The following is a 144,179-nucleotide window of genomic DNA, read 5'->3' on the forward strand; positions in this document are numbered from 1 at the left end:
AAAAAACAAATCAGGAATAGGAATTCTTGGTTCTAACATAGAATTCTGAACCACAAAGTCTTGAATATTTTGTACTCTTGCCTTGAGCTGATCCAGACATGAAGACAGACATTTAATGTCCATCGCTACACCTGTGTCCTGAACCACCCAAATGTCTAGGGGAAAAAAAGGCAAAACACAGAGCAGAGAAAAAAACAATGGTCTCAGAACTTCTTTTTTCCCTCTATTGAGAATCATTAGTACTTTGGGCCTCCAGTACTGTTATGATTAGGTAATTCAGTACCACAATGGACATAGAAGTCAGAGCACATACAGTGACCTGACAATAACCCAAAAACATAGAACGAGCTCTGAGACGTGGGAACTCTGCTGACCGCAATCCCTAATCCTCTCCAACCACACTAGAGGCAGCCGTGGATTGCGCCTAACGCTCCCTATGCAACTCGGCACAGCCTGAGAAACTAGCTAGCCTGAAGATAGAAAATAAGCCTACCTTGCCTCAGAGAAATACCCCAAAGGAAAAGGCAGCCCCCACATATAATGACTGTGAGTTAAGATGAAAAGACAAACGTAGAGATGAAATAGATTTAGCAAAGTGAGGCCCGACTTTCTGAACAGAGCGAGGATAGGAAAGGTAACTTTGCGGTCAACACAAAACCCTACAAATAACCACGAAAAGGGGGCAAAAAGACCCTCCGTACCGACTAACGGCACGGAGGTACACCCTCTGCGTCCCAGAGCTTCCAGCAAGCAAGAAAAACCAAACAAGCAAGCTGGACAGAAAAAAACAGCAAACAAAAATAACAAAAGCGGAACTTAGCTATGCAGAGCAGCAGACCACAGGAACGATCCAGGAGGAAGCAAGTCCAATACTAGATCATTGACTGGAGGCCAGGATCAAAGCACTAGGTGGAGTTAAATAGAGCAGCACCTAACGACTTCACCACATCACCTGAGGAAGGAAACTCAGAAGCCGCAGTACCACTCTCCTCCACCAACGGAAGCTCATAGAGAGAATCAGCCGAAGTACCACTTGTGACCACAGGAGGGAGCTCTGCCACAGAATTCACAACAGATGAGTCCCAGAAATATTACTACTACTATCTGTCACTCATAAGGGTCACACACCTTAAGCTATGGATTCTTTAGAACATACAAGGTTCAACTGTTAAAGTTTTATGCTTTAATACAAAAAGTACAGTAAAGAAAAGATATAAAAATATGGTAATAAAAAGACATACAACTATGTAAAACATTACAAAATAAACAGGAGAAAACTTACAGAAATAGCTAACTTGTAGTCTGCTTCTGCTACCTTGAGGGTAGGATGAATATAGACTGGATTACATCAGCTTCCCAGGCTGCCCCTCACATGTGAACAATTTTGAATGCATACAAACCAAATTTATAGAGTCACCCTGGAGGTCAGATTTCTAGACCAGCTACCCAAGTTGATATTCTAATTACTTGTTTTTGATTGGGCCGCGGCCCCAATGAATATATTATTTTCTCTGAGATCCTTTGTGTAAAGCTTCCACCAGATAGATAGTGTCAGGCTGTAATTGACATCTCTCTTCCAAAGAGCCGAAGGTGTGATGCTCTTCCTCTCTTTCCTGGTACTAGCTCGGCCCCCTGGCGAGATTGGAGACAGAAGTGATAATACATATTAACACCTGGGTGAGACCTGCAGCCTTCAGTACCGTGTGTGGCTGGAGCTGTGGGGGCATCATACTGTGTGTAGCTGTTTATCAAGGCACGATGGCTGATTAATGGGAGCAAATGATTTATAGATTTTATAGAAAGCAGTAAATTATCTGGCGCTGATTCTCTGCTACAAGTAAGGATACAAGTTACAATCAGCCCCATGTAACATGTAGCAGCAATTCAGCGGAATTAAGTCTGCTCAGTAATAAGTGATACAAAAATAAAATAGTAATAACTATATATTAACATTCAGCAGAATTTCAGCCTATTGGATCGGCCTCCACAACAGTCACAGTTAGGGTTGAGCGACTTTTCTTTTTATAGGATCGGGTCGGGTTTCACGAAACCCGACTTTTTCAAAAGTCCGGTCGAGTGAAATCGGCCGATCCTATAGAAAAGTCGGGGTCGGCCGAAACACGAAACCCAATGCAGTGCATTGGGTTTCTAATGGTTCCCAGGGTCTGAAGGAGAGGAAACTCTCCTTCAGGCCCTGGGATCCATATTTAAGTGTAAAATAAAGAATCAAAAAAATAATTGATATACTTACCCTCGGACGCGCCCTGATTCTCACCGGTAGCCTTACTTCCTAAGAATGAGCGCCTGAAGGACCTTTGATGACGTCGCGGCTTGTGGTCACGTGAGCGGTCACATGGGCGTCACGCGACCAATCACAAGCCGCGACGTCATCTAAGGTCCTTCAGGCGCTGATTCTTAGGAAGGAAGGCTGCGGGTTAGAACCAGGGCGCGTCCGAGGGTGAGTATATACCTATTAGGAATATACTCACCCTCGGACGCGCCCTCGGACGCTTCCTTCCTAAGAATTAGCGCCTGAAGGACCTTAGGTGACGTCGCGGCTTGTAAATGGTCGCGTGACCGCCCATGTGACCGCTCACGCGACCAATCACAAGCCGCGACGTCATCGAAGGCCCTTCAGGCGCTCATTCTTAGGAAGGAAGGCTGCCGGTGAGAACCAGGGCGCGTCCGAGGGTGAGTATATCAATATTTTTTTATTTTTATTCTTTATTTTACACTTAAATATGAATTCCGATACCGATTCCCGATATCTTAAACATATCGGAACTCGGTATTGGAATTCCGATTCCAGATCAGAAGATCGCCGACCTCATGGCCGACCCCACACAGGGGTCGGGTTTCATGAAACCCGACTTTGCCAAAAGTCGGCGACTTTTGAATCTGGCCGACCCGTTTCGCTCAACCCTAGTCACAGTCTCTCATGTGGTCTCAGGTATACAAAATACTAGAATCTCGCTATTTGTGAGGGGAAGCTGGATCTTATAATGGTGCTTCCATGTATGAATAGCGAGAGCTTGTGTTCATCAGACGACCCCTGTATCCAAGGTGATCGGTGTCCCTCAGCTGGACCTGCTCTGGTTGGCAGAATGGGGCACTGTTCTCTCTGTAAGGCCGCATTCACACCGGCATATAGCTCAGATGAGTGCAATTCGATAAAAAAAATCGGATTGCTCTCAGACCAATGTTATAATGAAGCCGTTCAAATCTGTGGATTTTTTTCTCAACTGTATTCGGCATGCTACGATTTCACATGGAAATCAAATGCCATATGGACCACCAGTATATGGACCACCAGTGTGTGGACCACCAGTATGCGAACCACCAGTATATGGATCATTAATATATGGACCACCAGCATTCAGACCGTCAGTATACGGATCACCAATATACAGACCATCAGTTTATGGTATGGACCACCAGTATATTGACCACCAGCATACGGACCATCAGTATATGGTATAGACCCCCAGTATATGGACCATCAGTATACGGACCACCAGTATATGGATCATCAGTATACGGACTACCAGTATACATACCACCAGTATATGGCCTGCCAGTAAACGGACTACCAGTATACGGACCAGCAGTATAAGGTCCATCTGTATATGGTATGGACCATCAGTATACAGACCACCAGCACACGGACCATCAGTATATGGTATAGACCATCAGTATGTGGACCACCAGTAAATGGACCACCAGAATATGGATCATCAGTATACGGACCACCAGTACACGGACCATCAGTATATGGTATGGATCATCAGTATGCGGACCACCAATAAACGGACCACCAGTATTTGGATCATCAGTATACGGACCTCCAGTATACGGGCCATCAGTATATGTCCCACTAGTATATGGAACACCAGTATACGGACCACCAGTATATAGACCATCAGTACGGCATCAGATTTTTACGGATACATTACAATTCTTTAAGATTGGAAAATGTAAATGATCCTGTAAAAGATTAAGAGCAGCTGAGTAAAGAAAAGATTGTACATGGATGACAAGTGAGAAAAAATTAGATGAGAATGGGACCGATTTATACTCTAGTGTGAGCGAGCCCTTAGATTTGGGGTGCACCTGCTCAGTCTGAGCTCTATTCTTTGAGCAGCAGTGCACCTGCTCAGTCTGAGCTCCATTCTTTGAGCAGCAGTGCACATGCTCAGTCTGAGCTCCATTCTTTAAGCAGCAGTGCACCTGCTCAGTCTGAGCTCCATTCTTTGAGCAGCAGTGCATCTGCTCAGTCTGAGCTCCATTCTTTAAGCAGCAGTGCACCTGCTCAGTCTGAGCTCCATTCTTTTAGCAGCAGTGCATCTGCTCAGTCTGAGCTCCATTCTTTGAGCAGCAGTGCACATGCTCAGTCTGAGCTCCATTTTTTCAGCAGCAGTGCACATGCTCAGTCTGAGCTCCATTCTTTCAGCAGCAGTATACATACTCAGTCTGAGCTCCGTTCTTTCAGCAGCAGTGCACATGCTCAGTCTGAGTCGCATTCTTTCAGCAATAGTGCACATGCTCACTCTGAGCTCCATTCTTTGAGCAGCAGTGCACTTGCCCAGTCTGAGCTCCATTCTTTCAGGAGCAGTGCACCTGCTCAGTCTGAGCTCCATTCTTTCAGCAGCAGTGCACATGCTCAGTCTGAGCTTCATTCTTTGAGCAGCAGTGCACATGCTCAGTCTGAGCTCCATTCTTTGAGCAGCAGTGCACATGCTCAGTCTGAGCTCCATTCTTTAGGCAGCAGTGCACCTGCTCAGTCTGAGCTCCATTCTTTAAGCAGCAGTGCACATGCTCAGTCTGAGCTCCATTCTTTTAGCAGTAGTGCACATGCTCATTCTGAGCTCCATTCTTTCAGCAGCAGTACACATGCTCAGTCTGAGCACCATTCTTTCAGCAGCAGTACACATGCTCAGTATAAGCCCCATTCTTAAAGCAGCAGTTCACATGCTCAGTCTGAGCTTCTTTCTTTGAGCAACAGTACACATGCTCAGTCTGAGCTCCATTCTTTGAGCAGCAGTACACATGCTCAGTCTGAGCTCCATTCTTTAAGCAGCAGTGCACATGCTCAGTCTGAGCTCCATTCTTTGAGCGCTTGTGCACATGCTCAGGCTGAGCTCCATTCTTTGAGCAGCAGTGCACATGCTCATTCTGAGCTTCATTCTTTGAGCAGCAGTGCACATGCTCAGTCTGGGCTCAATTCTTTGAGCGCTAGTGCACATGCTCAGTCTGAGCTCCATTCTTTCAGCAGCAGTACACATGCTCAGTCTGAGCCCCATTCTTTCAGCAGCAGTGCACATGCTCAGTCTGAGCCCCATTCTTTAAGCAGCAGTGCACCTGCTCAGTCTGAGCTCCATTCTTTTAGCAGCAGTGCATCTGCTCAGTCTGAGCTCCATTCTTTGAGCAGCAGTGCACCTGCTCAGTCTGAGCTCCATTCTTTTAGCAGCAGTGCATCTGCTCAGTCTCAGCCCCATTCTTTAAGCAGCAGTGCATCTGCTCAGTCTGAGCCCCATTCTTTAAGCAGCAGTGCACCTGCTCAGTCTGAGTTCCATTCTTTTAGCAGCAGTGCACGTGCTCAGTCTGAGCTCCATTCTTTGAGCAGCAGTGCACATGCTCAGTCTGAGCTCCATTCTTTGAGCAGCAGTGCACATGCTCAGTCTGAGTTCGATTCTTTGAGCAGCAGTGCACATGCTCAGTCTGAGCTCCATTCTTTCAGCAGCAGTGCACCTGCTCAGTCTGAGTTCGATTCTTTGAGCAGCAGTGCACATGCTCAGTCTGAGCTCCATTCTTTGAGCAGCAGTGCACCTGCTCAGTCTGAGCTCCATTCTTTCAGCACCAGTGCACATGCTGTCTGAGCTCCATTCTTTGAGCAGCAGTCCACATGCTCAGTCTGAGCTCCATTCTTTAAGCAGCAGTGCACCTGGTCAGTCTGAGGTCCATTCTTTCAGCAGTAGTGCACCTGCTCAGTCTGAGCTCCATTCTTTGAGCAGCAGTCCACATGCTCAGTCTGAGCTCCATTCTTTGAGCAGCAGTGAGAATGCTCAGTCTGAGCTCCATTCTTTGAGCAGCAGTGCACATGCTCAGTCTGAGCTCCATTCTTTCAGCAGTAGTGCACATGCTCAGTCTGAGTGTCATGCCGGCTTCGGACTCTGTTCACACTGGGGAGTCTGTTGTGCTGTCTCAGATAATCTTGTTGCTCAGCTTGAGTTTGGGCGTCGTCGGTTTGTTCAATGATGTTCACCTTGGCAGGAGTTAACTTATTGATCAGTGGCCGAGGCTGCTGGGAACACCTTCTCCCTTTTGGTATGGCTCAGAAGTTTCCTGGATGCCGGCTATAGCATTTGCATGTCTCTTGCATACCGGTCCTGTGTTGGTGTAGCTGTTGATACTCATGTCTTTATTACTTTGTTGTTCATTTCGCTATTGGTATTGTGTTCCCCTCACACACATATTGTGTCATCCTGATAGGTTGTTACGTGGTGCAGTTTACTTTATTCCATGTCATTCTTTATCTGTGGTTTCCATTACTGTTCACCTTCTGGGGTGGGGGTTTAGCTCAGGGCTGGACAGGAGATAGGGACCAGTTGGTGACTCGAGCCTCCCAACCACTAAGGGTACCGCCGAGTTAAGGAAAGACAGGGCTCCCCCTAGTCTGAGAGGCAATTCAGGGACCCAGGTTCCTCATCTCCTGTTTTCCCAATGCTTCCCGTGACACTGAGCTCCATTCTTTGAGCAGCACTGCACATGCTCAGTCTGAGCTCCATTCCAGCTCTAGGGGCTGCAGAGTGCTCTGCTTCTTCCAGCTGCTCCATTCAGAATGAACAGAGTAAACATAGGGCATCCAACCAGCCACTCTATCATATAATGGGGATGGAAATTCCTAATTTTGCCAATCGGTGCAGATCTCAGCGGTCACACACTCACTGATCAGCACATTATCACTAGTGATGAGCGCGTATGCTTGTTACTCGAGTTTTCCAAGCATGCTCGGGTCTTCTCTGAGCATTTTGGGCATGCTCGTAGATTTAGCTTATGTCGCCGCAGATGCATGATTTGCCGCTGCTAGACAGCCTGAACACATGCAGGGATTGCCTGTTTGTTACGGAATCCACACATGTATTCAGGCTGTATAGCAGCCACAAATCATGCAGCTGCGGGGACACAAACATAATCTCCGAGCACGCCCAAGATACTCGGAGAACGTCCGAGCATGCTCGGAAAACTCCATAACGGGCACACTCGCTCATCACTAGTTATCACTTATCCCATAGTTAGGTGATAACTTGTTTTCACTGCGCGGCCCCTTTCAAAGAACCCTGTCAGCACAGAATGGCTGTCCAAAACAAGCACAGGCGCTCGGTGCACCCTTGGTGTGGCCAGACATTTAAAGGGAACCTGCTGAAAGGTGGCAGATGAGGTTTAACAATGATAAATGTAAGGTTATACACATGGGAAGAAGGAATCAATATCACCATTACACACTGAACGGGAAACCACTGGGTAAATCTGACAGGGAGAAGGACTTGGGGATCCTAGTTAATGATAAACTTACCTGGAGCAGCCAGTGCCAGGCAGCAGCTGCCAAGGCAAACAGGATCATGGGGTGCATTAAAAGAGGTCTGGATACACATGATGAGAGCATTATACTGCCTCTGTACAAATCCCTAGTTAGACCGCACATGGAGTACTGTGTCCAGTTTTGGGCACCGGTGCTCAGGAAGGATATAATGGAACTAGAGAGAGTACAAAGGAGGGCAACAAAATTAATAAAGGGGATGGGAGAACTACAATACCCAGATAGATTAGCGAAATTAGGATTATTTAGTCTAGAAAAAAGACGACTGAGGGGCGATCTAATAACCATGTATAAGTATATAAGGGGACAATACAAATATCTCGCTGAGGATCTGTTTATACCAAGGAAGGTGACGGGCACAAGGGGGCATTCTTTGCGTCTGGAGGAGAGAAGGTTTTTCCACCAACATAGAAGAGGATTCTTTACTGTTAGGGCAGTGAGAATCTGGAATTGCTTGCCTGAGGAGGTGGTGATGGCGAACTCAGTCGAGGGGTTCAAGAGAGGCCTGGATGTCTTCCTGGAGCAGAACAATATTGTATCTTACAATTATTAGGTTCTGTAGGACGTAGATCTGGGGATTTATTATGATGGAATATAGGCTGAACTGGATGGACAAATGTCTTTTTTCGGCCTTACTATGTATGTCACCTGAATTTGGCGGGACCGGTTTTCGGTCATATGGGCGGAGTTTTCAGGTGTTTGATTCTCCCTTTCCTTACCCGCTGGCTGCATGCTGGCCGCAATATTGGATTGAAGTTCATTCTCTGTCCTCCGTAGTACACGCCTGCGCAAGCAATCTTGCGGTTTCGGCACTCGCGGTCCCGGGGTTGTGATGCAGTGTTGTGACATGTGATGTCCGGTGCCCAATCAGTGCTGGCATCACTGTCTCCGCCATCTGACAAGTTGACCATTTAGAGGCAACTGATTGGTCGCCAGGTATCACATGTCACAGCCTCGGGGAGAGCGAGCGCTGACACCGCGGGATCGGGGACGAACATTTAGTGTAAGCGCTCCTTCCCAGATACTTGTTTCTTTTCTCTGTCTCCGCCCTCCCTCCATTGTGATTGACAGCTCTTCTTATAGACCCAGAGGAGGTCGGAGACAGATGGAAAACAAGACGAGGCTGAAGTCGGTCTCTTATTCGTCAGTTTTTTCTTTTTTTTTTTTTTATAGGTTTAACAACAAAAATAATCCTCACAATAATAACACACAGTGCAGCAAGGAGCCTGCGGGGAAGACGCTGGAAAACGGCTACAAAAATGATAAAACTGACCCAAAAATGGGCATCGAAGGGCGTTTATCAAAGGGTTAAATGACTGTGACACCACAGTGCATAAAATATGGAACAGGGAGCCCCGCATCAAAACCCAGCACCCTCCAGCCTGGCCCACATGGGTTCTGGGCATCAGAACTGGCATCACAGGGGGCAGACAGCAGATTTTCACAGATTTGAATAAGTAACTGGTGTTTTTAAGGGGTTAAATGACTTTGGGCGGCTGATCTCACCCTTAGACTAAGGTTAAATGACAGCTATGTATTTGTAGCTTGAGATCAGCCGCCTAAAGTCATTTAACCCCTTGAAAACACCAGTTACGTATTCAGATCTGCTGTGTGCCCCCTGTGATGCCAGTTCTGATGCGCAGAACCCATTGGGGCCCGGCTGGAGGGTGCTGGGTTCTGATCCGGGGCTCCCTGTTCCATATCTCATGCACTGTGCTGTCAGTGGCCCCACATTTAACCCTTTGGTGCCCCCTGTGATGCCAGTTCTGATGCCCAGAACCCATTGGGGCCCGGCTGGAGGGTGCTGGGTTCTGATCCGGGGCTCCCTGTTCCATATCTCATGCACTGTGCTGTCACTGGCCTCATATTTAACCCTTTGGTGCCCCCTGTGATGCCAGTTCTGATGCGCAGAACCCATTGGGGCCCGGCTGGAGGGTGCTGGGTTCTGATCCGGGGCTCCCTGTTCCATATTTCATGCACTGTGCTGTCAGTGGCCCCACATTTAACCCTTTGGTGCCCCCTGTGATGCCAGTTCTGATGCCCAGAACCCATTGGGGCCCGGCTGGAGGGTGCTGGGTTCTGATCCGGGGCTCCCTGTTCCATATCTCATGCACTGTGCTGTCACTGGCCTCATATTTAACCCTTTGGTGCCCCCTGTGATGCCAGTTCTGATGCCCAGAACCCATTGGGGCCCGGCTGGAGGGTGCTGGGTTCTGATCCGGGGCTCCCTGTTCCATATCTCATGCACTGTGCTGTCAGTGGCCCCACATTTAACCCTTTGGTGCCCCCTGTGATGCCAGTTCTGATGCCCAGAACCCATTGTGGCCCGGCTGGAGGGTGCTGGGTTCTGATCCGGGGCTCCCTGTTCCATATCTCATGCACGGTGCTGTCAGTGGCCCCACATTTAACCCTTTGGTGCCCCGTGATGCCAGTTCTGATGCCCAGAACCCATTGGGGCCCGGCTGGAGGGTGCTGGGTTCTGATCCGGGGCTCCCTGTTCCATATCTCATGCACTGTGCTGTCAGTGGCCACACATTTAACCCTTTGGTGCCCCCCGTGATGCCAGTTCTGATGCCCAGAACCCATTGGGGCCCGGCTGGAGGGTGCTGGGTTCTGATCCGGGGCTCTCTGTTCCATATCTCATGCACTGTGCTGTCACTGGCCTCATATTTAACCCTTTGGTGCCCCCTGTGATGCCAGTTCTGATGCCCAGAACCCATTGGGGCCCGGCTGGAGGGTGCTGGGTTCTGATCCGGGGCTCCCTGTTCCATATCTCATGCACGGTGCTGTCAGTGGCCCCACATTTAACCCTTTGTTGCCCCCTGTGATGCCCATTTTGGGTGCAGCTTTATCTTTTTGTAGCCGTTCTCCAGCGTCTTCCCCGCACACTCCTCGCTGCACTGTGTGTTATTATTGTGAGGATTATGAACAGCCGGATGGGGAGACTCCAGGAATCTCCGCCATTCTCACACCGGAGCGGAGTACCCGAGCTCCTCACCGCTGAGCCGCCGTGTACTGCGTTGTCAAAAGTCCTCACAAAATCACCGCAGATCTGGGACCGAACTATTTGGGGATGTTATTACCACTACAAACATGGCCGCGCAGAGGCTGCGATGAGTGATGCGCATGACCGGAAATTGCGCTTCGGCTTGACACATATTAGCTCAAGCGAGCTGTCTGAAATGCCTCTGGCGCTGCGCCTGCGCAGTAGGAGCAGAGTCCATATTCTACGCACGCTCAGAGCCGTCAGTCACTTTATTCTACGCATGCGCAATGGGTATGAGCTTTTCCTAAATTTTCTGTTTTGCAAGATAAAATCGTGGAAAGAAAAATCTGCAGAAGAAGAAAGGTAAGAAGAGACCCCGAGCGTGCAGCCCCCCGAGTGTGAGGCCGGAGCCGCCCACCAGCTGCACTCACTAATTACTGAACTCTCTAATTACACTCATTAGAGAGTAGAGACTGTCACTAATTATCTCTGTCATTAGAGAGCAGAGACTGTCACTAATTATCTCTGTCATTAGAGAGCAGAGACTGTCACTAATTATCACTGTCATTAGAGAGCAGAGACTGTCACTAATTATCTCTGTCATTAGAGAGCAGAGACTGTCACTAATTATCACTGTCATTAGAGAGCAGAGACTGTCACTAATTATCACTGTCATTAGAGAGCAGAGACTGTCACTAATTATCACTGTCATTAGAGAGCAGAGACTGTCACTAATTATCTCGGTCATTAGAGAGCAGAGACTGTCACTAATTATCACTATCATTAGAGAGCAGAGACTGTCACTAATTATCACTCTCATTAGAGAGCAGAGACTGTCACTAATTACCTCTGTCATTAGAGAGTGTAGATTGTCACTAATTATCACTGTCATTAGAGAGCAGAGACTGTCACTAATTATCACTGTCATTAGAGAGCAGAGACTGTCACTAATTATCACTGTCATTAGAGAGCAGAGACTGTCACTAATTATCACTCTCATTAGAGAGCAGAGACTGTCACTAATTATCACTGTCATTAGAGAGCAGAGACTGTCACTAATTATCTCGGTCATTAGAGAGCAGAGACTGTCACTAATTATCACTATCATTAGAGAGCAGAGACTGTCACTAATTATCACTCTCATTAGAGAGCAGAGACTGTCACTAATTATCACTATCATTAGAGAGCAGAGATTGTCACTAATTATCACTGTCATTAGAGAGCAGAGACTGTCACTAATTATCTGTCATTAGAGAGCAGAGACTGTCACTAATTATCTCGGTCATTAGAGAGCAGAGACTGTCACTAATTATCACTGTCATTAGAGAGCAGAGACTGTCACTAATTATCACTCTCATTAGAGAGCAGAGACTGTCACTAATTATCACTCTCATTAGAGAGCAGAGACTGTCACTAATTATCACTGTCATTAGAGAGCAGAGACTGTCGCTAATTATCACTGTCATTAGAGAGCAGAGACTGTCACTAATTACCTCTGTCATTAGAGAGCAGAGACTGTCACTAATTATCTGTCATTAGAGAGCAGAGACTGTCACTAATTATCTGTCATTAGAGAGCAGAGACTGTCACTAATTATCACTGTCATTAGAGAGCAGAGACTGTCACTAATTATCACTGTCATTAGAGAGCAGAGACTGTCACTAATTATCACTGTCATTAGAGAGCAGAGACTGTCACTAATTATCTCTGTCATTAGAGAGCAGAGACTGTCACTAATTATCACTGTCATTAGAGAGCAGAGACTGTCATTAATTATCACTGTCATTAGAGAGCAGAGACTGTCACTAATTATCTGTCATTAGAGAGCAGAGACTGTCACTAATTATCACTGTCATTAGAGAGCAGAGACTGTCACTAATTATCACTGTCATTAGAGAGCAGAGACTGTCACTAATTATCACTGTCATTAGAGAGTGTAGATTGTCACTAATTATCACTGTCATTAGAGAGCAGAGACTGTCACTAATTATCTCGGTCATTAGAGAGCAGAGACTGTCACTAATTATCACTGTGATTAGAGAGCAGAGACTGTCACTAATTATCACTCTCATTAGAGAGCAGAGACTGTCACTAATTATCACTGTCATTAGAGAGCAGAGACTGTCACTAATTATCTCGGTCATTAGAGAGCAGAGACTGTCACTAATTATCACTATCATTAGAGAGCAGAGACTGTCACTAATTATCACTCTCATTAGAGAGCAGAGACTGTCACTAATTATCACTATCATTAGAGAGCAGAGATTGTCACTAATTATCACTGTCATTAGAGAGCAGAGACTGTCACTAATTATCACTGTCATTAGAGAGCAGAGACTGTCACTAATTATCACTCTCATTAGAGAGCAGAGACTGTCACTAATTATCACTGTCATTAGAGAGCAGAGACTGTCACTAATTATCTCGGTCATTAGAGAGCAGAGACTGTCACTAATTATCACTATCATTAGAGAGCAGAGACTGTCACTAATTATCACTCTCATTAGAGAGCAGAGACTGTCACTAATTATCACTATCATTAGAGAGCAGAGACTGTCACTAATTATCACTCTCATTAGAGAGCAGAGACTGTCACTAATTATCACTATCATTAGAGAGCAGAGATTGTCACTAATTATCACTGTCATTAGAGAGCAGAGACTGTCACTAATTATCTGTCATTAGAGAGCAGAGACTGTCACTAATTATCTCGGTCATTAGAGAGCAGAGACTGTCACTAATTATCACTGTCATTAGAGAGCAGAGACTGTCACTAATTATCACTCTCATTAGAGAGCAGAGACTGTCACTAATTATCACTCTCATTAGAGAGCAGAGACTGTCACTAATTATCACTGTCATTAGAGAGCAGAGACTGTCGCTAATTATCACTGTCATTAGAGAGCAGAGACTGTCACTAATTACCTCTGTCATTAGAGAGCAGAGACTGTCACTAATTATCTGTCATTAGAGAGCAGAGACTGTCACTAATTATCTGTCATTAGAGAGCAGAGACTGTCACTAATTATCACTGTCATTAGAGAGCAGAGACTGTCACTAATTATCACTGTCATTAGAGAGCAGAGACTGTCACTAATTATCACTGTCATTAGAGAGCAGAGACTGTCACTAATTATCTCTGTCATTAGAGAGCAGAGACTGTCACTAATTATCACTGTCATTAGAGAGCAGAGACTGTCATTAATTATCACTGTCATTAGAGAGCAGAGACTGTCACTAATTATCTGTCATTAGAGAGCAGAGACTGTCACTAATTATCACTGTCATTAGAGAGCAGAGACTGTCACTAATTATCACTGTCATTAGAGAGCAGAGACTGTCACTAATTATCACTGTCATTAGAGAGTGTAGATTGTCACTAATTATCACTGTCATTAGAGAGCAGAGACTGTCACTAATTATCTCGGTCATTAGAGAGCAGAGACTGTCACTAATTATCACTATCATTAGAGAGCAGAGACTGTCACTAATTATCACTGCCATTAGAGAGCAGAGACTGTCACTAATTATCACTGTCATTAGAGAACAGAGACTGTCACTAATTATCTGTCATTAGAGAGCAGAGACTGTCACTAATTATCACTGTCATTAGAGAGCAGAGACTGTCACTAATTATCACTGTCATTACAGAGCAGAGACTGTCACTAATTATCACTGTCATTAGAGAGTAGAGACTGTCGCTAATTATCACTGTCATTAGAGAGCAGAGACTGTCACTAATTATCACTGTCATTAGAGAGTATAGACTGTCACTAATTATCTCTGTCATTACAGAGCAGAGACTGTCACTAATTATCACTGTCATTAGAGAGTAGAGACTGTCGCTAATTATCACTGTCATTAGAGAGCAGACACTGTCACTAATTATCACTGTCATTAGAGAGCAGAGACTGTCACTAATTATCTGTCATTAGAGAGCAGAGACTGTCACTAATTATCACTGTCATTAGAGAGCAGAGACTGTCACTAATTATCACTGTCATTAGAGAGCAGAGACTGTCACTAATTATCACTGTCATTAGAGAGCAGACACTGTCACTAATTATCACTGTCATTAGAGAGTATAGACTGTCACTAATTATCACTGTCATTAGAGAGCAGAGACTGTCACTAATTATCACTGTTATTAGAGAGCAGAGACTGTCACTAATTATCTCTGTCATTAGAGAGCAGAGACTGTCACTAATTATCTCTGTCCTTAGAGAGCAGAGACTGTCACTAATTATCACTGTCATTAGAGAGTAGAGACTGTCGCTAATTATCACTGTCATTAGAGAGCAGACACTCACTAATTATCACTGTCATTAGAGAGCAGAGACTGTCACTAATTATCTGTCATTAGAGAGCAGAGACTGTCACTAATTATCACTGTCATTAGAGAGCAGAGACTGTCACTAATTATCACTGTCATTAGAGAGCAGAGACTGTCACTAATTATCACTGTCATTAGAGAGCAGACACTGTCACTAATTATCACTGTCATTAGAGAGTATAGACTGTCACTAATTATCACTGTCATTAGAGAGCAGAGACTGTCACTAATTATCACTGTTATTAGAGAGCAGAGACTGTCACTAATTATCTCTGTCATTAGAGAGCAGAGACTGTCACTAATTATCTCTGTCCTTAGAGAGCAGAGACTGTCACTAATTATCACTGTCATTAGAGAGCAGAGACTGTCACTAATTATCACTGTCATTAGAGAGCAGACACTATCACTAATTATCACTGTCATTAGAGAGCAGAGACTGTCACTAATTATCACTGTCATTAGAGAGCAGAGACTGTCACTAATTATCACTGTCATTAGAGAGCAGAGACTGTCACTAATTATCTCTGTCATTAGAGAGCAGAGACTGTCACTAATTATCACTGTCATTAGAGAGCAGACACTATCACTAATTATCACTGTCATTAGAGAGCAGAGACTGTCACTAATTATCACTGTCATTAGAGAGCAGACACTATCACTAATTATCACTGTCATTAGAGAGCAGAGACTGTCACTAATTATCACTGTCATTAAAGAGCAGAGACTGTCACTAATTATCACTGTCATTAGAGAGCAGAGACTGTCACTAATTATCACTGTCATTAGAGAGCAGAGACTGTCACTAATTATCACTGTCATTAGAGAGCAGAGACTGTCACTAATTATCACTGTCATTAGAGAGCAGGGACTGTCACTAATTATCACTGTCATTAGAGAGCAGACACTGTCACTAATTATCATTGTCATTAGAGAGCAGAGACTGTCACTAATTATCACTGTCATTAGAGAGCAGAGACTGTCACTAATTATCACTGTCATTAGAGAGCAGAGACTGTCACTAATTATCACTGTAATTAGAGAGCAGAGACTGTCACTAATTATCTCTGTCATTAGAGAGCAGAGACTGTCACTAATTATCTCTGTCATTAGAGAGCAGAGACTGTCACTAATTATCTCTGTCATTAGAGAGCAGAGACTGTCACTAATTATCACTGTCATTAGAGAGCAGAGACTGTCACTAATTATCTCTGTCATTAGAGAGCAGAGACTGTCACTAATTATCACTGTCATTAGAGAGCAGAGACTGTAGTGACAGTCTCTGCTCTCTAATGACAGTGATAATTAGTGACAGTCTCTGCTCTCTAATGACAGACAATTATCACTGTCATTAGAGAGCAGAGACTGTCACTAATTATCTCTGTCATTAGAGAGCAGAGACTGTCACTAATTATCACTGTCATTAGAGAGCAAAGACTGTCACTAATTATCACTGTCATTAGAGAGCAGAGACTGTCACTAATTATCACTGTCATTAGAGAGCAGAGACTGTCACTAATTATCACTGTCATTAGAGAGCAGAGACTGTCGCTAATTATCACTGTCATTAGAGAGCAGAGACTGTCACTAATTATCACTGTCCGAGAGCAGAGACTGTCACTAATTATCACTGTCATTAGAGAGCAGAGACTGTCACTAATTCTATGTCATTAGAGAGCAGAGACTGTCACTAATTATCACTGTCATTAGAGAGCAGAGACTGTCACTAATTATCACTGTCATTAGAGAGCAGAGACTGTCACTAATTATCACTGTCATTAGAGAGCAGAGACTGTCACTAATTACCTCTGTCATTACAGAGCAGAGACTGTCGCTAATTATCACTGTCATTAGAGAGCAGAGACTGTCACTAATTATCACTGTCATTAGAGAGCAGAGACTGTCACTAATTATCACTGTCATTAGAGAGCAGAGACTGTCACTAATTATCACTGTCATTAGAGAGCAGAGACTGTCACTAATTCTATGTCATTAGAGAGCAGAGACTGTCACTAATTATCACTGTCATTAGAGAGCAGAGACTGTCACTAATTATCACTGTCATTAGAGAGCAGAGACTGTCACTAATTATCACTGTCATTAGAGAGCAGAGACTGTCACTAATTATCACTGTCATTAGAGAGCAGAGACTGTCACTAATTATCTCTGTCATTACAGAGCAGAGACTGTCGCTAATTATCACTGTCATTAGAGAGCAGAGACTGTCACTAATTATCACTGTCATTAGAGAGCAGAGACTGTCACTAATTATCACTCTCATTAGAGAGCAGAGACTGTCACTAATTATCACTGTCATTAGAGAGCAGAGACTGTCACTAATTATCACTGTCATTAGAGAGCAGATACTGTCACTAATTATCTCTGTCATTAGAGAGCAGAGACTGTCACTAATTATCACTGTCATTACAGAGCAGAGACTGTCGCTAATTATCACTGTCATTAGAGAGCAGAGACTGTCACTAATTATCACTGTCATTAGAGAGCAGAGACTGTCACTAATTATCTCTGTCATTAGAGAGAAGAGATTGTCACTAATTATCACTGTCATTACAGAGCAGAGACTGTCGCTAATTATCACTGTCATTAGAGAGCAGAGACTGTCACTAATTATCACTGTCATTAGAGAGCAGAGACTGTCACTAATTATCTCTGTCATTAGAGAGCAGAGACTGTCACTAATTATCACTGTCATTACAGAGCAGAGACTGTCGCTAATTATCACTGTCATTAGAGAGCAGAGACTGTCACTAATTATCACTGTCATTAGAGAGCAGAGACTGTCACTAATTATCACTGTCATTAGAGAGCAGAGACTGTCACTAATTATCTCTGTCATTAGAGAGCAGAGACTGTCACTAATTATCTCTGTCATTAGAGAGCAGACACTGTCACTAATTATCTCTGTCATTAGAGAGCAGAGATTGTCACTAATTATCACTTTCATTAGAGAGCAGAGACTGTCACTAATTATCACTTTCATTAGAGAGCAGAGACTGTCACTAATTATCACTGTCATTAGAGAGCAGAGACTGTCACTAAATATCACTGTCATTAGAGAGCAGAGACTGTCACTAATTATCACTGTCATTAGAGAGCAGAGACTGTCACTAATTATCACTGTCATTAGAGAGCAGAGACTGTCACTAATTATCACTGTCATTAGAGAGCAGAGACTGTCACTAATTATCACTTTCATTAGAGAGCAGAGACTGTCACTAATTATCACTGTCATTAGAGAGCAGAGACTGTCACTAATTATCACTGTCATTAGAGAGCAGAGACTGTCACTAATTATCACTGTCATTAGAGAGCAGAGACTGTCACTAATTATCACTGTCATTAGAGAGCAGAGACTGTCACTAATTATCACTGTCATTAGAGAGCAGAGACTGTCACTAATTATCACTGTCATTAGAGAGCAGAGACTGTCACTAATTATCTCTGTCATTAGAGAGCAGAGACTGTCACTAATTATCACTGTCATTACAGAGCAGAGACTGTCGCTAATTATCACTGTCATTAGAGAGCAGAGACTGTCACTAATTATCACTGTCATTAGAGAGCAGAGACTGTCACTAATTATCTCTGTCATTAGAGAGCAGAGACTGTCACTAATTATCACTGTCATTACAGAGCAGAGACTGTCGCTAATTATCACTGTCATTAGAGAGCAGAGACTGTCACTAATTATCACTGTCATTAGAGAGCAGAGACTGTCACTAATTATCACTGTCATTAGAGAGCAGAGACTGTCACTAATTATCTCTGTCATTAGAGAGCAGAGACTGTCACTAATTATCTCTGTCATTAGAGAGCAGAGACTGTCACTAATTATCACTGTCATTAGAGAGCAGAGACTGTCACTAAATATCACTGTCATTAGAGAGCAGAGACTGTCACTAATTATCACTGTCATTAGAGAGCAGAGACTGTCACTAATTATCACTGTCATTAGAGAGCAGAGACTGTCACTAATTATCACTGTCATTAGAGAGCAGAGACTGTCACTAATTATCACTTTCATTAGAGAGCAGAGACTGTCACTAATTATCACTGTCATTAGAGAGCAGAGACTGTCACTAATTATCACTGTCATTAGAGAGCAGAGACTGTCACTAATTATCACTGTCATTAGAGAGCAGAGACTGTCACTAATTATCACTGTCATTAGAGAGCAGAGACTGTCACTAATTATCTCTGTCATTAGAGAGCAGAGACTGTCAATAATTATCACTGTCATTAGAGAGCAGAGACTGTCACTAATTATCACTGTCATTAGAGAGCAGAGACTGTCACTAATTATCTCTGTCATTAGAGAGCAGAGACTGTCACTAATTATCACTGTCATTAGAGAGCAGAGACTGTCACTAATTATCACTGTCATTAGAGAGCAGAGACTGTCACTAATTATCACTGTCATTAGAGAGCAGAGACTGTCACTAATTATCACTGTCATTAGAGAGCAGAGACTGTCACTAATTATCACTGTCATTAGAGAGCAGAGACTGTCACTAATTATCTCTGTCATTAGAGAGCAGAGACTGTCACTAATTATCTCTGTCATTAGAGAGCAAAGACTGTCACTAATTATCTCTGTCATTAGAGAGCAGAGACTGTCACTAATTATCTCTGTCATTAGAGAGCAGAGACTGTCACTAATTATCTCTGTCATTAGAGAGCAGAGACTGTCACTAATTATCTCTGTCATTAGAGAGCAGAGACTCACTAATTATCACTGTCATTAGAGAGCAGAGACTGTCACTAATTATCACTGTCATTAGAGAGCAGAGACTGTCCCTAATTATCACTGTCATTAGAGAGCAGAGACTGTCACTAATTATCTCTGTCATTAGAGAGCAGAGACTGTCCCTAATTATCACTGTCATTAGAGAGCAGAGACTGTCCCTAATTATCACTTTCATTAGAGAGCAGAGACTGTCACTAATTCTATGTCATTAGAGAGCAGAGACTGTCACTAATTATCACTGTCATTAGAGAGCAGAGACTGTCACTAATTATCTCTGTCATTAGAGAGCAGAGACTGTCACTAATTTTCTCTGTCATTAGAGAGCAGAGACTGTCACTAATTATCACTGTCATTAGAGAGCAGAGACTGTCACTAATTATCACTGTCATTAGAGAGCAGAGACTGTCACTAATTATCTCTGTCATTAGAGAGCATAGACTGTCGCTAATTATCTCTGTCACTAGAGAGCAGACACTGTCACTAATTATCTCTGTCATTAGAGAGCAGAGACTGTCACTAATTATCACTGTCATTAGAGAGCAGAGACTGTCACTAATTATCAGTCAATAGAGAGCAGAGACTGTCACTAATTATCACTGTCATTAGAGAGCAGAAGCTGTCACTAATTATCTCTGTCATTAGAGAGCAGAGACTGTCACTAATTATCAGTCAATAGAGAGCAGAGACTGTCACTAATTATCACTGTCATTAGAGAGCAGAAGCTGTCACTAATTATCTCTGTCATTAGAGAGCAGAGACTGTCACTAATTATCTCTGTCATTAGAGAGCAGAGGCTGTCACTAATTATCTCTGTCATTAGAGAGCAGAGACTGTCACTAATTATCTCTGTCATTAGAGAGCAGAGACTGTCACTAATTATCTCTGTCATTAGAGAGCAGAGACTCACTAATTATCTCTGTCATTAGAGAGCAGAGACTGTCACTAATTATCACTTTCATTAGAGAGCAGACACTGTCACTAATTATCTCTGTCATTAGAGAGCAGAGACTGTCACTAATTATCTCTGTCATTAGAGAGCAGAGACTGTCACTAATTATCACTGTCATTAGAGAGCAGAGACTGTCACTAATTATCACTTTCATTAGAGAGCAGAGACTGTCACTAATTATCTCTGTCATTAGAAAGCAGAGACTGTCACTAATTATCACTGTCATTAGAGAGCAGAGACGGTCACTAATTATAACTGTCATTAGAGAGCAGACACTGTCACTAATTATCACTGTCATTAGAGAGCAGAGACTGTCACTAATTATCACTGTCATTAGAGAGCAGAGACTGTCACTAATTATCACTGTCATTAGAGAGCATAGACTGTCACTAATTATCTCTGTCATTAGAGAGCAGACACTAACACTAATTATCTCTGTCATTAGAGAGCATAGACTGTCACTAATTATCTCTGTCATTAGAGAGCAGACACTGTCACTAAAAATCACTGTCATTAGAGAGCAGAGACTGTCACTAATTATCACTGTCATTAGAGAGCAGAGACTGTCACTAATTATCACTGTCATTAGAGAGCAGAGACTGTCACTAATTATCACTGTCATTAGAGAGCAGAGACTGTCACTAATTATCACTGTCATTAGAGAGCAGAGACTGTCACTAATTATCACTGTCATTAGAGAGCAGAGACTGTCACTAATTATCACTGTCATTAGAGAGCAGAGACTGTCACTAATTATCACTGTCATTGGAGAGCAGAGACTGTCGCTAGTTAGCACTGTCATTAGAGAGCAGAGACTGTCACTAATTATCACTGTCATTAGAGAGCAGAGACTGTCACTAATTATCACTGTCATTAGAGAGCAGAGACTGTCGCTAATTATCACTGTCATTAGAGAGCAGAGACTGTCGCTAATTATCACTGTCCGAGAGCAGAGACTGTCACTAATTATCAGTGTCATTAGAGAGCAGACACTGTCACTAATTATCTCTGTCATTAGAGAGCAGAGACTGTCACTAATTCTATGTCATAAGAGAGCAGAGACTGTCACTAATTATCACTGTCATTAGAGAGCAGAGACTGTCACTAATTATCACTGTCATTAGAGAGCAGAGACTGTCACTAATTATCACTGTCATTAGAGAGCAGAGACTGTCACTAATTATCTCTGTCATTACAGAGCAGAGACTGTCGCTAATTATCACTGTCATTAGAGAGCAGAGACTGTCACTAATTATCACTGTCATTAGAGAGCAGAGACTGTCACTAATTATCACTGTCATTAGAGAGCAGAGACTGTCACTAATTATCACTGTCATTAGAGAGCAGACACTGTCACTAATTATCTCTGTCATTAGAGAGCAGAGACTGTCACTAATTATCACTGTCATTAGAGAGCAGAGACTGTCACTAATTATCACTGTCATTAGAGAGCAGAGACTGTCACTAATTATCTCTGTCATTAGAGAGCAGAGACTGTCACTAATTATCACTGTCATTAGAGAGCAGAGACTGTCACTAATTATCACTGTCATTAGAGAGCAGAGACTGTCACTAATTATCTCTGTCATTACAGAGCAGAGACTGTCGCTAATTATCACTGTCATTAGAGAGCAGAGACTGTCACTAATTATCACTGTCATTAGAGAGCAGAGACTGTCACTAATTATCACTCTCATTAGAGAGCAGAGACTGTCACTAATTATCACTGTCATTAGAGAGCAGAGACTGTCACTAATTATCACTGTCATTAGAGAGCAGATACTGTCACTAATTATCTCTGTCATTAGAGAGCAGAGACTGTCACTAATTATCACTGTCATTACAGAGCAGAGACTGTCGCTAATTATCACTGTCATTAGAGAGCAGAGACTGTCACTAATTATCACTGTCATTAGAGAGCAGAGACTGTCACTAATTATCTCTGTCATTAGAGAGCAGAGACTGTCACTAATTATCACTGTCATTACAGAGCAGAGACTGTCGCTAATTATCACTGTCATTAGAGAGCAGAGACTGTCACTAATTATCACTGTCATTAGAGAGCAGAGACTGTCACTAATTATCTCTGTCATTAGAGAGCAGAGACTGTCACTAATTATCACTGTCATTACAGAGCAGAGACTGTCGCTAATTATCACTGTCATTAGAGAGCAGAGACTGTCACTAATTATCACTGTCATTAGAGAGCAGAGACTGTCACTAATTATCACTGTCATTAGAGAGCAGAGACTGTCACTAATTATCTCTGTCATTAGAGAGCAGAGACTGTCACTAATTATCTCTGTCATTAGAGAGCAGACACTGTCACTAATTATCTCTGTCATTAGAGAGCAGAGACTGTCACTAATTATCACTTTCATTAGAGAGCAGAGACTGTCACTAATTATCACTTTCATTAGAGAGCAGAGACTGTCACTAATTATCACTGTCATTAGAGAGCAGAGACTGTCACTAAATATCACTGTCATTAGAGAGCAGAGACTGTCACTAATTATCACTGTCATTAGAGAGCAGAGACTGTCACTAATTATCACTGTCATTAGAGAGCAGAGACTGTCACTAATTATCACTGTCATTAGAGAGCAGAGACTGTCACTAATTATCACTTTCATTAGAGAGCAGAGACTGTCACTAATTATCACTGTCATTAGAGAGCAGAGACTGTCACTAATTATCACTGTCATTAGAGAGCAGAGACTGTCACTAATTATCACTGTCATTAGAGAGCAGAGACTGTCACTAATTATCACTGTCATTAGAGAGCAGAGACTGTCACTAATTATCACTGTCATTAGAGAGCAGAGACTGTCACTAATTATCTCCGTCATTAGAGAGCAGAGACTGTCACTAATTATCACTGTCATTACAGAGCAGAGACTGTCGCTAATTATCACTGTCATTAGAGAGCAGAGACTGTCACTAATTATCACTGTCATTAGAGAGCAGAGACTGTCACTAATTATCTCTGTCATTAGAGAGCAGAGACTGTCACTAATTATCACTGTCATTACAGAGCAGAGACTGTCGCTAATTATCACTGTCATTAGAGAGCAGAGACTGTCACTAATTATCACTGTCATTAGAGAGCAGAGACTGTCACTAATTATCACTGTCATTAGAGAGCAGAGACTGTCACTAATTATCTCTGTCATTAGAGAGCAGAGACTGTCACTAATTATCTCTGTCATTAGAGAGCAGACACTGTCACTAATTATCTCTGTCATTAGAGAGCAGAGACTGTCACTAATTATCACTTTCATTAGAGAGCAGAGACTGTCACTAATTATCACTTTCATTAGAGAGCAGAGACTGTCACTAATTATCACTGTCATTAGAGAGCAGAGACTGTCACTAAATATCACTGTCATTAGAGAGCAGAGACTGTCACTAATTATCACTGTCATTAGAGAGCAGAGACTGTCACTAATTATCACTGTCATTAGAGAGCAGAGACTGTCACTAATTATCACTGTCATTAGAGAGCAGAGACTGTCACTAATTATCACTTTCATTAGAGAGCAGAGACTGTCACTAATTATCACTGTCATTAGAGAGCAGAGACTGTCACTAATTATCACTGTCATTAGAGAGCAGAGACTGTCACTAATTATCACTGTCATTAGAGAGCAGAGACTGTCACTAATTATCACTGTCATTAGAGAGCAGAGACTGTCACTAATTATCACTGTCATTAGAGAGCAGAGACTGTCACTAATTATCTCTGTCATTAGAGAGCAGAGACTGTCAATAATTATCACTGTCATTAGAGAGCAGAGACTGTCACTAATTATCACTGTCATTAGAGAGCAGAGACTGTCACTAATTATCTCTGTCATTAGAGAGCAGAGACTGTCACTAATTATCACTGTCATTAGAGAGCAGAGACTGTCACTAATTATCACTGTCATTAGAGAGCAGAGACTGTCACTAATTATCACTGTCATTAGAGAGCAGAGACTGTCACTAATTATCACTGTCATTAGAGAGCAGAGACTGTCACTAATTATCTCTGTCATTAGAGAGCAGAGACTGTCACTAATTATCTCTGTCATTAGAGAGCCGAGACTGTCACTAATTATCTCTGTCATTAGAGAGCAGAGACTGTCACTAATTATCTCTGTTATTAGAGAGCAGAGACTGTCACTAATTATCTCTGTCATTAGAGAGCAGAGACTGTCACTAATTATCTCTGTCATTAGAGAGCAGAGACTGTCACTAATTATCACTGTCATTAGAGAGCAGAGACTGTCACTAATTATCACTGTCATTAGAGAGCAGAGACTGTCCCTAATTATCACTGTCATTAGAGAGCAGAGACTGTCACTAATTATCTCTGTCATTAGAGAGCAGAGACTGTCCCTAATTATCACTGTCATTAGAGAGCAGAGACTGTCCCTAATTATCACTTTCATTAGAGAGCAGAGACTGTCACTAATTCTATGTCATTAGAGAGCAGAGACTGTCACTAATTATCACTGTCATTAGAGAGCAGAGACTGTCACTAATTATCTCTGTCATTAGAGAGCAGAGACTGTCACTAATTTTCTCTGTCATTAGAGAGCAGAGACTGTCACTAATTATCACTGTCATTAGAGAGCAGAGACTGTCACTAATTATCACTGTCATTAGAGAGCAGAGACTGTCACTAATTATCTCTGTCATTAGAGAGCATAGACTGTCGCTAATTATCTCTGTCACTAGAGAGCAGACACTGCCACTAATTATCTCTGTCATTAGAGAGCAGAGACTGTCACTAATTATCACTGTCATTAGAGAGCAGAGACTGTCACTAATTATCAGTCAATAGAGAGCAGAGACTGTCACTAATTATCACTGTCATTAGAGAGCAGAAGCTGTCACTAATTATCTCTGTCATTAGAGAGCAGAGACTGTCACTAATTATCTCTGTCATTAGAGAGCAGAGGCTGTCACTAATTATCTCTGTCATTAGAGAGCAGAGACTGTCACTAATTATCTCTGTCATTAGAGAGCAGAGACTGTCACTAATTATCTCTGTCATTAGAGAGCAGAGACTCACTAATTATCTCTGTCATTAGAGAGCAGAGACTGTCACTAATTATCACTTTCATTAGAGAGCAGACACTGTCACTAATTATCTCTGTCATTAGAGAGCAGAGACTGTCACTAATTATCTCTGTCATTAGAGAGCAGAGACTCACTAATTATCTCTGTCATTAGAGAGCAGAGACTGTCACTAATTATCACTGTCATTAGAGAGCAGAGACTGTCACTAATTATCACTTTCATTAGAGAGCAGAGACTGTCACTAATTATCTCTGTCATTAGAAAGCAGAGACTGTCACTAATTATCACTGTCATTAGAGAGCAGAGACGGTCACTAATTATAACTGTCATTAGAGAGCAGACACTGTCACTAATTATCACTGTCATTAGAGAGCAGAGACTGTCACTAATTATCACTGTCATTAGAGAGCAGAGACTGTCACTAATTATCACTGTCATTAGAGAGCATAGACTGTCACTAATTATCTCTGTCATTAGAGAGCAGACACTAACACTAATTATCTCTGTCATTAGAGAGCATAGACTGTCACTAATTATCTCTGTCATTAGAGAGCAGACACTGTCACTAAAAATCACTGTCATTAGAGAGCAGAGACTGTCACTAATTATCACTGTCATTAGAGAGCAGAGACTGTCACTAATTATCACTGTCATTAGAGAGCAGAGACTGTCACTAATTATCACTGTCATTAGAGAGCAGAGACTGTCACTAATTATCACTGTCATTAGAGAGCAGAGACTGTCACTAATTATCACTGTCATTAGAGAGCAGAGACTGTCACTAATTATCACTGTCATTAGAGAGCAGAGACTGTCACTAATTATCACTGTCATTGGAGAGCAGAGACTGTCGCTAGTTAGCACTGTCATTAGAGAGCAGAGACTGTCACTAATTATCACTGTCATTAGAGAGCAGAGACTGTCACTAATTATCACTGTCATTAGAGAGCAGAGACTGTCGCTAATTATCACTGTCATTAGAGAGCAGAGACTGTCGCTAATTATCACTGTCCGAGAGCAGAGACTGTCACTAATTATCAGTGTCATTAGAGAGCAGACACTGTCACTAATTATCTCTGTCATTAGAGAGCAGAGACTGTCACTAATTCTATGTCATAAGAGAGCAGAGACTGTCACTAATTATCACTGTCATTAGAGAGCAGAGACTGTCACTAATTATCACTGTCATTAGAGAGCAGAGACTGTCACTAATTATCTCTGTCATTAGAGAGCAGAGACTGTCACTAATTATCACTGTCATTAGAGAGCAGACACTGTCACTAATTATCTCTGTCATTAGAGAGCAGAGACTGTCACTAATTATCACTGTCATTAGAGAGCAGAGACTGTCACTAATTATCACTGTCATTAGAGAGCAGAGACTGTCACTAATTATCTCTGTCATTAGAGAGCAGAGACTGTCACTAATTATCACTGTCATTAGAGAGCAGAGACTGTCACTAATTATCACTGTCATTAGAGAGCAGAGACTCACTAATTATCACTGTCATTAGAGAGCAGAGACTGTCACTAATTATCACTGTCATTAGAGAGCAGAGACTGTCACTAATTGTCTCTGTCATTAGAGAGCAGACTGTCACTAATTATCACTGTCATTAGAGAGCAGAGACTGTCGCTAATTATCACTCATTAGAGAGCAGAGACTGTCGCTAATTATCTCTGTCATTAGAGAGCAGAGACTGTCACTAATTATCATTGTCATTAGAGAGCAGAGACTGTCACTAATTATCATTGTCATTAGAGAGCAGAGACTGTCACTAATTATCACTGTAATTAGAGAGCAGAGACTGTCGCTAATTATCACTGTCATTAGAGAGCAGAGACTGTCACTAATTATCTCTGTCATTAGAGAGCAGAGACTGTCACTATTTCTATGTCATTAGAGAGCAGAGACTGTCACTAATTATCTCTGTCATTAGAGAGCATAGACTTTCGCTAATTATCTCTGTCATTAGAGAGCAGAGACTGTCACTAATTATCACTGTCATTAGAGAGCAGAGACTGTCGCTAATTATCACTGTCATTAGAGAGCAGAGACTGTCGCTAATTATCACTGTCATTAGAGAGCAGAGACTGTCGCTAATTATCACTGTCATTAGAGAGCAGAGACTGTCGCTAATTATCACTGTCATTAGAGAGCAGAGACTGTCGCTAATTATCACTGTCATTAGAGAGCAGAGACTGTCACTAATTATCACTGTCATTAGAGAGCAGAGACTGTCACTATTTATCTGTCATTAGAGAGCAGACACTGTCACTAATTATCACTGTCATTAGAGAGCAGAGACTGTCACTAATTATCTCTGTCATTAGAGAGCAGAGACTGTCATTAATTATCTCTGTCATTAGAGAGCAGAGACTGTCACTAATTATCACTGTCATTAGAGAGCAGAGACTGTCACTAATTATCTCTGTCATTAGAGAGCAGAGACTCACTAATTATCTCTGTCATTAGAGAGCAGAGACTGTCACTAATTATCACTGTCCGAGAGCAGAGACTGTCACTAATTATCACAAATTAGAGAGTAGAGACTGTCACTAATTATCTCTGTCATTAGAGAGCAGAGACTGTCACTAATTATCACTGTCATTAGAGAGCAGAGACTGTCACTAATTATCACTGTCATTAGAGAGCAGGGACTGTCACTAATTATCACTGTCATTAGAGAGCAGAGACTGTCACTAATTATCACTGTCATTAGAGAGTAGAGACTGTCACTAATTATCACACTCATTAGAGAGCAGAGACTGTCGCTAATTATCACTGTCATTAGAGAGGAGAGACTGTCACTAATTATCACTCATTAGAGAGCAGAGACTGTCACTAATTATCTCTGTCATTAGAGAACAGAGACTGTCACTAATTATCACTGTCATTAGAGAGCAGAGACTGTCGCTAATTATCACTGTCATTAGAGAGCAGAGACTCATTATTTATCACTGTCATTAGAGAGCAGAGACTGTCGCTAATTATCACTTTCATTATAGAGCAGAGACTGTCACTAATTATCACTGTCATTAGAGAGCAGACACTGTCACTAATTATCTCTGTCATTAGAGAGCAGAGACTGTCACTAATTGTCTGTCATTAGAGAGCAGACACTGTCACTAATTATCACTGTCATTAGAGAGCAGACACTGTCACTAATTATCACTGTCATTAGAGAGCAGAGACTGTCACTAATTATCTCTGTCATTAGAGAGCAGACACTGTCACTAAAAATCACTGTCATTAGAGAGCAGAGACTGTCACTAATTATCACTGTCATTAGAGAGCAGAGACTGTCACTAATTATCACTGTCATTAGAGAGCAGAGACTGTCACTAATTATCACTGTCATTAGAGAGCAGAGACTGTCACTAATTATCACTGTCATTAGAGAGCAGAGACTCACTAATTATCACTGTCATTAGAGAGCAGAGACTGTCACTAATTATCACTGTCATTAGAGAGCAGAGACTGTCACTAATTATCACTGTCATTAGAGAGCAGAGACTGTCGCTAGTTAGCACTGTCATTAGAGAGCAGAGACTGTCACTAATTATCACTGTCATTAGAGAGCAGAGACTGTCACTAATTATCACTGTCATTAGAGAGCAGAGACTGTCGCTAATTATCACTGTCATTAGAGAGCAGAGACTGTCGCTAATTATCACTGTCCGAGAGCAGAGACTGTCACTAATTATCAGTGTCATTAGAGAGCAGACACTGTCACTAATTATCTCTGTCATTAGAGAGCAGAGACTGTCACTAATTCTATGTCATTAGAGAGCAGAGACTGTCACTAATTATCACTGTCATTAGAGAGCAGAGACTGTCACTAATTATCACTGTCATTAGAGAGCAGAGACTGTCACTAATTATCACTGTCATTAGAGAGCAGAGACTGTCACTAATTATCTCTGTCATTACAGAGCAGAGACTGTCGCTAATTATCACTGTCATTAGAGAGCAGAGACTGTCACTAATTATCACTGTCATTAGAGAGCAGAGACTCACTAATTATCACTGTCATTAGAGAGCAGAGACTGTCGCTAATTATCACTGTCATTAGAGAGGAGAGACTGTCACTAATTATCACTCATTAGAGAGCAGAGACTGTCACTAATTATCTCTGTCATTAGAGAACAGAGACTGTCACTAATTATCACTGTCATTAGAGAGCAGAGACTGTCGCTAATTATCACTGTCATTAGAGAGCAGAGACTCATTATTTATCACTGTCATTAGAGAGCAGAGACTGTCGCTAATTATCACTTTCATTATAGAGCAGAGACTGTCACTAATTATCACTGTCATTAGAGAGCAGACACTGTCACTAATTATCTCTGTCATTAGAGAGCAGAGACTGTCACTAATTGTCTGTCATTAGAGAGCAGACACTGTCACTAATTATCACTGTCATTAGAGAGCAGACACTGTCACTAATTATCACTGTCATTAGAGAGCAGAGACTGTCACTAATTATCTCTGTCATTAGAGAGCAGACACTGTCACTAAAAATCACTGTCATTAGAGAGCAGAGACTGTCACTAATTATCACTGTCATTAGAGAGCAGAGACTGTCACTAATTATCACTGTCATTAGAGAGCAGAGACTGTCACTAATTATCACTGTCATTAGAGAGCAGAGACTGTCACTAATTATCACTGTCATTAGAGAGCAGAGACTCACTAATTATCACTGTCATTAGAGAGCAGAGACTGTCACTAATTATCACTGTCATTAGAGAGCAGAGACTGTCACTAATTATCACTGTCATTAGAGAGCAGAGACTGTCGCTAGTTAGCACTGTCATTAGAGAGCAGAGACTGTCACTAATTATCACTGTCATTAGAGAGCAGAGACTGTCACTAATTATCACTGTCATTAGAGAGCAGAGACTGTCGCTAATTATCACTGTCATTAGAGAGCAGAGACTGTCGCTAATTATCACTGTCCGAGAGCAGAGACTGTCACTAATTATCAGTGTCATTAGAGAGCAGACACTGTCACTAATTATCTCTGTCATTAGAGAGCAGAGACTGTCACTAATTCTATGTCATTAGAGAGCAGAGACTGTCACTAATTATCACTGTCATTAGAGAGCAGAGACTGTCACTAATTATCACTGTCATTAGAGAGCAGAGACTGTCACTAATTATCACTGTCATTAGAGAGCAGAGACTGTCACTAATTATCTCTGTCATTACAGAGCAGAGACTGTCGCTAATTATCACTGTCATTAGAGAGCAGAGACTGTCACTAATTATCACTGTCATTAGAGAGCAGAGACTCACTAATTATCACTGTCATTAGAGAGCAGAGACTGTCACTAATTATCACTGTCATTAGAGAGCAGACACTGTCACTAATTATCTATGTCATTAGAGAGCAGAGACTGTCACTAATTATCACTGTCATTAGAGAGCAGAGACTGTCACTAATTATCACTGTCATTAGAGAGCAGAGACTGTCACTAATTATCTCTGTCATTAGAGAGCAGAGACTGTCACTAATTATCACTGTCATTAGAGAGCAGAGACTGTCACTAATTATCACTGTCATTAGAGAGCAGAGACTGTCACTAATTATCACTGTCATTAGAGAGCAGAGACTGTCACTAATTATCACTGTCATTAGAGAGCAGAGACTGTCACTAATTATCACTGTCATTACAGAGCAGAGACTGTCGCTAATTATCACTGTCATTAGAGAGCAGAGACTGTCACTAATTATCACTGTCATTAGAGAGCAGAGACTGTCACTAATTATCTCTGTCATTAGAGAGCAGAGACTGTCACTAATTATCACTGTCATTACAGAGCAGAGACTGTCGCTAATTATCACTGTCATTAGAGAGCAGAGACTGTCACTAATTATCACTGTCATTAGAGAGCAGAGACTGTCACTAATTATCACTGTCATTAGAGAGCAGAGACTGTCACTAATTATCTCTGTCATTAGAGAGCAGAGACTGTCACTAATTATCTCTGTCATTAGAGAGCAGACACTGTCACTAATTATCTCTGTCATTACAGAGCAGAGACTGTCGCTAATTATCACTGTCATTAGAGAGCAGAGACTGTCACTAATTATCACTGTCATTAGAGAGCAGAGACTCACTAATTATCACTGTCATTAGAGAGCAGAGACTGTCACTAATTATCACTGTCATTAGAGAGCAGAGACTGTCACTAATTATCACTGTCATTAGAGAGCAGAGACTGTCGCTAGTTAGCACTGTCATTAGAGAGCAGAGACTGTCACTAATTATCACTGTCATTAGAGAGCAGAGACTGTCACTAATTATCACTGTCATTAGAGAGCAGAGACTGTCGCTAATTATCACTGTCATTAGAGAGCAGAGACTGTCGCTAATTATCACTGTCCGAGAGCAGAGACTGTCACTAATTATCAGTGTCATTAGAGAGCAGACACTGTCACTAATTATCTCTGTCATTAGAGAGCAGAGACTGTCACTAATTCTATGTCATTAGAGAGCAGAGACTGTCACTAATTATCACTGTCATTAGAGAGCAGAGACTGTCACTAATTATCACTGTCATTAGAGAGCAGAGACTGTCACTAATTATCACTGTCATTAGAGAGCAGAGACTGTCACTAATTATCTCTGTCATTACAGAGCAGAGACTGTCGCTAATTATCACTGTCATTAGAGAGCAGAGACTGTCACTAATTATCACTGTCATTAGAGAGCAGAGACTCACTAATTATCACTGTCATTAGAGAGCAGAGACTGTCACTAATTATCACTGTCATTAGAGAGCAGACACTGTCACTAATTATCTATGTCATTAGAGAGCAGAGACTGTCACTAATTATCACTGTCATTAGAGAGCAGAGACTGTCACTAATTATCACTGTCATTAGAGAGCAGAGACTGTCACTAATTATCTCTGTCATTAGAGAGCAGAGACTGTCACTAATTATCACTGTCATTAGAGAGCAGAGACTGTCACTAATTATCACTGTCATTAGAGAGCAGAGACTGTCACTAATTATCACTGTCATTAGAGAGCAGAGACTGTCACTAATTATCACTGTCATTAGAGAGCAGAGACTGTCACTAATTATCACTGTCATTACAGAGCAGAGACTGTCGCTAATTATCACTGTCATTAGAGAGCAGAGACTGTCACTAATTATCACTGTCATTAGAGAGCAGAGACTGTCACTAATTATCTCTGTCATTAGAGAGCAGAGACTGTCACTAATTATCACTGTCATTACAGAGCAGAGACTGTCGCTAATTATCACTGTCATTAGAGAGCAGAGACTGTCACTAATTATCACTGTCATTAGAGAGCAGAGACTGTCACTAATTATCACTGTCATTAGAGAGCAGAGACTGTCACTAATTATCTCTGTCATTAGAGAGCAGAGACTGTCACTAATTATCTCTGTCATTAGAGAGCAGACACTGTCACTAATTATCTCTGTCATTACAGAGCAGAGACTGTCGCTAATTATCACTGTCATTAGAGAGCAGAGACTATCACTAATTATCACTGTCATTAGAGAGCAGAGACTCACTAATTATCACTGTCATTAGAGAGCAGAGACTGTCACTAATTATCACTGTCATTAGAGAGCAGACACTGTCACTAATTATCTATGTCATTAGAGAGCAGAGACTGTCACTAATTATCACTGTCATTAGAGAGCAGAGACTGTCACTAATTATCACTGTCATTAGAGAGCAGAGACTGTCACTAATTATCTCTGTCATTAGAGAGCAGAGACTGTCACTAATTATCACTGTCATTAGAGAGCAGAGACTGTCACTAATTATCACTGTCATTAGAGAGCAGAGACTGTCACTAATTATCACTGTCATTAGAGAGCAGAGACTGTCACTAATTATCACTGTCATTAGAGAGCAGAGACTGTCGCTAATTATCACTGTCATTACAGAGCAGAGACTGTCGCTAATTATCACTGTCATTAGAGAGCAGACTGTCACTAATTATCACTGTCATTAGAGAGCAGAGACTGTCACTAATTATCTCTGTCATTAGAGAGCAGAGACTGTCACTAATTATCACTGTCATTACAGAGCAGAGACTGTCGCTAATTATCACTGTCATTAGAGAGCAGAGACTGTCGCTAATTATCACTGTCATTAGAGAGCAGAGACTGTCACTAATTATCACTGTCATTAGAGAGCAGAGACTGTCACTAATTATCACTGTCATTAGAGAGCAGAGACTGTCACTAATTATCTCTGTCATTAGAGAGCAGAGACTGTCACTAATTATCTCTGTCATTAGAGAGCAGACACTGTCACTAATTATCACTTTCATTAGAGAGCAGAGACTGTCACTAATTATCACTTTCATTAGAGAGCAGAGACTGTCACTAATTATCACTGTCATTAGAGAGCAGAGACTGTCACTAAATATCACTGTCATTAGAGAGCAGAGACTGTCACTAATTATCACTGTCATTAGAGAGCAGAGACTGTCACTAATTATCACTGTCATTAAAGAGCAGAGACTGTCACTAATTATCACTGTCATTAGAGAGCAGAGACTGTCACTAATTATCACTTTCATTAGAGAGCAGAGACTGTCACTAATTATCACTGTCATTAGAGAGCAGAGACTGTCACTAATTATCACTGTCATTAGAGAGCAGAGACTGTCACTAATTATCACTGTCATTAGAGAGCAGAGACTGTCACTAATTATCACTGTCATTAGAGAGCAGAGACTGTCACTAATTATCACTGTCATTAGAGAGCAGAGACTGTCACTAATTATCTCTGTCATTAGAGAGCAGAGACTTTCAATAATTATCACTGTCATTAGAGAGCAGAGACTGTCACTAATTATCACTGTCATTAGAGAGCAGAGACTGTCACTAATTATCTCTGTCATTAGAGAGCAGAGACTGTCACTAATTATCACTGTCATTAGAGAGCAGAGACTGTCACTAATTATCACTGTCATTAGAGAGCAGAGACTGTCACTAATTATCACTGTCATTAGAGAGCAGAGACTGTCACTAATTATCACTGTCATTAGAGAGCAGAGACTGTCACTAATTATCACTGTCATTAGAGAGCAGAGACTGTCACTAATTATCTCTGTCATTAGAGAGCAGAGACTGTCACTAATTATCTCTGTCATTAGAGAGCAGAGACTGTCACTAATTATCTCTGTCATTAGAGAGCAGAGACTGTCACTAATTATCTCTGTTATTAGAGAGCAGAGACTGTCACTAATTATCTCTGTCATTAGAGAGCAGAGACTGTCACTAATTATCTCTGTCATTAGAGAGCAGAGACTGTCACTAATTATCACTGTCATTAGAGAGCAGAGACTGTCACTAATTATCACTGTCATTAGAGAGCAGAGACTGTCCCTAATTATCACTGTCATTAGAGAGCAGAGACTGTCACTAATTATCTCTGTCATTAGAGAGCAGAGACTGTCCCTAATTATCACTGTCATTAGAGAGCAGAGACTGTCCCTAATTATCACTTTCATTAGAGAGCAGAGACTGTCACTAATTCTATGTCATTAGAGAGCAGAGACTGTCACTAATTATCACTGTCATTAGAGAGCAGAGACTGTCACTAATTATCTCTGTCATTAGAGAGCAGAGACTGTCACTAATTTTCTCTGTCATTAGAGAGCAGAGACTGTCACTAATTATCACTGTCATTAGAGAGCAGAGACTGTCACTAATTATCACTGTCATTAGAGAGCAGAGACTGTCACTAATTATCTCTGTCATTAGAGAGCATAGACTGTCGCTAATTATCTCTGTCACTAGAGAGCAGACACTGCCACTAATTATCTCTGTCATTAGAGAGCAGAGACTGTCACTAATTATCACTGTCATTAGAGAGCAGAGACTGTCACTAATTATCAGTCAATAGAGAGCAGAGACTGTCACTAATTATCACTGTCATTAGAGAGCAGAAGCTGTCACTAATTATCTCTGTCATTAGAGAGCAGAGACTGTCACTAATTATCTCTGTCATTAGAGAGCAGAGGCTGTCACTAATTATCTCTGTCATTAGAGAGCAGAGACTGTCACTAATTATCTCTGTCATTAGAGAGCAGAGACTGTCACTAATTATCTCTGTCATTAGAGAGCAGAGACTCACTAATTATCTCTGTCATTAGAGAGCAGAGACTGTCACTAATTATCACTTTCATTAGAGAGCAGACACTGTCACTAATTATCTCTGTCATTAGAGAGCAGAGACTGTCACTAATTATCTCTGTCATTAGAGAGCAGAGACTCACTAATTATCTCTGTCATTAGAGAGCAGAGACTGTCACTAATTATCACTGTCATTAGAGAGCAGAGACTGTCACTAATTATCACTTTCATTAGAGAGCAGAGACTGTCACTAATTATCTCTGTCATTAGAAAGCAGAGACTGTCACTAATTATCACTGTCATTAGAGAGCAGAGACGGTCACTAATTATAACTGTCATTAGAGAGCAGACACTGTCACTAATTATCACTGTCATTAGAGAGCAGAGACTGTCACTAATTATCACTGTCATTAGAGAGCAGAGACTGTCACTAATTATCACTGTCATTAGAGAGCATAGACTGTCACTAATTATCTCTGTCATTAGAGAGCAGACACTAACACTAATTATCTCTGTCATTAGAGAGCATAGACTGTCACTAATTATCTCTGTCATTAGAGAGCAGACACTGTCACTAAAAATCACTGTCATTAGAGAGCAGAGACTGTCACTAATTATCACTGTCATTAGAGAGCAGAGACTGTCACTAATTATCACTGTCATTAGAGAGCAGAGACTGTCACTAATTATCACTGTCATTAGAGAGCAGAGACTGTCACTAATTATCACTGTCATTAGAGAGCAGAGACTGTCACTAATTATCACTGTCATTAGAGAGCAGAGACTGTCACTAATTATCACTGTCATTAGAGAGCAGACACTGTCACTAATTATCTCTGTCATTAGAGAGCAGAGACTGTCACTAATTATCACTGTCATTAGAGAGCAGAGACTGTCACTAATTATCACTGTCATTAGAGAGCAGAGACTGTCGCTAATTATCACTGTCATTAGAGAGCAGAGACTGTCGCTAATTATCACTGTCCGAGAGCAGAGACTGTCACTAATTATCAGTGTCATTAGAGAGCAGACACTGTCACTAATTATCTCTGTCATTAGAGAGCAGAGACTGTCACTAATTCTATGTCATAAGAGAGCAGAGACTGTCACTAATTATCACTGTCATTAGAGAGCAGAGACTGTCACTAATTATCACTGTCATTAGAGAGCAGAGACTGTCACTAATTATCACTGTCATTAGAGAGCAGAGACTGTCACTAATTATCTCTGTCATTACAGAGCAGAGACTGTCGCTAATTATCACTGTCATTAGAGAGCAGAGACTGTCACTAATTATCACTGTCATTAGAGAGCAGAGACTGTCACTAATTATCACTGTCATTAGAGAGCAGAGACTGTCACTAATTATCACTGTCATTAGAGAGCAGACACTGTCACTAATTATCTCTGTCATTAGAGAGCAGAGACTGTCACTAATTATCACTGTCATTAGAGAGCAGAGACTGTCACTAATTATCACTGTCATTAGAGAGCAGAGACTGTCACTAATTATCTCTGTCATTAGAGAGCAGAGACTGTCACTAATTATCACTGTCATTAGAGAGCAGAGACTGTCACTAATTATCACTGTCATTAGAGAGCAGAGACTCACTAATTATCACTGTCATTAGAGAGCAGAGACTGTCACTAATTATCACTGTCATTAGAGAGCAGAGACTGTCACTAATTGTCTCTGTCATTAGAGAGCAGACTGTCACTAATTATCACTGTCATTACAGAGCAGAGACTGTCGCTAATTATCACTCATTAGAGAGCAGAGACTGTCGCTAATTATCTCTGTCATTAGAGAGCAGAGACTGTCACTAATTATCATTGTCATTAGAGAGCAGAGACTGTCACTAATTATCATTGTCATTAGAGAGCAGAGACTGTCACTAATTATCACTGTAATTAGAGAGCAGAGACTGTCGCTAATTATCACTGTCATTAGAGAGCAGAGACTGTCACTAATTATCTCTGTCATTAGAGAGCAGAGACTGTCACTATTTCTATGTCATTAGAGAGCAGAGACTGTCACTAATTATCTCTGTCATTAGAGAGCATAGACTTTCGCTAATTATCTCTGTCATTAGAGAGCAGAGACTGTCACTAATTATCACTGTCATTAGAGAGCAGAGACTGTCGCTAATTATCACTGTCATTAGAGAGCAGAGACTGTCACTAATTATCACTGTCATTAGAGAGCAGAGACTGTCGCTAATTATCACTGTCATTAGAGAGCAGAGACTGTCACTAATTATCACTGTCATTAGAGAGCAGAGACTGTCACTAATTATCACTGTCATTAGAGAGCAGAGACTGTCACTAATTATCACTGTCATTAGAGAGCAGAGACTGTCACTATTTATCTCTGTCATTAGAGAGCAGACACTGTCACTAATTATCACTGTCATTAGAGAGCAGAGACTGTCACTAATTATCTCTGTCATTAGAGAGCAGAGACTGTCATTAATTATCTCTGTCATTAGAGAGCAGAGACTGTCACTAATTATCACTGTCATTAGAGAGCAGAGACTGTCACTAATTATCTCTGTCATTAGAGAGCAGAGACTCACTAATTATCTCTGTCATTAGAGAGCAGAGACTGTCACTAATTATCACTGTCCGAGAGCAGAGACTGTCACTAATTATCACAAATTAGAGAGTAGAGACTGTCACTAATTATCTCTGTCATTAGAGAGCAGAGACTGTCACTAATTATCTCTGTCATTAGAGAGCAGGGACTGTCACTAAATATCACTGTCATTAGAGAGCAGAGACTGTCACTAATTATCACTGTCATTAGAGAGCAGAGACTGTCACTAATTATCACTGTCATTAGAGAGCAGAGACTGTCACTAATTATCACTGTCATTAGAGAGCAGAGACTGTCACTAATTATCACTTTCATTAGAGAGCAGAGACTGTCACTAATTATCACTGTCATTAGAGAGCAGAGACTGTCACTAATTATCACTGTCATTAGAGAGCAGAGACTGTCACTAATTATCACTGTCATTAGAGAGCAGAGACTGTCACTAATTATCACTGTCATTAGAGAGCAGAGACTGTCACTAATTATCACTGTCATTAGAGAGCAGAGACTGTCACTAATTATCACTGTCATTAGAGAGCAGAGACTGTCACTAATTATCTCTGTCATTAGAGAGCAGAGACTGTCACTAATTATCACTGTCATTACAGAGCAGAGACTGTCGCTAATTATCACTGTCATTAGAGAGCAGAGACTGTCACTAATTATCACTGTCATTAGAGAGCAGAGACTGTCACTAATTATCTCTGTCATTAGAGAGCAGAGACTGTCACTAATTATCACTGTCATTACAGAGCAGAGACTGTCGCTAATTATCACTGTCATTAGAGAGCAGAGACTGTCACTAATTATCACTGTCATTAGAGAGCAGAGACTGTCACTAATTATCACTGTCATTAGAGAGCAGAGACTGTCACTAATTATCTCTGTCATTAGAGAGCAGAGACTGTCACTAATTATCTCTGTCATTAGAGAGCAGACACTGTCACTAATTATCTCTGTCATTAGAGAGCAGAGACTGTCACTAATTATCACTTTCATTAGAGAGCAGAGACTGTCACTAATTATCACTTTCATTAGAGAGCAGAGACTGTCACTAATTATCACTGTCATTAGAGAGCAGAGACTGTCACTAAATATCACTGTCATTAGAGAGCAGAGACTGTCACTAATTATCACTGTCATTAGAGAGCAGAGACTGTCACTAATTATCACTGTCATTAGAGAGCAGAGACTGTCACTAATTATCACTGTCATTAGAGAGCAGAGACTGTCACTAATTATCACTTTCATTAGAGAGCAGAGACTGTCACTAATTATCACTGTCATTAGAGAGCAGAGACTGTCACTAATTATCACTGTCATTAGAGAGCAGAGACTGTCACTAATTATCACTGTCATTAGAGAGCAGAGACTGTCACTAATTATCACTGTCATTAGAGAGCAGAGACTGTCACTAATTATCACTGTCATTAGAGAGCAGAGACTGTCACTAATTATCTCTGTCATTAGAGAGCAGAGACTGTCAATAATTATCACTGTCATTAGAGAGCAGAGACTGTCACTAATTATCACTGTCATTAGAGAGCAGAGACTGTCACTAATTATCTCTGTCATTAGAGAGCAGAGACTGTCACTAATTATCACTGTCATTAGAGAGCAGAGACTGTCACTAATTATCACTGTCATTAGAGAGCAGAGACTGTCACTAATTATCACTGTCATTAGAGAGCAGAGACTGTCACTAATTATCACTGTCATTAGAGAGCAGAGACTGTCACTAATTATCTCTGTCATTAGAGAGCAGAGACTGTCACTAATTATCTCTGTCATTAGAGAGCAGAGACTGTCACTAATTATCTCTGTCATTAGAGAGCAGAGACTGTCACTAATTATCTCTGTTATTAGAGAGCAGAGACTGTCACTAATTATCTCTGTCATTAGAGAGCAGAGACTGTCACTAATTATCTCTGTCATTAGAGAGCAGAGACTGTCACTAATTATCACTGTCATTAGAGAGCAGAGACTGTCACTAATTATCACTGTCATTAGAGAGCAGAGACTGTCCCTAATTATCACTGTCATTAGAGAGCAGAGACTGTCACTAATTATCTCTGTCATTAGAGAGCAGAGACTGTCCCTAATTATCACTGTCATTAGAGAGCAGAGACTGTCCCTAATTATCACTTTCATTAGAGAGCAGAGACTGTCACTAATTCTATGTCATTAGAGAGCAGAGACTGTCACTAATTATCACTGTCATTAGAGAGCAGAGACTGTCACTAATTATCTCTGTCATTAGAGAGCAGAGACTGTCACTAATTTTCTCTGTCATTAGAGAGCAGAGACTGTCACTAATTATCACTGTCATTAGAGAGCAGAGACTGTCACTAATTATCACTGTCATTAGAGAGCAGAGACTGTCACTAATTATCTCTGTCATTAGAGAGCATAGACTGTCGCTAATTATCTCTGTCACTAGAGAGCAGACACTGTCACTAATTATCTCTGTCATTAGAGAGCAGAGACTGTCACTAATTATCACTGTCATTAGAGAGCAGAGACTGTCACTAATTATCAGTCAATAGAGAGCAGAGACTGTCACTAATTATCACTGTCATTAGAGAGCAGAAGCTGTCACTAATTATCTCTGTCATTAGAGAGCAGAGACTGTCACTAATTATCTCTGTCATTAGAGAGCAGAGGCTGTCACTAATTATCTCTGTCATTAGAGAGCAGAGACTGTCACTAATTATCTCTGTCATTAGAGAGCAGAGACTGTCACTAATTATCTCTGTCATTAGAGAGCAGAGACTCACTAATTATCTCTGTCATTAGAGAGCAGAGACTGTCACTAATTATCACTTTCATTAGAGAGCAGACACTGTCACTAATTATCTCTGTCATTAGAGAGCAGAGACTGTCACTAATTATCTCTGTCATTAGAGAGCAGAGACTCACTAATTATCTCTGTCATTAGAGAGCAGAGACTGTCACTAATTATCACTGTCATTAGAGAGCAGAGACTGTCACTAATTATCACTGTCATTAGAGAGCAGAGACTGTCACTAATTATCACTGTCATTAGAGAGCAGAGACTGTCACTAATTATCACTGTCATTAGAGAGCAGAGACTGTCACTAATTATCACTGTCATTAGAGAGCAGAGACTGTCACTAATTATCTCTGTCATTAGAGAGCAGAGACTGTCAATAATTATCACTGTCATTAGAGAGCAGAGACTGTCACTAATTATCACTGTCATTAGAGAGCAGAGACTGTCACTAATTATCTCTGTCATTAGAGAGCAGAGACTGTCACTAATTATCACTGTCATTAGAGAGCAGAGACTGTCACTAATTATCACTGTCATTAGAGAGCAGAGACTGTCACTAATTATCACTGTCATTAGAGAGCAGAGACTGTCACTAATTATCACTGTCATTAGAGAGCAGAGACTGTCACTAATTATCTCTGTCATTAGAGAGCAGAGACTGTCACTAATTATCTCTGTCATTAGAGAGCAGAGACTGTCACTAATTATCTCTGTCATTAGAGAGCAGAGACTGTCACTAATTATCTCTGTTATTAGAGAGCAGAGACTGTCACTAATTATCTCTGTCATTAGAGAGCAGAGACTGTCACTAATTATCTCTGTCATTAGAGAGCAGAGACTGTCACTAATTATCACTGTCATTAGAGAGCAGAGACTGTCACTAATTATCACTGTCATTAGAGAGCAGAGACTGTCCCTAATTATCACTGTCATTAGAGAGCAGAGACTGTCACTAATTATCTCTGTCATTAGAGAGCAGAGACTGTCCCTAATTATCACTGTCATTAGAGAGCAGAGACTGTCCCTAATTATCACTTTCATTAGAGAGCAGAGACTGTCACTAATTCTATGTCATTAGAGAGCAGAGACTGTCACTAATTATCACTGTCATTAGAGAGCAGAGACTGTCACTAATTATCTCTGTCATTAGAGAGCAGAGACTGTCACTAATTTTCTCTGTCATTAGAGAGCAGAGACTGTCACTAATTATCACTGTCATTAGAGAGCAGAGACTGTCACTAATTATCACTGTCATTAGAGAGCAGAGACTGTCACTAATTATCTCTGTCATTAGAGAGCATAGACTGTCGCTAATTATCTCTGTCACTAGAGAGCAGACACTGTCACTAATTATCTCTGTCATTAGAGAGCAGAGACTGTCACTAATTATCACTGTCATTAGAGAGCAGAGACTGTCACTAATTATCAGTCAATAGAGAGCAGAGACTGTCACTAATTATCACTGTCATTAGAGAGCAGAAGCTGTCACTAATTATCTCTGTCATTAGAGAGCAGAGACTGTCACTAATTATCTCTGTCATTAGAGAGCAGAGGCTGTCACTAATTATCTCTGTCATTAGAGAGCAGAGACTGTCACTAATTATCTCTGTCATTAGAGAGCAGAGACTGTCACTAATTATCTCTGTCATTAGAGAGCAGAGACTCACTAATTATCTCTGTCATTAGAGAGCAGAGACTGTCACTAATTATCACTTTCATTAGAGAGCAGACACTGTCACTAATTATCTCTGTCATTAGAGAGCAGAGACTGTCACTAATTATCTCTGTCATTAGAGAGCAGAGACTCACTAATTATCTCTGTCATTAGAGAGCAGAGACTGTCACTAATTATCACTGTCATTAGAGAGCAGAGACTGTCACTAATTATCACTTTCATTAGAGAGCAGAGACTGTCACTAATTATCTCTGTCATTAGAAAGCAGAGACTGTCACTAATTATCACTGTCATTAGAGAGCAGAGACGGTCACTAATTATAACTGTCATTAGAGAGCAGACACTGTCACTAATTATCACTGTCATTAGAGAGCAGAGACTGTCACTAATTATCACTGTCATTAGAGAGCAGAGACTGTCACTAATTATCACTGTCATTAGAGAGCATAGACTGTCACTAATTATCTCTGTCATTAGAGAGCAGACACTAACACTAATTATCTCTGTCATTAGAGAGCATAGACTGTCACTAATTATCTCTGTCATTAGAGAGCAGACACTGTCACTAAAAATCACTGTCATTAGAGAGCAGAGACTGTCACTAATTATCACTGTCATTAGAGAGCAGAGACTGTCACTAATTATCACTGTCATTAGAGAGCAGAGACTGTCACTAATTATCACTGTCATTAGAGAGCAGAGACTGTCACTAATTATCACTGTCATTAGAGAGCAGAGACTGTCACTAATTATCACTGTCATTAGAGAGCAGAGACTGTCACTAATTATCACTGTCATTAGAGAGCAGAGACTGTCACTAATTATCACTGTCATTGGAGAGCAGAGACTGTCGCTAGTTAGCACTGTCATTAGAGAGCAGAGACTGTCACTAATTATCACTGTCATTAGAGAGCAGAGACTGTCACTAATTATCACTGTCATTAGAGAGCAGAGACTGTCGCTAATTATCACTGTCATTAGAGAGCAGAGACTGTCGCTAATTATCACTGTCCGAGAGCAGAGACTGTCACTAATTATCAGTGTCATTAGAGAGCAGACACTGTCACTAATTATCTCTGTCATTAGAGAGCAGAGACTGTCACTAATTCTATGTCATAAGAGAGCAGAGACTGTCACTAATTATCACTGTCATTAGAGAGCAGAGACTGTCACTAATTATCACTGTCATTAGAGAGCAGAGACTGTCACTAATTATCACTGTCATTAGAGAGCAGAGACTGTCACTAATTATCTCTGTCATTACAGAGCAGAGACTGTCGCTAATTATCACTGTCATTAGAGAGCAGAGACTGTCACTAATTATCACTGTCATTAGAGAGCAGAGATTGTCACTAATTATCACTGTCATTAGAGAGCAGAGACTGTCACTAATTATCACTGTCATTAGAGAGCAGACACTGTCACTAATTATCTCTGTCATTAGAGAGCAGAGACTGTCACTAATTATTACTGTCATTAGAGAGCAGAGACTGTCACTAATTATCACTGTCATTAGAGAGCAGAGACTGTCACTAATTATCTCTGTCATTAGAGAGCAGAGACTGTCACTAATTATCACTGTCATTAGAGAGCAGAGACTGTCACTAATTATCACTGTCATTAGAGAGCAGAGACTGTCACTAATTATCTCTGTCATTACAGAGCAGAGACTGTCGCTAATTATCACTGTCATTAGAGAGCAGAGACTGTCACTAATTATCACTGTCATTAGAGAGCAGAGACTGTCACTAATTATCACTCTCATTAGAGAGCAGAGACTGTCACTAATTATCACTGTCATTAGAGAGCAGACACTGTCACTAATTATCTCTGTCATTAGAGAGCAGAGACTGTCACTAATTATCACTGTCATTAGAGAGCAGAGACTGTCACTAATTATCACTGTCATTAGAGAGCAGAGACTGTCACTAATTATCTCTGTCATTAGAGAGCAGAGACTGTCACTAATTATCACTGTCATTAGAGAGCAGAGACTGTCACTAATTATCACTGTCATTAGAGAGCAGAGACTGTCACTAATTATCTCTGTCATTACAGAGCAGAGACTGTCGCTAATTATCACTGTCATTAGAGAGCAGAGACTGTCACTAATTATCACTGTCATTAGAGAGCAGAGACTGTCACTAATTATCACTCTCATTAGAGAGCAGAGACTGTCACTAATTATCACTGTCATTAGAGAGCAGAGACTGTCACTAATTATCACTGTCATTAGAGAGCAGATACTGTCACTAATTATCTCTGTCATTAGAGAGCAGAGACTGTCACTAATTATCACTGTCATTACAGAGCAGAGACTGTCGCTAATTATCACTGTCATTAGAGAGCAGAGACTGTCACTAATTATCTCTGTCATTAGAGAGCAGAGACTGTCACTAATTATCACTGTCATTACAGAGCAGAGACTGTCGCTAATTATCACTGTCATTAGAGAGCAGAGACTGTCACTAATTATCACTGTCATTAGAGAGCAGAGACTGTGACTAATTATCTCTGTCATTAGAGAGCAGAGACTGTCACTAATTATCACTGTCATTACAGAGCAGAGACTGTCGCTAATTATCACTGTCATTAGAGAGCAGAGACTGTCACTAATTATCACTGTCATTAGAGAGCAGAGACTGTCACTAATTATCACTGTCATTAGAGAGCAGAGACTGTCACTAATTATCTCTGTCATTAGAGAGCAGAGACTGTCACTAATTATCTCTGTCATTAGAGAGCAGACACTGTCACTAATTATCTCTGTCATTAGAGAGCAGAGACTGTCACTAATTATCACTTTCATTAGAGAGCAGAGACTGTCACTAATTATCACTTTCATTAGAGAGCAGAGACTGTCACTAATTATCACTGTCATTAGAGAGCAGAGACTGTCACTAAATATCACTGTCATTAGAGAGCAGAGACTGTCACTAATTATCACTGTCATTAGAGAGCAGAGACTGTCACTAATTATCACTGTCATTAGAGAGCAGAGACTGTCACTAATTATCACTGTCATTAGAGAGCAGAGACTGTCACTAATTATCACTTTCATTAGAGAGCAGAGACTGTCACTAATTATCACTGTCATTAGAGAGCAGAGACTGTCACTAATTATCACTGTCATTAGAGAGCAGAGACTGTCACTAATTATCACTGTCATTAGAGAGCAGAGACTGTCACTAATTATCACTGTCATTAGAGAGCAGAGACTGTCACTAATTATCACTGTCATTAGAGAGCAGAGACTGTCACTAATTATCTCCGTCATTAGAGAGCAGAGACTGTCACTAATTATCACTGTCATTACAGAGCAGAGACTGTCGCTAATTATCACTGTCATTAGAGAGCAGAGACTGTCACTAATTATCACTGTCATTAGAGAGCAGAGACTGTCACTAATTATCTCTGTCATTAGAGAGCAGAGACTGTCACTAATTATCACTGTCATTACAGAGCAGAGACTGTCGCTAATTATCACTGTCATTAGAGAGCAGAGACTGTCACTAATTATCACTGTCATTAGAGAGCAGAGACTGTCACTAATTATCACTGTCATTAGAGAGCAGAGACTGTCACTAATTATCTCTGTCATTAGAGAGCAGAGACTGTCACTAATTATCTCTGTCATTAGAGAGCAGACACTGTCACTAATTATCTCTGTCATTAGAGAGCAGAGACTGTCACTAATTATCACTTTCATTAGAGAGCAGAGACTGTCACTAATTATCACTTTCATTAGAGAGCAGAGACTGTCACTAATTATCACTGTCATTAGAGAGCAGAGACTGTCACTAAATATCACTGTCATTAGAGAGCAGAGACTGTCACTAATTATCACTGTCATTAGAGAGCAGAGACTGTCACTAATTATCACTGTCATTAGAGAGCAGAGACTGTCACTAATTATCACTGTCATTAGAGAGCAGAGACTGTCACTAATTATCACTTTCATTAGAGAGCAGAGACTGTCACTAATTATCACTGTCATTAGAGAGCAGAGACTGTCACTAATTATCACTGTCATTAGAGAGCAGAGACTGTCACTAATTATCACTGTCATTAGAGAGCAGAGACTGTCACTAATTATCACTGTCATTAGAGAGCAGAGACTGTCACTAATTATCACTGTCATTAGAGAGCAGAGACTGTCACTAATTATCACTGTCATTAGAGAGCAGAGACTGTCACTAATTATCTCTGTCATTAGAGAGCAGAGACTGTCAATAATTATCACTGTCATTAGAGAGCAGAGACTGTCACTAATTATCACTGTCATTAGAGAGCAGAGACTGTCACTAATTATCTCTGTCATTAGAGAGCAGAGACTGTCACTAATTATCACTGTCATTAGAGAGCAGAGACTGTCACTAATTATCACTGTCATTAGAGAGCAGAGACTGTCACTAATTATCACTGTCATTAGAGAGCAGAGACTGTCACTAATTATCACTGTCATTAGAGAGCAGAGACTGTCACTAATTATCACTGTCATTAGAGAGCAGAGACTGTCACTAATTATCTCTGTCATTAGAGAGCAGAGACTGTCACTAATTATCTCTGTCATTAGAGAGCAGAGACTGTCACTAATTATCTCTGTCATTAGAGAGCAGAGACTGTCACTAATTATCTCTGTTATTAGAGAGCAGAGACGGTCACTAATTATCTCTGTCATTAGAGAGCAGAGACTGTCACTAATTATCTCTGTCATTAGAGAGCAGAGACTGTCACTAATTATCACTGTCATTAGAGAGCAGAGACTGTCACTAATTATCACTGTCATTAGAGAGCAGAGACTGTCCCTAATTATCACTGTCATTAGAGAGCAGAGACTGTCACTAATTATCTCTGTCATTAGAGAGCAGAGACTGTCCCTAATTATCACTGTCATTAGAGAGCAGAGACTGTCCCTAATTATCACTTTCATTAGAGAGCAGAGACTGTCACTAATTCTATGTCATTAGAGAGCAGAGACTGTCACTAATTATCACTGTCATTAGAGAGCAGAGACTGTCACTAATTATCTCTGTCATTAGAGAGCAGAGACTGTCACTAATTTTCTCTGTCATTAGAGAGCAGAGACTGTCACTAATTATCACTGTCATTAGAGAGCAGAGACTGTCACTAATTATCACTGTCATTAGAGAGCAGAGACTGTCACTAATTATCTCTGTCATTAGAGAGCATAGACTGTCGCTAATTATCTCTGTCACTAGAGAGCAGACACTGCCACTAATTATCTCTGTCATTAGAGAGCAGAGACTGTCACTAATTATCACTGTCATTAGAGAGCAGAGACTGTCACTAATTATCAGTCAATAGAGAGCAGAGACTGTCACTAATTATCACTGTCATTAGAGAGCAGAAGCTGTCACTAATTATCTCTGTCATTAGAGAGCAGAGACTGTCACTAATTATCTCTGTCATTAGAGAGCAGAGGCTGTCACTAATTATCTCTGTCATTAGAGAGCAGAGACTGTCACTAATTATCTCTGTCATTAGAGAGCAGAGACTGTCACTAATTATCTCTGTCATTAGAGAGCAGAGACTCACTAATTATCTCTGTCATTAGAGAGCAGAGACTGTCACTAATTATCACTTTCATTAGAGAGCAGACACTGTCACTAATTATCTCTGTCATTAGAGAGCAGAGACTGTCACTAATTATCTCTGTCATTAGAGAGCAGAGACTCACTAATTATCTCTGTCATTAGAGAGCAGAGACTGTCACTAATTATCACTGTCATTAGAGAGCAGAGACTGTCACTAATTATCACTTTCATTAGAGAGCAGAGACTGTCACTAATTATCTCTGTCATTAGAAAGCAGAGACTGTCACTAATTATCACTGTCATTAGAGAGCAGAGACGGTCACTAATTATAACTGTCATTAGAGAGCAGACACTGTCACTAATTATCACTGTCATTAGAGAGCAGAGACTGTCACTAATTATCACTGTCATTAGAGAGCAGAGACTGTCACTAATTATCACTGTCATTAGAGAGCATAGACTGTCACTAATTATCTCTGTCATTAGAGAGCAGACACTAACACTAATTATCTCTGTCATTAGAGAGCATAGACTGTCACTAATTATCTCTGTCATTAGAGAGCAGACACTGTCACTAAAAATCACTGTCATTAGAGAGCAGAGACTGTCACTAATTATCACTGTCATTAGAGAGCAGAGACTGTCACTAATTATCACTGTCATTAGAGAGCAGAGACTGTCACTAATTATCACTGTCATTAGAGAGCAGAGACTGTCACTAATTATCACTGTCATTAGAGAGCAGAGACTGTCACTAATTATCACTGTCATTAGAGAGCAGAGACTGTCACTAATTATCACTGTCATTAGAGAGCAGAGACTGTCACTAATTATCACTGTCATTGGAGAGCAGAGACTGTCGCTAGTTAGCACTGTCATTAGAGAGCAGAGACTGTCACTAATTATCACTGTCATTAGAGAGCAGAGACTGTCACTAATTATCACTGTCATTAGAGAGCAGAGACTGTCGCTAATTATCACTGTCATTAGAGAGCAGAGACTGTCGCTAATTATCACTGTCCGAGAGCAGAGACTGTCACTAATTATCAGTGTCATTAGAGAGCAGACACTGTCACTAATTATCTCTGTCATTAGAGAGCAGAGACTGTCACTAATTCTATGTCATAAGAGAGCAGAGACTGTCACTAATTATCACTGTCATTAGAGAGCAGAGACTGTCACTAATTATCACTGTCATTAGAGAGCAGAGACTGTCACTAATTATCACTGTCATTAGAGAGCAGAGACTGTCACTAATTATCTCTGTCATTACAGAGCAGAGACTGTCGCTAATTATCACTGTCATTAGAGAGCAGAGACTGTCACTAATTATCACTGTCATTAGAGAGCAGAGACTGTCACTAATTATCACTGTCATTAGAGAGCAGAGACTGTCACTAATTATCACTGTCATTAGAGAGCAGACACTGTCACTAATTATCTCTGTCATTAGAGAGCAGAGACTGTCACTAATTATCACTGTCATTAGAGAGCAGAGACTGTCACTAATTATCACTGTCATTAGAGAGCAGAGACTGTCACTAATTATCTCTGTCATTAGAGAGCAGAGACTGTCACTAATTATCACTGTCATTAGAGAGCAGAGACTGTCACTAATTATCACTGTCATTAGAGAGCAGAGACTCACTAATTATCACTGTCATTAGAGAGCAGAGACTGTCACTAATTATCACTGTCATTAGAGAGCAGAGACTGTCACTAATTGTCTCTGTCATTAGAGAGCAGACTGTCACTAATTATCACTGTCATTACAGAGCAGAGACTGTCGCTAATTATCACTCATTAGAGAGCAGAGACTGTCGCTAATTATCTCTGTCATTAGAGAGCAGAGACTGTCACTAATTATCATTGTCATTAGAGAGCAGAGACTGTCACTAATTATCATTGTCATTAGAGAGCAGAGACTGTCACTAATTATCACTGTAATTAGAGAGCAGAGACTGTCGCTAATTATCACTGTCATTAGAGAGCAGAGACTGTCACTAATTATCTCTGTCATTAGAGAGCAGAGACTGTCACTATTTCTATGTCATTAGAGAGCAGAGACTGTCACTAATTATCTCTGTCATTAGAGAGCATAGACTTTCGCTAATTATCTCTGTCATTAGAGAGCAGAGACTGTCACTAATTATCACTGTCATTAGAGAGCAGAGACTGTCGCTAATTATCACTGTCATTAGAGAGCAGAGACTGTCGCTAATTATCACTGTCATTAGAGAGCAGAGACTGTCGCTAATTATCACTGTCATTAGAGAGCAGAGACTGTCACTAATTATCACTGTCATTAGAGAGCAGAGACTGTCACTAATTATCACTGTCATTAGAGAGCAGAGACTGTCACTATTTATCTGTCATTAGAGAGCAGACACTGTCACTAATTATCACTGTCATTAGAGAGCAGAGACTGTCACTAATTATCTCTGTCATTAGAGAGCAGAGACTGTCATTAATTATCTCTGTCATTAGAGAGCAGAGACTGTCACTAATTATCACTGTCATTAGAGAGCAGAGACTGTCACTAATTATCTCTGTCATTAGAGAGCAGAGACTCACTAATTATCTCTGTCATTAGAGAGCAGAGACTGTCACTAATTATCACTGTCCGAGAGCAGAGACTGTCACTAATTATCACAAATTAGAGAGTAGAGACTGTCACTAATTATCTCTGTCATTAGAGAGCAGAGACTGTCACTAATTATCTCTGTCATTAGAGAGCAGGGACTGTCACTAATTATCACTGTCATTAGAGAGCAGAGACTGTCACTAATTATCACTGTCATTAGAGAGTAGAGACTGTCACTAATTATCACACTCATTAGAGAGCAGAGACTGTCGCTAATTATCACTGTCATTAGAGAGGAGAGACTGTCACTAATTATCACTCATTAGAGAGCAGAGACTGTCACTAATTATAAAAAACTAAAAACTCATTTGTTTGTTCCTAAAAACTCATTTGTTCAGACTGGCCTACCGCCTCAATGCATTAACCTAACGATCCCTGTGTGGCCTATATTAAAAAAAAAAAAAAATTAATTAACTGGTTCATGCAGCTTTACATGAACACCCAAGCCTTACACTATGGCTGGTCCGAATAACTATAGCAATTGTTACCATCCACCTCTCGTGTCTCCCCTTTTCCTCATAGTTTGTAAGCTTACGAGCAGGGCCCTCACTCCTCTTGGTATCTGTTTTGAACTGTATTTCTGTTATGCTGTAATGTCTATTGTATGTACAAGTCCCCTCTATAATTTGTAAAGCGCTGCGGAATATGTTGGCGCTATATAAATAAAAATTATTATTATTATTATTATTATTATTAATTATCTCTGTCATTAGAGAACAGAGACTGTCACTAATTATCACTGTCATTAGAGAGCAGAGACTGTCGCTAATTATCACTGTCATTAGAGAGCAGAGACTCATTATTTATCACTGTCATTAGAGAGCAGAGACTGTCGCTAATTATCACTTTCATTATAGAGCAGAGACTGTCACTAATTATCACTGTCATTAGAGAGCAGACACTGTCACTAATTATCTCTGTCATTAGAGAGCAGAGACTGTCACTAATTGTCTGTCATTAGAGAGCAGACACTGTCACTAATTATCACTGTCATTAGAGAGCAGACACTGTCACTAATTATCACTGTCATTAGAGAGCAGAGACTGTCACTAATTATCTCTGTCATTAGAGAGCAGACACTGTCACTAAAAATCACTGTCATTAGAGAGCAGAGACTGTCACTAATTATCACTGTCATTAGAGAGCAGAGACTGTCACTAATTATCACTGTCATTAGAGAGCAGAGACTGTCACTAATTATCACTGTCATTAGAGAGCAGAGACTGTCACTAATTATCACTGTCATTAGAGAGCAGAGACTGTCACTAATTATCACTGTCATTAGAGAGCAGAGACTGTCACTAATTATCACTGTCATTAGAGAGCAGAGACTGTCACTAATTATCACTGTCATTAGAGAGCAGAGACTGTCGCTAGTTAGCACTGTCATTAGAGAGCAGAGACTGTCACTAATTATCACTGTCATTAGAGAGCAGAGACTGTCACTAATTATCACTGTCATTAGAGAGCAGAGACTGTCGCTAATTATCACTGTCATTAGAGAGCAGAGACTGTCGCTAATTATCACTGTCCGAGAGCAGAGACTGTCACTAATTATCAGTGTCATTAGAGTGCAGACACTGTCACTAATTATCTCTGTCATTAGAGAGCAGAGACTGTCACTAATTCTATGTCATTAGAGAGCAGAGACTGTCACTAATTATCACTGTCATTAGAGAGCAGAGACTGTCACTAATTATCACTGTCATTAGAGAGCAGAGACTGTCACTAATTATCACTGTCATTAGAGAGCAGAGACTGTCACTAATTATCTCTGTCATTACAGAGCAGAGACTGTCGCTAATTATCACTGTCATTAGAGAGCAGAGACTGTCACTAATTATCACTGTCATTAGAGAGCAGAGACTCACTAATTATCACTGTCATTAGAGAGCAGAGACTGTCACTAATTATCACTGTCATTAGAGAGCAGACACTGTCACTAATTATCTATGTCATTAGAGAGCAGAGACTGTCACTAATTATCACTGTCATTAGAGAGCAGAGACTGTCACTAATTATCACTGTCATTAGAGAGCAGAGACTGTCACTAATTATCTCTGTCATTAGAGAGCAGAGACTGTCACTAATTATCACTGTCATTAGAGAGCAGAGACTGTCACTAATTATCACTGTCATTAGAGAGCAGAGACTGTCACTAATTATCACTGTCATTAGAGAGCAGAGACTGTCACTAATTATCACTGTCATTAGAGAGCAGAGACTGTCACTAATTATCACTGTCATTACAGAGCAGAGACTGTCGCTAATTATCACTGTCATTAGAGAGCAGAGACTGTCACTAATTATCACTGTCATTAGAGAGCAGACACTGTCACTAATTATCTCTGTCATTACAGAGCAGAGACTGTCGCTAATTATCACTGTCATTAGAGAGCAGAGACTGTCACTAATTATCACTGTCATTAGAGAGCAGAGACTGTCACTAATTATCACTGTCATTAGAGAGCAGAGACTGTCACTAATTATCACTGTCATTAGAGAGCAGAGACTGTCGCTAATTATCACTGTCATTACAGAGCAGAGACTGTCGCTAATTATCACTGTCATTAGAGAGCAGACTGTCACTAATTATCACTGTCATTAGAGAGCAGAGACTGTCACTAATTATCTCTGTCATTAGAGAGCAGAGACTGTCACTAATTATCACTGTCATTACAGAGCAGAGACTGTCGCTAATTATCACTGTCATTAGAGAGCAGAGACTGTCGCTAATTATCACTGTCATTAGAGAGCAGAGACTGTCACTAATTATCACTGTCATTAGAGAGCAGAGACTGTCACTAATTATCACTGTCATTAGAGAGCAGAGACTGTCACTAATTATCTCTGTCATTAGAGAGCAGAGACTGTCACTAATTATCTCTGTCATTAGAGAGCAGACACTGTCACTAATTATCACTTTCATTAGAGAGCAGAGACTGTCACTAATTATCACTTTCATTAGAGAGCAGAGACTGTCACTAATTATCACTGTCATTAGAGAGCAGAGACTGTCACTAAATATCACTGTCATTAGAGAGCAGAGACTGTCACTAATTATCACTGTCATTAGAGAGCAGAGACTGTCACTAATTATCACTGTCATTAAAGAGCAGAGACTGTCACTAATTATCACTGTCATTAGAGAGCAGAGACTGTCACTAATTATCACTTTCATTAGAGAGCAGAGACTGTCACTAATTATCACTGTCATTAGAGAGCAGAGACTGTCACTAATTATCACTGTCATTAGAGAGCAGAGACTGTCACTAATTATCACTGTCATTAGAGAGCAGAGACTGTCACTAATTATCACTGTCATTAGAGAGCAGAGACTGTCACTAATTATCACTGTCATTAGAGAGCAGAGACTGTCACTAATTATCTCTGTCATTAGAGAGCAGAGACTGTCAATAATTATCACTGTCATTAGAGAGCAGAGACTGTCACTAATTATCACTGTCATTAGAGAGCAGAGACTGTCACTAATTATCTCTGTCATTAGAGAGCAGAGACTGTCACTAATTATCACTGTCATTAGAGAGCAGAGACTGTCACTAATTATCACTGTCATTAGAGAGCAGAGACTGTCACTAATTATCACTGTCATTAGAGAGCAGAGACTGTCACTAATTATCACTGTCATTAGAGAGCAGAGACTGTCACTAATTATCACTGTCATTAGAGAGCAGAGACTGTCACTAATTATCTCTGTCATTAGAGAGCAGAGACTGTCACTAATTATCTCTGTCATTAGAGAGCAGAGACTGTCACTAATTATCTCTGTCATTAGAGAGCAGAGACTGTCACTAATTATCTCTGTTATTAGAGAGCAGAGACTGTCACTAATTATCTCTGTCATTAGAGAGCAGAGACTGTCACTAATTATCTCTGTCATTAGAGAGCAGAGACTGTCACTAATTATCACTGTCATTAGAGAGCAGAGACTGTCACTAATTATCACTGTCATTAGAGAGCAGAGACTGTCCCTAATTATCACTGTCATTAGAGAGCAGAGACTGTCACTAATTATCTCTGTCATTAGAGAGCAGAGACTGTCCCTAATTATCACTGTCATTAGAGAGCAGAGACTGTCCCTAATTATCACTTTCATTAGAGAGCAGAGACTGTCACTAATTCTATGTCATTAGAGAGCAGAGACTGTCACTAATTATCACTGTCATTAGAGAGCAGAGACTGTCACTAATTATCTCTGTCATTAGAGAGCAGAGACTGTCACTAATTTTCTCTGTCATTAGAGAGCAGAGACTGTCACTAATTATCACTGTCATTAGAGAGCAGAGACTGTCACTAATTATCACTGTCATTAGAGAGCAGAGACTGTCACTAATTATCTCTGTCATTAGAGAGCATAGACTGTCGCTAATTATCTCTGTCACTAGAGAGCAGACACTGCCACTAATTATCTCTGTCATTAGAGAGCAGAGACTGTCACTAATTATCACTGTCATTAGAGAGCAGAGACTGTCACTAATTATCAGTCAATAGAGAGCAGAGACTGTCACTAATTATCACTGTCATTAGAGAGCAGAAGCTGTCACTAATTATCTCTGTCATTAGAGAGCAGAGACTATCACTAATTATCTCTGTCATTAGAGAGCAGAGGCTGTCACTAATTATCTCTGTCATTAGAGAGCAGAGACTGTCACTAATTATCTCTGTCATTAGAGAGCAGAGACTGTCACTAATTATCTCTGTCATTAGAGAGCAGAGACTCACTAATTATCTCTGTCATTAGAGAGCAGAGACTGTCACTAATTATCACTTTCATTAGAGAGCAGACACTGTCACTAATTATCTCTGTCATTAGAGAGCAGAGACTGTCACTAATTATCTCTGTCATTAGAGAGCAGAGACTCACTAATTATCTCTGTCATTAGAGAGCAGAGACTGTCACTAATTATCACTGTCATTAGAGAGCAGAGACTGTCACTAATTATCACTTTCATTAGAGAGCAGAGACTGTCACTAATTATCTCTGTCATTAGAAAGCAGAGACTGTCACTAATTATCACTGTCATTAGAGAGCAGAGACGGTCACTAATTATAACTGTCATTAGAGAGCAGACACTGTCACTAATTATCACTGTCATTAGAGAGCAGAGACTGTCACTAATTATCACTGTCATTAGAGAGCAGAGACTGTCACTAATTATCACTGTCATTAGAGAGCATAGACTGTCACTAATTATCTCTGTCATTAGAGAGCAGACACTAACACTAATTATCTCTGTCATTAGAGAGCATAGACTGTCACTAATTATCTCTGTCATTAGAGAGCAGACACTGTCACTAAAAATCACTGTCATTAGAGAGCAGAGACTGTCACTAATTATCACTGTCATTAGAGAGCAGAGACTGTCACTAATTATCACTGTCATTAGAGAGCAGAGACTGTCACTAATTATCACTGTCATTAGAGAGCAGAGACTGTCACTAATTATCACTGTCATTAGAGAGCAGAGACTGTCACTAATTATCACTGTCATTAGAGAGCAGAGACTGTCACTAATTATCACTGTCATTAGAGAGCAGAGACTGTCACTAATTATCACTGTCATTGGAGAGCAGAGACTGTCGCTAGTTAGCACTGTCATTAGAGAGCAGAGACTGTCACTAATTATCACTGTCATTAGAGAGCAGAGACTGTCACTAATTATCACTGTCATTAGAGAGCAGAGACTGTCGCTAATTATCACTGTCATTAGAGAGCAGAGACTGTCGCTAATTATCACTGTCCGAGAGCAGAGACTGTCACTAATTATCAGTGTCATTAGAGAGCAGACACTGTCACTAATTATCTCTGTCATTAGAGAGCAGAGACTGTCACTAATTCTATGTCATAAGAGAGCAGAGACTGTCACTAATTATCACTGTCATTAGAGAGCAGAGACTGTCACTAATTATCACTGTCATTAGAGAGCAGAGACTGTCACTAATTATCACTGTCATTAGAGAGCAGAGACTGTCACTAATTATCTCTGTCATTACAGAGCAGAGACTGTCGCTAATTATCACTGTCATTAGAGAGCAGAGACTGTCACTAATTATCACTGTCATTAGAGAGCAGAGACTGTCACTAATTATCACTGTCATTAGAGAGCAGAGACTGTCACTAATTATCACTGTCATTAGAGAGCAGACACTGTCACTAATTATCTCTGTCATTAGAGAGCAGAGACTGTCACTAATTATCACTGTCATTAGAGAGCAGAGACTGTCACTAATTATCACTGTCATTAGAGAGCAGAGACTGTCACTAATTATCTCTGTCATTAGAGAGCAGAGACTGTCACTAATTATCACTGTCATTAGAGAGCAGAGACTGTCACTAATTATCACTGTCATTAGAGAGCAGAGACTCACTAATTATCACTGTCATTAGAGAGCAGAGACTGTCACTAATTATCACTGTCATTAGAGAGCAGAGACTGTCACTAATTGTCTCTGTCATTAGAGAGCAGACTGTCACTAATTATCACTGTCATTACAGAGCAGAGACTGTCGCTAATTATCACTCATTAGAGAGCAGAGACTGTCGCTAATTATCTCTGTCATTAGAGAGCAGAGACTGTCACTAATTATCATTGTCATTAGAGAGCAGAGACTGTCACTAATTATCATTGTCATTAGAGAGCAGAGACTGTCACTAATTATCACTGTAATTAGAGAGCAGAGACTGTCGCTAATTATCACTGTCATTAGAGAGCAGAGACTGTCACTAATTATCTCTGTCATTAGAGAGCAGAGACTGTCACTATTTCTATGTCATTAGAGAGCAGAGACTGTCACTAATTATCTCTGTCATTAGAGAGCATAGACTTTCGCTAATTATCTCTGTCATTAGAGAGCAGAGACTGTCACTAATTATCACTGTCATTAGAGAGCAGAGACTGTCGCTAATTATCACTGTCATTAGAGAGCAGAGACTGTCACTAATTATCACTGTCATTAGAGAGCAGAGACTGTCGCTAATTATCACTGTCATTAGAGAGCAGAGACTGTCACTGATTATCACTGTCATTAGAGAGCAGAGACTGTCACTAATTATCACTGTCATTAGAGAGCAGAGACTGTCACTAATTATCACTGTCATTAGAGAGCAGAGACTGTCACTATTTATCTCTGTCATTAGAGAGCAGACACTGTCACTAATTATCACTGTCATTAGAGAGCAGAGACTGTCACTAATTATCTCTGTCATTAGAGAGCAGAGACTGTCATTAATTATCTCTGTCATTAGAGAGCAGAGACTGTCACTAATTATCACTGTCATTAGAGAGCAGAGACTGTCACTAATTATCTCTGTCATTAGAGAGCAGAGACTCACTAATTATCTCTGTCATTAGAGAGCAGAGACTGTCACTAATTATCACTGTCCGAGAGCAGAGACTGTCACTAATTATCACAAATTAGAGAGTAGAGACTGTCACTAATTATCTCTGTCATTAGAGAGCAGAGACTGTCACTAATTATCTCTGTCATTAGAGAGCAGGGACTGTCACTAATTATCACTGTCATTAGAGAGCAGAGACTGTCACTAATTATCACTGTCATTAGAGAGTAGAGACTGTCACTAATTATCACACTCATTAGAGAGCAGAGACTGTCGCTAATTATCACTGTCATTAGAGAGCAGAGACTGTCACTAATTATCACTGTCATTAGAGAGCAGAGACTGTCACTAATTATCACTGTCATTAGAGAGCAGAGACTGTCACTAATTATCTCTGTCATTACAGAGCAGAGACTGTCGCTAATTATCACTGTCATTAGAGAGCAGAGACTGTCACTAATTATCACTGTCATTAGAGAGCAGAGACTCACTAATTATCACTGTCATTAGAGAGCAGAGACTGTCACTAATTATCACTGTCATTAGAGAGCAGACACTGTCACTAATTATCTATGTCATTAGAGAGCAGAGACTGTCACTAATTATCACTGTCATTAGAGAGCAGAGACTGTCACTAATTATCACTGTCATTAGAGAGCAGAGACTGTCACTAATTATCTCTGTCATTAGAGAGCAGAGACTGTCACTAATTATCACTGTCATTAGAGAGCAGAGACTGTCACTAATTATCACTGTCATTAGAGAGCAGAGACTGTCACTAATTATCACTGTCATTAGAGAGCAGAGACTGTCACTAATTATCACTGTCATTAGAGAGCAGAGACTGTCACTAATTATCACTGTCATTAGAGAGCAGAGACTGTCACTAATTGTCTCTGTCATTAGAGAGCAGACTGTCACTAATTATCACTGTCATTAGAGAGCAGAGACTGTCACTAATTATCACTGTCATTAGAGAGCAGAGACTGTCACTAATTATCACTGTCATTAGAGAGCAGAGACTGTCGCTAGTTAGCACTGTCATTAGAGAGCAGAGACTGTCACTAATTATCACTGTCATTAGAGAGCAGAGACTGTCGCTAATTATCACTGTCCGAGAGCAGAGACTGTCACTAATTATCAGTGTCATTAGAGAGCAGACACTGTCACTAATTATCTCTGTCATTAGAGAGCAGAGACTGTCACTAATTCTATGTCATTAGAGAGCAGAGACTGTCACTAATTATCACTGTCATTAGAGAGCAGAGACTGTCACTAATTATCACTGTCATTAGAGAGCAGAGACTGTCACTAATTATCACTGTCATTAGAGAGCAGAGACTGTCACTAATTATCTCTGTCATTACAGAGCAGAGACTGTCGCTAATTATCACTGTCATTAGAGAGCAGAGACTGTCACTAATTATCACTGTCATTAGAGAGCAGAGACTCACTAATTATCACTGTCATTAGAGAGCAGAGACTGTCACTAATTATCACTGTCATTAGAGAGCAGACACTGTCACTAATTATCTATGTCATTAGAGAGCAGAGACTGTCACTAATTATCACTGTCATTAGAGAGCAGAGACTGTCACTAATTATCACTGTCATTAGAGAGCAGAGACTGTCACTAATTATCTCTGTCATTAGAGAGCAGAGACTGTCACTAATTATCACTGTCATTAGAGAGCAGAGACTGTCACTAATTATCACTGTCATTAGAGAGCAGAGACTGTCACTAATTATCACTGTCATTAGAGAGCAGAGACTGTCACTAATTATCACTGTCATTAGAGAGCAGAGACTGTCACTAATTATCACTGTCATTAGAGAGCAGAGACTGTCACTAATTGTCTCTGTCATTAGAGAGCAGACTGTCACTAATTATCACTGTCATTACAGAGCAGAGACTGTCGCTAATTATCACTCATTAGAGAGCAGAGACTGTCGCTAATTATCTCTGTCATTAGAGAGCAGAGACTGTCACTAATTATCATTGTCATTAGAGAGCAGAGACTGTCACTAATTATCATTGTCATTAGAGAGCAGAGACTGTCACTAATTATCACTGTAATTAGAGAGCAGAGACTGTCGCTAATTATCACTGTCATTAGAGAGCAGAGACTGTCACTAATTATCTCTGTCATTAGAGAGCAGAGACTGTCACTATTTCTATGTCATTAGAGAGCAGAGACTGTCACTAATTATCTCTGTCATTAGAGAGCATAGACTTTCGCTAATTATCTCCGTCATTAGAGAGCAGAGACTGTCACTAATTATCACTGTCATTAGAGAGCAGAGACTGTCGCTAATTATCACTGTCATTAGAGAGCAGAGACTGTCGCTAATTATCACTGTCATTAGAGAGCAGAGACTGTCACTAATTATCACTGTCATTAGAGAGCAGAGACTGTCACTAATTATCACTGTCATTAGAGAGCAGAGACTGTCACTAATTATCACTGTCATTAGAGAGCAGAGACTGTCACTATTTATCTCTGTCATTAGAGAGCAGACACTGTCACTAATTATCACTGTCATTAGAGAGCAGAGACTGTCACTAATTATCTCTGTCATTAGAGAGCAGAGACTGTCATTAATTATCTCTGTCATTAGAGAGCAGAGACTGTCACTAATTATCACTGTCATTAGAGAGCAGAGACTGTCACTAATTATCTCTGTCATTAGAGAGCAGAGACTCACTAATTATCTCTGTCATTAGAGAGCAGAGACTGTTACTAATTATCACTGTCCGAGAGCAGAGACTGTCACTAATTATCACAAATTAGAGAGTAGAGACTGTCACTAATTATCTCTGTCATTAGAGAGCAGAGACTGTCACTAATTATCTCTGTCATTAGAGAGCAGGGACTGTCACTAATTATCACTGTCATTAGAGAGCAGAGACTGTCACTAATTATCACTGTCATTAGAGAGTAGAGACTGTCACTAATTATCACACTCATTAGAGAGCAGAGACTGTCGCTAATTATCACTGTCATTAGAGAGGAGAGACTGTCACTAATTATCACTCATTAGAGAGCAGAGACTGTCACTAATTATCTCTGTCATTAGAGAACAGAGACTGTCACTAATTATCACTGTCATTAGAGAGCAGAGACTGTCGCTGATTATCACTGTCATTAGAGAGCAGAGACTCATTATTTATCACTGTCATTAGAGAGCAGAGACTGTCGCTAATTATCACTTTCATTAGAGAGCAGAGACTGTCACTAATTATCACTGTCATTAGAGAGCGGACACTGTCACTAATTATCTCTGTCATTAGAGAGCAGAGACTGTCACTAATTGTCTGTCATTAGAGAGCAGACACTGTCACTAATTATCACTGTCATTAGAGAGCAGACACTGTCACTAATTATCACTGTCATTAGAGAGCAGAGACTGTCACTAATTATCTCTGTCATTAGAGAGCAGAAACTGTCACTAATTATCTCTGTCATTAGAGAGCAGAGACTAATTGTGGATTTGTAGACCCTATCACCGTGATAAAAATAAAAGAAATAGTAAATAAAACTCCCCTTTATCACACCCTTTGGGAAAAATAATAAAATAAAATTATGTGTACAATATTTCCATTTTTCCATTAGAGATAGAGTTGGGCTAAAGTTAGGGTAAGGGTTATGGTCAGAGTTAGGGTTGTGGTTATGATTACGGTTAGGGTTGGGATTAGGGGTGTGTTGGGGTTAGGTTTGTGGTTAGGGTTATGGTCGGGATTCGGGTTTGGTGTATTGGGATTAGGGTTAGGGGTGGTTAGGGTTGGGAATTGGGTTATGGTTAGAGTTAGGGTTGTGGTTATTTTTTGGATTAGGGTTAGGGGTGTGTTAGGGTCAGGTTTGTGGTTAGGGTTATGCTTAAAGTTGGGATTAGGGGTGTGTTGGGGTTAGGTTTGTGGTTAGGGTTATGCTTAGGGTTGGGATTAGGGTTAGGGGTGTGTTGGGGTTAGGTTTGTGGTTAGGGTTATGCTTAGGGTTGGGATTCAGGTTTGGTGTGTTGGGGTTAGGTTTGTGGTTAGGGTTATGGTTGGGATTCGGGTTTGGTGGGTTGGGGTTAGGTTTGTGGTTAGAGTTATGCTTAGTGTTGGGATTAGGGTTAGGGGTGTGTTGGGGTTAGGTTTGTGGTTAGGGTTATGGTTGGGATTTGGGTTTTGTGTGTTGGGGTTAGGGTTGTGATTAAGGTTATGCTTAGGGTTGGGATTAGGGTTAGGGGTGTGTTGGGGTTAGGTTTGTGGTTAGGGTTATGCTTAGGGTTGGGATTCGGGTTTGGTGTGTTGGGGTTAGGTTTGTGGTTAGGGTTATGGTTGGGATTCGGGTTTGGTGTGTTGGGGTTAGGTTAGTGGTTAGGGTTATGGTTGGGATTTGGGTTTGGTGTGTTGGGGTTAGGTTAGTGGTTAGGGTTATGGTTGGGATTCGGGTTTGGTGTGTTGGGGTTAGGTTAGTGGTTATGCTTAGGGTTGGGATTCGGGTTTGGTGTGTTGGGGTTAGGTTAGTGGTTAGGGTTATGGTTGGGATTCGGGTTTGGTGTGTTGGGGTTAGGTTAGTGGTTAGGATTATGGTTGGGATTCGGGTTTGGTGTGTTGGGGTTAGGTTTGTGGTTAGGGTTATGGTTGGGATTCGGGTTTGGTGTGTTGGGGTTAGGTTAGTGGTTAGGGTTATGGTTGGGATTCGGGTTTGGTGTGTTGGGGTTAGGTTTGTGGTTAGGGTTATGGTTGGGATTCGGGTTTGGTGTGTTGGGGTTAGGGTTGTGATTAAGGTTATGCTTAGGGTTGGGATTAGGGTTAGGGGTGTGTTGGGGTTAGGGTTGTGGTTAGAATTGAGGGGTTTCCACTGTTTAGGCACATCAGGGGGTCTTCAAACGCGACATGACGCCACCATTGATTCCAGCAAATTTTGCGTTCAAAAAGTGAAACTGTGCTCTCTCCCTTCTGATACCTGCCGTGCTCCCCATCAGTGGAATTCCCCCACATATGGGGTATTGGCGTACTCAGGAGACATTGCACAACAAATTTTGTGGTCCATTTTCTCCTGATACCCTTGTGAAAATAAAAAAATTGGTTCCAAAGTAATTTTTTTGTGAAAAAAGTGAAATGTTCATTTTTTTTTCCAACATTGCTTTAGTCCTTGCGAAGCACCTGAAGGGTTAATAAACTTCTTCAATGTGGTTTTGAGCACCTTGAGGGGTGCAGTTTTTGGAATGGTGCCACTTTTGGGTATTTTCTGTTATATTGACCCCCTAAACTCACTTCAAATGTGAGGTGGTCCCTAAAAAAATGGTTTTGTAAATTTTGTTGGAAAAATGAGAAATCGCTGGTCAACTTTTAACCCTTATAACTCCCTAACAAAAAAAAATTATGTTTCCAAAATTACGCTGATGTAAAGTAGACAAGTGGGAAATGTTATTTATTACCGTAACTATTTTGCGTGATGTATCTCTGTGATTTAAGGGCACACAAATTCAACGTTTGAAAATCTCAAAATTTTCACCATATTTCCGTTTTTTTCATATATAAACTCGTCAAATCGAAGAAATTGTACCACCAGCATAAAGTACAATATGTCACGAGAAGACAGTCTCAGAATCACCGGGATCCGTTAAAGCTCCAGAGTTATAACCTGACAGCGGTCAGAATTGTAAAAATTGGCCCGATCATTACAAGTTGGCTCCGTCACTAAGGGGTAAATCATGTAGACCACATTGTTGGTCTCACACGTAGAGTAACCATTGATGGGGTAAGATCTAATTACATTCGAACAGGCGACACAGCCTAAATATGGGAATGTTCCTTGTCTTCTGGTGTTCAGGAACTGTGGTACACGGGAAAAACTACCAATATCCTCCCGAATTATGCGATCCCTGATATTACGTGGACATTTTGTGCTCACGAGTGTTGGTAATTTAAAAGCTTCCACATCAGGATAGGCGTTACTTAATAAGGGATGATAGTATACATTTTTGTCTTCATTGGATAGTAGTTGTGGCCGAACAGGATACGTTCTTGGTGGGGTTTCGATTCAGTAGATTGAGGTTCTATAAAGGAATTTTCTGGACATTTCATCTAACCTGGTAGAGCGAATTGTTTGGTCCGATACGATATTAGTAACTCTATGAAATTGTGACCGATTGAAGCTATTTTTTGTGGATTTTGGGTGACAACTGCTATAATGAAGAAGGCTGTTGGAATCCGACGGCTTAGAGTAGATATCGGTAGACAAATGGCCTTCTGTATTTTTGACCACGAGGGCGTCTACAAATGAAATCTTGGATTGATCGAAATTGAGCGTAAACTGTAGTTCTGTCCAGATAGAGTTGAGGTCATGGACAAATTAGGTCAAAGCATCAACTATTGAGATCCAATGTGACGAGTAGGCGGTGAGAGGGACCTGTGGAGAGATCTGTAATGATCTTAAGAAAATGGCCGGTGTCGAGAATGAAGGAACGAGTCTTTTTGATTAATGGTGTGAATATCTTCTCAAGGAAGATAGACGGGATGGAAGCGGTGGAGGCAACAATGGGACGGCACGGTGGATTATAGAGAGATTTATGAATTTTGGGTAGTGTATAAAATACTGGTGTCACCGGATGGGGATTAGAGAGGAAGGTAGCTGTATTTTTTCTATTGTCTCATCTGATTCACCTTATCTTAATGTATATACACGATTGAATGAAATAGATTTTTGAGAGTGCGGTGGACATTGCTTCTTAGACGGTAGTGTAGTGTGTCGACCCCATCATCTGCGAGAGGACGAATGAAACTGTCTGGTCAGAGCTCAGCTTTAATACTACCAGGACAACCAATCAGAGCTCAGCTTTCATATTACCAGAGCAACCAATCAGGGCTCAGCTTTCATATTACCAGAGCAACCAATCAGGGCTCAGCTTTCATATTACCAGAGCAACCAATCAGAGCTCAGCTTTCATATTACCAAAGCCATTTATTAAATGGAAGCTGCACTGTGGTTGGTTGCTATTGGCAACAACATTATTTTTTTTTTTTTTTTTTTTTTTTTTTTTAAGAAATAAGGCCCAGAGACTATTATAAGGTTTTACTACAAGTCATTAAAGGCTCATTTCGAAATGACCAACACTTGTTCTCCTGTATCTTCCTGACAGGGCTGCAGCGTCTCTCTGATCACTATGTGTATATAAATGTACAGTGGATAAAATCTTGAGTTTTTTGTTATGTAAAAAATCCTAGCAAGAAGAAACATTTCAGGACTTTTGCTCCCCTTTAATGTTGCCCATATTATGTACAAATAATTTGAGAAAATAAACCAAAATCTTTTCAAGTGTAAAAAAGAAAAATAAAGAACAAAAATAATGTAGTTGCTAAAAATCTGAAGATGAGGATAAATTTATGCAGAGTCCAGAAGGTTTTGTTGCAGAATTGACTGATATTTGGAACTGTTCATAATTCCCTCCACCTTTACCAAAGCCCCAGCCCTAAAGCACAATGCTGCCTCCACCATGCTTCACTGTGGGGATGGTGATCTTCTGGCGATGTGCTGTGTCAGCTTTTCACCTTGTGGATTGTGGCCAAGAAGTTCCCCCTTGGTCTCATCAGCTATAAAACGTTTCATACTTCTGGTCGACGTAATGGAGGTTTTGGTAAAAACATAGGAAGGCTTGTATGATTTTCTGTGTAAGAAAAGGCTTCTGCCTTACTCCTGACCCAACAGGCTGGACATATGAAGAATGCAGGAGACTGTTTTCACATACTGGAAACATCCAGGGTTGGTCAAAAATTCCTGCTGCTCTTTTAATGATCCTGTCTGCTTCTTGGCTGCCTCCCACACCAATTTTTTTCTTGTCTTTTCAGCAATTTTTGAGGGATGTCCTGTTCAAGGTAGTGTCACTGTTGTACCAAGCTTCAGCCACGTCTTAATGATGTCTTCACATTGTCCATGGTAGATCTAATGCCTGGGATATGTATTTGTATTACCTCCTGACTGATAACTTTCACCAATGAGATCCTTTGCTGTGTTGTCAGCTGTTTTCGGACCAGAAAATGTCAGGAAAATCCTCCTGGAACAGCAACAATTTCTCTGGGGTTAATGACAACGACGGAGGCCGAGCAGTTGATACTATGTATCATAAGGGGAAATGTGATTGGCTAATTCTGAACACAGCAACCACGGCCTCAATTATAAGAGGGTGCTCACACTTATGCAACCACATTATTGTAGTTTTGTTATTTTCACTTTCTCCTCAAAGTAGTTTCAGTTTATTTTTCTATGGACTTGTACAGATTATGGTGATATTAAAGGGGGGAACGTTCTGAAATGATTCTTCGTGGAAGGATTATATTACATGACAAATACCTGGCATTTTACCAGGGGTGTGTAGACTTTTTAAATCTTCCCTACCCAAGCCCTCCGCTCCGCTAATGACCTCAGGTTAGCATCCTCAATGATCAGAACCTCCCACTCCCGTCTCCAAGACTTTACACGTGCTGCGCCGATTCTTTAGAATGCACTACCTAGGTTAATACGATTAATCCCCACAGTTTTAAGCGTGCCCTAAAAACTCATTTGTTCAGACTGGCCTACCGCCTCAATGCATTAACCTAACGATCCCTGTGTGGCCTATTTATAATAAAAAAAAAAAAAAAAAAGGTTCCTCGCATCATGTTCTCATACACTTTATGCAGTATTAGCCCTCTGTGTCTGTACTGCTACATACTTAGGCAGGTAACTGGTTCATGCAGCTTTACATGAACACCTGAGCCTTACACTATGGCCGGTCCGAATAACTAAAGCAATTGTTACCATCCACCTCTCGTGTCTCCCCTTTTCCTCATAGTTTGTAGCTTGCGAGCAGCAGGGCCCTCACTCCTCCTGGTATCTGTTTTGAACTGTATTTCTGTTATGCTGTAATGTCTATTGTCTGTACAAGTCCCCTCTATAATTTGTAAAGCGCTGCGGAATATGTTGGTGCTATATAAATAAAAATTATTATATTATTATTATTATTATTCCTGACATGGCTGCAGCATCTCTCTCATCAGTATATGTATACATGTATTTTCCTGAAGTGACTGCAGCCTCTCTCTTCATTTCTCGTATGTTATTTTACTTTAGAGCCGCAGTGCACATGTCGGACTCGGCTGATCCCGGTTTTTGTGCCATGGATGCTGCCATCCTCCCCCATCAGGTGTCGGTGCGGGTAAGGAAGCGAATCATGTATTCAGCAGCTGATTCTAGGCAGTTTCATTGTTTGGAGGTGTCATCCTTATGTGTTAGATGTCAGACTCTCATGGTAGACGGCTCAAGTGATAGAAACCATTTGTATTGTTACCCACTCTCGGTGCCAACCTCTCTTAATATCAGCATCTCATGGAAGCAACCTAGACAGTCTCTTCTAGAGCCAGCCTCGTGTAGCGTCAGCCTCTTGTAGAGCCAGCCTCATGTGGTACCAGCCTCATCTGGTGTCAGCCACCCTCCGTGCCAGCCTCATGGTATCAGCCTCATGTGGTGTCAGCCTCTCATAGAGCCAGCCTCTTGTAGAGCCAGCCTCATGTGGTACCAGCCTCTTGTAGAGTCAGCATCATCTCGTGTAGGCCTCTCATAGAGCCAGCCTCATCTGGTGTCAGCCACCCTCCGTGCCAGCCTCATGGTGTCAGCCTCATGTGGTACCAGCCTCTTGTAGAGCCAGCCTCATGTGGTACCAGCCTCTTGTAGAGCCAGCCTCATGTGATGTTAGCCTCTTGTAGAGCCAGCCTCATGTGGTGTCAGCCTTTTGTAGAGCCAGCCTCATGTGGTGTTAGCCTCTTGTAGAGCCAGCCTCATGTGATGTTAGCCTCTTGTAGAGCCAGCCTCATGTGGTGTCAGCCTTTTGTAGAGCCAGCCTCATGTGGTATTAGCCTCTTGTAGAGCCAGCCTCATGTGGTGTTAGCTTCTTGTAGAGCCAGCCTCATGTGGTGTTAGCCTCTTGTAGAGCCAGCCTCATGTGGTACCAGCCTCTTGTAGAGCCAGCCTCATGTGGTGTCAGCCTTTTGTAGAGCCAGCCTCATGTGGTGTTAGCTTCTTGTAGAGCCAGCCTCATGTGGTGTTAGCCTCTTGTAGAGCCAGCCTCATGTGATGTTAGCCTCTTGTAGAGCCAGCCTCATGTGGTGTCAGCCTTTTGTAGAGCCAGCCTCATGTGGTATTAGCCTCTTGTAGAGCCAGCCTCATGTGGTGTTAGCTTCTTGTAGAGCCAGCCTCATGTGGTGTTAGCCTCTTGTAGAGCCAGCCTCATGTGGTACCAGCCTCTTGTAGAGCCAGCCTCATGTGGTGTCAGCCTCTTGTAGAGCCAGCCTCATGTGGTGTCAGCCTTTTGTAGAGCCAGCCTCATGTGGTGTTAGCTTCTTGTAGAGCCAGCCTCATGTGGTGTTAGCCTCTTGTAGTGCCAGCCTCATGTGGTGTTAGCTTCTTGTAGAGCCAGCCTCATGTGGTACCAGCCTCTTGTAGAGCCAGCCTCATGTGGTGTCAGCCTCTTGTAGAGCCAGCCTCATGTGATGTTAGCCTCTTGTAGAGCCAGCCTCATGTGGTGTCAGCCTTTTGTAGAGCCAGCCTCATGTGGTATTAGCCTCTTGTAGAGCCAGCCTCATGTGGTGTTAGCTTCTTGTAGAGCCAGCCTCATGTGGTATTAGCCTCTTGTAGTGCCAGCCTCATGTGGTGTTAGCTTCTTGTAGAGCCAGCCTCATGTGGTACCAGCCTCTTGTAGAGCCAGCCTCATGTGGTGTCAGCCTCTTGTAGAGCCAGCCTCATGTGATGTTAGCCTCTTGTAGAGCCAGCCTCATGTGGTGTCAGCCTTTTGTAGAGCCAGCCTCATGTGGTATTAGCCTCTTGTAGAGTCAGCCTCATGTGGTGTTAGCCTCTTGTAGAGCCAGCCTCATGTGGTGTTAGCCTCTTGTAGAGCCAGCCTCATGTGGTATTAGCCTCTTGTAGAGCCAGCCTCATGTGGTGTCAGCCTCTTGTAGAGCCAGCCTCATATGATGTTAGCCTCTTGTAGAGCCAGCCTCATGTGGTGTCAGCCTTTTGTAGAGCCAGCCTCATGTGGTATTAGCCTCTTGTAGAGCCAGCCTCATGTGATGTTAGCCTCTTGTAGAGCCAGCCTCATGTGGTGTCAGCCTTTTGTAGAGCCAGCCTCATGTGGTATTAGCCTCTTGTAGAGACAGCCTCATGTGGTGTTAGCCTCTTGTAGAGCCAGCCTCATGTGGTGTTAGCCTCTTGTAGAGCCAGCCTCATGTGGTATTAGCCTCTTGTAGAGCCAGCCTCATGTGGTGTCAGCCTCTTGTAGAGCCAGCCTCATATGATGTTAGCCTCTTGTAGAGCCAGCCTCATGTGGTGTCAGCCTTTTGTAGAGCCAGCCTCATGTGGTATTAGCCTCTTGTAGAGCCAGCCTCATGTGATGTTAGCCTCTTGTAGAGCCAGCCTCATGTGGTGTCAGCCTTTTGTAGAGCCAGCCTCATGTGGTATTAGCCTCTTGTAGAGCCAGCCTCATGTGATGTTAGCCTCTTGTAGAGCCAGCCTCATATGGTATTAGCCTCTTGTAGAGCCAGCCTCATGTGGTGTCAGCCTCTTGTAGAGCTAGCCTCATGTGGTGTTAGCCTCTTGTAGAGCCAGCCTCATGTGGTGTTAGCTTCTTGTAGAGCCAGCCTCATGTGGTGTTAGCTTCTTGTAGAGCCAGCCTCATGTGGTGTCAGCCTCTTGTAGAGCCAGCCTCATATGGTGTTAGCCTCTCATAGAGCCAGCCTCATGTGGTGTTAGCCTCTTGTAGAGCCAGCCTCATATGGTGTTAACCTCTCATAGAGCCAGCCTCATATGGTGTCAGCCTCTTGCAGAGCCAGCCTCATGTGGTGTTAGCCTTTCATAGAGCCAGCCTCATGTGGTGTCAGCCTCTTGTAGAGCCAGCCTCATGTGGTGTCAGCCTCTTGTAGAGTCAGCCTCATATGGTATTAGCCTCTCATAGAGCCAGCTTCATGTGGTGTTAGCCTCTTGTAGTGCCAGCCTCATGTGGTGTTAGCTTCTTGTAGAGCCAGCCTCATGCGGTGTCAGCCTTTTGTAGAGCCAGCCTCATGTGGTATTAGCCTCTTGTAGTGCCAGCCTCATGTGGTGTTAGCCTCTTGTAGAGCCAGCCTCATGTGATGTTAGCCTCTTGTAGAGCCAGCCTCATGTGGTGTCAGCTTTTTGTAGAGCCAGCCTCATGTGGTGTTAGCCTCTTGTAGAGCCAGCCTCATGTGGTGTTAGCGTCTTGTAGGGCCAGCCTCATGTGGTGTTAGCCTCTTGTAGTGCCAGCCTCATGTGATGTTAGCCTCTTGTAGAGTCAGCCTCATGTGGTGTCAGCTTCTTGTAGAGCCAGCCTCATGTGGTGTTAGCCTCTTGTAGAGCCAGCCTCATGTGGTGTTAGCTTCTTGTAGAGCCAGTCTCATGTGGTGTTAGCCTATTGTAGAGCCAGCCTCATGTGGTTTTAGCCTCTTGTAGAGCCAGCCTCATGTGGTGTTAGCCTCTTGTAGTGCCAGCCTCATGTGGTGTTAGCCTCTTGTAGAGCCAGCCTCATGTGGTGTTAGCTTCTTGTAGAGCCAGCCTCATGTGGTGTTAGCCTCTTGTAGAGCCAGCCTCATGTGGTGTTAGCTTCTTGTAGAGCCAGCCTCATGTGATGTTAGCCTCTTGTAGAGCCAGCCTCATGTGATGTTAGCCTCTTGTAGAGCCAGCCTCATGTGGTGTTAGCCTCTTGTAGAGCCAGCCTCATGTGGTGTTAGCTTCTTGTAGAGCCAGCCTCATGTGATGTTAGCTTCTTGTAGAGCCAGCCTCATGTGGTGTTAGCCTCTTGTAGTGCCAGCCTCATGTGGTGTTAGCCTCTTGTAGAGTCAGCCTCATGTGGTGTTAGCTTCTTGTAGAGCCAGCCTCATGTGGTGTTAGCCTCTTGTAGAGCCAGCTTCATGTGGTGTTAGCTTCTTGTAGAGCCAGCCTCATGTGGTGTTAGCTTCTTGTAGAGCCAGCCTCATGTGGTGTTAGCCTCTTGTAGAGCCAGCCTCATGTGGTGTTAGCCTCTTGTAGAGCCAGCCTCATGTGGTGATAGCCTCTTGTAGAGCCAGCCTCATGTGGTGTCAGCCTCTTGTAGAGCCAAACTCATGTGGTGTCAGCCTCTTATAGAGCCAGCCTCATGTGGTGTTAGCTTCTTGTAGAGCCAGCCTCATGTGGTGTTAGCCTCTTGTAGAGCCAGCCTCATGTGGTGTCAGCCTCTTGTAGAGCCAGCCTCATGTGGTTTTAGCCTCTTGTAGAGCCAGCCTCATGTGGTGTTAGCCTCTTGTAGTGCCAGCCTCATTTGGTGTTAGCCTCTTGTAGAGCCAGCCTCATGTGGTGTTAGCTTCTTGTAGAGCCAGCCTCATGTGGTGTTAGCCTCTTGTAGAGCCAGCCTCATGTGGTGTTAGCTTCTTGTAGAGCCAGCCTCATGTGATGTTAGCCTCTTGTAGAGCCAGCCTCATGTGATGTTAGCCTCTTGTAGAGCCAGCCTCATGTGGTGTTAGCCTCTTGTAGAGCCAGCCTCATGTGGTGTTAGCTTCTTGTAGAGCCAGCCTCATGTGATGTTAGCTTCTTGTAGAGCCAGCCTCATGTGGTGTTAGCCTCTTGTAGTGCCAGCCTCATGTGGTGTTAGCCTCTTGTAGAGTCAGCCTCATGTGGTGTTAGCTTCTTGTAGAGCCAGCCTCATGTGGTGTTAGCCTCTTGTAGAGCCAGCTTCATGTGGTGTTAGCTTCTTGTAGAGCCAGCCTCATGTGGTGATAGCCTCTTGTAGAGCCAGCCTCATGTGGTGTCAGCCTCTTGTAGAGCCAAACTCATGTGGTGTCAGCCTCTTATAGAGCCAGCCTCATGTGGTGTTAGCTTCTTGTAGAGCCAGCCTCATGTGGTGTTAGCCTCTTGTAGTGCCAGCCTCATGTGGTGTTAGCCTCTTGTAGAGTCAGCCTCATGTGGTGTTAGCTTCTTGTAGAGCCAGCCTCATGTGGTGTTAGCCTCTTGTAGAGCCAGCTTCATGTGGTGTTAGCCTCTTGTAGAGCCAGCCTCATGTGGTGATAGCCTCTTGTAGAGCCAGCCTCATGTGGTGTCAGCCTCTTGTAGAGCCAAACTCATGTGGTGTCAGCCTCTTATAGAGCCAGCCTCATGTGGTGTTAGCTTCTTGTAGAGCCAGCCTCATGTGGTGTTAGCCTCTTGTAGAGCCAGCCTCATGTGGTGTCAGCCTCTTGTAGAGTCAGCCTCATGTATGTAGTTTTAGCCTCTTGTAGAGCCAGCCTCATGGGGTGTCAGCCTCTTGTAGAGCCAGCCTCATGTGGTGTCAGCCTCTTGTAGAGCCAGCCTCATGTGGTGTTAGCCTCTTGTAGAGGCAGCCTCATGTGGTGTTAGCTTCTTGTAGAGCCAGCCTCATGTGGTGTTAGCCTCTTGTAGAGCCAGCCTCATGTGGTGTTAGCTTCTTGTAGAGCCAGCCTCATGTGATGTTAGCCTCTTGTAGAGCCAGCCTCATGTGGTGTCAGCCTCTTGTAGAGTCAGCCTCATGTGGTGTTAGCCTCTTGTAGAGCCAGCCTCATGTGGTGTTAGCTTCTTGTAGAGCCAGCCTCATGTGGTGTCAGCCTCTTGTAGAGTCAGCCTCATGTGGTGTTAGCCTCTTGTAGAGCCAGCCTCATGTGGTGTTAGCTTCTTGTAGAGCCAGCCTCATGTGGTGTCAGCCTCTTGTAGAGCCAGCCTCATGTGGTGTTAGCCTCTTGTAGAGCCAGCCTCATGTGGTGTTAGCCTCTTGTAGAGCCAGCCTCATGTGGTGTTAGCTTCTTGTAGAGCCAGCCTCATGTGGTGTTAGCCTCTTGTAGTGCCAGCCTCATGTGGTGTTAGCCTCTTGTAGAGCCAGCCTCATGTGGTGTTAGCTTCTTGTAGAGCCAGCCTCATGTGGTGTTAGCCTCTTGTAGAGCCAGCCTCATGTGGTGTTAGCTTCTTGTAGAGACAGCCTCATGTGATGTTAGCCTCTTGTAGAGCCAGCCTCATGTGATGTTAGCCTCTTGTAGAGCCAGCCTCATGTGGTGTTAGCCTCTTGTAGAGCCAGCCTCATGTGGTGTTAGCTTCTTGTAGAGCCAGCCTCATGTGATGTTAGCTTCTTGTAGAGCCAGCCTCATGTGGTGTTAGCCTCTTGTAGTGCCAGCCTCATGTGGTGTTAGCCTCTTGTAGAGCCAGCCTCATGTGGTGTTAGCTTCTTGTAGAGCCAGCCTCATGTGGTGTTAGCCTCTTGTAGAGCCAGCCTCATGTGGTGTCAGCCTCTTGTAGAGCCAGCCTCATGTGGTATTAGCCTCTTGTAGAGCCAGCCTCATGTGGTGTTAGCCTCTTGTAGAGCCAGCCTCATGTGGTGTTAGCCTCTTGTAGAGCCAGCCTCATGTGGTGTTAGCCTCTTGTAGTGCCAGCCTCATGTGGTGTTAGCCTCTTGTAGAGCCAGCCTCATGTGGTGTTAGCTTCTTGTAGAGCCAGCCTCATGTGGTGTTAGCCTCTTGTAGAGCCAGCCTCATGTGGTGTTAGCTTCTTGTAGAGCCAGCCTCATGTGATGTTAGCCTCTTGTAGAGCCAGCCTCATGTGATGTTAGCCTCTTGTAGAGCCAGCCTCATGTGGTGTTAGCCTCTTGTAGAGCCAGCCTCATGTGGTGTTAGCTTCTTGTAGAGCCAGCCTCATGTGATGTTAGCTTCTTGTAGAGCCAGCCTCATGTGGTGTTAGCCTCTTGTAGTGCCAGCCTCATGTGGTGTTAGCCTCTTGTAGAGTCAGCCTCATGTGGTGTTAGCTTCTTGTAGAGCCAGCCTCATGTGGTGTTAGCCTCTTGTAGAGCCAGCTTCATGTGGTGTTAGCTTCTTGTAGAGCCAGCCTCATGTGGTGTTAGCCTCTTGTAGAGCCAGCCTCATGTGGTGTCAGCCTCTTGTAGAGTCAGCCTCATGTATGTAGTTTTAGCCTCTTGTAGAGCCAGCCTCATGGGGTGTCAGCCTCTTGTAGAGCCAGCCTCATGTGGTGTCAGCCTCTTGTAGAGCCAGCCTCATGTGGTGTTAGCCTCTTGTAGAGCCAGCCTCATGTGGTGTTAGCCTCTTGTAGAGCCAGCCTCATGTGGTGTTAGCCTCTTGTAGAGGCAGCCTCATGTGGTGTTAGCTTCTTGTAGAGCCAGCCTCATGTGGTGTTAGCCTCTTGTAGAGCCAGCCTCATGTGGTGTTAGCTTCTTGTAGAGCCAGCCTCATGTGATGTTAGCCTCTTGTAGAGCCAGCCTCATGTGGTGTCAGCCTCTTGTAGAGTCAGCCTCATGTGGTGTTAGCCTCTTGTAGAGCCAGCCTCATGTGGTGTTAGCTTCTTGTAGAGCCAGCCTCATGTGGTGTCAGCCTCTTGTAGAGTCAGCCTCATGTGGTGTTAGCCTCTTGTAGAGCCAGCCTCATGTGGTGTTAGCTTCTTGTAGAGCCAGCCTCATGTGGTGTCAGCCTCTTGTAGAGCCAGCCTCATGTGGTGTTAGCCTCTTGTAGAGCCAGCCTCATGTGGTGTTAGCCTCTTGTAGAGCCAGCCTCATGTGGTGTTAGCTTCTTGTAGAGCCAGCCTCATGTGGTGTTAGCCTCTTGTAGTGCCAGCCTCATGTGGTGTTAGCCTCTTGTAGAGCCAGCCTCATGTGGTGTTAGCTTCTTGTAGAGCCAGCCTCATGTGGTGTTAGCCTCTTGTAGAGCCAGCCTCATGTGGTGTTAGCTTCTTGTAGAGACAGCCTCATGTGATGTTAGCCTCTTGTAGAGCCAGCCTCATGTGATGTTAGCCTCTTGTAGAGCCAGCCTCATGTGGTGTTAGCCTCTTGTAGAGCCAGCCTCATGTGGTGTTAGCTTCTTGTAGAGCCAGCCTCATGTGATGTTAGCTTCTTGTAGAGCCAGCCTCATGTGGTGTTAGCCTCTTGTAGTGCCAGCCTCATGTGGTGTTAGCCTCTTGTAGAGCCAGCCTCATGTGGTGTTAGCTTCTTGTAGAGCCAGCCTCATGTGGTGTTAGCCTCTTGTAGAGCCAGCCTCATGTGGTGTTAGCTTCTTGTAGAGCCAGCCTCATGTGATGTTAGCCTCTTGTAGAGCCAGCCTCATGTGATGTTAGCCTCTTGTAGAGCCAGCCTCATGTGGTGTTAGCCTCTTGTAGAGCCAGCCTCATGTGGTGTTAGCTTCTTCTAGAGCCAGCCTCATGTGGTGTTAGCTTCTTGTAGAGCCAGCCTCATGTGGTGTTAGCCTCTTGTAGAGCCAGCTTCATGTGGTGTTAGCTTCTTGTAGAGCCAGCCTCATGTGGTGTTAGCCTCTTGTAGAGCCAGCCTCATGTGGTGATAGCCTCTTGTAGAGCCAGCCTCATGTGGTGTCAGCCTCTTGTAGAGCCAGCCTCATGTGGTGTCAGCCTCTTGTAGAGCCAGCCTCATGTGGTGTTAGCTTCTTGTAGAGCCAGCCTCATGTGGTGTCAGCCTCTTGTAGAGTCAGCCTCATGTATGTAGTTTTAGCCTCTTGTAGAGCCAGCCTCATGTGGTGTCAGCCTCTTGTAAAGCCAGCCTCATGTGGTGTTAGCCTCTTGTAGAGCCAGCCTCATGTGGTGTTAGCCTCTTGTAGAGCCAGCCTCATGTGGTGTTAGCCTCTTGTAGAGCCAGCCTCATGTGGTGTCAGCCTCTTGTAGAGCCAGCCTCATGTGATGTTAGCCTCTTGTAGAGCCAGCCTCATGTATGTAGTTTTAGCCTCTTGTAGAGTCAGCCTCATGTATGTAGTTTTAGCCTCTTGTAGAGCCAGCCTCATGTGGTGTCAGCCTCTCATAGAGCCAGCCTCATGTATGTAGTTTTAGCCTCTTGTAGAGCCAGCCATTTTATGGTCTTTCTTGCTAGGCCCTGGTGACGTTCCACGATGTGTCGGCCTGCTTTTCTGCTGAGGAGTGGGGGGTGCTGGAGGACTGGCAGAAGGAGCTTTATAAGAATGTGATGCGGGAGATCCACACGACTCTGCTGTCGATGGGTAAGACGTCACCTCCTGACATATATGTAGTGACACTGAGAGCAACGTTTCTTATTCCGCTGCTTTTCTGCTGGCTCTCAGGATGCAGGATCTAATTGCTTTGATGCCTCTGTCCTGCAGTACTGATCCAGGCGCAGACACTAAATTCCAACCTCCTTTATCAATAACTCCTAGTGAGAGACCACAGCTTGTGATCCTCTTTTTTTTGTACTGATTATGCTATATATTTAGATTTTACACACATGTGCTAATGTTATCCGATAGGATATACCATCCTGAACCCGGAACAACTGCTGCGAGTAGATGAAATAAAAGAGGCGGCGCTGGCCGGGGATAAGACAAAGGAGCCCAAAAATACTCTCACAGCAGGTAAAAAGTTATTGAAAGTGTACAGTATGGAAATCGGTGATCGCCTCATGTGCCATTAAACCACTCCTGTAACAGCACCCTGATGGTACTTCTCTACCAGGTGCTCCAGTGTTTAACCCTGATATCTCTCTTTGGATCCGAGAGGTTGTGGAGGAAGACGTTACTGCTCCTCAGAAGACTGGACGGCCAGTGGTGTGGGAGAGTGCTCCCAGCTCAGGTGAGGTTGTTATACAGGGACTGAAGGCTGCGGTACAATCACCCTTCATTAATCTCTATGGCCAAACTCTTGTGCACAAAATATCCCAGAGATCTGAGGCTTGGTGACTCAAGAGAGAACATATTAGCACCCCTATGACAGGAGACAATGTAGAGAGCAGGACTTCCCCTCTACTCCTCTTTGGTCAGGCCTCATCTGGAATACTGTGTCCAGTTCTGCGTACCACATTTTATAAAAAACACATTGAAAACCTGGAGCAAGTTCAGAGGAGAGCTACCGGGATGGTGAGCAGAATGCAAAGTATGTCTTACGAGGAACGGTTAAAGGATCTGGGAATGTTTAGCTTGCTAAAAATAAGGCTAAGAGGAGACTTAATAGCCATCTACAAATATCTGAAGGGCTGTCACAGTGTAGAAGGACCATCATTATTCTCATTTGCACATGGAAACACGAGAAGCAATGGAATGAAAGGGAGAAGATGCAGATTAGATATTAGAAAAAAGTTTTCGACAGTTAGGGTGATCAATGAGTGGAACAGGCGGCCACGAGAGGTGGTGAGTTCTCCTTCAATGAAAGTCTTCAAACAGAGGCTGGACAGACATCTGCCTGAGATGGTTTAGTGACTCCTGCATTGAGAAGGGGGTTTGACATGATGACCCTGGAGGTCCCTTCCAACTCTCACATTCTATGATTCTATGAATCACCTGGAGGTTTGACTCCACAATGTTGGTGGATACTGTTGTATGAACTGAACACATTAACTTTGTATTGTGCAAGATGCCATAGTACAGGAGACACGAGCAGGAGAGTCTCCAGAAAGACGAGTACTGAAGACACAAAATGAGACAACAGTATGGGAATTAATATACAATTAGAGACATAATTGATGGTAGGATACAGCATGTAGCAACAGACTTACTCAAGTGTATTAAAGACTCTATAACCACAGATGCACGCAAAGGAAGGAGACACTCTACAATCATAGACACTGTCGCGCCGTAAGCGGTGATAAAGGGGCAGGACGGCGTACTGGGACCCGCACCTGTCCCTACCACTATAATGGGGCCCTGGCTTTCCCTTATCTCAGGGGTACCTATGATGGTTAGGAGGCCTGAGCCGCCAGCGTATCCCTGTCTCCTGTGCAGGCCCTATCAGTGGCCCCCTCTCCCCCCCAGGGAGGAGGACTGCACCAGTGTAACAATACAACAAATAACAGGGTATACAGACACGGTAACTAAAATTCTCAAACTCACCAAATGCTCACACAACCACAGAGGAAACACAGAGAAGGGTAGAGAATGAATAAACTAGGAAGGAAAACAGGTTAAACATGCAACCAAAACTGCAGACACCAATCTCTGTAAATAAAACTCCAACTTCAACACTACGCTCCATCAACCTCCAAGCCAGGCAGAAGAACTGATCACTGACACTAGCTGTAGTCAGGACTGGGTCTATATAGAGGATCAGATTACAAAATCCACTTCAGCTGAGAGACCCAGCTCTCAGCAACTCAGTAATAAGGTTAACTCCTGCACTGCTGGCACAAAGCAGCCAGGTCAGAATACAGGTGAAGTGAAGAGCTTCTGTTCACTGTGTGTGAACGAGGCCCAGAGCGCTGCGGTTCTCTAGAACCTCTCTGTCACGGTAGCCCCGTGACAGACACACTCGAGAGTAGGAGATATTTTACAATCATAAATACACTTCAAGGTAGGAGAGAATATAGAACTGTGGATTCACTTGAGAGTAGGAGAGAATTTACAACTATGGACACACTCAAGGGAAAGTGGCACCCTACAACCATAGACACACTCGTGTTGTGAATTCTGTGGTCACAAGTGGTATTGCAGTCTCTGGGCTTCCACCCTCAGGTGTTTTGGTGAGCTCGTTGGCTGCCTTGCTATTTAGCTCCACCTGAGTCTGTCTTCCTTGCTCCTTGTCAATGTTCCAGTGTTGGATCTGAGCTACTGCATCTTTCCTTGGGCCTGCTGCTCTGCTAGATAAGTGCTTCTAGTTTGTTTTCTGTTTTTTCTGTCCAGCTTGTTATTATCTTTTGCTGGAAGCTCTGAGAAGCAAAGGGGTGCATCGCCGTGCTGTTAGTTCGGCACGGTGGGTCTTTTTTGCCCCTTTGCGTGGTTTTCGTTTTAGGGTTTTTTGTAGACTGCATAGTTCTCTTTGCTATCCTCGCTCTGTCTAGAATATCGGGCCTCACTTTGCTGAATCTATTTCATTCCTACGTTTGTCTTTTCATCTTGCTAACAGTCATTATATGTGGGGGCTGCCTATTCCTTTGGGGTATTTCTCTGAGGTAAGTCAGGCTTGTATTTCTATCTTCAGGCTAGTCAGCTCCTCAGGCAGTGCCGAGTTGCATAGGTAGTGATAGGCGCAATCCACTGCTGCTTCCAGTTGTGTGAGGACAGTTCAGGTACTGCAGTCTACAGAGATTCCACGTCTCAGAGCTCGTCCTATTGTTTTGGGTTTTTGCCAGATCTCTGTATGTGCGCTGATTACTGCACGCTGTGTTGCCTGATTGCCAGCCATAACAGTACAAGGAGCCAATTCAATGATTTCCAATAGAGGGAAAAAAGAAATCCTGACATCATTTTTTTTTCTTAGCTCTGTCTTCAGTCTTTTTTTTCCCCTAGACATTAGAGTGCTTCAGGACACAGCTGTGGACATGGATATTCAGGCTCTGTGCTCCTCAATGGATATTCTCGTTGTAAATGTACAAAAGATTCAAGATACTATTGATCAGAAATCGATGCTAGAACCAAGAATTCCGATTCCTGATTTGTTTTTTGGTGACAGAACTAAGTTCCTGAGCTTCAGAAATAATTGTAAGCTATTTTTGGCCTTGAAACCTCATTCTTCTGGTAATCCTATTCAACAGGTTTTGATTATTATTTCTTTTTTGCGCGGCGACCCACAGGACTGGGCGTTTTCTCTTGCACCAGGAGATTCTGCATTGAGTAATATTGATGCATTTTTCCAGGCGCTGGGATTGCTTTACGATGAGCCTAATTCAGTGGATCAAGCTGAGAAAAATCTGCTGGCTTTATGCCAGGGTCAGGATGATGTAGAACTATATTGTCAGAAATTTAGAAAATGGTCAGTACTCACTCTGTGGAATGAATCTGCACTAGCGGCTTTGTTCAGAAAGGGTCTCTCTGAAGCTCTTAAGGATGTAATGGTGGGATTTCCTATGCCTGCTGGTTTGAATGAGTCTATGTCCTTGGCCATTCAGATCGGTCGTCGCTTGCGCGAGCGTAAATCTGTGCACCATCTGGCGGTATTGTCTGAGAGTAAGCCTGAGCCTATGCAGTGCAACAGGACTATGACTAAAGTAGAACGGCACGAACACAGACGTCTGAACAGACTGTGTTTCTATTGTGGTGATTCTACTCATGCTATTTCTAATTGTCCTAAACGCACTAAGCGGTTCGATAGCTCTGCCGTTATTGGTACTGTACAGTCCAAATTCCTTCTGTCCATTACCTTGATATGCTCTTTGTCATCGTATTCTGTCATGGCGTTTGTGGATTCAGGCGCTGCCCTGAATCTGATGGATTTGGATTATGCTAAACGTTGTGGATTTTTCTTGGAGCCTTTGCGGTGTCCTATTCCGTTGAGAGGAATTGATGCTACACCTCTGGCCAAGAATAAGCCTCAGTACTGGGCCCAGCTGACCATGTGCATGGCTCCTGCACATCAGGAAGTTATTCGCTTTTTGGTACTGCATAATTTGCATGATGTGGTCGTGTTGGGGTTGCCATGGCTACAAACCCATAATCCAGTATTGGATTGGAACTCTATGTCGGTAACCAGCTGGGGTTGTCAGGGAGTACATGGTGATGTTCCATTTTTGTCTATTTCGTCATCCATTCCTTCTGACATCCCAGAGTTCTTGTCGGACTTTCAGGATGTATTTGAAGAGCCCAAGTCTGATGCCCTTCCTCCGCATAGGAATTGTGATTGTGCTATCGATTTGATTCCTGGTAGTAAATTCCCTAAGGGTCGTTTATTTAATTTGTCCGTACCTGAACACACCGCTATGCGCAGTTATGTGAAGGAGTCCCTGGAGAAGGGACATATTCGCCCATCGTCGTCACCATTGGGAGCAGGGTTCTTTTTTGTAGCCAAGAAGGATGGTTCGCTAAGACCGTGTATTGATTACCGCCTTCTTAATAAGATCACTGTTAAGTTTCAGTATCCCTTGCCATTGATTTCTGACTTGTTTGCTCGGATTAAGGGGGCTAGTTGGTTTACTAAGATTGATCTTCGTGGTGCGTATAATCTGGTGAGAATCAGGCAGGGAGATGAATGGAAAACGGCATTTAATACGCCCGAGGGTCATTTTGAGTATCTGGTGATGCCGTTCGGACTTGCCAATGCTCCATCTGTTTTTCAGTCTTTTATGCATGACATTTTTCGTGAGTATCTGGATAAATTCTTGATTGTTTACTTGGATGACATTTTGATCTTCTCAGATGATTGGGAGTCTCATGTAAAGCAAGTCAGAATGGTTTTCCAGGTACTGCGTGCTAATTCCTTGTTCGTGAAGGGATCAAAGTGTCTCTTCGGTGTGCAGAAAGTTTCATTTTTGGGGTTCATCTTTTCCCCTTCTACTATCGAGATGGATCCGGTTAAGGTTCAGGCCATCCAGGATTGGACTCAGCCGACATCTCTAAAAAGTTTGCAGAAATTCCTGGGCTTTGCTAATTTTTATCGTCGCTTCATCTGTAATTTTTCTAGCATTGCCAGACCATTGACCGATTTGACCAAGAAGGGTGCTGATTTGGTTAATTGGTCTTCTGCTGCCGTGGAAGCTTTTCAGGAGTTGAAGCGTCGTTTTTGCTGTGCCCCTGTGTTGTGTCAACCTGATGTTTCTCTTCCGTTCCAGGTCGAGGTTGATGCTTCTGAAATTGGTGCAGGGGCGGTTTTGTCACAGAGAGGTTCTGGTTGCTCAGTGTTCAAACCATGTGCTTTCTTTTCCAGGAAATTTTCTGCTGCTGAGCGTAATTATGATGTGGGCAACCGAGAGTTGCTGGCCATGAAGTGGGCATTCGAGGAGTGGCGTCATTGGCTTGAGGGTGCTAAGCATCGCGTGGTGGTTTTGACTGATCATAAGAACCTTACTTATCTTGAGTCTGCCAAGCGCTTGAATCCTAGACAGGCCCGTTGGTCGTTATTTTTTGCTCGTTTTGATTTTGTGATTTCATACCTTCCGGGCTCTAAAAATGTGAAGGCGGATGCTCTGTCTAGGAGTTTTGTGCCCGACTCTCCGGGGTTATCTGAGCCGGCGAGTATCCTCAAGGAAGGAGTCATTGTGTCTGCCATCTCCCCTGATTTGCTGAGAGTGTTGCAGAAATTTCAGGCTAATAAACCTGATCGTTGTCCGGCCGAGAAACTGTTCGTCCCTGATAGGTGGACTAGTAAAGTTATCTCTGAACTTCATTGTTCGGTGCTGGCCGGTCATCCAGGAATCTTTGGTACCAGGGAGTTGGTTGCTAGATCCTTCTGGTGGCCATCTCTGTCGTGGGATGTGCGTGCTTTTGTGCAGTCCTGTGGAATTTGTGCTAGGGCTAAGCCCTGCTGTTCACGTGCCAGTGGGTTGCTTTTGCCCTTGCCGGTCCCGAAGAGGCCTTGGACACATATTTCGATGGATTTCATTTCTGACCTTCCCGTTTCTCAAAAGATGTCTGTCATTTGGGTGGTCTGTGATCGCTTTTCTAAAATGGTCCATCTGGTGCCCTTGGTTAAATTGCCTTCCTCCTCTGATTTGGTGCCTTTGTTTTTCCAGCATGTGGTTCGTTTACATGGCATTCCTGAGAATATTGTTTCTGACAGAGGTTCCCAGTTTGTCTCAAGGTTCTGGCGAGCCTTTTGTGGTAGGATGGGCATTGACCTATCTTTTTCCTCGGCCTTCCATCCTCAGACTAATGGCCAGACCGAACGAACCAATCAGACCTTGGAAACATATCTGAGATGTTTTGTTTCCGCTGACCAGGATGATTGGGTGTCATTTTTGCCGTTGGCTGAGTTCGCCCTTAATAATCGGGCCAGCTCGGCTACCTTGGTCTCTCCATTTTTCTGCAATTCTGGGTTCCATCCTCGTTTCTCTTCAGGACAGGTTGAGTCTTCGGACTGTCCTGGTGTGGATTATGTGGTGGACAGGTTGCAGCAGATCTGGACTCAGGTAGTGGACAATTTGACCTTGTCCCAGGAGAAGGCTCAGCTTTTCGCTAATCGCAGACGCCGTGTGGGACCCCGACTTCGTGTTGGGGATCTGGTTTGGTTATCTTCTCGTCATATACCTATGAAGGTTTCCTCTCCTAAATTTAAACCTCGTTTTATTGGTCCGTATAGGATTTCTGAGATTCTCAATCCGGTGTCTTTTCGTCTGACCCTCCCAGACTCCTTTTCCATACATAATGTATTCCATAGGTCGTTGTTGAGGAGATACGTGGCACCTATGGTTCCATCTGTGGAGCCTCCTGCCCCTGTTTTGGTGGAGGGGGAATTGGAGTATATTGTGGAGAAGATTTTGGATTCTCGTGTCTCTAGACGGAAACTCCAGTATCTGGTCAAATGGAAGGGTTATGCTCAGGAAGATAATTCCTGGGTTTTTGCCTCTGATGTCCATGCCCCAGATCTTGTTCGTGCCTTTCATGTGGCTCATCCTGGTCGGCCTGGGGGTTCTGGTGAGGGTTCGGTGACCCCTCCTCAAGGGGGGGGTACTGTTGTGAATTCTGTGGTCACAAGTGGTATTGCAGTCTCTGGGCTTCCTCCCTCAGGTGTTTTGGTGAGCTCGTTGGCTGCCTTGCTATTTAGCTCCACCTGAGTCTGTCTTCCTTGCTCCTTGTCAATGTTCCAGTGTTGGATCTGAGCTACTGCATCTTTCCTTGGGCCTGCTGCTCTGCTAGATAAGTGCTTCTAGTTTGTTTTCTGTTTTTTCTGTCCAGCTTGTTATTATCTTTTGCTGGAAGCTCTGAGAAGCAAAGGGGTGCATCGCCGTGCTGTTAGTTCGGCACGGTGGGTCTTTTTTGCCCCTTTGCGTGGTTTTCGTTTTAGGGTTTTTTGTAGACTGCATAGTTCTCTTTGCTATCCTCGCTCTGTCTAGAATATCGGGCCTCACTTTGCTGAATCTATTTCATTCCTACGTTTGTCTTTTCATCTTGCTAACAGTCATTATATGTGGGGGCTGCCTATTCCTTTGGGGTATTTCTCTGAGGTAAGTCAGGCTTGTATTTCTATCTTCAGGCTAGTCAGCTCCTCAGGCAGTGCCGAGTTGCATAGGTAGTGATAGGCGCAATCCACTGCTGCTTCCAGTTGTGTGAGGACAGTTCAGGTACTGCAGTCTACAGAGATTCCACGTCTCAGAGCTCGTCCTATTGTTTTGGGTTTTTGCCAGATCTCTGTATGTGCGCTGATTACTGCACGCTGTGTTGCCTGATTGCCAGCCATAACACACTCGATAGTAGGATACACTCTACAACCATGGACACACTCGAAGGTAGGAGAAACTAAAAAAACTCCAAAACATGGACACACTCGAGTATAGCAGTCACTCTACAATCATGTATACACTTGAGGGTAGGAGATACTCTAAAATAATGGACACGTTTGAAGAAAGGAGACACTCTACAATCATTGATACACTTGAGAGTAGGAGAGGGTATACCATCATAGACATGCTCGAAGGAAGGAGACATCCTTCAACCATGGATACACTCAAGGGTAGGAGAGAATTTACAATCATAAACACACTTGAGGGAAGGTGACACCCTAAAACCATGGACACACTTGAGAGTAGGAGACAATCTATAACCATGGACAAACATGAGGGTAGGAGAGAATATACAACCATGGACATACTTGAAGTAAGGAGACATTCTTCAACCACTGACACACTCTAGGGTAGGAAAGAGTATATAACAATGGACACACCTAAAGGAAGGAGACACTCTACATCCAAGGACACGCCGGAGGGTAGGAGAGAATATATAACCATGGACACACTCGAAGGTCAGAGACATTATATAAACTTCATTACACTCGGAGGAAGGAGACATTCTAGCACAATGGACACACTCAAAAGAAGGAGACACTCTAAAACCATGGTCACGCTCGTGGGTAGAACAGAATATATAACCATGGACACACTCGAAGTTAAAGGGAACCTGTCACCCCGTTTTTTGAGATTGAGATATAAATACTGTTAAATAGGGCCTGCGCTGTGTGTTACTATAGTGTATGTAGTGTACCCTGATTCCCCACCTATGCTGAGAAATAACTTACCAAAGTCGCCGTTTTCGCCTGTCAATCAGGCTGGTCAGGTCGGGAGGGCGTGTTCACAGCGCTGGTTCTTCCTCAGCTTTATGTTGGTGGCGTAGTGGTGTCCGCATGTTGAGGTGACTAATCCACTGTGGGCACGTGAACAAGGAGCGCGCGATCTGCGCTGTCATCCCTTTCGTCGGTGGGGGCGGCCATCTTCCTGGGGCCGCGCGTGCGCAGATCGAGTGCTCTGCTGCACGGGGCTTCAGGAAAATGGCCGCGGGATGCCGCGCGTGCGCATTAGAAATCGCGGCGGCCATTTTCCCAAAGCCGAGTTTGCATCTCGGCTTTGGGAAAATGGCCGCCGCGATCTCTAATGCGCACGCGCGGAAGGGATGACAGCGCAGAACGCGCCCTCCCGACCTGACCAGCCTGATTGACAGGCGAAAACGGCGACTTTGGTAAGTTATTTCTCAGCATAGGTGGGGAATCGGGGTACACTACATACACTATAGTAACGCACACCGCAGGCCCTATTTAACAGTATTTATATCTCAATCTCAAAAAACGGGGTGACAGGTTCCCTTTAAGGTACCATCACACTCAGCGACGCTGCAGCGATATAGACAACGAGCCGACCTAAACTAGATCGCTGGAGCGTCGCTGTTTAGGTCGTTGTAGAGACGTCAAACACAGCAACTCCAGAACGATGCAGGAGTGATCCAGTGACGTAACGGCGATTCACTTCTTGTTCTCGCTGGTTGTTAGCTCCATGTCAAACAGCCGGAGTGTACCGATCCAACACACATCTAGGGGTCCTATGCTCGTTGCTGGGGTCGTTGCTTTTGATGTCAAACATGACGATACACGCCGACCTGGCGACGAAAAAAAGTTCTGGACTTCTAGCTCCAACCAGCGATGGCACAGCGGGATCCAGATCGCTGCTGTGTGTCAAACACGAGATTGCTATCCAGGACGCTGCAACGTCACGGATTGTTGTCGTTCTCTTTGCAAAGTTGCTGAGTGTGACGGTACCTTTAAGAGACAACATTCAACCATAGACAAACTGAAAGGAAGGAGACACTCTACAATCATGGACACACATGCACTCAAAGGAAGGAGACACTTTACAACCATGGACACACTCGAGGTTAGGAAACAATCTACAAGCATGGATAATCATGGTGAGACTTGAGCTGTTGAGGTCTCTGTCCTTGAAGTAACATTCCTCTTCCCTGGACAGTGTTTACTGTTCTGTCTTCATTCAGAGGTTCCCATCGTGAAGCCGGATATATTTCTACGGATAAAGCCAGATGAGCTAGTGTTTGAGGCCTGTCCGGACCCAGAACCAGCGGATGGAGAGAAAGTGTCAGGTGAGTGGTGATTAGCACTCATGATAGTCTTTACCTTCTGGAATTTCGAGTTATTCTGTTGTAATGACTTCTTTGCCTATTCCCTGTCATGTCATAAGTCACTATAGGTAGTTTGTCCTTGAGCTGAGACCTACTTCACAGGTTCAAGCATGCTTTCCAGAGTTTTGACCCTGTATTTTGGTTGGGGGTTAGGTTTAAACAGTTACAGAGAGCACAACTGGGTAAGTCAACATTGGTTGTCACCTCACTGAAGTGTAAGGGTATGGAAATGTTCCAGCTTTGAATTTGTCAACTTGCTTCCAAGCCTCATGGTATTGTTCATCTGTATACAAGAGAGAAATGTTTAGTGGACCATCATGTGTCTTCGACTCCCCAGGTGATGAACTCATAGGAACAGGAATATCGGTTACTATAGATGGGAGTGTGGAGCCCTTCTGGATGAACGTGCAGGAAGCAGATCACAACGAGATCCTGAGCGACCAGGAGCATGCAGGTCAGTCCACACATCAGCTGGTGAGACAACCTACAGAAGACCTTCAAGGAGTAACTAGAATCCACTAAATATATGTAAAAAAGTACACTTTATTTAATAACAATTAAAAATATACAGGTGAAAAAAAGGTCAGTAAGAGGAGATTTTAGTCCGCACAAACTAGTTAGCTAGGCCCCATATTATAAGAGACAGGGAATAAAGTGATACTGCTGGATCCACCACATGAACCCCGGGGCACGTTTCACATAGGCTTTTTTTCAGGGGTACACAAGACAGGCTTCGGGATTCTTATAGTTTTTTAGTGGACTCCAATTTACACCATGTTTTTTTTTTTTCGGTTTCTATGCACACAGAAGTATTTTTTTTTACTACTTTAGCAACAGGTTATTAGCCCTGTTATTTAGGTCTGGTGAATGTTCTGATGGACAATCATTTGTCTAGAATTATTACCTGATTTCAGAGGATAGGTGATTTGCAGATCTTTTGGCTTTGGTGTCACTTGCATATAATAGCAGTATTAATCTTATTTCTACCTCCACAGATAATGGTTTCATCCAGAGCCCGGCTGAGGAACGTTCCCCAGATATCCAGCATAATGAACTGATCTTAGAAAATGGATCTGCTGAAGAATGGGATGATCCATTACCAATCCGGCTCCCACGCCCTAGAAAGTGCCAGTCCATATTCAGGATCGGTCAGCCCATATCCGAATGTGCCTATGACTTTATAGACCCGTCGAGTCCTCCACAGGCGCGGCCGTTCCAGTGCTCCGAGTGTCAACAGAGCTTCACTGAAAGCGAGACCCTTCTCTTACACCAAACAGTTCATACGTCTTGGACTTGCGAGCAACCGGATAACGAAGGAGACGACTACATCATCCCGCCACTTTCAAGACCTGTTATCAGAAGCTTGCCAGCACCGTATATTTGTGGAGATTGCGGGAAAGGCTTTTCTAACTCCTACAAACTGAAAATCCACCAGAGGATCCACACAGGTGAAAGGCCATACAAGTGCCTCGTTTGTGAAAAACGCTTTCACAAGAGCGCGCACCTGAAAGTCCATCAGAGGACACATACAGGAGAGCGTCCGTATGGATGTCAGGTGTGCGGTAAGAAGTTTACAAAATCTTACCATCTTAAGGTCCACTTGAGGACACACACTGGGGAAAGACCTTATCAGTGTCCCGTGTGCCACAAAACCTTCAGTGTCAACTCACATCTCACTGTGCACCAGAGAACTCATACTGGGGAGAAACCCTTTGTTTGCTTCGAATGTGGAAAGAGCTTCCGACAGAAAACCAGTCTTCTCGGCCACCAGAAATCCCATCAGAGGCTGGTAGAGCGTAGAAAGCTCACATGGAAGACTCTATGGCCAGAAAAGTGAGGCAGGGGTTGTCACGTATACTGTGTAAACTTAGTTATTGAATGAAGAAGTCATCGAGCAGGTCGGAGATATGGAAGAGTCGAAAAGCTGCAGCTGTGGGGAGAGATGTCACGCACCCAAGACTTTGAGGGTCAGATGGGGTTTGCTTGCATCTTCTTCTGACTTTATTTTTTATAAGCTCTATCCCACACTTAATAAGAACACTAATACTTTGCATGCGCAGGAGGGGGAAATGGGGTTACTGGAAAAAAAAATGTCTAATTTTTGTAATGAAAATCCAAAAATGGTTCACAAAAAAATCAGCAGAAACTCCAGCCACCACATATTTTTACATTGGTGACCTCGTGTAGAAGACCAAAGATGATTAGACCTTTGGAACAGAGACTTGTAAATCCCTTATTTTTTTTTCCTGCATTTAGTTATGTCCCTTGATGTATCACTTCCATCCTCCACCTTATAAGTTGGGTCTTGTTTAGTTAATACATGGTGGTGGGCACCTGAAATGAAGCATTGTAGGGGGGTGCTAACCCTGGCGATACATATCATGGTGATAACGAGCTGTTACAGTGCGTGTAATACAAGAACAATTACGTAATTACGGTAGTTTCTGATTTGCTTTGGTCTGTCCTGATCGGTAAAGCTCATTTAAAGGGGAAGATTTCTATCCTCTTGGTGGGCGGATCAACTATATAATGAGTCGTTTGGCGCTCATCTATGGCAATGGATGGAGACAGAATGATGGTTACTATGATGTTTCCTTCCCCATAATGTGTCCATATTATCGGCAACACTTTCCCAATTTTTTATAGGTCGGCATAAACGATCCACACAGCAACCAACAAGCATTTTGTTGATTAGCAGTATGTGAATACTGGCCAGTGATAGGTACGAGCTTTCCGTTGAAGACACATTTGATCGTGTAAAGAGATTTTAAGGACATGATTTCATTTGCAATCTTTTATTTTTTAGTCACATTTTGTGTCTTAAGATAATTGACTTTTTTTTGTGCCAAATTCTTCAAAATAACTCTTGGAATTTTACTTTTAAAAATCCGAATTTTTTTTTATTTCTATCTGTAACCTGTCCAGTACTTTTTAATATCTAAATGTTGCATGTTTCATTTGCGCAAAAATTTTGCGACCTTTTAAAATCTCGCAATTTATAAATCGTCTGCAAGCTTCTGAAAAATAACAACCATGCCGACGATGGCAAACATTAAAAAAAAAAAAAAAACTGGCTAAAGTATATAAAATAGGCGTAAAAATAAAACGCAAATTAAAAGAAGAATTTTGTGCAAATGAAAAATGGACTTAAATCACCAGAAACTGAACAAAAGACAGGCGCAAACGCCATAATGAATCGAGACCTAAGTGTATAGTAATATGAGTGGGCACACACATGGGTTATAAGACTTTGGAAGGGCCCACACCTTAGCTAAAATGTGGCTTACGTCCACGTTGCCAACAATGACCGATACTGTAGGCAATTTCCTAATAACCGGGATGTATCCCGACTCTCAGACCCTCACTGTCTGTAAACTAGCTCACACTGGCCCTCACAATACATGGTTAGACGTAGGACTCATGAACATGGCTGTACCATGGTTCAGTGTGAGGTCTAGTGTTATATAGTCGGTATGGAAAGTATTCAGACCCCTTTACATTTTTCACTCTTTGTTTCATTGCAGCCATTTGGTAAATTCAAAAAAAGTTAATTTTTTCTCATTAATGTACACTCTGCACCACATTTTGACTGAAAAAAAAAACAGAAATGTAGAAATTTTTGCACATTTAATAAAAAAGAAAAACCAGAATATCACATGGTCATAAGTCTTCAGCCCCTTTGCTCAGTCACTCATGTTTAAGTCCCATGCTGTCCATTTTCTTGTCATCCTCCTTGAGATGGTTCTACTCCTTCATTGGGGGCCAGCTGTGTTTAATTAAACTGATAGGACTTGATTTGGTCACGCACACCTTCTATATAAGACCTCACAGCTCACAGTGCATGTCTGACCAAATGAGAATCATGAGGTCAAAGGAACTGGCCAAGGAGCTCAGAGACAGAATTGTGGCACAGATCTGGCCAAGGTTACAACAGAATTTCTGCAGTACTCAGGGTTCCGAAGAGCACAGTGGCCTCTATAATCCTTAAATGGAAGAAGTTTGGGATCATAAGAAGTCTTCCTAGACCTGGCCGTCCAGCCAAACTGAGCAATCGTGGGAGAAGAGCCTTGGTGAGAGGTAAAGAAGAACCCCAAGATCACTGTGGCTGAGCTCCAGAGATGCAGTAGGGAGATGAGAAAAAGTTCCACAAAGTCAACTATCACTGCAGCCTCCACCAGTCGGGCCTTTATGGCAGAGTGGCCGATGGAAGCCTCTCCTCAGTGCAAGACATGAAAGCCGCATAGAGTTTGCTAAAAAACACATGAAGGACTCCCAGACTATGAGAAATAAGACTCTCTGGTCTGATGAGACGAAGAGAGACCTTTTTGGTGATAAATCTAAGCGGTATGTGTGGAGAAAACCAGGCACTGCTCATCACCTGCCCAATACAATCCCAACAGTGAAACATGGTGGAGGCAGCATCATGCTATGGGGGTGTTTTTCAGCTGCAGGGACAGGACGACTGGTTGTCATTGAAGGAAACATGACTGCGGCGAAGTACAGAGATATCCTGGATGAAAACCTCTTCCAGAGTGCTTTGGACATCAGACTTGGCCGAAGGTTCACCTTCCAACAAGACAATGACCCTAAGCACACAGCTAAAATAACAAAGGAGCGGCTTCAGAACAACTCTGTGACCATTCTTGACCGGACCAGCCAGAGCCCTGACCTAAGCCCATCTGAGCATCTCTGGAGAGACCTGAAAAGTGGACATTAATGAGAAGACAAAGAACTTTTTTGAATTTACCAAATTTCTGCAATGAAACAAAGTGAAAAATTTAAAGGGGTCTGAAAACTTTCCGTACCCACTGTACATCCTTCATGGACAGAACTGTGACCCATCATACTCTCACGGTAGATCCCGTGATGGCCAGCTGCCCATCTGACTCAACACCAAGCTAGGATGGATCCATAATTTACAGTGAATTCGTACTTATTTACAGAATGGTATATGAAATCTGCCGAAGAATAGTTAACAAAACTGATAATACATGAGCTACGTGGGACTTGAGAGCTCTGTCTCTACATCTGTTCTCTCAACCCTCAGGACAGATTATCACCTTTTTTCGAGAAAACAAATTAGTGGCATTCTCGAGTCTGCGACAACCCCTGGTGCGCAGAAAGAGGACTATGTAACGTCTGTATGGGTTGTCAGAAGATAGCTGGATTACCGCATTTTAGAGTGGCCATTCCTGGGCCCCCAATGTCCCTTTGAAAAATTGCACTCCGATGAAGCTGTTGTAAGTTAAGATAAGCTGTCGACTCAGATCTACCTCCTCTATATCCGTTGTACATGAGTACAGCGAGCTCTCTAAAATCATGTTTTTGATTAAAAAAAGCCTTCCATGAGCTGAACACTCATGAAGGCCTCACGTTTTCTTCTGCCATATGACCATTTCAGCCAAGCTTTCATGTGTTCTTAATAGTAGAGGGATGTGCTGCCTCAAAAGGATCAGATTTGGAAATCCAAGCCCAATCCTTCCATCTACAGACCTCAACCATCAGAAAGATTCGGGACCTCCCCCTCGGACAGATGAGATTGGTGGACGGTTCTGCCAAGATCTTCTTCACATACAAATTAATACTATTAGACTAGAAAAAAGTTTGAGCAAACCCACAAACTTGAGAAGGACCGGGCAACAATCTTTTGTTATCGGGGACCTCTTGGGTGACATGTTTGTTATGTCTAAAAGAACATGCCGGTCGGCTGACATTGCAGAATATTGTGTGTGTGCCACTTTGAGGCCTCCATACATGTAACATTATTGAATTTATTCACCGCGAATTGCAAGTAGTTTAACTGTGCTGAAATGATGTGGCCAACGGTGAAAGGCTTTCTGGTACTGTGAGATGCGAGAGATGTGGGCATAGTCCTGGTGCAGGACAATGTATGGCAGCCATGATGCTCCTTATGAACAATGTGAATCCTGTGTCATTATGTATATGGAGAAGTTTGGGGAGATAGCCGTCGGCCACACGTTTAGTCAGCAGCTCTCTAAAGGGTCGTGGACACTTTTACAGTCTGTGGATGATAAAGTCTTGATCTCTAGGCCTTCTGCCAGGGTAGTCGTAAGTCTTCATCCTTAAGATAGAAAATAACTTTCTGATCGCTGGTGGTCCGACCACTGGGATTTCAACTATCCCAAGAACCGGGCTGTGGCGGAGAAGATGGTGGTGCCCACGATTGGTCTTCACTTCCTCCATTGTCTATGAGACGGCCAGAGAAAGCAGAGTACAGCTCTATTAGTTAGGACTGTCCGGGGGTCTGTTATGGGGCTGTGTGACATCAGTGATGATATCCTGGAGACCCCCTGTGTGTGGGGGCTTAGAGGAAGCAGAGAAGATGCAATCTGGCCTTCCTGTGTAAAGATCGCAGAATGCACTTCCTGCTGACTCGTGCCCACCTAGTGTATACCAGTGGCTGGTTGGGGGTCTGACCGCTGGGACTCCAATATTTCCAAGAATCAGGCTAGTGTACCCAGTGGATAGCTGGGGGTCTGACCACTGGGACCCCAACGTTTCCAAGAATCAGGCTAGTGTACCCAGTGGATGGTTGGGAGTCAGACTGGTGGTATTCCAATGTTTCCAAAAATCAGTCTAATGTACCCAGTGGATCGTTGGGGGTCTGACCACTGGGACCCCAACGTTTCCAAGAATCAGGCTAGTGTACCCAGTGGATCGTTGGGGGTCTGACTGCTGGTACTTCAATGTTTCCAAGAGTCGGGATTGTGTACCCAGTGCATAACATTAGATCATCGGGGATCTAACCACTGGGATGCCAACATTTCCAAGAATTGGGCTAGTATACCCAGTGTATTCCAGTGTATCCTTGGGGTTGAGGGGTCTAACTGCTGGGACGCCGACATTTCCAAGAATCGGGCTAGTGTACCCAGTGTATAACATTGGATCATCGGGGAAGGGAGTCTAACCACTGGGACTCTGATGTTTCCAAGAAACGGGCTTGAGTACCCAGTGTATCGTTGGGGGACTGACCGATGGGACTCCCGACGTTTCAAGTAATCGGGCTAGAGTACCCAGTGTATATCAGTGGATTGTTGGGGGTCTGACCCCTGGGATGCCGACATTTCCAAGAATAGGGCTAGTATACCCAGTGTATTCCAGTGGATCCTTGGGGTTGGGGGTTTAACCGCTGAGACGCCGACATTTCCATGAATCGGGCTAGAGTACCCAATGTATATCAGTGGATTGTTGGGGTCTGACCACAGGGACTCCGACGTTTTCCAGAATTGGGCTAATGTACCCACTGTATAACATTAAATCATTGGGGGTCTGACCACTGAGACTCCGACATTTCAAGTAATCAGGCTAGTGTACCCAGTGTATACCAGTGGATGGTTGGGGGTGTGACCACTTGGACTCCAACGTTTCCAAGACTGGGCTTGAGTTCCCAGTGTATACCAGTGGATTTTCGGGGGTCTGACCAATGGAACTCCCGACGTTTTAAAGAATCGGGCTAGTGTACACAGGATATACCAGTGGAAAAAACAGAGTACAATGTAAAAAAATATATATAATTCACATAAAAAATAAAACCCTGGACCCATCTCTGATCCTACACACACAGACTTTAGACATATGGCAGCACAGCATTTTACATGGACATCAGGGGCTGAGACATCGATATGTTCCTATCACAGGGGAGGTACAGCACAAAACATAAAATTAGACATTTAGTCTCAGTACTCTGGACCCATCTGCTTTTGTGCCTCTGGTAGAAGAAAATTGCTCTTCTTGGAAGATTATCTCCATCCAGAATCAGTCCCTCACGGGCCATGTCTTGTAGATGGAAAACTGAACTAACAACATGGCTGCAGTATAGCAGCAGTATTCCATGTGCACTATGTGACTGCGATACACCGAGAGGTAGAGGATCATCTCCAGGGAGCGAGTCTGACCGGTGATGCCGATGGAGGTGGTAGATAAACACAGCTCTCCATAGCCGTCCGAGGCAACGTTCACACAGAGTTTTAGGAGGCGCTCAGACTTTGTTTTGTGAGTTTTTGGAAGAGTTTCTTTTTTATAGTTTCTGAAGAGGTTTTGGAAGTTATTTTTCCCTACGGAACAGAATAGCCTCAATGTGAACATAGGCAAAGGTGACATCGATTGGTGGGTTATCGTTGTTAACAAGAAGAGCAGCTCTAGAGCACAAACTGCAGCTCCAAAAAGGGAAATAAAACCTTACTAACATCTAGATTACAGAACAAAAGTAATGGCGCCACAAGGGGAAAGTCTACGCAACAATTAGCCACTGCATAAAAGCGATCACGAGGAGCTTCACAACAGCGGTTGTACAGGGTCAGAAAAAAAATGGCTGATTTCATCAAAGAAACAGCAGCGGAGCCGCAATAACCTGCACTACCTGCCAAGATGGGTGGCGCTGTTTTTGGTAGAAAGCAGCCATATTTTTCATAATTTGGATAATCCCTTAAATATATGGAGATTTTCCTCAACTCCTTTGTTTCCATAATTCCAGGTATCCATCCCGGTAGAATAAAGTAAAGTTTTACCCCAGGAACCCAGAACGGCCTTATTGTTTGAACCCCTTAAACTTTCTTATAGATGCCCCCGATTCTTCTAATAATTTCATGGCTTTTCTTCAACATTCATAAATTCTCCGTACAGGGAGCGAGATACAGCACTGGGTACGACAGAAAATCTCAGACATTTATTGCTAAGTAACTTTTGGCCAAACTTGTCTGTATTTTCACTGTGTGTAAAGTTCAAAACCCAGCGACCTGTACAGAAGTAATGTGTGAATAATAAAGATTTCTGTATCTTGTGTCATCTCCTATTAATCACATGTGCAACTAGCAACACTTATTACATTCTCACGACAAGACTAGAACACTGTCCCTATATACAAGAATATAACTGCTATAATACTGCCCCTATGTACAAGAATATAACTACTATAATACTGCCCCTATGTACAAGAATATAACTACTATAATACTGCTCCTATGTACAAGAATATAACTACTATAATACTGCCCCTATGTGCAAGAATATAACTACTATAATACTGTCCCCTATGTACAAGAATATAACTACTATAATACTGCTCCTATATACAAGAATATAACTAATAATCTTTATTTTAATAATAATCTTTATTTTTATATAGCGCTAACATATTACGCAGCGCTTTACAGTTTGCACACATCATCATCGCTGTCCCCGATGGGGCTCACAATCTAAATTCCCTATCAGTATGTCTTTGGAATGTGGGAGGAAACCGGAGTACCCGGAGGAAACCCACGCAAACACGGAGAGAACATACAAACTCTTTGCAGATGTTGTCCAAGGTGGGATTAGAACCCAGGACTCCAGCGCTGCAAGGCTGCTGTGCTAACCACTGCGCCACCGTGCTGCCCTAACTACTATAATACTGCCCCTATGTACAAGAATATAACTACTATAATACTGCCCCTATGTACAAGAATATAACTACTATAATACTGCCCCTATGTACAAGAATATAACTACTATAATACTGCCCCGATGTACAAGAATATAACTACTATAATACTGCTCCTATATACAAGAATATAACTACTATAATACTGCCCCTATGTACAAGAATATAACTAATATAATACTGCTCCTATGTACAAGAATATAACTACTATAATACTGCTCCTATGTATAAGAATATAACTACTATAATACTGCCCCTATGTACAAGAATATAACTACTATAATACTGCCCCTATGTACAAGAATATAACTACTATAATACTGCCCCTATGTACAAGAATATAACTACTATAATACTGCTCCTATATACAAGAATATAACTACTATAATACTGCCCCTATGTACAAGAATATAACTAATATAATACTGCTCCTATGTACAAGAATATAACTACTATAATACTGCTCCTATGTACAAGAATATAACTACTATAATACTGCTCCTATGTACAAGACTATAACTACTATAATACTGCTCCTATGTACAAGAATATAACTACTATAATACTGCCCCTATGTACAAGAATATAACTAATATAATACTGCTCCTATGTACAAGAATATAACTACTATAATACTGCTCCTATGTACAAGAATATAACTACTATAATACTGCTCCTATGTACAAGAATATAACTACTATAATACTGCTCCTATGTACAAGAATATAACTACTATAATACTGTTCCTATGTACAAGAATATAACTACTATAATACTGTCGCTATGTACAAGAATATAACTACTATAATACTGCTCCAATGTACAATATAACTACAATAATACTGCCCCTATGTACAAGAATATAACTACTATAATACTGCTCCCTATGTACAAGAATATAACTACTATAATACTGCCCCTATATACAAGAATATAACTACTATAATACTGCCCCTATGTATAAGAATATAACTACTATAACACTGCTCCCTATGTACAAGAATATAACTACTATAATACTGCTCCTATGTACAAGAATATAACTACTATAATACTGCCCCGTATGTACAAGAATATAACTACTATAATACTGCCCCTATATACAAGAATATAACTACTATAATACTGCCCCTATGTATAAGAATATAACTACTATAACACTGCTCCCTATGTACAAGAATATAACTACTATAATACTGCTCCTATGTACAAGAATATAACTACTATAATACTGCTCCTATGTACAAGAATATAACTACTATAATACTGCTCCTATATACAAGAATATAACTACTATAATACTGCTCCTATGTACAAGAATATAACTACTATAATACTGCCCCTATGTACAAGAATATAACTACTGTAATACTGCCACTATGTACAAGAATATAACTACTATAATACTGCCCCGTATGTACAAGAATATAACTACTATAATACTGCTCCTATGTACAAGAATATAACTACTATAATACTGCTCCTATATACAAGAATATAACTACTATAATACTGCTCCTATGTACAAGAATATAACTACTATAATACTGCCCCTATGTACAAGAATATAACTACTATAATACTGTCCCTATGTACAAGAATATAACTACTGTAATAATGCCACTATGTACAAGAATATAACTACTGTAATACTGTCCCTATGTACAAGAATATAACTACTGTAATACTGCCACTATGTACAAGAATATAACTACTATAATACTGCTCGTCTGTACAAGAATATAACTACTGTAATACTGCCACTATGTACAAGAATATAACTACTATAATACTGTCCCTATGTACAAGAATATGACTACTATAATACTGCCCTTATGTACAAGAATATAACTACTATAATACTGCTCCTATGTACAAGAATATAACTACTATAATACTGTCCCTATGTACAAGAATATGACTACTATAATACTGTCGCTATGTACAAGAATATAACTACTATAATACTGCTCCAATGTACAATATAACTACAATAATACTGCCCCTATGTACAAGAATATAACTACTATAATACTGCTCCCTATGTACAAGAATATAACTACTATAATACTGCCCCTATATACAAGAATATAACTACTATAATACTGCTCCTATGTACAAGAATATAACTACTATAATACTGCCCCTATGTACAAGAATATAACTACTATAATACTGCTCCTATGTACAAGAATATAACTACTATAATACTGCCCCTATGTACAAGAATATAACTACTATAATACTGCCCCTATATACAAGAATATAACTACTATAATACTGCCCCTATGTATAAGAATATAACTACTATAATACTGCCCCGTATGTACAAGAATATAACTGCTGTAATACTGCTCCTATATACAAGAATATAACTGCTGTAATACTGCTCCTATATACAAGAATATAACTACTATAATACTGCCCCTATGTACAAGAATATAACTACTATAATACTGGCCCTATGTAGAAGAATATAACTACTATAATACTGCTCCTATGTACAAGAATATAACTACTATAATACTGCTCCTATGTACAAGAATATAACTACTATAATACTGTTCCTATGTACAAGAATATAACTACTATAATACTGCCCCTATGTACAAGAATATAACTACTATAATACTGCCCCTATGTAGAAGAATATAACTACTATAATACTTGCCCCTATGTACAAGAATATAACTACTATAATACTGCTCCTATGTACAAGAATATAACTACTATAATACTGCTCCTATGTATAGGAATATAACTACTATAATACTGCTCCAATGTACAATATAACTACTATAATACTGCCCCTATGTACAAGAATATAACTACTATAATACTGCCCCTATGTACAAGAATATAACTACTATAATACTGCCACTATGTACAAGAATATAACTACTATAATACTGCCCCTATGTACAAGAATATAACTACTATAATACTGCCCCTATGTACAAGAATATAACTACTATAATACTGCTCCTATGTACAAGAATATAACTATTATAATACTGCTCCTATGTACAATAATATAACTACTATAATACTGCTCCTATGTACAAGAATATAACTACTATAATACTGCTCCTATGTACAAGAATATAACTACTATAATACTGCCCCTATGTACAAGAATATAACTACTATAATACTGCTCCTATGTACAAGAATATAACTACTATAATACTGCCCCTATGTACAAGAATATAACTACTATAATACTGCTCCTATGTACAAGAAATTAACTACTATAATACTGCCCCTATGTACAAGAATATAACTACTATAATACTGCCCCTATGTACAAGAATATAACTACTATAATACTGCCCCTATGTACAAGAATATAACTACTATAATACTGCCCCTATGTACAAGAATATAACTACTATAATACTGCCCCTATGTACAAGAATATAACTACTATAATACTGCCCCTATGTACAAGAATATAACTACTATAATACTGCCCCTATGTACAAGAATATAACTACTATAATACTGCCACTATGTACAAGAATATAACTGCTATAATACTGCTCCTATGTACAAGAATATAACTACTATAATACTGCTCCTATGTACAAGAATATAACTACTATAATACTGCTCCTATGTACAAGAATATAACTACTATAATACTGCTCCTATATTCAAGAATATAACTACTATAATACTTGCCCCTATGTACAAGAAGATAACTACTATAATACTGCTCCTATGTACAAGAATATAACTACTATAATACTGCTCCTATGTACAAGAATATATGGCTATGTGCACACGTTCAAGTTTTTTCGCAGTAAAAACGCTATGAAAACTCATTAAAAACGCATATTTTATGCATCCTATCATTTAGAATGCATTCTGCATGATTTGTGCACATGATGCGTTTTTTTCCGCGAAAAAAACGCATCGCAGTAAAAAAAAGCAGCATGTTCATTAATTTTGCGGATTTTCTGCGTTTTTCCCGCTATTCTATGCATTCAGGAAAAAACGCACCAAAAACGCATGAAAAAACGCATGCGGATTTCTGGCAGAAATGTCCGTTTTTTGTCAGGAAAATTTCTGCAAGAAATCCTGACGTGTGCACATACCCTAACTGGTATAATACCGCCTCTATGAACAAGAGTGTAGCTGCTATAATACTGCCTCTAGAAGGTAGAATAATTTGGCAGTACAAATGTCAACAAATACAAGGAAAAAAACAGAAAAGTTACTTAAAAAAAAAAAAAAAAAAAGGTCTCTGTAAATATGAATATTCCTCTGTATTTTAAATGCCCAAGATTTCAGTACACCATTTTAACGCCGCTGCCGATCACTGCCTGCAGCTGTGATTCAGGTATACTTAGAGCAATATTAGGAAAAGTACATTTCCTCCTTAACCCCTTGAAGTCGCGGCCCTTTTTCGTTTTTGCGTTTTCATTTTTCGCTCCCCTCCTTCCCAGAGCCATAACTTTTTTATTTTTCCGTCAATATGGCCATGTGAGGGCTTATTTTTTGCGGGACAAGTTGTACTTTTGAACGACACCATTGGTTTTACCATGTCTTTTACTAGAAAACGGGAAAAAAATTCCAAGTGCGGTGAAATTGCAAAAAAAGTGCAATCCAACACTTGTTTTTTGTTTGGCTTTTTTGCTAGGTTCATTAAATGCTAAAACTGAGCTGCCATTATGATTCTCCAGGTCAGTACGAGTTCATAGACACCAAACATGACTAGGTTATTTTTTATCCAAGTGGTGAAAAAAAATTTCCAAACTTTGCTTAAAAAAAAAAAAAAAAAAAAAAAAGGTGCAATTTTCCGATACCCGAAGCGTCTCCATTTTTCGTGATCTGGGGTAGGGTGAGGGCTTATTTTTTGCGTGCCGAGCTGACGTTTTTAGTGATACCATTTCGGTGCAGATACGTTCTTTTGATCGCCCGTTACTGCATTTTAATGCAATGTCACGGCGACCAAAAAAACGTAATTCTGGCGTTTCTGATTTTTTTCTCGCTACGCTGTTTAGCGATCAGGTTAATGCTTTTTTTTTTATTGATAGATCGGGCGATTCTGAACGCGGCGATACCAAATAAGTGTAGGTTTTTTTTTTTTTAATCGTTTTATTTAGGATGGGGCGAAAGGGGGGTGATTTAAACTTTTATATTTTTTATTTTTTTTTTCATATTTTTAAAAACATTTTTTTTTTACTTGTGCCATGCTTCAATAGCCTCCATGGGAGGCTAGAAGCTGGCATAGCCTGATCGGCTCTGCTACATAGCAGCGATTATCAGATAGCTGCTATGTAGCAGAAATGCAGGTGTGTAGGGGGCGCTAATAGCAGGCCGGCATCAGTAACCATAGAGGTCTCTAGGACCTCTATGGTCACCTTCCTGATGCATTGCCGACCCCCGATCATGTGACGGGGGTCGGCGATGACATCATTTCCGGCCGGAAGCGCCGGTTAAATGCCGCTGTCTGCGTTTGACAGCGGCATTTAACAGGTTAATAGCGGCGGGTGAATAGCGTTTTCACCCGCCGCTATTGCGCGCACATGTCAGCTGTACAAAACAGCTGACATGTCGCGACTTTGATGTGGGCTCACCGCCGGAGCCCACATCAAAGGGGGAGACACGACATGCGCCGTACTATTACTGCGCATGTCGTGAAAGGGTTAATATAGTAATAAAAGCTGGCCCATTAAGAGAGAAGCTCAAGTCAGGCTCTCCACTGTCTCATTATCTGACAGCTTTGTTAGACTTCCTGCCTGGGAAGGGAGACTGATCTGTGCAGGTGTCCTACCTACTGTTACAGTGATGCATGAAGCTACAGAGGTAACAACTGCCACAGCTTCTCGTCAGCATGCCCTGTGTGTATTTAAGAAGAAAGCCAAGCCATTTAGAAGAAGCCCCATCCCACCCCTACAAGAATGACAAGTCTAGATGCTGCCCCATCCCACCCCTAGAAGAATGATAAGTCTAGATGCGGCCCCGTCCCACCCCTAGGAGAATGACAAATATACATGTGGCCCCGTCCCACCGCTAGAAGAATGACAAGTCTAGATGCGGCCCATCCCACCCCTAGAAAAATGACAAGTCTAGATGCGGCTCCGTCCCACCCCTAGAAGAATGACAAGTCTAGATGAGGCCCATCCCACCCCTAGAAGAATGACAAGTCTAGATGCGGCCCATCCCACCCCTAAAAGAATGACAAGTCTAGATGCGGCCCCATCCCACCCCTAGAAGAATGACAAATATACATGTGGCCCCGTCCCACCCCTAGAAGAATGACAAGTCTAGATGCGGCCCATCCCACCCCTAAAAGAATGACAAGTCTAGATGCGGCCCCATCCCACCCCTAGAAGAATGAGAAATATACATGTGGCCCCGTCCCACCCCTAGAAGAATGACAAGTCTAGATGCGGCCCATCCCACCCCTAGAAGAATGACAAATATACATGTGGCCCCGTCCCACCCCTAGAAGAATGACAAGTCTAGATGCGGCCCATCCCACCCCTAGAAGAATGACAAATATACATGTGGCCCCGTCCCACCCCTAGAAGAATGACAAGTCTAGATGCGGCCCCATCCCACCCCTAGAAGAATGACAAATATACATGTGGCCCCGTCCCACCCCTAGAAGAATGGCAAGTCTAGATGCGGCCCCATCCCACCCCTAGAAGAATGACAAATATACATGTGGCCCCGTCCCACCGCTAGAAGAATGACAAGTCTAGATGAGGCCCATCCCACCCCTAGAAAAATGACAAGTCTAGATGAGGCCCATCCCACCCCTAGAAGAATGACAAGTCTAGATGCGGCCCATCCCACCCCTAGAAGAATGACAAGTCTAGATGCAGCCCCATCCCACCCCTAGAAGAATGACAAATATACATGTGGCCCCGTCTCACCCCTAGAAGAATGACAAGTCAAGATGCGGCCCATCCCACCCCTAGAAGAATGACAAGTCTAGATGCGGCCCCATCCCACCCCTAGAAGAATGACAAATATACATGTGGCCCCGTCCCACCCCTAGAAGAATGACAAGTCTAGATGCGGCCCATCCCACCCCTAGAAGAATGACAAGTCTAGATGCAGCCCCATCCCACCCCTAGAAGAATGACAAGTCTAGATGCGGCCCCGGCCCACCCTTAGAAGTTTGACCATCTAGAAGCAGCTCTGTCCCACCCCTAGAAGATTGTTTAGATGCAGCCCCGTCCCACCCCTAGAAGATTGACAGTATATAAGCAGCTCCGTCACACCCCTAGAAGATTGACCGTTTAGAAGCAGCTCCGTCACACCCCTAGAAGATTGACCGTATATAAGCAGCCCCGTCCTACCCCCAGAAGATTATCAGTATATAAGCAGCTCCGTCCTACCCCTAGAAGATTGACTGTTTAGAAGCAGCCCCATCCTACCCCTAGAAGATTGACCGTCTAGAAGCAGCCACATTCCACCCCTAGACGATTGACAGTATATAGGCAGCTTCGTCCCACCCCTAGAAGATTGACCGTCTAGAAGCAGCCCAGTCCTACCCCTAGAAGATTGACTGTTTAGAAGCAGCCCCATCCCACCCCTAGAAGATTGACCATATATAAGCATCTGTCCTACCCCTAGAAGATTGACCGTTTAGAAGCAGCCCCGTCCCACCCCTAGAAGATTGACAGTATATAGGCAGCTTCGTCCAACCCCTAAAAGATTGACCGTCTAGAAGCAGCCCAGTCCTACCCCTAGAAGATTGACCGTCTAGAAGCAGCCATGTCCTCCTCTTTCAGATTAAATCTTTAGTAGTAGTCCTCCTTTATCGGAGCTGTGAGGTACACAAGGACATTGTACACAGCTATTTAAAAAAAAATATTCTGAATCCTGTAATGCGGTAACAAATCGTCAAATCTAATAATGACATCTACTTATGTTTTTCTTAGAAGCATAAGGTCCTCCTTAGACTTGGAGCCAGGTTGACCTCTGATCACTGGAGAGGCCCGACCAGGGATACTTTGGTAGAAAGTAATGAGCAGGTACCACCCTGTAAGAAGCAAAGCTGTGATGATCCTCACACCACCTCCTTTATGGTCTCCAGGAATACTGCAGAATTTATTGAAATGCATAGAACGATACAGAAGGATCGGTCATAACGCGCAGCTAGAGTCTGACAAGACAAGACCTGACATACAGATACTTAGTGAGATTACCCCAACTCCTCCCCCCCCCAAAAAAAAAAAATGGCTAAAAAGACTCAAACTCCATCTTCTGTGCCCGGGAATGAGAGCAACATGGATGATGAATTAAGACCCAAAATGACGAGTATGAGAACCTGATCAGTGGTGATCATCGCTGGACAAAGCACAATCTGATCAAAAACAAATAGAATGACCACAGGAAAAGGACAAACTTCCTCCGAATGTCACCACAAAGTAACCAAAAAGAAACCCGCAGTCTCATCAAGACTTCTGGAGCAAGTGTCCGAGGAGACCCAGAAGACCCTCTGCATAGATACCAGTCAATCACTCGAGCAGCCAGATCCCGGACCAACCCTGGAATACAAGAGTCAGGGGGAAGAAAGGGAAGGTTTGTGTGTTTGATCCCAAATTATCAGCATCAGTCACGATCCTGGTCCCCATCGCAGGTGTGATGTCACCAGCTAACTCATGGCAGGCGAAGGAGGGAGAGAAGCCGATGGTAAAGTCATTGCAGGTGACTGGAGACCATGGCCACGGCCCAGTCCTTAATGGCCAGTGTAGTGTTCTGCAGGAACATCCAAGAGGATTGGGTGATGTTGCCCAGATGACCCTTCGTGCAGTCCCACGTCACCTCACCGCTGCAAGGAAAAACGAAAAATCTGATGTATAGATGGACAGAACAGGCGCTCACCAAGAATCACCCCACCACCCCATGAAGCAGGCGGGGCAGAGTTACGTACTTGCAGGAGTCCACATATTGCTGCCATGCCCGCTGGAGGGCGGCCTCACCATACTCCACCGCCGGCAGGAGGTAATTGTGGTAGAGGAGGAGGAGCAGGTCTCTCAGATACTCCAGCAGATGGAAGACGGATTCAGGGATGTGGGAATGAAGCTGTCGGGAGAAGGGACGAGAGGTTACAGAGACACCATGCATCTCCTCGGAATAATCGCTTATTAAGGCTTGCAAGTCCAACCTACAACAGATGTCTCCTCAAGCCTAAACAGATTTAAAATGACAGAAGGCGTATGTAGGTAGGTCACCCGGTCTGGAGAGTCGTGACATTACTAGGATGTAATAGAGAAATGGAGCAATAACACTAGGAAAAGCGTCAAATGAGAATAACAAGCTGTGACTAGTAAGAAGAGTGATAACATGAGGAAAAGCTCCTGCATCACCTCCTGTGGATCACTGAGGGACAGAGTTAGGGGATAGTCAAGCTGTAACTACAAGAGAAGAGTGATAACATGAAGAAAAGCTCCTGCATTCCATTCCCTGGGTCACTGAGGGACAGAGTTATGGGATAAACCAGGCTGTGACTAATAACAAAAGAAGAATGATAACATGAGGAAAAGTTTTTGTATCCCCTCGTGGGACACAGAGACAGAGTGTTATGGGATTACCAGGCTGTGACTAGTAAGAAGAGTGATAACATGAGGAAAAGCTCCTGCATCTCCTCCTGTGGGACACTGAGGGACAGATTTATGGGATTACCAGGCTGTGACTAGTAAGAACAGAAGAGTGACAAGATAAGGAAAAGCTCTGGCATTTCCTTCACTGGTCACTGAGGGACAGAGTTATGGGATAAACCAGGATGTGACTAATAACAAAAGAAGAATGATAACATGAGGAAAAGCTTCTGTATCCCCCTCCTGTGGGACATGGAGTTATGGGATTACCAGGCTGTGACTAGTAAGACGAATGATAACATGAGGAAAAGCTTCTGTATCTCCCTCCTGTGTGACAGTTATGGGGTTAGCAGGCTGTGACTAGTAAGAAGAGTGATAACATGAGGAAAAGCTCCTGCATCCTCTCTCCTGGGTCACTGAGGGACTTATTTATGTAATTACCAGGCTGTGACTAGTAAGAAGAGTGATAACATGAGGAAAAGCTTCTGCACACCCTCCATGTGACTGAACGCTGGATCAGACTACACAGATCCTTCGTAGTCTGTTACCATGGAGACATAGAGGTCTGTAAAGGAGCTGAAGATACAAATCTGCAGTGAAAGCTATTTGCTGTGCTACTTCATTGATTAGATTCTCTCCCTATATGTGGCGCCTCCTCCAGCCCCGAGTCCGTGGAGTTACCCTTTAACCCTTGCTGACCTGGCAATGGCGGACAGCACAAGTCACCTCCTTACCCATTCAATAAGCCAGGGCAGGTTGTCCCTGATGGTCGCCAGCTGGGAGGAGCATTTCTGCGTCACCACTAGGACCCCGTCCTGGCTCTTCTCCCAGCCCAGCTCCAGGACTGGTCCAAGCACCTCCACGAGCTGAGAGTAGTACACCGGCACATTCCGCAGCAGCCAGCTGTAAGGAGACGGGCAGGAGGTTACTGTACAAGGCAGAGACGTCTCTGCTCACAATGCTGGAGGGAGGACCCACCTGTGACAGTGCACCGCACAGAGCGAGGCGCAGCTCCACGCCTGCTGGGAGAGGGTCAGGAGCCCCGTCTGCTGCAGGACGCCCGCCGTGGTGGAGGCTGAAACCAAAGGGAAGAGCGTAAGCACCACCACAGCCAGACCGGGATATACGCGACTCCACAGCAGCAGTGTCGTTACAGTATCATCTGCACTGCGAGAATTCACAGGTCGGACCGGTACAAGAAAATCCATCCATCATAAGCGCAGATTCAATCCCAGTCACTGACCTTGGAACGAGCCGTGCGTCCGAATGTCATGGACCACAAACCCGGCTGTAAACACGAGCGCGACCAGGAAAATCCGCAACCAGGGCACGCCGCGACCCTTCATCATCTTCAGGAGAGACTGCAAAACCACCACAAGCATCAACACGATAACAAGACGCAGCAGAATAGTGAGCGCAGCTCTGGGGTATAATACAGGAGGTAACTCAGGATCAGTAATGTAATGTATGTACACAGTGACTGCACCAGCAGAATAGTGAGCGCAGCTCTGGGGTATAATACAGGAGGTAACTCAGGATCAGTAATGTAATGTATGTACACAGTGACTGCACCAGCAGAATAGTGAGTGCAGCTCTGGAGTATAATACAGGAGGTAACTCAGGATCAGTAATGTAATGTAAGTAAACAGTGACTGCACCAGCAGAATAGTGAGCACAGCTCTGGAGTATAATACCGGATGTAACTCAGGATCAGTAATGTAATGTATGTACACAGTGACTGCACCAGCAGAATAGTGAGCACAGCTCTGGAGTATAATACCGGATGTAACTCAGGATCAGTAATGTAATGTATGTACACAGTGACTGCACCAGCAGAATAGTGAGTGCAGCTCTGGGGTATAATACAGGATGTAACTCAGGATCAGTAATGTAATATATGTACACAGTGACTGCACCAGCAGAATAGTGAGTGCAGCTCTGGAGTATAATACAGGATGTAACTCAGGATCAGTAATGTATGTACACAGTGACTGCACCAGCAGAATAGTGAGTGCAGCTCTGGAGTATAATACAGGATGTAACTCAGGATCAGTAATGTAATGTATGTACACAGTGACTGTACCAGCAGAATAGTGAGTGCAGCTCTGGGGTATAATACAGGATGTAACTCAGGATCAGTAATGTAATGTATGTACACAGTGACTGCACCAGCAGAATAGTGAGTGCAGCTCTGGGGTATAATACAGGATGTAACTCAGGATCAGTAATGTATGTACACAGTGACTGCACCAGCAGAATAGTGAGTGCAGCTCTGGGGTATAATACAGGAGGTAACTCAGGATCAGTAATGTAATGTATGTACACAGTGACTGCACCAGCAGAATAGTGAGTGCAGCTCTGGAGTATAATACAGGATGTAACTCAGGATCAGTAATGTATGTACACAGTGACTGCACCAGCAGAATAGTGAGTGCAGCTCTGGAGTATAATACAGGATGTAACTCAGGATCAGTAATGTATGTACACAGTGACTGCACCAGCAGAATAGTGAGTGCAGCTCTGGGGTATAATACAGGATGTAACTCAGGATCAGTAATGTATGTACACAGTGACTGCACCAGCAGAATAGTGAGTGCAGCTCTGGGGTATAATACAGGAGGTAACTCAGGATCAGTAATGTATGTACACAGTGACTGCACCAGCAGAATAGTGAGTGCAGCTCTGGGGTATAATACAGGAGGTAACTCAGGATCAGTAATGTAATGTATGTACACAGTGACTGCACCAGCAGAATAGTGAGTGCAGCTCTGGGGTATAATACAGGAGGTAACTCAGGATCAGTAATGTAATGTATGTACACAGTGACTGCACCAGCAGAATAGTGAGTGCAGCTCTGGGGTATAATACAGGAGGTAACTCAGGATCAGTAATGTAATGTATGTACACAGTGACTGCACCAGCAGAATAGTGAGTGCAGCTCTGGGGTATAATACAGGAGGTAACTCAGGATCAGTAATGTAATGTGTGTACACAGTGACTGCACCAGCAGAATAGTGAGTGCAGCTCTGGGGTATAATACAGGAGGTAACTCAGGATCAGTAATGTATGTACACAGTGACTGCACCAGCAGAATAGTGAGTGCAGCTCTGGGGTATAATACAGGAGGTAACTCAGGATCAGTAATGTAATGTATGTACACAGTGACTGCACCAGCAGAATAGTGAGTGCAGCTCTGGGGTATAATACAGGAGGTAACTCAGGATCAGTAATGTAATGTATGTACACAATGACTGCACCAGCAGAATAGTGAGTGGTCCTATATTTAGAAAAAAGAGAAGCAGAAAGGGATAAAGATAAGATGACGAAAAGATTTTTCAAAAAATGGAGAGTGTTCATAGAATCCCTATTGTCGACAGGGGAAATTCAAGAGATAATGAGGCCCTTTGTTAATTCAGATTGGTATTTGTTAGAAGATTTAAGTGGTAGTTTGGATAAATTAAAATTTGTCACATGATAAAGGCATCAGTTGGTGTATGTTCTAGATTTGATTGTCGGACTCCAATCATTGAAGTGGGTTAGATGTGGACATTAGGGGACATGTTAATATTATTTGTGTTATAAAGATTAACGAGTGTTTTATTTCTATGTAATAATTTAAAGTAACACTTGCAATATGTATTGTACTTATTTGTTTAAAAAAAAAACAAAAAAAACAACCAATAAAAATGATGTTTAAAAAAAAAAAAAAAAAAAAAAAAAGAATAGTGAGTGCAGCTCTGGAGTATAATACAGGATGTAACTCAGGATCAGTAATGTAATGTATGTACACAGTGACTGCACCAGCAGAATAGTGAGTGCAGCTCTGGAGTATAATACAGGATGTAACTCGGGATCAGTAATGTAATGTATGTACACAGTGACTGCACCAGCAGAATAGTGAGTGCAGCTCTGGAGTATAATACAGGATGTAACTCAGGATCAGTAATGTATGTACACAGTGACTGCACCAGCAGAATAGTGAGTGCAGCTCTGGGGTATAATACAGGATGTAACTCAGGATCAGTAATGTAATGTATGTACACAGTGACTGCACCAGCAGAATAGTGAGTGCAGCTCTGGGGTATAATACAGGATGTAACTCAGGATCAGTAATGTATGTACACAGTGACTGCACCAGCAGAATAGTGAGTGCAGCTCTGGGGTATAATACTGGATGTAACTCAGGATCAGTAATGTATGTACACAGTGACTGCACCAGCAGAATAGTGAGTGCAGCTCTGGGGTATAATACAGGATGTAACTCAGGATCAGTAATGTAATGTATGTACTCAGTGACTGCACCAGCAGAATAGTGAGTGCAGCTCTGGAGTATAATACAGGATGTAACTCAGGATCAGTAATGTATGTGCACAGTGACTGCACCAGCAGAATAGTGAGTGCAGCTCTGGGGTATAATACAGGATGTAACTCAGGATCAGTAATGTAATGTATGTACACAGTTACTGCACCAGCAGAATAGTGAGCGCAGCTCTGGAGTATAATACAGGATGTAACTCAGGATCAGTAATGTAATGTATGTACACAGTGACTGCACCAGCAGAATAGTGAGTGCAGCTCTGGAGTATAATACAGGATGTAACTCAGGATCAGTAATGTAATGTATGTACACAGTGACTGCACCAGCAGAATAGTGAGTGCAGCTCTGGGGTATAATACAGGATGTAACTCAGGATCAGTAATGTAATGTATGTACACAGTGACTGCACCAGCAGAATAGTGAGTGCAGCTCTGGAGTATAATACAGGATGTAACTCAGGATCAGTAATGTATGTGCACAGTGACTGCACCAGCAGAATAGTGAGTGCAGCTCTGGGGTATAATACAGGATGTAACTCAGGATCAGTAATGTAATGTATGTACACAGTGACTGCACCAGCAGAATAGTGAGCGCAGCTCTGGGGTATAATACAGGATGTAACTCAGGATCAGTAATGTAATGTATGTACACAGTGACTGCACCAGCAGAATAGTGAGTGCAGCTCTGGGGTATAATACAGAATGTAACTCAGGATCAGTAATGTAATGTATGTACACAGTGACTGCACCAGCAGAATAGTGAGTGCAGCTCTGGGGTATAATACAGGATGTAACTCAGGATCAGTAATGTAATGTATGTACACAGTGACCGCACCAGCAGAATAGTGAGTGCAGCTCTGGGGTATAATACAGGATGTAACTCAGGATCAGTAATGTGATGTATGTTCACAGTGACTGCACCAGCAGAATAGTGAGCGCAGCTCTAGGGTATAACACAGGATGTAACTCAGGATCAGTAATGTAATGTACAGTGGGGCAAAAAATTATTTAGTCAGTCAGCAATAGTGCAAGTTCCACCACTTAAAAAGATGAGAGGCGTCTGTAATTTACATCATAGGTAGACCTCAACTATGGGAGACAAACTGAGAAAAAAAATCCAGAAAATCACATTGTCTGTTTTTTTAACATTTTATTTGCATATTATGGTGGAAAATAAGTATTTGGTCAGAAACAAACAATCAAGAATTCTGGCTCTCACAGACCTGTAACTTCTTCTTTAAGAGTCTCCTCTTTCCTCCACTCATTACCTGTAGTAATGACACCTGTTTAAACTTGTTATCAGTATAAAAAGACACCTGTTCACACCCTCAAACAGTCTGACTCCAAGCTCCATTATGGTGAAGACCAAAGAGCTGTCAAAGGACACCAGAAACAAAATTGTAGCCCTGCACCAGGCTGGGAAGACTGAATCTGCAATAGCCAACCAGCTTGGAGTGAAGAAATCAACAGTGGGAGCAATAATTAGAAAATGGAAGACATACAAGACCACTGATCATCTCCCTCGATCTGGGGCTCCACGCAAAATCCCACCCCGTGGGGTCAGAATGATCACAAGAACGGTGAGCAAAAATCCCAGAACCACGCGGGGGGACCTAGTGAATGAACTGCAGAGAGCTGGGACCAATGTAACAAGGCCTACCATAAGTAACACACTATGCCACCATGGACTCAGATCCTGCAGTGCCAGACGTGTCCCACTGCTTAAGCCAGTACATGTCCGGGCCCGTCTGAAGTTTGCTAGAGAGCATTTGGATGATCCAGAGGAGTTTTGGGAGAATGTCCTATGGTCTGATGAAACCAAACTGGAACTGTTTGGTAGAAACACAACTTGTCGTGTTTGGAGGAAAAAGAATACTGAGTTGCATCCATCAAACACCATACCTACTGTAAAGCATGGTGGTGGAAACATCATGCTTTGGGGCTGTTTCTCTGCAAAGGGGCCAGGACGACTGATCCGGGTACATGAAAGAATGAATGGGGCCATGTATCGTGAGATTTTGAGTGCAAACCTCCTCCCATCAGCAAGGGCATTGAAGATGAAACGTGGCTGGGTCTTTCAACATGACAATGATCCAAAGCACACCACCAGGGCAACGAAGGAGTGGCTTCGTAAGAAGCATTTCAAGGTCCTGGAGTGGCCTAGCCAGTCTCCAGATCTCAACCCTATAGAAAACCTTTGGAGGGAGTTGAAAGTCCGTGTTGCCAAGCGAAAAGCCAAAAACATCACTGCTCTAGAGGAGATCTGCATGGAGGAATGGGCCAACATACCAACAACAGTGTGTGGCAACCTTGTGAAGACTTACAGAAAACGTTTGACCTCTGGCATTGCCAACAAAGGATATATTGCAAAGTATTGAGATGAAATTTTGTTTCTGACCAAATACTTATTTTCCACCATAATATGCAAATAAAATGTTAAAAAAACAGACAATGTGATTTTCTGGATTTTTTTTTCTCAGTTTGTCTCCCATAGTTGAGGTCTACCTATGATGTAAATTACAGACGCCTCTCATCTTTTTAAGTGGTGGAACTTGCACTATTGCTGACTGACTAAATACTTTTTTGCCCCACTGTATGTACACAGTGACTGCACCAGCAGAATAGTGAGTGCAGCTCTGGGGTATAATACAGGATGTAACTCAGGATCAGTAATGTATGTACACAGTGACTGCACCAGCAGAATAGTGAGTGCAGCTCTGGAGTATAATACAGGATGTAACTCAGGATCAGTAATGTAATGTATGTACACAGTGACTGCACCAGCAGAATAGTGAGTGCAGCTCTGGGGTATAATACAGGAGGTAACTCAGGATCAGTAATGTAACGTATGTACACAGTGACTGCACCAGCAGAATAGTGAGTGCAGCTCTGGAGTATAATACAGGATGTAACTCAGGATCAGTAATGTAATGTATGTACACAGTGACTGCACCAGCAGAATAGTGAGTGCAGCTTTGGAGTATAATACAGTATGTAACTCAGGATCAGTAATGTAATGTATGTACACAGTGACTGCACCAGCAGAATAGTGAGTGCAGCTCTGGGGTATAATACAGGGTGTAACTCAGGATCAGTAATGTAATGTATGTACACAGTGACTGCACCAGCAGAATAGTGAGTGCAGCTCTGGAGTATAATGCAGGAGGTAACTCAGGATCAGTAATGTAATGTATGTACACAGTGACTGCACCAGCAGAATAGTGAGTGCAGCTCTGGAGTATAATACAGGATGTAACTCAGGATCAGTAATGTAATGTGTGTACACAGTGACTGCACCAGCAGAATAGTGAGTGCAGCTCTGGAGTATAATGCAGGAGGTAACTCAGGATCAGTAATGTAATGTATGTACACAGTGACTGCACCAGCAGAATAGTGAGTGCAGCTTTGGAGTATAATACAGGATGTAACTCAGGATCAGTAATGTAATGTATGTACACAGTGACTGCACCAGCAGAATAGTGAGTGCAGCTCTGGGGTATAATACAGGATGTAACTCAGGATCAGTAATGTAATGTATGTACACAGTGACTGCACCAGCAGAATAGTGAGTGCAGCTTTGGAGTATAATACAGGATGTAACTCAGGATCAGTAATGTAATGTATGTACACAGTGACTGCACCAGCAGAATAGTGAGTGCAGCTCTGGGGTATAATACAGGAGGTAACTCAGGATCAGTAATGTAATGTATGTACACAGTGACTGCACCAGCAGAATAGTGAGTGCAGCTTTGGAGTATAATACAGGATGTAACTCAGGATCAGTAATGTAATGTATGTACACAGTGACTGCACCAGCAGAATAGTGAGCGCAGCTTTGGAGTATAATACAGGGTGTAACTCAGGATCAGTAATGTAATGTATGTACACAGTGACTGCACCAGCAGAATAGTGAGCGCAGCTTTGGAGTATAATACAGGATGTAACTCAGGATCAGTAATGTAATGTATGTACACAGTGACTGCACCAGCAGAATAGTGAGTGCAGCTCTGGAGTATAATACAGGATGTAACTCAGGATCTGTAATGTAATGTATGTACACAGTGACTGCACCAGCAGAATAGTGAGTGCAGCTCTGGGGTATAATACAGGATGTAACTCAGGATCAGTAATGTAATGTATGTACACAGTGACTGCACCAGCAGAATAGTGAGTGAAGCTCTGGGGTATAATACAGGAGGTAACTCAGGATCAGTAATGTGATGTATGTACACAGTGACTGCACCAGCAGAATAGTGAGTGCAGCTCTGAAGTATAATACAGGAGGTAACTCAGGATCAGTAATGTAATGTATGTACACAGTGACTGCACCAGCAGAATAGTGAGTGCAGCTCTGAAGTATAATACAGGAGGTAACTCAGGATCAGTAATGTGATGTATGTACACAGTGACTGCACCAGCAGAATAGTGAGTGCAGCTCTGAAGTATAATACAGGAGGTAACTCAGGATCAGTAATGTAATGTATGTACACAGTGACTGCACCAGCAGAATAGTGAGTGCAGCTCTGGGGTATAATACAGGATGTAACTCAGGATCAGTAATGTAATGTATGTACACAGTGACTGCACCAGCAGAATAGTGAGTGAAGCTCTGGGGTATAATACAGGAGGTAACTCAGGATCAGTAATGTGATGTATGTACACAGTGACTGCACCAGCAGAATAGTGAGTGCAGCTCTGGGGTATAATACAGGATGTAACTTAGGATCTGTAATGTAATGTATGTACACAGTGACTGCACCAGCAGAATAGTGAGTGCAGCTCTGGGGTATACTACAGGATGTAACTCAGGATCAGTAATGTAATGTATGTACACAGTGACTGCACCAGCAGAATAGTGAGTGCAGCTCTGGAATATAATACAGGATGTAACTCAGGATCAGTAATGTAATGTATGTACACAGTGACTGCACCAGCAGAATAGTGAGTGCAGCTCTGGGGTATAATACAGGAGGTAACTCAGGATCAGTAATGTGATGTATGTACACAGTGATCCTCACCTGACACGCAGAGTCGCACAGTTCCAGCTCCTTTGAATGTGATTTTTTGGAGAACTCTTCATTGGTCACACTGAACGACTGCACGGTCTCCATCACAGACTTCCTCATCTGTAATATTGTCAGAGGTGAGAGGAGCAGGATCCGCACAGTATATTAGTATCTGGTGATGCACAGAGTATCGCGGGGCCGAGTGACATGTACGAGACCCCATGGACACGTTTGGCGGCAGTTAGATGGGGGGGGGTTTGGGGAAACGTGTTTGTCAGGCAATCCCCGCATGATTTGTGTCCAACAGCCCTGAAATATGCGGCTGTGGGGTCTCGTACATGGGACTCGGGCCCCCGCGATAGTCCGCGCATCTACGAGTGACGACCACCTGCGCTCATCACTATTAGTAACATATGTATTTCGGGAGAGAACGTCCCTCCTGCCCACGTCCTGTTACCAGGGCTCCCACCTATCTGCGGTGTCACATATCAATATTAGCACCACACCGGGCAGCACAGCACACCTCCCCTGTGGCAGAAAATACTAATACACCTGGAAAGAGCTGTACACTCCCCCCCCTCACAATGCCAGGCCGACTGCGCTGTACCTATCCGTATAGGTCTCATACTGGAGACCCCTTTAATAGGCGTACAACGCCCATCAATACAGGCTCCAATACTATGAAGGGTTTAGGAATATACATCTCCGGCACACAAGGGGTTAACTCACCGGTTTAGACGTCGTGTCCCAAGATTTGACCAGATGCTGGAGGAGCAAACTGAAAAACAAGATGGCAGGAACCACTATCAGAATATCCAAAAACAGGGAGCAGGGGAGGGGAGGAGCAAGAGGAAGGAGGAGGAGCAAGAGGAAGGAGGAGGAAGAGCAAGAGGAAGGAGAAGGAAGAGGAAGGAGGAGAAGGAAGAGGAAGGAGGAAGAGGAAGGAGGAGGAGGAGGAAGAGCAAGAGAAAGGAGGAGGAAGAGCAAGAGGAAGGAGGAGGAAGAGCAAGAGGAAGGAGGAGCAAGAGGAATGTGGAAGAGCAAGAGGAAAGAGGAAGGAGGAGCAAGCGGAAGGAAAAGCAAGAGGAATGAGAAGATGGAGCAGCAAGCAGGAGGAGGAGCAAGCGGAAGGGAGGAGGAGCAAGCGGAAGGAGGAGGAAGAGCAAGAGGAATGTGCAAGAGCAAGATGAAGGCGAAGCAAATGGAAGACGAAGCAAGAGGAAGGCGAAGCAAGAGTAAAGAGCAGAAGATGGAGGAGCAAGTGGAAGGATGAGCAAAAGGAAGGAGGAGGAGTAAGCGGAATGTGGAAGAGCAAGAGGAAGGCAAAGCAAGAGGAATGTGGAAGAGCAAGAGGAATGTGGAAGAGCAAGAGGAAAGCGACGCAAGAGGAAAGAGGAGCAAGAGGAAGGAGGAGCTTGACTCATTGCTGTACTTCATGTTCTGCAGACAGCAGCAAACATCTGCTCTCATCCAGAACCTCCAGCTGCAGGAACAGAATGATGATCATATCTAGAATGGACAGATCTCTATACAGTGCCTTGCAAAAGTCTTCATACCCAGTGAACTTTACCACATTTTTTCACATTACACCCGCAAACTTAAATGTATTTTATTGGGATTTTATCTGATACCAACACAAAATTACAAGTATATGTAACGAGTAAAGGAAACATACAGGGTTTTCTAATTATTATAAAAATATCAATCAGAAAATTGTGAAGTACATGAATATTCCGCCCCTAAAAAAACCCTGAGTGACCAAACGCCTCCAGAAATTGCATAATTAGTACATTGCGTCCTCCTCGGTGTGATTTATCCTCAGTATAACTACAGATGTTCTGTGAAGACCTCTGAGGTTTGTGTGAGAACATTATGGATCAAACAGCATCATGGAAACCAAGGAGCCCACCAGACATGTCAGGGATAAAGTTGTGGAGAAGAGGAAAGCAGGGTTACGTTACAAATAATAGCCCAAGCTCTGACCATCTCACAGAGCACTGTTCAATCCATCATCTTAACACAAAATACCAAGGATTGTCTGTCAGCTTTCTCTTACATAATGTCCTCCCTTCACCTAAAACTGACCTTCTTGTGTCCCTCACGTTACTAACCTAACTCTACCTGACATTGTAGGGTTCTATCATAACTCCCAGCAGAATGTTGTCTGGGAGTCATATTTGACACAGAACTTTCCTTTATTCCATTAAAAAAAATAAAATAAAAATAAATCGCTCATTCTCTCAAGTCATCTACACCTTAAAAACATCTCTAGAATTCTCGTTTACTATCCTAGAATGTTAGTGTTGGAAGGAACCTCCAGGGTCATGTTGTCCAATCCCCTGCTCAATGCAGGAGCCACTAAACCATCTCAGACAGATGTCTGTCCAGCCTCTGTTTGAAGACTTTCATTGAAGGAGAACTCACCACCTCTCTTGGCCGCCTGCTCCACTCATTGATCACCCTCACTGTCAAAAAGTTTCATTCCATTGCTTCTCGTGTTTCCATGTGCAAATGACAATAACGATGATCCCTCTACAATGTGACAGCCCTTCAGTTATTTGTAGACAGCTATTAAGTCTCCTCTCAGTCTTCTTTTTTGCAAGTTAAACATTGTCAGATCCTGTAACTGTTCCTCGTAGGACATACTTTGCAGTCCGTTCACCATCCTGGTCGCTCTTCTCTGAACTTGCTCCAGTTCTTCAACGTCTTTTTTAAAATGTGGAGCCCAGAACTGGACCCAGTATTCCAGATGAGGACTGACCAAGGAGGAGTAGAGGGCGATAACGTCACGTGATCTAGACTCTATGCTTCTCTTAATACATCCTACAACTGTTTGCCTTTTTTTGCTGCTGCATCACATTGCTGACTCATGTGTAGTCTGTGATATATTAGTATTCCCAAGTCTTTTTCACACGTGCTGTTGCTTAGTTCTATTCCTCCCATCCTGTAGATGTAATTTTTGATTTTCTTGCCTAGATGTAGAATTTTGCATTTCTCCCTGCTACATACCATTCTATTAGTCGCTGCCCATTGTTCAAGCTTATCTAGATCCTTCTGAATTCTTTCCATCTTCTCTAGTGTTGGCTATCCCTCCTAACTTTGCATCTTCTGCAAATATGATTAGTTTACCTTCAGTTCCCTTATCTAGATCATTTATAAAAAATGTTGAACAACACTGGGGCCAGGACAGAGCCTTGTGGTACCCAACTTGAAACATTTCCAATTGGATGAGTAACCATTTATTACCACTCTTTGAATACGATCACTGAGCCGGTTATGAATCCACCTAACTGTTGCCTTATCAATTCCATACTTGGTCATTTTTTCAGTAAGGATAGTATAGGATACTTTATTAAATGCTTTGCTGAAGTCGAGATATAGTATATCTACCGCATTTCCTGGATCCACCCAGTCAGTGATGCTATCATAAAATGAAATTAGATTAGTCTGACATGATTTGTTTGCTGCAAACCCATGCTGGCTCTGGTTAATAACGGTGTTCTTATCCAAGTACTTACATATATGCGGTTTAGTAATTTATTCACAGATCTTTACTGATATTTTATTATTATACATTTTTATATGTGAATACGGGGCAAATATAGACAAATACATTAAACATGAGCAAATAAGGCACACGGGTACATAAGGAGGGAGGACCCTGCCCGCGAGGGCTCACAGTCTGCAGGGGATGGATGATGAAACACTAGGAGAGGGTAGGTATAAAAGTAAGGCTCACTGGCATGCAATTTCCCAGCTCCATCTTTTTTCCTTTTTTGAAGAATGGGACATTTGCCCTTCTCCAATCTTCTGGAACTTCTTTTCTCCAGGATTTTTCAAAGATTCTGGCTAGTGGTTCTGCAATTTCCTCTGCTAACTCTTTCAATGCCCTAGGATGTAATTCATCTGCACCAGGAGATTTAAATTAATGTAAATTAGCTAACTGTTCCATCACAATCTGTTTATGGATAGTTTGGATTATTTTATTCCTTTGATGGCCCCGTGAAGATCACTTGATGTTACAATTGTTTTCTTCGAGAACATAGACAACAAAATCTTTCCATCTTTCTGGGACATTTCTGACCTTTAGAACATCCGGCTATTGGACCTTTCCTACCCTCTTTCTAAGTCCATTAAAATATGTCTTTCTGAAGTCCAACCTTAAAGTCTGAGTCATCGCTGGTCGTCGTCTTCTTGTAATCCAAAATTCCAGGATAGCATGATCGCTGCCTCCTAAATTCCCAGCCACCTTTACTTCCTCAACCATTTACTGTTGGTAAGAAGTAGATCCAAGATTTCAGATCTTCTTGAAGAGCCTCTTTCTAGTGTGGCACAACCTCCCAAGACATGGCTGTCCACCTAACATGACATTCCAAGCAAGGATAGCACTAATTAGAGAAGCAGCTAAGAGATCTACACACAGCTCAGAGGGGAGATTATGTTCACAGGACAAACTATTAAGTGGTATACTCCACAAATCTGGTCTTTATGGAAAAGCAACACATGAAACCAAAGGATAACGCTGTGTGGCTGTCATAGAAAATATTAAAAATCCTTAAGGACCCTCATATCCCCCCTCCCTTTTTTCTTTCATCTACCATTTGTCCCAAGGAGTTGGGAGCTAGCACTCAAACCTGTCTTTATGTAAAATGGCAGTGATCGAGATATGAAGCAGATTCATTAAAATGCAAGGATTCCTCTTTATGCCCAGGTGACTGAGGAGGATGTGTATTGTCCACCGAGAGAGACAGGAAAAGGTAATTAGGATCTAAGTGGATCAAAGAAGATCAGACGCCCTTTACAAATAGCCACGGTCACTGCAGTTACAATAAATAAGCAGACAGCATGTCTCTGAAAGAAAATATAGAATATTGGAATTTCTATCCTTCCAATATTAATATTAAATTTTGAAAATTTCGCAATTTTCAAACTTTGAATTTTTATGCAATTAAATCACAGAGATATGTCACACAAAATACTTAATAAGTAACATTTCCCACATGTCTCCTTTACATCAGCATAATTTTGGAACCAATTTTTTTTTTTGTTAGGGAGTTATAAGGGTTAAAAGTTGACCAGCAATTTCTCATTTTTACAACACCATTTTTTTTTAGGGACCACGTCTCATTTGAAGTCATTTTGAGGGGTCTATATGATAGAAAATGCCCAAGTGTGACACCATTCTAAAAACTGCACCCCTCAAGGTGCTCAAAACCACATTCAAGAAGTTTATTAACCCTTCAGGTGTTTAATAGGAATTTTTGGAATGTTTAAATAAAAATGAACATTTAACTTTTTTACACAAAAAATTTACTTCAGCTCCAATTTGTTTTATTTTACCAAGGGTAACAGGAGAAATTGGACCCAAAAAGTTGTTGTCCAATTTGTCCTGAGTACGCTGATACCCCATATGTGGCAGTAAACCACTGTTTGGGCGCATGGGAGAGCTCGGAAGGGAAGGAGCGCTATTTGACTTTTCAATGCAAAATTGACAGGAATTGAGATGGGACGCCATGTTGCGTTTGGAGAGCCACTGATGTGCCTAAACATTGAAACCCCCCACAAGTGACACCATTTTGGAAAGTAGACCCCCTAAGGAACTTATCTGGATGTGTGGTGAGCACTTTGACCCACCAAGTGCTTCACAGAAGTTTATAATGCAGAACCGTAAAAATAAAAAATCATATTTTTTCACAAAAATTATATTTTTGCCCCCAATTTTTTATTTTTCCAAGGGTAAGAGAAGAAATTGGACCTCAAAAGTTGTTGTCCAATTTGTCCCGAGTACGCTGATACCCCATATGTGGCAGTAAACCACTGTTTGGGCGCATGGGAGACCTCGGAAGGGAAGGAGCGCCGTTTGACTTTTCAATGCAAAATTGACAGGAATTGAGATGGGACGCCATGTTGCGTTTGGAGAGCCACTGATGTGCCTAAACATTGAAACCCCCCACAAGTGACACCATTTTGGAAAGTAGACCCCCTAAGGAACTTATCTGGATGTGTGGTGAGCACTTTGACCCACCAAGGGCTTCACAGAAGTTTATAATGCAGAGCCATAAAAATAAAACAAAATTTTTTTCCCACAAAAATTATTTTTTAGCCCCCAGTTTTGTATTTTCCCTAGGGTAACAGGAGAAATTGGACCCCAAAAGTTGTTGTCCAATTTGTCCTGAGTACGCTGATACCCCATATGTGGGGGGGAACCACCGTTTGGGCGCATGGGAGGGTTCGGAAGGGAAGGAGCGCCATTTGGAATGCAGACTTAGATGGAATGGTCTGCAGGCGTCACATTGCGTTTGCAGAGCCCCTAATGTACCTAAACAGTAGAAACCCCCCACAAGTGACACCATTTTGGAAAGTAGACCCCCTAAGGAACTCATCTTGATGTGTTGTGAGAGCTTTGAACCCCCAAGTATTTCACTACAGTTTATAACGCAGAGCCATGCAAATAAAAAATATTTTTTTTTCCACAAAAAATATATTTTAGCCCCCAGTTTTGTATTTTTCCAAGGTTAGCAGGAGAAATTGGACCCTAAATGTTGTTGTCCAATTTGTCCTGAGTACGCTGATACCCGATATGTGGGGGGGAACCACCGTTTGGGCGCATGGGAGGGCTCGGAAGGGAAGGAGCATCATTTGGAATGCAGACTTAGATGGATTGGTCTGCAGGCGTCACATTGCGTTTGCAGAGCCCCTAATGTACCTAAACAGTAGAAACCCCCCACAAGTGACCCCATATTGGAAACTAGACCCCTCAATGAACTTATCTAGATGTGTTGTGAGAACTTTGAACCCCCAAGTGTTTCACTACAGTTTATAACGCAGAGCCGTGAAAATAAAAAATCTTTTTGTTTTCCCACAAAAATTATTTTTTAGCCCCCAGTTTTGTATTTTCCCAAGGGTAACAGGAGAAATTGGTCCACAAAAGTTGTTGTCCAATTTGTCCTGAGTACGCTGATACCCCATATGTTGGGGTAAACCCCTGTTTGGGCACACAGGAGAGCTCGGAAGGGAAGGAGCACTGTTTTACTTTTTCAACGCAGAATTGGCTGGAATTGAGATCGGACGCCATGTCGTGTTTGGAGAGCCCCTGATGTGCCGAAACAGTGGAAACCCCCCAATTATAACTGAAACCCTAATCTAAACACACCCCTAACCCTAATTCCAACGGTAACCCTAACCACACCTCTAACCCTGACACACCCCTAACCCTAATCCCAACCCTATTCCCAACTGTAAATGTAATCTAAACCCTAACCCTAACTTTAGCCCCAACCCTAACTGTAGCCCCAACCCTAGCCCTAACCCTAGCCCTAACTCTAACCCTAGCCCTAACCCTAGCCCTAACCCTAACCCTAGCCCTAACCCTAGCCCTAGCCCTAGCCCTAACCCTAGCCCTAATGGGAAAATGGAAATAAATACTTTTTTTTTATTTTTCCCTAACTAAGGGGGTGATGAAGGGGGGTTTGATTTACTTTTATAGCGGGTTTTTTAGGGGATTTTTATGATTGGCAGCCGTCACACACTGAAAGACCCTTTTTATTGCAAAAAATATTTTTTGCAATACCACATTTTGAGAGCTATAATTTTTCCATATTTTGGTCCACAGAGTCATGTGAGGTCTTGTTTTTTGCGGGACGAGTTGACGTTTTTATTGAAAACATTTTTGGGCACGTGACATTTTTTTATCGCTTTTTATTCCGATTTTTGTGAGGAAGAATGACCAAAAGCCAGCTATTCATGAATTTCTATTGGGGGAGGCGTTTATACCGTTCCGCGTTTGGTAAAATTGATAAATCAGTTTTATTCTTCGGGTCAGTACGATTACAGCGATACCTCATTTATATCATTTTTTTATGGTTTGGTGCTTTTATACGATAAAAACTATTTTACAGAAAAAATAATTATTTTTGCATCGCTTTATTCTCAGGACTATAACTTTTTTATTTTTTTGCTGATGATGCTGTATGGCGGCTCTTTTTTTGCGGGACAATATGACGCTTTCAGCGGTACCATGGTTATTTATATCTGTCCTTTCGATCGCGTGTTATTCCACTTTTTGTTCGGCGGTATGATAATAAAGCGTTGTTTTTTGCCTCGTTTTTTTTTTTTTTTCTTACGGTGTTTACTGAAGGGGTTAACTAGTGGGACAGTTTTATAGGTCGGGTCGTTACGGACGCGGCGATACTAAATATGTGTACTTTTATTGGTTTTTTTTTTATTTAGATGAAGAAATGTATTTATGGGAATAATATATTTTTTTTTTTTTTCATTATTTTGGAATATTTTTTTTTATTTTTTTTACACATTTGGAAAAATTTTTTTTTACTTTTTTACTTTGTCCCAGGGGGGGACATCACAGATCAGTGATCTGACAGTTTGCACAGCACTCTGTCAGATCACTGATCTGACATGCAGCGCTGCAGGCTTCACAGTGCCTGCTCTAAGCAGGCTCTGTGAAGCCACCTCCCTCCCTGCAGGACCCGGATCCGCGGCCATCTTGGATCCGGGGCTCGAGCAGGGAGGGAGGTGAGGAGACCCTCGCAGCAACGCGATCACATCGCGTTGCTGCGGGGGGCTCAGGGAAGCCCGCAGGGAGCCCCCTCCCTGCACGGTGCTTCCCTGCACCGCCGGCACATCGCGATCATCTTTGATCGCGGTGTGCCAGGGGTTAATGTGCCGGGGGCGGTCCGTGACCGCTCCTGGCACATAGTGCCGGATGTCAGCTGCGATAAGCAGCTGACACCCGGCCGCGATCGGCCGCGCTCCCCCCGTGAGCGCGGCCGATCGGCTATGACGTACTATCCCGTCCAGGGTCAGATAAGCCCAGGGCACCTCGACGGGATAGTACGTCTAAGGTCACAGAGGGGTTAATGAGACAAACAATTTCAGCACTAAGATAACTAGACAAAAATACACATATTTTCTCTTATATATAAACCCCGCCAAAGGACCCCAAATCCATAGAGGCCATATAACCGCCAGCAGCTAGGCCATGTTTGGTCTCTAAGTGTAGATAAAATCCCGATACAAAAGATGACATCGGTGTTGACTTTCTGTGATCGCTCTATGAGGAGTTATTATATAAATTGGGATTTCCTAAAATTTATGAAGGACTCAGACCAGCCCACAACCGAGCCCTTGTGAGGTCATCACGGAGTGGTGTGTGGGACTCCGGGTCTGATAAAAGATCGATCTCAAGTATCAGCGCTCGTGCAGAGAGTTACATGTCGTGTATGCAGGAACCTGTTTATCGACGGTCAAATCAAAGCGCTCTCCTTTGGTTATACTGAATCGTCTGCGATCGGTGTGGCAAGTTCTCCTGTTAATCCCTTTTATTTTATGTAACTGTTTATACTGTATTGTTTTGTCCCCCTTGTAAAATCTTTTGTATATTTTTTGTAAACACTGCCTCCCTTTTAGTTAAGTATAGAATTTAATAGTTCTGTTCCTTTTGTTCTGTAAACTACGCCTCAAACCCATAAGCTACCTTACGGTGGCAATCCGACAGAGACAGAGTGGTGGTAGTCTGGGGTTATCAGAGAGTTGGCTGTGCCTTATCAGGGTGTCTACACAGATTCCGTGTTTGAATCCGGAGGTGTATATGCCGTACCCTCACCGTTAATTTTCCGATGGCGGCCTAGTGGGGCGAATAGGCTGCGGCCTTCTCCGTTGATCGTCGGTGAATCGTGTAATTGTCTGGATGATATGGGGCAATCAAACAAAGTCCAGCTCACCATGGTCGACATCCTTGGAGTCTCGGAGCACGGAACCGCTGTGTCAGGGCGTGGAAGAATCATGACTAAGGGTGCTTGGTCACCAGGCAGAAACGCGTTGATATCGCATTTTATTCTCTGTAATTGCTGATGTTTTTATCCTCCACTGAACACATTTTTCAAGTGAATAAAGAAAAGGTTTTTTTTTTTCCACTATCTCGATGAGCTGGATTCCTCATCATTTTCTTGATGATATGGGACAGCAGAGAGCGGTTCGCTCCAAAGATCACAGTGGGTGGTACTTGTGACCTTCCCAGTCTGTTATATCAGGGATTTGTGGGATTAAGAAAGTCCTGACAAAGCAATATCCCTGACAGTGGCAGAAAACTAACACTGCACATCACCCTGAAACCACCAACCCCACCGTCACACATGATGGTGGCAGCATCCTGCTGTGGGGAGGCTTTTCTTCAGCAGGGGCAGGGAAGATGGTCAGAGTTGGTGGGAAGATGGATGGAGCTACATACAGGGCAATCCTGGTGGAAAACCTGTTATAGGCTGCAAAAGGCTGGAGACTGGGGCGTAGGTTCACCTTCCAGCAGGAGAATGACCTTCAACATCCTGCCCGAGCTACAATGGAGGGTTCAGATCAGGCATATTCCTGTGTGTGAGCAGCGCAGTCACCGTCCAGACCCAAATCCCAGAGAATTTGTGACAAGATGCGGAAATTACTGATCACAGAAGTCTCCATCCAATGTCACTGAGCGAGAGGGCAAAGAAGAAGGGACAAAATGTCACCTCTAGATGTGCAAAGCTGGAGAGACAAACCCCAAAGACTGGAGGGAAAGCTGGAGAGACAGACCCCAAAGACTGCAGGGAAAGCTGGAGAGACAGACCCCAAATACTGCAGAGAAAGCTGGAGAGACAGACCCCAAATACTGCAGGGAAAGGTGGTCCTGCATAGTACTGACTCAGGGGCCTGAATACTAATGCACGGAACAACGATCAGAATTTTATAAAATCATTAGAAATCCCTGAATCACTCCCTTTACACGTCACAAATACTTGTTACTCACAGAAAATCCGAATAAAAGTTTCTGGCTGCAACGTGAAAAATGTGGAAAAGGTCCGAGGGTATGAAGACTTATTGACGGCATTGTAAGCGAGCTGTGACCCCGGGCCGAGGATCGTGCCTAGAATGGACGGGCCTCTGCAGCGTGGAGCACGGTCCTCTGTGGTGGCCGGACACTCACCTGGACTGTGACAGGTGCTTGGTGTACAGCTGCCTCCACACGCTGAAGCTGAGCGGGTCCAAGTGCAGACACTCGTACAGACTGCGGAGAAGCTGCAACATAAGAGAGGAGCTGCTGTCACTGCCGCCCGACGTCCTCACTGCTGCGCTCACACTGCCGCCCGACGTCCTCACTGCTGCGCTCACACTGCCGCCCGACGTCCTCACTGCTGCGCTCACACTGCCGCCCGACGTCCTCACTGCTGCGCTCACACTGCCGCCCGACTTCCTCACTGCTGCGCTCACACTGCCGCCCGACGTCCTCACTGCTGCGCTCACACTGCCGCCCGACGTCCTCACTGCTGCGCTCACACTGCCGCCCGACGTCCTCACTGCTGCGCTCACACTGCCGCCCGACGTCCTCACTGCTGCGCTCACACTGCCGCCCGACGTCCTCACTGCTGCGCTCACACTGCCGCCCGACGTCCTCACTGCTGCGCTCACACTGCCGCCCGACGTCCTCACTGCTGCGCTCACACTGCCGCCCGACGTCCTCACTGCTGCGCTCACACTGCCGCCCGACGTCCTCACTGCTGCGCTCACACTGCCGCCCGACGTCCTCACTGCTGCGCTCACACTGCCGCCCGACGTCCTCACTGCTGCGCTCACACTGCCGCCCGACGTCCTCACTGCTGCGCTCACACTGCCGCCTGACGTCCTCACTGCTGCCCTCACACTGCCGCGCTCACACTGCCGCCCGACGTCCTCACTGCTGCGCTCACACTGCGGCCTGACGTCCTCACTGCTGCATTCACACTGCCGCGCTCACACTGCCGCCCGACGTCCTCACTGCTGCGCTCACATTGCCGCCTGACGTCCTCACTGCTGCGCTCACACTGCCGCCCGACGTCCTCACTGCTGCGCTCACACTGCCGCCTGACGTCCTCACTGCTGCGCTCACATTGCCGCCCGACGTCCTCACTGCTGCACTCACACTGCCGCCTGACGTCCTCACTGCTGCGCTCACATTGCCGCCTGACGTCCTCACTGCTGCGCTCACACTGCCGCGCTCACACTGCCGCCCGACGTCCTCACTGCTGCGCTCACACTGCCGCCTGACGTCCTCACTGCTGCGCTCACACTGCCGCCCGACGTCCTCACTGCTGCGCTCACATTGCCGCCTGACGTCCTCACTGCTGCGCTCACATTGCCGCCCGACTTCCTCACTGCTGCGCTCACACTGCCGCGCTCACACTGCCGCGCTCACACTGCCGCGCTCACACTGCCGCGCGACGTCCTCACTGCTGCGCTCACACTGCCGCCCGACGTCCTCACTGCTGCGCTCACACTGCCGCCCGACGTCCTCACTGCTGCGCTCACATTGCCGCCCGATGTCCTCACTGCTGCGCTCACACTGCCGCCCGACGTCCTCACTGCTGCGCTCACACTGCTGCGCGACATCCTCACTGCTGCGCTCACATTGCCGCCTGACGTCCTCACTGCTGCGCTCACACCGACGCCCTCACTGCTGCGCTCACACTGCTGCCCAACGCCCTCACTGCTGCGCTCACACAGCCGCCTGACGCTCACACTGCTGCGCTCACACTGCTGACTCGGACCACGTACCTCTTTCTTCATGACTTCGGGGCAGTTTGGCGTCGCTCTGGACAAGAAGGAAGGGAAGTACGTGTGCAGCGTGCTCTCGGGGGTCGCTCCAAACGCCAGCACCTTCAGCCGGGGGTACAAGTCTCGGAGCTGCTCCTGCTGGCTGCAATATAATAGGGAGTGTGAGCACGGGACCCCCGGCCCTGACACTGCAGCGCCTCGATGAGAGCTCCCTATGCTGCATTCACAGCCGAAGCTGCAAGCATATTTCCAACATTTCCTCACATTCTACCCTCTGGTCAGTCGGCTGCATGGCTTTCAGGGAGAGAAGGTGACGCCGGCAAACCTCTGCAAGTCCCACACTGGACCAGCAGGGGGCATCTGCCATCAGGCGCCCATCCCCCGCAGCTCTGCAGTCTCATACCTGGCGGACAGCGAGTTGTTTGGCATGAAGGCGAAGTCCAGGAGCGGGAAGAAATCCTTGGGGCCAATCATCCCGAACCCCTTGGTGAGATTAGAGTGCAATCTGGGGGGAAACCGCGAGATATCACAGCACTGCGACACACTGCACCGACCCCTGCCGCCCCCGACAGCGGCATAGCGGAAATATACCAGCCTCGCAACAGACTACGACTCCCAGCATGTCCAGACAACCCCCAGCAGCTGGCGTCACTCACAGCAGGAGCCGGTCCAGGTAGGATATGGCGTAGGGTGAGAGGGTCTTGATCCCGAGCACGGGCAGCATGAAGCCGAGCCAGACTGCAAGGAGGAGACCAGCGTGAGTCAGAGTATGAAGCAGCGGGCGATGACACCCCCGCCCCGTGCTGCGGCCGTCAGCCCGCTACATACTCTGTACTGCGCCCCTCCTTACAGCACGCCAAACCTCCCCGCTCCGCCCCTCCGTACAGCACTCCAAACCTCCCCGCTCCGTGCTGCGCCCCTCCGTACAGCACGCCAAACCTCCCCGCTCCGTGCTGCGCCCCTCCGTACAGCACGCCAAACCTCCCCGCTCCGTGCTGCGCCCCTCCGTACAGCACGCCAAACCTCCCCGCTCCGTGCTGCGCCGCTCTCCCTATCCTCGCTCTGTGCTGCGCCGCTCTCCCTATCCTCGCTCTGTGCTGCGCCGCTCTTCCTCTCCTCGCTCTGTGCTGTGCCGCTCTCCCTCTCCTCGCTCTGTGCTGCGCCGCTCTCCCTCTCCTCGCTCTGTGCTTCGCCGCTCTCCCTCTCCTCGCTCCGTGCTGCGCAGCTCTCCCTCTCCTAGCTCCGTGCTGCGCCGCTCTCCTTGCTCTGTGCTGCGCCGCTCTTCCTCTCCTCGCTCTGTGCTGCGCAGCTCTCCCTCTCCCCGCTCCGTGCTGCGCCGCTCTCCCCTCCTCGCTCCGTGCTGCGCCGCTCTCCCCTCCTCGCTCTGTGCTGCTCTCCCCCTCCGTCTCTCTCCCCGCTCCGTGCTGCGCCGCTCTCCCCGCTCCGTGCTGCGCCGCTCTCCCACACACGGTGCACCCACCTTTCAGTCCCTCTGTTAGATCCGCGTATCCCGCCTGCCCCACAGCCCACATCATGGCAAGACAGCGCGCCGGCCGGTTCTGCTGAGCCCGCAACATCTCCAGGTACTGAGGAGAGATGGAGAGAGGGGCGACACATTAAATCCTCAGCTCAGAGACAGCACCACCCCAGTGCACAGGTTGTGTCTGGTACTGCAGCACAGATTCATGATGTTAAAGGGACGGTAGCGGAGCCGCGCTGAGGATGACGGGACTTCACCTGCCGCCTGCAGACTGCGGCTCTGGGGTAGAGAAGACGGAGATCGCAGCAATTCACAGGCAGAAAGCTCCGGCCGCTGCATGGAGGACGTGAACCGCGCCATGCTGGGACTGTTAGTGCGCATTGGCCCCGACACACAGAGGAGACAATCATCCAGCCAGGATTAAAGGGGTTGTTGCCTTTCAGAAAATCTTCATCCCTGGATGCAGTGTGTGATAAACTGACAACCGCTCTCCCTCCCCTGGTCCGGAGCAGGCTCTCCGCCACGTCAACAGCCAATCAATGAGCTCAGCAGAGAGAACGCCCCCTCCTCACCTGCTGAGCTCACCGATTGGCTGCTGAACTGTCAGCGTAATATCAGCACCGCAGCCAATACCAGACACCGCGCTGGACTGGGGGATGGGGAGCACAGCGCAGCTGCACCCAGGGTTGACGAAAAAGGACAAGCTCATTAAGTGTTCTGTCCACCTCCGCAGCTGAGGGTTTGTTACAACAGCGCCCAATCCTCAGTGAGCTGAAGATCTCTGTTCTGGTAGTTTGTTACAATGTATCAGTGCAGAGATGAACACAAACAGTCGTCCAACCGGGTACGACTGTGACAAACCCCCAGCTGCGAGAAGAGGTACGCACGGGACAGGCCCCGCCCACCACCGACAAGGACAGATAGCCCCGCCCCTGCTCCGCACTCAGTTACCTTCTTTAGGTTAACGGTGACGGTTTTGGGCTTGTCCAGTAGAATGGCCTGGATACAGATCCGGAAGCCGTGGACGGACTCCCCTGAGGGCGGGAGAGAGGACACAAGTCACTACCCAATCTGCAAGCACCAGCAGCCACACACACACCTCCCACTCACAGTGGTGCCATACACAGCCGTACAGAAGAAGCGATGGCCGGGCCCCCGCCAGACCGAACAGCAGCGGGCCCCCGCCAGACCGAACAGCAGCGGGCCCCCGCCAGACCGAACAGCAGCGGGCCCCCGCCAGACCGAACAGCAGCGGGCCCCCGCCAGACCGAACAGCAGCGGGCCCCCGCCAGACCGAACAGCAGCGGGCCCCCGCCAGACCGAACAGCAGCGGGCCCCCGCCAGACCGAACAGCAGCGGGCCCCCGCCAGACCGAACAGCAGCGGGCCCCCGCCAGACCGAACAGCACCGGGCCCCCGCCAGACCGAACAGCACCGGGCCCCCGCCAGACCGAACAGCACCGGGCCCCCGCCAGACCGAACAGCACCGGGCCCCCGCCAGACCGAACAGCACAGGGCCCCCGCCAGACCGAACAGCACCGGGCCCCCGCCAGACCGAACAGCACCGGGCCCTCGCCAGACCGAACAGCACCGGGCCCCCGCCAGACCGAACAGCACCGGGCCCCCGCCAGACCGAACAGCAGCGGGCCCCCATCAGATAGGCCCCCACCGGGCCCCCGCCAGATAGACCCCCACCGGGCCGACCCGCGCCTCCAACCATCTGCACGTCAGACCACCCTCCCCTTACCCACACGCCGGACCCCTCCGCACACACACGGCGGTCAGGCGCGTCACCTGCGGGTTTGTCCACCTCCTGCAGCATGGTGAATATGCAGTAGTCCAGGAAGGCCTCCATCTCGGCGGGCGCCCTCAGGAGCAGCGTGCGGATGACGCCCCTCAGCTCCCGGCCCACCAGGCAGTAGGGGTAATCTGAGGAGAGGACGACACCATGAACCCTGCTCCACCTGCGCAGCACCTCATAGCGGAGGGGCCGCCCCGCACCCGGCTGTCACACCGCTAACCGTGGGATTGGTGGCTCGGCACCGGCTCGTTCTTGGTGGTCTGCAGCTTGTCGTTCAGGTAGCCCACCAGGTCCTTCACCCAGATCAGGGGGTTCTCAGGAAACAAGGTCTGACTCTTCTCCATCTCCATCTGCAGCTCCGCCAGGTCCAGCTGGAGAGGAAGCAGCAAGAGCGGGTCACAGCGGCCCCCCGCAGAGAGCGACCCCCGCCGAGCAGAGAGCGCCCCCTCCCCCCGCCGAGCAGAGAGCCTATCAAACACATCACTCCTAGAGCAGAACTCACGAGTCTGCTGTCAGCCGGGAAGATCCCATAATGCATTGCACGCATCATCAGAGTATGTGAACACTAACTACCAACAGAATAGTGACTGCAGCTCTGAGGGTGACTGGAGCATAGCGCATGATGTAACAGCAGAATAGTGAGTGCAGCTCTGGAGGTGACTGGAGGATAAGACATGATGTAACAGCAGAATAGTGAGTGCAGCTCTGGAGGTGACTGGAGGATAAGACACAATGTAACAGCAGGAAAGTGACTGCAGCTCTGGAGGTGACTGGAGGATAAGACACGATGTAACAGCAGAATAGCGAGTGTAGCTCTGGAGGGGACTGGAGCCATAGGACATGAAGTAACAGCACAATAGTGAGTGCAGCTCTGGAGGGGACTGGAGGATAGGACATGAAGTAACAGCAGAATAGTGAATGCAGCTCTGGAGGGGACTGGAGGATAAGACACGATGTAACAGCAGAATAGTGAGTGCGGCTGTGGAGGGGACTGGAGCCATAGGACATGAAGTAACAGCACAATAGTGAGTGCAGCTCTGGAGAGGACTGGAGGATAGGACATGAAGTAACAGCAGAATAGTGAGTGCGGCTCTGGAGGGGACTGGAGGATAGGACATGAAGTAACAGCAGAATAGTGAGTGCAGCTCTGGAGGGGACTGGAGGATAAGACACGATGTAACAGCAGAATAGTGAGTGCGGCTCAGAAGGGGACTGGAGGATACGACATGAAGTAACAGCAGAATAGTGAGTGCAGCTCTGGAGGGGACTGGAGGATAGGACATGATGTAACAGCAGAATAGTGAGTGCAGCTCTGGAGGGGACTGGAGGATAGGACATGATGTAACAGCAGAATAGTGAGTGCAGCTCTGGAGGGGACTGGAGGATAAGACATGATGTAACAGCAGAATAGTGAGTGCAGCTCTGGAGGTGACTGGAGGATAAGACATGATGTAACAGCAGAATAGCGAGTGTAGCTCTGGAGGTGACTCGAACATAGGGCATGATGTAACAGCAGAATAGTGAGTGCAGCTCTGGAGGGGACTGGAGCCATAGGACATGAAGTAACAGCAGAATAGTGAGTGCAGCTCTGGAGGGGACTGGAGCCATAGGACATGAAGTAACAGCAGAATAGTAAGTGCGGCTGTGGAGGGGACTGGAGCCATAGGACATGAAGTAACAGCACAATAGTGAGTGCAGCTCTGGAGGGGACTGGAGGATAAGACACGATGTAACAGCAGAATAGTGAGTGCGGCTCTGGAGGGGACTGGAGCCATAGGACATGAAGTAACAGCAGAATAGTGAGTGCGGCTGTGGAGGGGACTGGAGCCATAGGACATGAAGTAACAGCACAATAGTGAGTGCAGCTCTGGAGGGGACTGGAGGATAGGACATGAAGTAACAGCAGAATAGTGAGTGCGGCTCTGGAGGGGACTGGAGGATAGGACATGAAGTAACAGCAGAATAGTGAGTGCAGCTCTGGAGGGGACTGGAGGATAAGACACGATGTAACAGCAGAATAGTGAGTGCGGCTCTGGAGGGGACTGGAGGATAGGACATGAAGTAACAGCAGAATAGTGAGTGCAGCTCTGGAGGGGACTGGAGGATAAGACACGATGTAACAGCAGAATAGTGAGTGCGGCTCTGGAGGGGACTGGAGGATAAGACACGATGTAACAGCAGAATAGTGAGTGCAGCTCTGGAGGGGACTGGAGGATAAGACACGATGTAACAGCAGAATAGTGAGTGCGGCTCAGAAGGGGACTGGAGGATACGACATGAAGTAACAGCAGAATAGTGAGTGCGGCTCTGGAGGGGACTGGAGCCATAGGACATGAAGTAACAGCACAATAGTGAGTGCAGCTCTGGAGGTGACTGGAGGATAAGACACAATGTAACAGCAGGAAAGTGACTGCAGCTCTGGAGGTGACTGGAGGATAAGACACGATGTAACAGCAGAATAGCGAGTGTAGCTCTGGAGGTGACTCGAACATAGGGCATGATGTAACAGCAGAATAGTGAGTGCAGCTCTGGAGGGGACTGGAGCCATAGGACATGAAGTAACAGCAGAATAGTGAGTGCAGCTCTGGAGGGGACTGGAGCCATAGGACATGAAGTAACAGCAGAATAGTAAGTGCGGCTGTGGAGGGGACTGGAGCCATAGGACATGAAGTAACAGCACAATAGTGAGTGCAGCTCTGGAGGGGACTGGAGGATAGGACATGAAGTAACAGCAGAATAGTGAATGCAGCTCTGGAGGGGACTGGAGGATAAGACACGATGTAACAGCAGAATAGTGAGTGCGGCTCTGGAGGGGACTGGAGGATAGGACATGAAGTAACAGCAGAATAGTGAGTGCGGCTCTGGAGGGGACTGGAGGATAGGACACGATGTAACAGCAGAATAGAGAGTGCAGCTCTGGAGGGGACTGGAGGATAGGACATGAAGTAACAGCAGAATAGTGAGTGCAGCTCTGGAGGGGACTGGAGGATAAGACACGATGTAACAGCAGAATAGTGAGTGCGGCTCAGAAGGGGACTGGAGGATAGGACATGAAGTAACAGCAGAATAGTGAGTGCAGCTCTGGAGGATAAGACACGATGTAACAGCAGAATAGTGAGTGCAGCTCTGGAGGGGACTGGAGGATAGGACATGAAGTAACAGCAGAATAGTGAGTGCAGCTCTGGAGGTGACTGGCGCCGCCCTGTGTGGGTCACTCACCGCCCGCAGCGCCTCCTCCAGTGTGGCCCGTTTCTTCAGAGCTGACGAGGTGCTGCCCCCCAGTGACGTCTTCTTGGAGGTCTTGCTCGGCGGCTTCTTCGGGGGCTCGGCGCTGCTGTGCGGGGGAACCTGCTCCTTGTTCTGCTCCTTGTCCTGCAGCTGCTGCTTCTTCATTATCTTCTCGAATCCTTGTTCATAGAGCGACGGCTGCACGAGGACTGCAAGAGAGGAGCCGCGGTCAGCGCACGGAGGAGACCGCCCCTCCCCCAGCCAGGACTCAGCGGCTCCGCGCTGGGACCTATAGTCCTCGCCGCGCTCCGCTCCGGGCTGGGACCTATAGTCCTCGCCGCGCTCCGCTCCGGGCTGGGACCTATAGTCCTCGCCGCGCTCCGCTCCGGGCTGGGACCTATAGTCCTCGCCGCGCTCCGCTCCGGGCTGGGACCTATAGTCCTCGCCGCGCTCCGCTCCGGGCTGGGACCTATAGTCCTCGCCGCGCTCCGCTCCGGGCTGGGACCTATAGTCCTCGCCGCGCTCCGCTCCGGGCTGGGACCTATAGTCCTCGCCGCGCTCCGCTCCGGGCTGGGACCTATAGTCCTCGCCGCGCTCCGCTCCGGGCTGGGACCTATAGTCCTCGCCGCGCTCCGCTCCGGGCTGGGACCTATAGTCCTCGCCGCGCTCCGCTCCGGGCTGGGACCTATAGTCCTCGCCGCGCTCCGCTCCGGGCTGGGACCTATAGTCCTCGCCGCGCTCCGCTCCGGGCTGGGACCTATAGTCCTCGCCGCGCTCCGCTCCGGGCTGGGACCTATAGTCCTCGCCGCGCTCCGCTCCGGGCTGGGACCTATAGTCCTCGCCGCGCTCCGCTCCGGGCTGGGACCTATAGTCCTCGCCGCGCTCCGCTCCGGGCTGGGACCTATAGTCCTCGCCGCGCTCCGCTCCGGGCTGGGACCTATAGTCCTCGCCGCGCTCCGCTCCGGGCTGGGACCTATAGTCCTCGCCGCGCTCCGCTCCGGGCTGGGACCTATAGTCCTCGCCGCGCTCCGCTCCGGGCTGGGACCTATAGTCCTCGCCGCGCTCCGCTCCGGGCTGGGACCTATAGTCCTCGCCGCGCTCCGCTCCGGGCTGGGACCTATAGTCCTCGCCGCGCTCCGCTCCGGGCTGGGACCTATAGTCCTCGCCGCGCTCCGCTCCGGGCTGGGACCTATAGTCCTCGCCGCGCTCCGCTCCGGGCTGGGACCTATAGTCCTCGCCGCGCTCCGCTCCGGGCTGGGACCTATAGTCCTCGCCGCGCTCCGCTCCGGGCTGGGACCTATAGTCCTCGCCGCGCTCCGGGCTGGGACTTATAGTCCTCGCCGCGCTCCGCTCCGGGCTGGGACTTATAGTCCTCGCCGCGCTCCGCTCCGTGCTGGGACTTATAGTCCTCGCCGCGCTCCGCTCCGTGCTTGGACTTATAGTCCTCGCCGCGCTCCGCTCCGGGCTGGGACTTATAGTCCTCGCCGCGCTCCGCTCCGTGCTGGGACTTATAGTCCTCGCCGCGCTCCGCTCCGTGCTTGGACTTATAGTCCTCGCCGCGCTCCGCTCCGTGCTGGGACCTATAGTCCTCGCCGCGCTCCGCTCCGTGCTGGGACCTATAGTCCTCGCCGCGCTCCGCTCCGTGCTGGGACCTATAGTCCTCGCCGCGCTCCGCTCCGGGCTGGGACATATAGTCCTCGCCGCGCTCCGCTCCGGGCTGGGACATATAGTCCTCGCCGCGCTCCGCTCCGGGCTGGGACCTATAGTCCTCGCCGCGCTCCGCTCCGTGCTGGGACTTATAGTCCTCACCGCACTCCGCCGCTGCACCTGCAGAGCAGTCATCACATCCCGGATCCTGAGGAACCACAAGTCCCAGCCCCCACATAACACTGCTGCCTCCTGTCATTGCTCCAGGACAGGATGCTGGGACTTGTAGTGTGAAGCCGGTGTCACCAGACGGTGCAGGGACTCAGGGGTGGCTGGGACTTGTGGTTACCCCCTCCCATGATCCTCTGCGCACTCTGGGGAGCACTCAGCGCTGGTGCCCCGGGGGATGCTGGGACGTGTAGTTCTCCGGTGACAGCTCACCCCCCGCGGTGATGGCGACCACGGTCGGTGGCAGGTTGCTCTCGCCCAGCGCTCTCCTCCGGTCCCCATTCTTCTTGCTCTTCCCGACCACTTTCCATTTGCCGTCCCCGGCAACTCCGGAAGCCATGTCTGATCCCTGCGCTCACGGTCCGCGTCACTTCCGGGAGCTCCAGGCGTCTAGCCCCGCCTCTACCATGAAAGTGGTGACGTCTTCCGCTCTGATTGGCCGTTACCCTGACAGAGAGGGGACTGCGGAGCTGGACTTGCGACTGCGCCACGTCAGCCGGGAGACTGTGCATGGGAGAGGGGCGGGCGGCAGGTCACATGACGCCTGGAGGGCGGGGCGGGCGGCAGGTCACATGACGCTTGGAGGGCGGAGCGAGCGGCAGGTCACATGACGCCGACGTTGCACATCGGTTGCTCTGGAGCTGTGCCTCAGGCTTGTGGAGGTGTCATGACAACTAGTGTTCCAGCTGTCTGTGAGGCCCGCGGGGAGTGTCCTCTCAGCTGTGTCCTCTCAGCTGTGTCCTGTCAGCCGTGTCCTGTCAGTTGTGTCCTGTCAGTCATGTCCTCTCAGCCATGTCCTGTCAGTTGTGTCCTCTCAGTTGTGTCCTCTCAGCCATGTCCTGTCAGTTGTGTCCTCTCAGCTGTGTCCTCTCAGTTGTGTCCTCTCAGCCATGTCCTGTCAGTTGTGTCCTCTCAGTTGTGTCCTCTCAGTTGTGTCCTCTCAGCTGTGTCCTGTCAGCCATGTCCTCTCAGTTGTGTCCTCTCAGTTGTGTCCTCTCAGTTGTGTCCTCTCAGCCGTGTCCTCTCAGCTGTGTCCTCTCAGCTGTGTCCTGTCAGTCATGTCCTCTCAGCCGTGTCCTCTCAGTTGTGTCCTCTCAGTTGTGTCCTCTCAGCTGTGTCCTCTCAGCTGTGTCCTCTCAGCCGTGTCCTCTCAGCTGTGTCCTGTCAGTCATGTCCTCTCAGCTGTGTCCTGTCAGCTGTGTCCTCTCAGTTGTGTCCTCTCAGCTGTGTCCTCTCAGCCATGTCCGGTCAGTCATGTCCTCTCAGCTGTGTCCTCTCAGCTGTGTCCTCTCAGCCATGTCCTCTCAGTTGTGTCCTCTCAGTTGTGTCCTCTCAGCTGTGTCCTCTCAGCCATGTCCGGTCAGTCATGTCCTCTCAGCTGTGTCCTCTCAGTTGTGTCCTCTCAGTTGTGTCCTCTCAGCCATGTCCGGTCAGTCATGTCCTCTCAGCTGTGTCCTCTCAGCCATGTCCTCTCAGTTGTGTCCTGTCAGCCGTGTCCGGTCAGTTGTGTCCTCTCAGTTGTGTCCTCTCAGTTGTGTCCTGTCAGCCGTGTCCTCTCAGTTGTGTCCTCTCAGTTGTGTCCTGTCAGTCATGTCCTCTCAGTTGTGTCCTCTCAGCCGTGTCCTCTCAGTTGTGTCCTCTCAGTTGTGTCCTCTCAGTTGTGTCCTCTCAGCCCTGTCCTCTCAGTTGTGTCCTCTCAGTTGTGTCCTGTCAGTCATGTCCGGTCAGTTGTGTCCTGTCAGTTGTGTCCTGTCAGTCATGTCCTCTCAGTTGTGTCCTGTCAGTCATGTCCTCTCAGTTGTGTCCTGTCAGCCATGTCCTCTCAGTTGTGTCCTCTCAGTTGTGTCCTGTCAGTCATGTCCTCTCAGTTGTGTCCTGTCAGTCATGTCCTCTCAGTTGTGTCCTGTCAGTTGTGTCCTGTCAGTCATGTCCTCTCAGTTGTGTCCTCTCAGCCGTGTCCTCTCAGTTGTGTCCTCTCAGTTGTGTCCTGTCAGTCATGTCCTCTCAGTTGTGTCCTCTCAGCCGTGTCCTCTCAGTTGTGTCCTCTCAGTTGTGTCCTCTCAGTTGTGTCCTCTCAGCCCTGTCCTCTCAGTTGTGTCCTCTCAGTTGTGTCCTGTCAGTCATGTCCGGTCAGTTGTGTCCTGTCAGTTGTGTCCTGTCAGTCATGTCCTCTCAGTTGTGTCCTGTCAGTCATGTCCTCTCAGTTGTGTCCTGTCAGCCATGTCCTCTCAGTTGTGTCCTCTCAGTTGTGTCCTGTCAGTCATGTCCTCTCAGTTGTGTCCTGTCAGTCATGTCCTCTCAGTTGTGTCCTCTCAGTTGTGTCCTCTCAGCCGTGTCCTGTCAGTCATGTCCGGTCAGTTGTGTCCTGTCAGTCATGTCCTCTCAGTTGTGTCCTGTCAGTCATGTCCTCTCAGTTGTGTCCTGTCAGTCATGTCCTCTCAGTTGTGTCCTCTCAGTTGTGTCCTCTCAGCCGTGTCCTGTCAGTCATGTCCGGTCAGTTGTGTCCTGTCAGTTGTGTCCTGTCAGTCATGTCCTCTCAGTTGTGTCCTGTCAGTCATGTCCTCTCAGTTGTGTCCTGTCAGCTGTGTCCTGTCAGTCATGTCCTCTCAGTTGTGTCCTGTCAGTCATGTCCTCTCAGTTGTGTCCTCTCAGCCGTGTCCTGTCAGCCGTGTCCTCTCAGTTGTGTCCTCTCAGCCGTGTCCTCTCAGTTGTGTCCTCTCAGCTGTGTCCTGTCAGCCGTGTCCTGTCAGCTGTGTCCTCTCAGTTGTGTCCTGTCAGTCATGTCCTGTCAGCTGTGTCCTCTCAGTTGTGTCCTCTCAGCCATGTCCTCTCAGCCGTGTCCTCTCAGTTGTGTCCTCTCAGTTGTGTCCTCTCAGCCGTGTCCTCTCAGTTGTGTCCTCTCAGTTGTGTCCTCTCAGCTGTGTCCTGTCAGCCGTGTCCTGTCAGCTGTGTCCTCTCAGTTGTGTCCTGTCAGCCATGTCCTGTCAGCTGTGTCCTCTCAGTTGTGTCCTCTCAGCCGTGTCCTCTCAGTTGTGTCCTCTCAGTTGTGTCCTGTCAGCTGTGTCCTCTCAGTTGTGTCCTCTCAGCCATGTCCTCTCAGCCGTGTCCTCTCAGTTGTGTCCTCTCAGTTGTGTCCTCTCAGTTGTGTCCTCTCAGTTGTGTCCTCTCAGCCGTGTCCTCTCAGTTGTGTCCTCTCAGTTGTGTCCTCTCAGCCATGTCCTCTCAGTTGTGTCCTGTCAGTTGTGTCCTCTCAGTTGTGTCCTCTCAGCTGTGTCCTGTCAGCCGTGTCCTGTCAGTCATGTCCTCTCAGTTGTGTCCTCTCAGTTGTGTCCTCTCAGCCCTGTCCTCTCAGTTGTGTCCTCTCAGCCGTGTCCTCTCAGTTGTGTCCTCTCAGTTGTGTCCTCTCAGTTGTGTCCTCTCAGTTGTGTCCTCTCAGTTGTGTCCTCTCAGCCGTGTCCTCTCAGTTGTGTCCTCTCAGTTGTGTCCTCTCAGCCCTGTCCTCTCAGTTGTGTTCTCTCAGTTGTGTCCTCTCAGTTGTGTCCTGTCAGTCATGTCCGGTCAGTTGTGTCCTGTCAGTTGTGTCCTGTCAGTCATGTCCTCTCAGTTGTGTCCTGTCAGTCATGTCCTCTCAGTTGTGTCCTGTCAGCCATGTCCTCTCAGTTGTGTCCTCTCAGTTGTGTCCTGTCAGTCATGTCCTCTCAGTTGTGTCCTGTCAGTCATGTCCTCTCAGTTGTGTCCTCTCAGTTGTGTCCTCTCAGCCGTGTCCTCTCAGCCGTGTCCTGTCAGTCATGTCCGGTCAGTTGTGTCCTGTCAGTCATGTCCTCTCAGTTGTGTCCTGTCAGTCATGTCCTCTCAGTTGTGTCCTGTCAGCCATGTCCTCTCAGTTGTGTCCTCTCAGTTGTGTCCTGTCAGTCATGTCCTCTCAGTTGTGTCCTGTCAGTCATGTCCTCTCAGTTGTGTCCTCTCAGTTGTGTCCTCTCAGCCGTGTCCTGTCAGTCATGTCCGGTCAGTTGTGTCCTGTCAGTCATGTCCTCTCAGCCGTGTCCTGTCAGTCATGTCCGGTCAGTTGTGTCCTGTCAGTCATGTCCTCTCAGTTGTGTCCTGTCAGTCATGTCCTCTCAGTTGTGTCCTGTCAGTCATGTCCTCTCAGTTGTGTCCTCTCAGTTGTGTCCTCTCAGCCGTGTCCTGTCAGTCATGTCCGGTCAGTTGTGTCCTGTCAGTTGTGTCCTGTCAGTCATGTCCTCTCAGTTGTGTCCTGTCAGTCATGTCCTCTCAGTTGTGTCCTGTCAGCTGTGTCCTGTCAGTCATGTCCTCTCAGTTGTGTCCTGTCAGTCATGTCCTCTCAGTTGTGTCCTCTCAGCCGTGTCCTGTCAGCCGTGTCCTCTCAGTTGTGTCCTCTCAGTTGTGTCCTCTCAGCCGTGTCCTCTCAGTTGTGTCCTCTCAGCTGTGTCCTGTCAGCCGTGTCCTGTCAGCTGTGTCCTCTCAGTTGTGTCCTGTCAGTCATGTCCTGTCAGCTGTGTCCTCTCAGTTGTGTCCTCTCAGCCATGTCCTCTCAGCCGTGTCCTCTCAGTTGTGTCCTCTCAGTTGTGTCCTCTCAGCCGTGTCCTCTCAGTTGTGTCCTCTCAGTTGTGTCCTCTCAGCTGTGTCCTGTCAGCCGTGTCCTGTCAGCTGTGTCCTCTCAGTTGTGTCCTGTCAGCCATGTCCTGTCAGCTGTGTCCTCTCAGTTGTGTCCTCTCAGCCGTGTCCTCTCAGTTGTGTCCTCTCAGTTGTGTCCTGTCAGCTGTGTCCTCTCAGTTGTGTCCTCTCAGCCATGTCCTCTCAGCCGTGTCCTCTCAGTTGTGTCCTCTCAGTTGTGTCCTCTCAGTTGTGTCCTCTCAGTTGTGTCCTCTCAGCCGTGTCCTCTCAGTTGTGTCCTCTCAGTTGTGTCCTCTCAGCCATGTCCTCTCAGTTGTGTCCTGTCAGTTGTGTCCTCTCAGTTGTGTCCTCTCAGCTGTGTCCTGTCAGCCGTGTCCTGTCAGTCATGTCCTCTCAGTTGTGTCCTCTCAGTTGTGTCCTCTCAGCCCTGTCCTCTCAGTTGTGTCCTCTCAGTTGTGTCCTCTCAGCCGTGTCCTGTCAGCTGTGTCCTCTCAGTTGTGTCCTCTCAGTTGTGTCCTGTCAGTCATGTCCGGTCAGTTGTGTCCTGTCAGTTGTGTCCTGTCAGTCATGTCCTCTCAGTTGTGTCCTGTCAGCCATGTCCTCTCAGTTGTGTCCTCTCAGTTGTGTCCTGTCAGCCATGTCCTCTCAGTTGTGTCCTCTCAGTTGTGTCCTGTCAGTCATGTCCTCTCAGTTGTGTCCTCTCAGTTGTGTCCTCTCAGCCGTGTCCTGTCAGTCATGTCCGGTCAGTTGTGTCCTGTCAGTTGTGTCCTGTCAGTCATGTCCTCTCAGTTGTGTCCTGTCAGTCATGTCCTCTCAGTTGTGTCCTGTCAGCTGTGTCCTGTCAGTCATGTCCTCTCAGTTGTGTCCTGTCAGTCATGTCCTCTCAGTTGTGTCCTCTCAGTTGTGTCCTCTCAGCCATGTCCTCTCAGTTGTGTCCTCTCAGTTGTGTCCTCTCAGCCGTGTCCTCTCAGTTGTGTCCTCTCAGCCATGTCCTCTCAGTTGTGTCCTGTCAGTCATGTCCTCTCAGTTGTGTCCGGTCAGTTGTGTCCTGTCAGCCGTGTCCTCTCAGTTGTGTCCTGTCAGTTGTGTCCTCTCAGTTGTGTCCTGTCAGCCGTGTCCTCTCAGTTGTGTCCTCTCAGTTGTGTCCTGTCAGTTGTGTCCTCTCAGTTGTGTCCTGTCAGTCATGTCCTCTCAGTTGTGTCCTGTCAGTTGTGTCCTGTCAGCCGTGTCCTCTCAGTTGTGTCCTGTCAGTTGTGTCCTGTCAGTCATGTCCTCTCAGTTGTGTCCTGTCAGTCATGTCCTCTCAGTTGTGTCCTGTCAGCCGTGTCCTCTCAGTTGTGTCCTCTCAGCCATGTCCTCTCAGTCGTGTCCTGTCAGCCGTGTCCTCTCAGTTGTGTCCTCTCAGCCATGTCCTCTCAGTTGTGTCCTCTCAGTTGTGTCCGGTCAGTTGTGTCCTCTCAGCCGTGTCCTCTCAGTTGTGTCCTGTCAGTCATGTCCTCTCAGTCATGTCCTGTCAGCTGTGTCCTCTCAGTTGTGTCCGGTCAGTTGTGTCCTCTCAGTTGTGTCCTCTCAGCCATGTCCTCTCAGTTGTGTCCTCTCAGTTGTGTCCGGTCAGTTGTGTCCTCTCAGTTGTGTCGTCTCAGCCATGTCCTCTCAGTTGTGTCCTCTCAGTTGTGTCCGGTCAGTTGTGTCCCCTCAGTTGTGTCCTCTCAGCCATGTCCTCTCAGTTGGGTCCTCTCAGCCATGTCCTCTCAGTTGTGTCCGGTCAGTTGTGTCCTGTCAGCCAAGTCCTCTCAGTTGTGTCCTCTCAGTTGTGTCCTCTCAGTTGTGTCCTCTCAGCCATGTCCTCTCAGTTGTGTCCTCTCAGTTGTGTCCGGTCAGTTGTGTCCTCTCAGTTGTGTCCTCTCAGCCATGTCCTCTCAGTTGTGTCCTCTCAGTTGTGTCCTCTCAGTTGTGTCCTCTCAGCCGTGTCCTCTCAGTTGTGTCCTCTCAGTTGTGTCCTCTCAGTTGTGTCCTCTCAGCCATGTCCTCTCAGTTGTGTCCTCTCAGCCATGTTCTCTCAGTTGTGTCCTCTCAGTTGTGTCCGGTCAGTTGTGTCCGGTCAGTTGTGTCCTGTCAGCCAAGTCCTCTCAGTTGTGTCCTCTCAGTTGTGTCCGGTCAGTTGTGTCCTCTCAGTTGTGTCATCTCAGCCATGTCCTCTCAGTTGTGTCCTCTCAGTTGTGTCCGGTCAGTTGTGTCCCCTCAGTTGTGTCCTCTCAGCCATGTCCTCTCAGTTGGGTCCTCTCAGCCATGTCCTCTCAGTTGTGTCCGGTCAGTTGTGTCCTGTCAGCCAAGTCCTCTCAGTTGTGTTCTCTCAGTTGTGTCCTCTCAGTTGTGTCCTCTCAGCCATGTCCTCTCAGTTGTGTCCTCTCAGTTGTGTCCGGTCAGTTGTGTCCTCTCAGTTGTGTCCTCTCAGCCATGTCCTCTCAGTTGTGTCCTCTCAGTTGTGTCCTCTCAGCCATGTCCTCTCAGTTGTGTCCTCTCAGCCATGTTCTCTCAGTTGTGTCCTCTCAGTTGTGTCCGGTCAGTTGTGTCCGGTCAGTTGTGTCCTGTCAGCCAAGTCCTCTCAGTTGTGTCCTCTCAGTTGTGTCCGGTCAGTTGTGTCCTCTCAGTTGTGTCGTCTCAGCCATGTCCTCTCAGTTGTGTCCGGTCAGTTGTGTCCCCTCAGTTGTGTCCTCTCAGCCATGTCCTCTCAGTTGGGTCCTCTCAGCCATGTCCTCTCAGTTGTGTCCGGTCAGTTGTGTCCTGTCAGCCAAGTCCTCTCAGTTGTGTCCTCTCAGTTGTGTCCTCTCAGTTGTGTCCTCTCAGCCATGTCCTCTCAGTTGTGTCCTCTCAGTTGTGTCCGGTCAGTTGTGTCCTCTCAGTTGTGTCCTCTCAGCCATGTCCTCTCAGTTGTGTCCTCTCAGTTGTGTCCTCTCAGTTGTGTCCTCTCAGTTGTGTCCTCTCAGCCATGTCCTCTCAGTTGTGTCCTCTCAGTTGTGTCCTCTCAGTTGTGTCCTCTCAGCCATGTCCTCTCAGTTGTGTCCTCTCAGCCATGTTCTCTCAGTTGTGTCCTCTCAGCCATGTTCTCTCAGTTGTGTCCTCTCAGTTGTGTCCGGTCAGTTGTGTCCAGTCAGTTGTGTCCTGTCAGCCAAGTCCTCTCAGTTGTGTCCTCTCAGTTGTGTCCTGTCAGCCGTGTCCTCTCAGTTGTGTCCTCTCAGCCATGTCCTCTCAGTTGTGTCCTCTCAGTTGTGTCCGGTCAGTTGTGTCCTGTCAGCCATGTCCTCTCAGTTGTGTCCTGTCAGCCAAGTCCTCTCAGTTGTGTCCTGTCAGCCCTGTCCTCTCAGTTGTGTCCTCTCAGCCGTGTCCTGTCAGCCATGTCCTCTCAGTTGTGTCCTGTCAGCCCTGTCCTCTCAGTTGTGTCCTGTCAGCCAAGTCCTCTCAGTTGTGTCCTGTCAGTCATGTCCTGTCAGCCATGTCCTCTCAGCCAT

The 144,179-nt window shown here is 44.6% G+C and overlaps 2 protein-coding genes and 1 pseudogene across 2 annotated transcripts; 1 reads left to right on the top strand and 2 right to left on the bottom strand.

Annotated features, from left to right (window-relative positions):
• The first annotated feature begins 10,814 nt into the window (after window positions 1-10,814).
• Window positions 10,815-89,802, top strand: LOC138638862 (zinc finger protein 135-like). The gene is made up of 8 exons (XM_069728555.1): window positions 10,815-10,946; window positions 67,568-67,652; window positions 76,350-76,476; window positions 76,741-76,845; window positions 76,946-77,062; window positions 86,605-86,709; window positions 87,086-87,202; window positions 87,744-89,802. The coding sequence occupies exons 1-8, from the start codon at window positions 10,864-10,866 to the stop codon at window positions 88,583-88,585; spliced, it is 1,581 nt and encodes a 526-aa protein (XP_069584656.1). The 5' UTR covers window positions 10,815-10,863; the 3' UTR covers window positions 88,586-89,802.
• A 14,430-nt stretch (window positions 89,803-104,232) lies between these two features.
• TMEM214 (transmembrane protein 214) lies at window positions 104,233-136,570 on the bottom strand. The gene is made up of 17 exons (XM_069728546.1): window positions 136,249-136,570; window positions 134,152-134,369; window positions 131,153-131,303; window positions 130,926-131,060; window positions 130,084-130,166; window positions 129,133-129,238; window positions 128,309-128,390; window positions 128,056-128,157; window positions 127,653-127,794; window positions 126,049-126,140; window positions 115,806-115,854; window positions 115,089-115,196; window positions 106,997-107,114; window positions 106,732-106,828; window positions 106,488-106,656; window positions 105,087-105,238; window positions 104,233-104,984 (listed from the first exon to the last, which is right to left on the bottom strand). Exons 1-17 carry the CDS (start codon window positions 136,373-136,375, stop codon window positions 104,852-104,854), a joined length of 2,064 nt encoding a protein of 687 aa, XP_069584647.1. The 5' UTR covers window positions 136,376-136,570; the 3' UTR covers window positions 104,233-104,851.
• LOC138680769 (uncharacterized) lies at window positions 126,166-127,506 on the bottom strand (annotated as a pseudogene).
• Window positions 136,571-144,179: the final 7,609 nt, after the last annotated feature.

Source organism: Ranitomeya imitator, chromosome 5 (assembly GCF_032444005.1).
Source record: "Ranitomeya imitator isolate aRanImi1 chromosome 5, aRanImi1.pri, whole genome shotgun sequence".
NCBI lineage: Eukaryota > Metazoa > Chordata > Amphibia > Anura > Dendrobatidae > Ranitomeya > Ranitomeya imitator.

What these genes read in the sequence shown, in the direction of transcription:
- LOC138638862 (XM_069728555.1), top strand. Translation starts at nt 10,864, where the DNA reads ATGCGCAATGGGTATGAGCTTTTCCTAAATTTTCTGTTTTGCAAGATA. An exon ending in GGATGGAGAGAAAGTGTCAG is followed by an intron (nt 86,710 to 87,085) that starts GTGAGTGGTGAT and finishes TCGACTCCCCAG; the next exon opens with GTGATGAACTCATAGGAACA. An exon ending in GAGCGACCAGGAGCATGCAG is followed by an intron (nt 87,203 to 87,743) that starts GTCAGTCCACAC and finishes CTACCTCCACAG; the next exon opens with ATAATGGTTTCATCCAGAGC.
- TMEM214 (XM_069728546.1), bottom strand. Translation starts at nt 136,375, where the DNA reads ATGGCTTCCGGAGTTGCCGGGGACGGCAAATGGAAAGTGGTCGGGAAG. An exon ending in GGTCGCCATCACCGCGGGGG is followed by an intron (nt 134,370 to 136,248) that starts GTGAGCTGTCAC and finishes CCTCTCTTGCAG; the next exon opens with TCCTCGTGCAGCCGTCGCTC. An exon ending in GGAGGTGGACAAACCCGCAG is followed by an intron (nt 130,167 to 130,925) that starts GTGACGCGCCTG and finishes TCCCGCCCTCAG; the next exon opens with GGGAGTCCGTCCACGGCTTC.